Source organism: Aulonocara stuartgranti, assembly GCF_965226115.1.
Source record: "Aulonocara stuartgranti genome assembly, chromosome: 23".
NCBI classification, from domain to species: Eukaryota; Metazoa; Chordata; class Actinopteri; order Cichliformes; family Cichlidae; genus Aulonocara; species Aulonocara stuartgranti.
Window position 1 is genome coordinate 505,083 of NC_138958.1, and position 140,920 is coordinate 646,002.

The 140,920-nt window shown below is 45.2% G+C and overlaps 9 protein-coding genes and 1 long non-coding RNA gene across 16 annotated transcripts in view; 6 read left to right on the top strand and 4 right to left on the bottom strand.

Annotated features, from left to right (window-relative positions):
• The window catches only part of ccdc50a (coiled-coil domain containing 50a), a 20,476-nt gene extending 10,593 nt beyond the window's left edge, over window positions 1–9,883 (top strand). Inside the window, exons 6-12 of one of the 2 annotated variants that reach the window (XM_082522919.1) lie at window positions 3,396–4,295; window positions 4,979–5,130; window positions 5,557–5,601; window positions 5,801–5,938; window positions 6,041–6,120; window positions 6,197–6,306; window positions 8,357–9,883. In XM_082522919.1, the coding sequence (XP_082379045.1) occupies window positions 3,396–4,295; window positions 4,979–5,130; window positions 5,557–5,601; window positions 5,801–5,938; window positions 6,041–6,120; window positions 6,197–6,306; window positions 8,357–8,376 (1,445 nt within the window). In that variant the 3' untranslated portion in view covers window positions 8,377–9,883. The remainder of the gene's footprint in view (window positions 1–3,395; window positions 4,296–4,978; window positions 5,131–5,556; window positions 5,602–5,800; window positions 5,939–6,040; window positions 6,121–6,196; window positions 6,307–8,356) is intronic. The other variant, XM_082522920.1, reaches the window with a different exon arrangement.
• A 962-nt stretch (window positions 9,884–10,845) lies between these two features.
• Window positions 10,846–12,209, bottom strand: LOC309699844. The gene is made up of 2 exons (XR_014274507.1): window positions 11,890–12,209; window positions 10,846–11,768 (listed from the first exon to the last, which is right to left on the bottom strand). It is a non-coding gene; the product is annotated as an uncharacterized lncRNA (long non-coding RNA).
• A 7,003-nt stretch (window positions 12,210–19,212) lies between these two features.
• On the top strand, window positions 19,213–31,018 carry LOC309701388 (uncharacterized protein). Its single transcript, XM_082525508.1, has 8 exons — window positions 19,213–19,658; window positions 19,847–20,011; window positions 20,149–20,221; window positions 20,319–20,478; window positions 29,826–30,114; window positions 30,324–30,488; window positions 30,606–30,684; window positions 30,771–31,018. The coding sequence occupies exons 1-8, from the start codon at window positions 19,457–19,459 to the stop codon at window positions 30,931–30,933; spliced, it is 1,296 nt and encodes a 431-aa protein (XP_082381634.1). The 5' UTR covers window positions 19,213–19,456; the 3' UTR covers window positions 30,934–31,018.
• A 5,888-nt stretch (window positions 31,019–36,906) lies between these two features.
• Window positions 36,907–88,185, top strand: p3h2 (prolyl 3-hydroxylase 2). Of its 2 annotated transcripts, XM_082522910.1 has the most exons (15): window positions 36,908–38,148; window positions 69,668–69,820; window positions 70,287–70,476; window positions 72,457–72,588; window positions 73,675–73,802; window positions 75,866–75,955; window positions 76,297–76,337; window positions 76,681–76,772; window positions 76,876–77,003; window positions 77,092–77,187; window positions 77,328–77,478; window positions 85,755–85,872; window positions 85,959–86,034; window positions 86,561–86,701; window positions 87,200–88,185. In XM_082522910.1, the coding sequence occupies exons 1-15, from the start codon at window positions 37,732–37,734 to the stop codon at window positions 87,290–87,292; spliced, it is 2,046 nt and encodes a 681-aa protein (XP_082379036.1). In that variant the 5' UTR covers window positions 36,908–37,731; the 3' UTR covers window positions 87,293–88,185. The 2 variants fall into 2 exon arrangements, with proteins under 2 accessions (XP_082379037.1, XP_082379036.1); XM_082522911.1 differs by lacking the exon at window positions 72,457–72,588 and having other exon boundaries at window positions 36,907–38,148.
• Window positions 88,186–88,725: 540 nt separating this feature from the next.
• ccdc181 (coiled-coil domain containing 181) lies at window positions 88,726–93,357 on the bottom strand. Of its 3 annotated transcripts, none has more exons than XM_082522929.1 (6): window positions 93,201–93,357; window positions 91,725–91,840; window positions 90,346–91,359; window positions 90,115–90,261; window positions 89,786–89,946; window positions 88,726–89,482 (listed from the first exon to the last, which is right to left on the bottom strand). In XM_082522929.1, the coding sequence occupies exons 2-6, from the start codon at window positions 91,827–91,829 to the stop codon at window positions 89,311–89,313; spliced, it is 1,599 nt and encodes a 532-aa protein (XP_082379055.1). In that variant the 5' UTR covers window positions 91,830–91,840; window positions 93,201–93,357; the 3' UTR covers window positions 88,726–89,310. The 3 variants fall into 3 exon arrangements, with proteins under 3 accessions (XP_082379055.1, XP_082379054.1, XP_082379056.1); XM_082522928.1 differs by having other exon boundaries at window positions 90,094–90,261; window positions 93,201–93,356; XM_082522930.1 differs by lacking the exons at window positions 91,725–91,840; window positions 93,201–93,357 and adding an exon at window positions 91,618–91,718 and having other exon boundaries at window positions 90,094–90,261.
• A 7,867-nt stretch (window positions 93,358–101,224) lies between these two features.
• Window positions 101,225–107,799, top strand: cpox (coproporphyrinogen oxidase). The gene is made up of 7 exons (XM_082523490.1): window positions 101,225–101,957; window positions 102,068–102,211; window positions 102,290–102,400; window positions 102,505–102,646; window positions 103,476–103,694; window positions 106,997–107,101; window positions 107,199–107,799. The coding sequence occupies exons 1-7, from the start codon at window positions 101,396–101,398 to the stop codon at window positions 107,281–107,283; spliced, it is 1,368 nt and encodes a 455-aa protein (XP_082379616.1). The 5' UTR covers window positions 101,225–101,395; the 3' UTR covers window positions 107,284–107,799.
• Window positions 107,800–108,142: 343 nt separating this feature from the next.
• On the bottom strand, window positions 108,143–113,610 carry prrg1 (proline rich Gla (G-carboxyglutamic acid) 1). Of its 2 annotated transcripts, none has more exons than XM_082523491.1 (4): window positions 113,362–113,610; window positions 112,725–112,765; window positions 111,851–112,011; window positions 108,143–110,256 (listed from the first exon to the last, which is right to left on the bottom strand). In XM_082523491.1, exons 2-4 carry the CDS (start codon window positions 112,732–112,734, stop codon window positions 109,795–109,797), a joined length of 633 nt encoding a protein of 210 aa, XP_082379617.1. In that variant the 5' UTR covers window positions 112,735–112,765; window positions 113,362–113,610; the 3' UTR covers window positions 108,143–109,794. The 2 variants fall into 2 exon arrangements, with proteins under 2 accessions (XP_082379617.1, XP_082379618.1); XM_082523492.1 differs by lacking the exon at window positions 113,362–113,610 and adding an exon at window positions 112,845–113,352.
• Window positions 113,611–118,705: 5,095 nt separating this feature from the next.
• Window positions 118,706–125,324, top strand: tmem47 (transmembrane protein 47). The gene is made up of 4 exons (XM_082524852.1): window positions 118,706–118,810; window positions 118,882–119,109; window positions 122,999–123,139; window positions 123,234–125,324. The coding sequence occupies exons 2-4, from the start codon at window positions 118,884–118,886 to the stop codon at window positions 123,410–123,412; spliced, it is 546 nt and encodes a 181-aa protein (XP_082380978.1). The 5' UTR covers window positions 118,706–118,810; window positions 118,882–118,883; the 3' UTR covers window positions 123,413–125,324.
• A 53-nt stretch (window positions 125,325–125,377) lies between these two features.
• On the bottom strand, window positions 125,378–132,679 carry tab3 (TGF-beta activated kinase 1 (MAP3K7) binding protein 3). The gene is made up of 7 exons (XM_082524851.1): window positions 132,402–132,679; window positions 131,562–131,733; window positions 130,161–131,406; window positions 129,523–129,683; window positions 128,929–129,022; window positions 127,551–127,634; window positions 125,378–126,226 (listed from the first exon to the last, which is right to left on the bottom strand). Exons 2-7 carry the CDS (start codon window positions 131,661–131,663, stop codon window positions 126,087–126,089), a joined length of 1,827 nt encoding a protein of 608 aa, XP_082380977.1. The 5' UTR covers window positions 131,664–131,733; window positions 132,402–132,679; the 3' UTR covers window positions 125,378–126,086.
• A 3,985-nt stretch (window positions 132,680–136,664) lies between these two features.
• Window positions 136,665–140,920, top strand: part of nexn (nexilin (F actin binding protein)) — a 12,902-nt gene continuing 8,646 nt past the window's right edge. The window contains exon 1 of one of the 2 annotated variants that reach the window (XM_082523951.1): window positions 136,665–136,771. The gene's annotated coding sequence lies outside the window, so the exon portion shown is untranslated. Of the gene's footprint in view, window positions 136,772–140,639; window positions 140,784–140,920 lie in introns of those variants that run through there. The other variant, XM_082523950.1, reaches the window with a different exon arrangement.

Below are 140,920 nucleotides of genomic sequence, written 5' to 3' on the forward strand. Positions count from 1 at the left end.
GAAAACCTCATTTCTGCTGTTCAATACTGAACAAATTTAAACTTTTTAAAATTATTCAAAATGCAAAATGCTTAGCCGTGTCTCTAATAAAACCGCTGTAACGTCAGAGGTAATGTTCATTAATTAATGGTTTTCTTTCGTTTTTGATGTACTGCAGAATATTTTTTATAAAATCCCAGGCCAGGAAAATCACCTACATGTTTTTCTGTGTTTTATCTTCAGCTACTTTGACACAAAGGCATCTGCTGTGATGCTCACAGCTTGGATAAAGTCTTGCGAGTGTCAGCTTCCTTTTTATAGATACAAAAATATGTAAATGTACTGATCTGAATTATATTTCTGACTGTCAAAATTTCCCAGATTTAAATTGAATCGAATCGAATCGAATTAAATCGAATCGTGGATCGAATCGATTCGGGACCTTGTGAATCGGAATTGAATCGATTCTAGAAATCAGTGACGATACCCAGCCCTATACTACAAGGTCATTAAGATAAGATGGGGCCTGATTATTTAAGACCTTGTATGTGAGGAGCAGGATTTTGAATTCAATTCTGGATTTAACAGGAAGCCAAAACAGGAGAAATCTGCTCTCTCTTTCTAGTCCCTGTCAGGACTCTTGCTGCAGCATTTTGGATCAGCTGAAGGCTTTTCAGGGAGTTTTTAGGACTTCCTGATAATAATGAATTACAGTCGTCCAGCCTGGAAGTAATAAATGCATGAACTAGTTTTTCAGTGTCACTCTGAGACAGGATATTTCTAACTTTAGAGATGTTGCACAAATGGAAGAACGCAGTCTTACATATTTGTTTAATATGTGCGTTGAAGGACATGTCCTGGTCAAACATGACTCCAAGGTTCCTCACAGCGTTACTGGAGGCCAAGGTAATGCCATCCAGAGTAAGAATCTGGTTAGATACCATATTTCTAAGCTTTTCAGGGCCGAGTACAATAACCTCAGTTTGATCTGAATTAAGAAGCAGAAAGTTAGCGGCCATCCAGGTCTTTATGTCTTTAAGACATTCCTGCAGTTTAACTCATTGGTGTGTGTTATCTGGCTTCATGGACAGATAGAGCTGGGTGTCATCAGCATAGCAGTGTAAATGTATGCTATGTCTTCTAATGATACTGCCTAAGGGAAGCATGTATAATGTAAACAGAATTGGTCCTAGCACTGAACCCTGTGGAACTCCATAATTAACCTCAGTGTGTGAAGAGGACTCTCCATTTACATGCACAAACTGGAGTCTATTAGATAGATATGATACAAACCACTGCAGTGCAGTACCTGTAATACCTGCAGCATGTTCTAATCGCTCTAATAGGATATTATGGTCGACAGTATCGAACGCTGCACTGAGGTCTAGCAGGACAAGCACAGAGATGAGTCCACTGTCAGAGGCCATAAGAAGATCATTTGTAACCTTCACTAAAGCTGTTTCTGTGCTGTGATGAGCTCTGAAACCTGACTGAAACTCTTCAAATAAGCCTCTGCAGATGATCTGTTAGCTGTTTGACAACTACTCTTTCAAGGATTAAAGAATAATTCTCACAGCTTTTCACAGAAGAATATAAAGTCATGAGTAAGGCCACGGGAGGTGATCGGTCTCTGTTTCTGTGCCGGATTTGGTTTTGTCTCCAGCTTTGAGTGCGGTGGGTGTGTCTCTAACACTCATGGCGATTGTTGCTGACTTGAAGATTGTGGAATGCATTTATAAGCACATAATTAACCCTGAAGGAAGGCTTGCGTGTTCCTGCAGAGAAATAACTCGTCCTTTTACTCCCAGTGCAGAGCGCTGATTGAGCCTTTTGTACCAGAGTTGGCATTTAGTGAATTAGGAGCAATTTTAGATTTACTTCTGATGTATTTAAAAAAACAACAACATGTTTTTAGTGTTTTTTGGGGCTTCTAAAACGTGTTAGCAGCTCAGTGTCACAATTTTATGTTTCATGTTGAAAAATTGAAGCTTTGCTGCAAGTCCTAATCCAAAATGTCATCACGATTGCTTCTGTACCTGAAGCGCTGCGGCCGTTTCTTATTGCGTCTTGTTGAGGCATGAGTGCGGTCGCAGGTCTTGAACCACAGTTGTGAGTGTGAGTGTGGGAGGAAGTAAATTTCCTGTTCCTAATAAAAGCTCAGCTTTTCTCTCTGCAGCTGCTAAATCTAATGTGACATGCTGACTACCAGCTTTGCCATTTCAACCCTTTTGGGTGTTTTGTTTCTGAGATTGACTCAGAACACTAAACCTCTACAGTGGTGTCGCTCCCACACAGGAAGCACAGAGGAAAATCTCTTTTTTCCTTTTAGTCAACAGAAGAAAAATCAGTCTGGTTTTCTAGCAATTTGGTGCTCTGCAAAAATTCAACACACACAGTTTCTACTTAAAGTGCTCGTGAGTGATTTTTATCTTGTGCTTGTTTGTTCATTTAAACTGTCACGGAAGCTGATTTGAATAGTTTCCGTGTTGGTGTTTGTCGGCGCAGACGGGGACGGGCGAGCCTCTCGCTGTCAGTCCACCTGCTTGTTCTCTGTATCGACTGCAGACTGTGAGAACTTATGTAACTGCTCACCTGTAACGTCACCACTGGGCGTTTGCACCTGTGACTGTGATGATGTCACAGTCTCTCTCTCTGACGTACAAAAACATGTTGCTTCTCGTCACTGAACAGCTGTCAGGGTAGAATAAAAGGTTAAAAATAGGAGAATATTTTATTTTTTTAAAGTGAGACGAGGTGAGCAAACAGCGAATGCCCGTGGGCGTCTGAGCAGGTGTCAGGCTCTGCTCGTACCTCCCTGCTGCTGGTTGGATAACTGGAATGCCATTGCACTGACTGGCAGTGCGGCGAGGACTGGCCTGAGCTTTGTTCCTCGCTGTGCGTTTCCTTTCATTTGTATTCATTCAAACATTTCTCAGCCACATGTCGACTCCCAACAAACAGGTTTCCTTAAAGGTGAAGTGCTCAGATCAACAGTTTGCTCTGTTGGTGTGTCTGCAGCGTCTGTATTTACAAAAGCAGTGGCATGTGGAGTGCAATGGAGGAGCAGACCATTTGTAACCATTTAAAAACATCATATACTGGTTGATGTCCCATCATGAGTCCTGAGTGCCTTTATATCCAGTCAGACTGTCTGATAGCGGCTAACACTCGCTGTTGCTGTCTTTGCAACATTTTAATTTTCCAACCGTAACAACTGCCGGGACGTTTTGGGTCATTTAATGTCATCTTCTGCATTTCCTCTTTCTTCTAACCACTGCTCTCCTCACAGGTGCTGTATCTAACCCGGTGCTCACTGTCTTGACTTATATTACACCTGTCTGTTGTTGTTAACTTTCCCTGTTTTCATCAACCACCACCATCATCATCATCGTGCCTTCTCACTCTGCTTTGCTCAGCTGCAAGAAGACCTCTAGACTTGGACAAACCCAGACATCACACACCGACGTCCCCCGGGCGATACGATGCTCCGGTGAGCTCACGTCGAGATTACTCTCCAGATTATAGTTCAACAGAACCTAAAAGGAGCAGACACCCAAAACTGGATGCTGCAGCACCCCGTGGTCGCTCCAGATACCCAGAAGGCTATCTGCTGGGAGAAGGAGGCCGTAGCAGGCACGCAGATCCTTTTCCTGAGCACCTGATGCACAACAGAGGCAAACACGGGGACAGGTATCCAGAGCACGAGCCCTCACAGACTGGCAGAGCCAGGGATTTAGGATACGAGGACACAGAGAGAGTGGTGAGGAGGAAAGAGAGGCCAGCTAGACCACCTCCAGTACAAATTCCTAAAGAGAGGGACAAAACGTGGGTCAGAGAGCAGAACAGGCAGTACGACCGAGACGGAGGCAGAGAACCGGAATATGAGAGGTATACTGCAAGAGACCAGAGGAGGGACAGAGACCAGGACCTCAGGTGGGGAAGAGCAGAGGGGCGGGACGGAGAAAGATCCAGAGACAGAGGACGAAGTTTGGACAGAGAGCTAGAGGGACACGGACATCGAGATAAAGGAAGACAAAGAGCGAGAACCCGGAGCAGGGAGAGAGGACTCGAAGAGGCCTTTGTGGAGCCAGCACACAGCCGGGACCGGCTGAGGGAAGGGAGGGCTTCCTGGGAGGGGGAAGAGGAGGATTTTGAGAGGACCAGGGGACGGCACCGTGTCCAGTCCAGCCCCAATGAGCTGTTTGGAGATCATAGGGGCGATGAAGGCAGAGGAGACAGCAGGGAGTTCTGGGACCTCCAGCAGGGGGAGGGTCGTGGCAGGGAACGCAGTCATAGTCAACCCAGCGGAGAGACAGGTATCACCCCGAGCTCCCTCTGGGCTCTGCGGGGGGGCTGTGTGGTGTGCTAAACCTTTCTGTGGCAGTCTGAGGTGGTGGGTCAGTCTAACAGCGATCGCTAACACACACGTTAGATTCACTGTTTTCAGGATCAGCGATCTTGTGATTTCAGGTTTGAGGCCAATGATTTATTTCGCCTAGTGTGGAGTTTTCTTGTCTCTGTGCTTGGAGTGAGGTGTGTGCTGTGTGCTTTCTTATGGCTTGATGAGCTTTGTAAGCTCAAATGTTTCCTTGATAAAGGGCTTCAGAGCTGGTTGTGTGTTCTTGTCAATTGAACAAGCTAAACTTTACCATTTCATGGTTTTAACTGATCTGAGATCTGCCACAGGTTTAAATGACCCAAACACAGCGAACAACACCAGTGGAGATGCACTGCAGCCCTTTAAAGGTGCATTGGCTTTGATCAAACTGCTGCTGAATGTATTTTTGTGTGAATGTGGCATCAAATTATTGATCATTCAACAGACAAATGATTTTGATCCATAAATCATTTTAATTTATCAAGAAAAATGATACAAACTTTACTTTATTCTGTAATTGTGTAAATTGCACCTTTAAGATGAGATTTCCTTTTGCTGAAGCGAATCCTAATAAATAATCATCGCAGCCCTGCTCTGTTAGTCATGATTTGCCTTTTGCAGGTCGTATTGCGCACCATGGCGGCGGGTCAGTAATGCCAGAGACTGAGTACGGACTGAGTGAGGCCACCAAGGGTTTGACCAAGCTCGATCTGCGCGAGCAAGAGCTGAAGGACCTGGAGGTGGCCAGGAAACTGCAAGAGGAGGAAATTAAGGTCAGGAAGGAAACCAGAAGAGAAGTACGTGTTGTCCATATGTGCACGCACACCGTGACGTACAGGGAACAATCACATTAGCTTATAGTTAGCAAACAGTGTGCGCAAAGAGCAAAGTTAAAGGTCTGTCGGTCTGTGTGTGGTTGAGTTTCTTCTTCTTTGTTTAGAAATCAGTTTTGTAAAGAAATGAAAATGTTTGAATAACTCTGCCCATAAATGTATTTTTGTTGTGCATTATTTGATTTGACATGATGAAACGTGATTGGCTCCAGAGCAGCCAATGACAGTAAAGCATTTGACTCTGTTATCAAAGCTGTAAAGAACTTGAAGCCTTGATGTCAAAAACCAAACTGAAAGTGTTTTTCTTGTGTGTTTCCAACATCACGTAACATCTGTGTGAGAACGTAACCTTTTCTCTGGTTTCAGGCGAGCCAGATGCACGTGCGTGCAGCCCAAGTGGCACAAGACGAGGTGAGTGTGTGGAAACTCCTCCTCCAACATGGATAAATGTTACGTGCAAAGATGCTCTGCAGCACTGGAGGTGTCGCTTTGGCTGCTTCGTGTGAACCAGGTGTTCTCTGATGACATCTGGGACGCTTGTGTAGAGTTATGTCATGTGACATGTAGGACGTATTCTGGGGTAAATGACCTAGTCGCCTCGCTTTGCCAGGAAATCGCCCGACTGCTGATGGAGCAGGAGAAAAAGGAGTACAGGAAGAATCGCGAATGGGAGAAAGAGAAGGAGCGGGAGAGGCTGGCCATGGAAAGGATGGCAGTGGAGAGGAGGCGGCAAGAGGGAGACTACAGGGTAATTTTCCATGACCGTGCATATTTTTAACATGCGTGCTTTTTCCATATAAGACTGTATTTCCTCTGTGGGACGAGAACCATAATTTCTGTTGGTTTCCAGCCAAACTCCGAGGACGTTGTCCGGCCCAGGACACGAGAGGAGTACGAGTACCAAAGGCAGAAGAACTACAAGCCTCCGAGGTACACGGCTCTCACCAGAAGAAATGTCCAGTCTGTAAAGAAGCAGAAATGTATTAATGTTTTGCACGTGTTTCAGGCCTCCACAGCCGCGCACACATGACTATGAGAATGTCAGTCCTGGCTACGTCTACCCAGATCACCCTGCTGCCCCTCGCGCTCCAGCCAGACCTGATCCAACTTACAGAGGTAAATGAAAACCTAAACAAGGCAGCTGCTGCCCTTTTTCAACACTGTGGTGTTTTTGCACTTTAGTCTGCTTGATGCTAATAGCCGTGTCTCTCCCAGCGTTCCTGGCTGCGTGTGTTCTGCAAAGAAAGAGTTAACTTTGAATCTGCAGATAGAAATACATCAGGCTGTCAGACTCAACACTGGCTCAGAAGTTTAATTAACTAAATATACTAGTAATACTACAGTATTTAACTAAGAAGTTTTTGTTTTTTTATTTGTTTTATTTATATAGCACATTTCAAGACCAGGGGTGTGCCAAAGTGCTTCACAGAATCGATTAAGTGCAGTTACAGATACAAATATACTGACAGGTGGGAGACATAACTATGCAATATACAGTAGGCACAAGCCAAAGGCTGAAGGTTAAACACGATAAGCTTTAATCAGAGCAAAACGATAAAACACAGTGCCATTACGAACACGCAGATATAGGTTGAGATTATTCCAGAGGTAGGGTGCAAGAGAGGCGAATGCTCGGTCACCTCTGGTGTTGAGCCGAGATGTAGGTCACACCAGGAGCATTTGGCCTGCTGATCTAAGCGCTCCCCCGGGGGTGTAAAAGCTGAGGAGATCAGTAAGATAGCTGGGTGTGGTATTATTTATGATTTTAAACGTGAACAATAAGATTTTAAAATCAATGTGATTTTAATGGGAAGCCAGTGCAGGTCAGAAAGAACCGGAGTAATAGACTCAAACCTACCAGTCCCATTTTGAACGACGGCAGAATGGAGACCAGCATAAAGGGAATTACAGTAAACTAATCTGGATGTAACAAAGGCATGGATACGTTTTTCAAGGTGCTTACGTGGTATGTAGGGCTTGGCCTTGGAGATTAGACGTGATTGATAGAAACTGGATTCAACTACCGAGGACACGTGTTTGTCCAGCTTAGAGGAACTGTCCAAGACAACACCCGGGTATCAGAAAGAGTCAGCAAAGGGCCCAAATACATCATTGAGTTCAGCCTGACTATCGACGATTATGATTTCCATCTTATCATTGAGAATGAGGGAATTGCTCAGCAGCCAGTTTTTAACTTCATTCATACAATTGAAGAAGTGTTGCAACGATGACGTGACATCCTCAGCCAGTTCAAAATGGATTTGAATGTCATCCACATAAAAGTGGAAAGAAATATTGTATTTTTCAAGGATTCGGCCCAAGGATAACAAGTATTAAGAGAACAGCATAGGACCCAGTACAGACCCCAGGGGGACACCAGAGGTGACCGGGGCAATGGAGGAGGAGCAGGTACCCATGGTGATAGAAAAGGACCTTTCTGATAGGATTTAAACCAGCTAAGGGCACTGCCCGTGATGCCCACCTTAAGCCTCATTAAAAGGACATTATGGTCCACCAAATCAAAAGCAGAGGACAAATCGAGCAAAGCTAAGACCACAGGGCGCCCCGAGTCAGCGATTGAGAGAAGATCATTAAAGACTAGCAGTAATGCAGTTTCCGTGCTAAAGCTTAGACCCGACTGTATTTTCCCCGATGTTGTTTGCATCCAAATAAGCTTGAAGTTGGGAATGAACAAACAAAAAGTTTACTTGATTACTTTGGTCATTTATCAGTAGGAAAAAAACCAGTTAAAAGTCTAAAGTTTACATTTTTCATTGCTGTCCAGATGTCCAGTCTTCTGGTCCCCAGGCCTCATCTTTGACATCATCAATGTTAAAATGAACATCTTCATTTCTTTCAAGTGGTTTGTTTTGGCCAAATGTCTAAATAGGAACGTCTCCCTTTATTTTCTTAGCACTGCCTACATGAACACGTGAGAGTGCTGAAGGCGTTTAGTTCGACCAGAGCTGGTTTCTCGTCACTCATATTAATAAACTCCTGAACGCTACCTTGGAAAACTTGAGTTCATAAACACTGCAGCATAAATTGCACTGCAGCAGGGCCACGATTAGTCAACTAGTCACGATTACGTCGACTATCAATCGTTTGTGGCAGCGCTACACTGCAGTATATGGAGCTCATTTTCTGTCTCTTCCATCTTTTTCAGGTGCCCATCACAAGCGGTGACTCAGGCTCTCGCCCGTGCGCACACATGCTGTCAGTCCTCCTGTGTGTGTGTGTGTTTATCTTTTATTTTCACCCATTCACACTCTGTTGGCCAGAATCCTTCGGACAGTCATGAGTTGGCAGTGGGATTTTTTTTTTTTTTTTTTTAATATCCTCCAAAGTTGAGGAAGTGGATGTGTGAGTGCTAGAAATACTCATCTTTTTTTTTAATGATCTGTAAAATGTGATTGCATATTTCTTTGAACTGATGTGACATTAAGCCTAGCCAAAAGAAATCTCCCATGATTCTTTGCTGTGTAAATGAAGGAACTGCCCCCCTGCTGTGGTCATTGTGTGCCATCAAAGGGCTTAAAGCCTCTGCTGGATGTAACAGTTCCTCGAGACTCTTCATGGGACATGCCTGTCTGGTCCACTGTGGCTGTTACAGTGTCTTAGATACCAACGTGGCAGCTTCTTTGTTACAGCGTGCTGCGCCTCTGTTCTCGCCGTGCTGTGCAGCGAGGCCCTGTGAGGGCTGCCCATGTGCCACACAGCCTTTGACTCTGAAGGGGATGCATTATATTTTGTTTTATTTGCTGTAATTATAAAACAAAGCCTTGATTTCGGTGCTGGTAGCTCTGGCTTTCATATGTTTCCCACCTTGTTCCAGCGCAGAAGAGGTGGAGCTTAGCGGCGATCTGTGGACATCGATCAGCTCGATGTGTTTGCGGTTTTTTTGCTTGTGAGGGGAACTTTTTTTTTTTCCACTTAACCCTGTCTTTCTTAAACTGTAGTGGTATGACTGTATATGACTTACTGTTTCTATGTGCATGCTTACTGAGAGTGTACAGATGTGTACATGCATCTCAGCTCTGTATCAATATTAACTGGCTCCCTCTTTATTATCAGAAAGGGCTAAAGCTGCAAACAGCCAATAATAATCTCTCTGTAGAAACTAAATATGTGCTCACATATACTGCTGTACAGTATTTCAGTCTTCTGCCAATATTTCATATGAGCTTGTCATTTCCAGCTGGCCCATAAAAGAACCAGTACCAAATGAAATGCATGTGTTGCCTGTGTCAAACCTGAGTTCATGCTCAGACGCTGTGTGTAAATCTGCGTTCTTGTTTTTTACATTCGACCAAATCATGTGGAAACTGTTCGGTTCTCCCTCCATGAAACTTGTATCCTGCTCGTTGTCTTTATTGAGAAAGGGAGCTTTATATTTATTTTTGTAAATTTCTTTTTTCCTCACATTGTTTCCTCAGTTTTCATTGGCCAAGCTTCCCCGCTGTCACTTCCAGGACTGTCCGGTCTCATACTTCCTGCTTGCAGAAAGGAGAAATTCTAGTGTTTTGTTTTATATTTCTTCAGGTCCTGATATTTTTGGCTATGAGAGGGAAAAAACGGATAATGAAGAGCACATTGCTGAAATGTTTGTGATTGCCACACAATGACTCACTCATTGAGCATTTGGTGCTGCGTAGAGTTTTTGCTTTGTAATAAATGTTGCTGAAATTATAAATCTGCGTGGAGAACAAGCCCCTGTGCTGTACGCAGAAACTCTTCTCTCGTAGTGCGTTGAACAAACATGCAACTGTCATTGAACTACAGTGTGTGCTACTTGCTGTTGACAGAATGAGATGTGCCATATACGTGTTGTTTTTCAGGGACTTTACAAATTGGAGCGATTAAAAGTTGTGGTTGTAGCGGAGCTAGCGCACCCACTGTGGTGGGTCTCCCTAATTTATTCTTTGATGAGAACGCCACCTAGTGGACGTGCTTCCAGTTGGTGAGGGTACAGATCACAGTGATGTGTATTTGTGTATGTTGTGCTTCAGATATGACTTTACTTTCATGTGTTGTCTGTTTTCTTTGATTTAGGGCTTTATGCAATCTACCAATCATGAATCAACATGTTGGACTTTTAAAGTAAAATGAATTTAAGTTGCTTTTACTTGTAGCATCTCAAAATGTAATAAATTGCATCAGCATTTACACCATGAATACAACGTGTTTGTGAAGCTGTAGGCCACTCAGCACATCTCACCTGACATGCCCGCTTCATCCCACAGCTTTAGTACAGGGGGGGGGGGGGGGGGGGTTAGTGTTAAAGGTCACATTAGTTTATTGGTCAAGATATTCAGTGACCTTAGTTTCACTCCTCTGCTCATGACGACCTGCAGTCACCCCCTCTGGGGCCCGCTTGATGTGGGAGAACCCGTAATGCAGAACGTTTGAAGCCTTCAGTGACCTCTGACCTTGGCACATGTAACCACAGAGTTACCTGTAGTACAGGTTTTGAGTTTCCAAAGGCAGAAACTGCTCAAAGCCTCTGGGTTTGAGTCCTCTTGAAAACCTTAGACTTCAAGAAACTACACCTACTACTTAAAGTCAGTTTGAACTGAGACTGTTCGTATCACTCCTCCTCTTCAGTTTTTAGTGTCACTTGGGTGATTTCAGCCATGCTAAATGAAAGGAAGACAGTATAGCAGGAAGTGCTGCTTTATTTGTATTGCTGCATAGGGAAACAAGCAATCATTTTTCCTTTCATTATGCTAAAGTCATGTACTCAGTGTGCGATAACATCCTTATGTGAAGTGTTTAGTGCCAGCAGCAGGTAGCCTTTTATTGTCAGTTTTAATTAAATTCTGCCACTCTAAAGTACAGTCACACCCTTCCTCTGAGAACAGAGCTGGTTCACCAACATACCTGAAATACTGAAGGTTTGTCTGCAAGTGGTAACACCACTGCCATGCCCTCCATGGGATATGTCACAACTGAACTACTGGAAGTACACCTGAACAGCCAGAAAAGCAGCTGCTGCTGTGAACCTGTGATCGGCTTCAGTTTGGGCAGTCTTAAAGGAAACGCTACAATCCTCTGGAGATCAGACTCTGCTGGGACAGCAGATGCATGAGGAGGTCAGGCCCACCAGCATGCAGCTGTTGGGTTGTAGTGCTGCTAAATCAAATGATACAGTGGCGACACTGATGTTGACTCTGCTCGTGTAACAGTCAGTGACGCTGGAATAGTTCAATTATGCAGCCCAGATTTAAAACATGATTTACAGAAATCCCTCCAAACCATGTGGCAGGCAGCCCTGCGCTAAAGGCCGGGATGGGAAGTTACACACACGACCAGAAACAATGACTGAAATTTGAGCACAGAAATTCCCAGGCAAAGTTTCCAGCTGTGCGGATAACACAAGTTCTGCAGGCGGGAATCTCTCTGCGGACAGAGGCAGGCGTTTGGTGCTCTTCCTGTACCTGCCGGAGCTCACAACTGCGGGCCTACCGAGGTGTTGGTACCCGGTTAATGATACTGAGCACTGCGGGTCGCGCTGATAATCGCAGGTCAGCCGGACGCAACAGGTGTTTTTGATTGTCTGGGGTTTTTTTACCTGGAAACTGGGGAGGGGAAAAACACGATTACATACATCCTGATCAGCAAGGCAGTTGGTTAAATGGTTAGCATAACTGCGCAAACAAAACAGCAGCACGGTGTGTGTCTACAGGTAAATGAGCTCACCTGTCCGGCGTGCAGGGTCAGCGGACCACTCGCGTTCAGCTCCTCTCAGAATGGTGAAGAAGCGGGTTTACTGCGAGGACTTGACTGTCTTTTCCGTGTCTCACCTGGCAGGTAGAAAGGTGAATGCAGCTGTCTATCTACTGGAGCACGCCGTGTTCAGACACGAAGACACACCCACTCATGAGAGAGAGCGAGAGTCACCGCCTTCTTACATTTCTGTCAATCCAGATTAGAGACGTTATTAAAGAGTAAATCATCTCGGGAGAGAGAGAACAAACATCGTTTCCTCTCATGACTCGTTGATGTGAGTCTGCAAAGAAAAAAAAAGTGTCCGTCATCTTTAATCTAATTCACTGCATGTTTTAGTTTGTGTGCTCGTCCCCGTGAAGCCTGGGGCGCATCTGCAGGAAAAACCGGTAGAGGTTGTCAGAGAACTATTCTGTTAAGCCTTCCCGAGCCAACCCTCAGAGAGACAAAGAAAACCCCAGCTCTGCTTTTATGAGAGTTCAGGCCAGAAGTTACAAAATGTGAAGTGAAAAAAAGAAAGAAAGGTTGTCATTATTATTATCGTTACTTCTACACCCTTTGGCTTGGTGTATATAAGCATGTTGGAGATTGTAGGCCGGCTGGATAAGGGCTACATTTAATGTGAACACTTTAAACAGTAATAATATTTTTCATGCCAACAATCACTCCTACGGCAGCCTTGCATCAGCTGAGTTGCTTCTAGGGCCCCACCCTCACCTAGAAACGAAGAAAAATCATTAACCATTTACGATCAGGATCATCAAATCTGCCACTTGAAGAACAAAGCTCATCATCTATCGCGACTTTTTCCAGAAACGCAGTTCTTAATCTGTAACGGGAGCGACATGTTTAGCCTAGATTTGGACTGATGGATAATGTTTATCTTTTTCAAACAACCCTGACTCAGAATTATCACAGTCCCACTGGCGGTTATGTCAAAGCTGTAGAAAGTGCTCAGCGCCTAAATGCTGACAAAAGTAAACCTTCTCATCTCATCTAAAATAAAAAAAATTAGCAGGCCGTTTGGCCCGAGGCGCTCTGTGCTGTGCCTGATGCAGGAATGACACCCGACTGGTTTGAAGCAGCAGCTAGGCCCATCTACGGAGGGAGTCTCTGCTGAATGCATGCCAAGGCAGTCCTCCAAGTGTTGTTAAAGCAGGCACTGAAGAACATAAACGTACTGAATTTGTTTTGCCACACTGACCAGCCAGTGCAGTTACAGGACGCTGAATAATTGGATATGCGCAGAAAAACAAAAAGCGTGTCATATTTATGGAAGTCAAGCTAAAAACCGAGTGAACCAATATAGCAACTGCACATGTAAGAAGAAGTCACCTACGAATCTGCAGCCTGAGCGGATATCAGCAACATGGTGTGTGTGTGTGTGTGTGTGTGTGTGTGTGTGTGTGTGTAGGGGGGGGGATTTCTGGCAGGTTGTTCCACGTTGTCCGTGTGTGAAACAGTCACTGCGTAAAAGAGGCCTTCTCTTCGTTTCTAAACATTTCCTACTAGCTGGGGGATCTGCTCTGTTCAAATAAAAGCTATTGTCTGCATGGTATGAGAGGACCCCGAGGAATTAAACTAACAATGGAAATGAATGGCACATTTATAAGGGGGGAAGCCTGGACCATCTTTAAGGGAAACCATGTGTCCCTCTGAATTACATCGGTGCTACAGCTGGTGGACATGAGAAGATTCACTGTCGCCATTCGTTTGTTGAACGGTTTTATGAAGCTTTCTAAAATAACCAATAAGCACTGAGAGCATGTGCGCACATAACGTTAATGTTTCAAGCCAGAGACAAGTTAGGAGCAATGAATTATTTGTGGGCCAAATAAAGTTTTGATCAATTCATTTTTGTCGTTTGGCTTTATTGCGCAAATATTCTTTTGATTGAACAAAGAAAAACTTGGTTCATGGACTGGAGCCAGCGTGTGCCACGCCAAACTTGAGCACTGAATCAGCCAGTGGAATGTGCGCATAATGAACGTGGTTAGCTCCGGTGTGTGGGGGTATACATAAATACGTACGGACATGTCCGGTGATTTTGCCGGGTCCCCCTGTAAACCCGTAAACCTCAGTCTCACTGTGTTCTCGGTGCCTCCTGCACCTCGTCTTGCTCAGTGATGCCACTAGATGGCGTCTCACTCACATACTGTGGCCTGATTTTGAGCGTGGCACTGATCTTCATGTGTCTGACTGTGGCTGTGGAAAAAAGGCTGGTTTAGTCACCCATCTTCTTGGAACAGGTGTTGGCTTCTTTAAGAATTCCCCTGTAGTGCACTGCTACTTCACATTCTTAATGAATCAGGGAACGAGTTCAACTTTCTCCCACAGTTCCTGCTCCTCTCTCCCAGCAGCTCACGTTGAAAACATTTGGCTGTCATGTTGTTGGTGGCTCACTGCTTTTCTCAGAAACGAGTTTACAGCGTAGCTCCTCCCAGATGCCCGCTTCCTCCCTTTGTGTGATAAAGGCCTGCATTATTCAGTATTTGCAAGGAAATCCTTGAATCTTTCCATTAAATCAAAAGTTATAACCTATGTTTACTGATATTTGGCAGGTGCTTTGCGTTTTCACGGGAAGCGAAGCCTGCAGTATTTCTGATCAGCTGCGCTAATTACCGACTGAACTCTTTAATCTGGCAGTTTAGTCCAGTTTAGTCCACTCAGGGTTCAGGGACTTTTCTGTTCACTGCACCAGTTTACTTTGAAGCATGCTCCTGTCAGCTTTTCACGTTTTGGGCTCACACATCTCACCGTGTGCTTGATACAGAATAGAAAACTCAAGAGTGAAAACTGGTTTGGCCAGCTCGGGCACAAACGGCAAATCAGATTATAAAGAATCGCATTAAAGACACAATGGTGCTTAAAAGAAGTATAGATATATATTTAAATTAAAGAAAGATATAGCAGCTTTAAAAACTTACTATCATGTTACACAGAGCACTAATGCCCCAACACTGCTCAACAACAAGGTGCTGGAAATGAGGTCATTAACAGAAAACTGATCTCAGAGGATTTTGTTATCCCAAGAAAAACAGCCTAAAGTGTGCCGGTGAAACACAGCATTTCTGCTTCTGAGACTTTTCCCATCCAAACAAACACTTTTACTTGTTAGAGGAAACAATCACAGCCTGCTGGAATTCGATAACAATCAAAATAAGTGCTGCTTTCTTTGTTTGGGAAGTAATTCCAGGGAATGTCGCTGTGTGATAAAATCGAGCTTTTTTCCCTCAGTGACAGTGAATTTTTATTTGCCTTTTATGTAAGCTCGACCTTTTGTAAAGGTTACTGTTTATCACTGTTCAAGTTGAAAAGCTCGCCTGTAAGAGTGAGAAAAGACCATGTTTAGATTTCATTCCAGAAGCTTAAGTTTGCCCGCTTTATCCAAAAACTGGTGTTATGACCCAAGATCACGTAGGCCATGTGTGTGTGACTCCTCCCACCAGAGGATGGCTGTGGGCTTTTTCTCTCCTCTCTCTCAGGTGTGGACACCTGGATGTGTCTTACTGGAGTCCAGTGCCGGCTGAGTGGAATTATTCCTGCTCTGCGATTGGATAATTGGCTGATCACGCAGTATTTAACAACAGCCATGCTCCAAAGTAGCGTTTGTGTCCCTCTGTCACTGTGTCTATATTGCAGCAGCCTGGTACGGGTCAGTTTTCTCCTGTTTGGGTAAAGTTGTCTTTTGGTTGTTGTTTTCACAGGGAAGCTTCGGGCCCTTCAGGGATCTTTTGTTTGTTATTCTTTTTGTTTGCTCGCTGCCAATGTAAATGGCTGCATAGCACTTTGGAAGGTAGTCTGTTTTTGCTCTTGGGTGGTGTGTGTGAGTAGGAGGTCACTTTTCTTGTTGCGTTCACTCCAAGAACATAACACTAGTTTGGATGTGTGTTTGGGACCATTGTCCTATTGGGACACCCAGTTGTCCCCAAGTTTCTGCCGTCTAGCTGTTGATTAGAGGTGAAGTTGAATTTGGAGTTGGTCCTCCTCCATCATCCACTTTGTGCAACACCAGCGTTACTGGCAGCAAAACAGCCCCAGAGCACGATGCTGCTCTGGGGCTGCACCACTGTTTGTACGGTGTTCTCAGGCTTGAAAGCCTCACTTTTACTCCTCCAAACATACTTTTTAAGCCTGGAGCCAAATAACTCAGTCTTTGTCTCATCTGAGCATAAAACATGTCTCCACATGGCAGCCTCTCAGTTATTAGCATCCCCTCATTGTTTCCTGAGGTCAGTTTCTTGATCATTAATAAGCAGTCAGTCATTTCAGTCGTTATGCAAATGCACTGTTTAAAGGGTTGGGAAACCTGCAGTCAGCTGAGACTGAAGAAGTTAGTTTTGAATTAGTTTCTTTGTAGTTTTGATACGTATTTGTATAGTCCTACTTTCCTGCTTTCTGCAACCCTGCACTGTCCTCACAGAGCCTGTTTTTGAATCAGCTAAACCAGGCTTGTTAACCAGTCGGATGCAGGAGTCAATAAAAAAAAAAAAAATACAATTCTCCAAATAGTTGCAGCCCCATCTGTGTGGGTGTCGGCAGACATTTACATAACCAACAGAGGCTGAAGGCAGCATGTTAGTCTTGAAAGTCTGTGCTGGTACGAAAGCTGAAAAACTGAGTGGAGTAAAGATGAGCGACTGCAGGGTCCAGATGTCTGAATCCAGCCGCTGGATCTGGTGGGCTGATTGAAACAGATGCTTACTCTATTTTCACAAACACAAAAATAAACGATGATCTGCAACGTTCTGCAGAGAAACATTAGTTACTGACAATCACGTGGAAAAAGGTTATGATACCCAAACAAAGTCACAGACCACTGTTCCCATGGCAACAGCGGAGGACAGTGAGTCACATCCCAGCACAAACTTCTCAGGAAGGGTCCAAACAACATTACAGAAGCTCAAAGCTCTTTGGGATTCAAATGTTCCCCTAATTGTCTGTTTTTAGTGCTACTTACTTTTCCAGCCTTTGATGCTCCTGTTTGAACTTTTTCAAGACATTTTGCACCACCTTAGTTAGAATTGGGCAAATATTTAAACTGTACAAATGATGGAGGAGGATCCAGACAAACCAGAGGATGGGGGCATGGCTCTGACATAGCCAGGATTTCTTTGTGTTCGCTGGATCAATAAAACCTAAATCCCAAAAATTGTTTATCTTGTGACTTTATAAGTTCATAAATCTTTTTTTTCATTCAGTACACTCTCAGTGCTGGCCTTTAATTTCCAGTGTGACAGATGCATATTAGACCTCTGAAACACAGAAGCTGCTACATTTGAGCATTGAGATCTGGCCACAAACACTTATTTTCAGACTCAGTGAATCTATGCAAAGTCCTGTGACCATGCAGGGATTTCGCATTGATGTCAAGATGTTTTAAACTTTAACCAGCTGGACTCAAAGGGTCTGCTGCCAACTGCACAGGCACCACAGGACACTCCTGAAGGCCTTCTGACAGTGCGCCAAACAGTCAGAGCTTTTCTGACAAGTAAGCATGGACCTGTACGTTTCTTACTTTTAGGGACACTTGTTGCACACACAGCACACACTGGAACCTGCTACTGTTGCTGAATGGCACATATTTAACTGCACAGTTACAAACCATCAGCTTTAGACTGCATTCCTTATTAAACCCTGCTCGTATGGAGTAAGGCTGACAAACACAGTATTATTATAGTGGGAATAACGTGTGCTTAGATGAAAGATGACATATTATTCTTCAGGCTGGCATATGCTTTCAACTTGCTGTGAGAATAGAAGGAAGCCGGCTTCTCATCAGACAGTTTCACTTCAGGCTTCTGTGTTGTGCTGAAGCCAATTCAGATACTTGACGGGTACAAAAAAGCGGGTTTCCTGATATTGTCACCAACCATCTGCTCCCTGCAGGCTCATAACGTGACCCCCAGTGACCTTTATTTCCTTGTAAATAAACAATGACCTAAGCAGACTTTAAATAAGTTAATTAATAAATAACCCAAGTGCTAAAGGAAGGACAGACGTGATGTAATTAAGGCAAAGTCAGATGAAATCTGGGACTTGAATTGCAGCAAAATGTTTTGATGAAGCCATATTTCAGGAAAGGGCGGAGCCTGAGCCAATCTAGCAGGCGATGCAGGCGACGTGTTTACAAACACGTATCCTGTGAACCAAATATGCTCGAATAATTTAGTAACTGTCAAAGGAAAAATAAAGAGTTTGTTCACGTAAGCACGAGCCTGCTGCTGTGCATCACAAAGGAAGAGTCACAATGAGGATGCTGACCGTCAGCGTTTGCTTCAAAGACCTTTAACGGATGTTTGGGACTCAAGAACAGCGCTGTGCAAAGACCTTGAGACATCCTTCATTCCTGTATATTTGGCTGCCAAAGACGCATTCTTGCAATTTCTTAAAGTGATCTGGAGCAAAGTTTCTCCCGACTTAGCAAACAAGCAATTTTCAATTGTGCCTCTAAGTTAGTATCGTCTCTTTAAAGAAAACAAATCATTTGTCTGTTTTTAGTTAAATCCATAAAAAAATGTCAAAGGAAACAGTTTGACATCCCCAAAGAGCTTTTAGGGGAACACCGGCCAAAATGTCAGCTTGGTGAGGTGTGCCCTTAAAAAACAAGTAGAGGACAAATCACAAGCCTCAACAGAGATCAGCAGCATCTGAAAGTCACATCCTTACAAAACATGGAAAAGTCCAGTGATCCAGTGATTACAGGCTAGCAGGCTTTCAATGCAAATACATGTTACAAACCCAAAAAGAGAAACAACACTATTGTGACTCTCTGAGCGGCTGCAATGAGAATTAGCCAAAGCTTTTCCTGTCAACATGACTAATCGGCCAATTCATCCGTGACAGCTCAGAAACTGCGTCCAGCAACCTGACCTGCAGACTGTTCGGCTCAGGGCTGATCATACGGCGCTAACTGTGTCTGCGTAGATTAAACTGGATCAGAGAGTCAGTGCCCTGATGTCCAGAGTAGTGGCACATGCAGGGTACATATTAGGTGATCGTCATCACAACAAATTAGGGGATCATGTAGGCTAATATTACATTTCTGCAGATTTGTAGGCTCAAAAGTTAAGACAGACATCAGGAGGTGTCTTCCAAAGACCGTTTTTATTGTTTGTTTGAAAAAGAAACAACTGAACTATTAAAAAGGGACTTTCTGAATTATTTGAAAGAAGATAATAAAGAAATCGTGAACTGATTTCCCATTTGGCTTATTTTGATAGGCGCCTAAGCAAAGAACTGCAAAGGCCACGTGATGTTGAAGCGACTCTTCTTTAGAATAGTCGGTGTGATCCAGTCATCACTTAATTAGCCCGATACCACTTCCAGGAAAACGTTCTTCCCATCAAAGGCTGCGGAAGGAAAAAGGGGGCCTCACCCTTACACTTTAAAAACAGGAGGCAGCAGCGCGCTCGCACAAAGGTCTGAGCAACTACGAGGGAGGGACTCCTTTAAATCAGCAACTACTGACTTCAGCGGCTGCTCATCACTGTTCTCCATCTCACAACAAGTCTCAGGACTTATTAATCTGCTGGATAACATGGCCGCGTCCGGACTGCAGCTCCTCGGCTTTTTTCTCTCTCTGGTCGGAGTCGCTGCCACTGTTGCCGCCACTGTTATGGTGGACTGGAAGAAGCTGGTCCAGGGCAAGCACCGCTCCTATGAGGGCTTATGGATGTCCTGCGCTGGTGTTCAAGACAGAATGACCTGTGAAATTTATCAGTCCATCCTGAAAATGCCGAGTAAGTTTGCATCGCACCTACAATCATCTCAAAGCAAGACGCTGCTTTTTGGGTAAAGTAAATGTAGTTACAGTTACTTCTTTGGATTTTAGCCACCGAGCCATCAGAGAACAAACCAAATCTCTTTCTCTCACCGGTGTAATAAAGCTACGATTTCTTACCGATATTTGTGCTTCTGTTCGCCGCAGCTGAGATTCAGGTTACCAGGGCAGTGCTGCCGGTCAGCCTCCTCCTCTCTGCTCTGGCTGTACTCATCTCCACAGTGGGGATGAAGTGCACCCACTTCATGGACGGTGTGCCAAAGAGCAAATCCATGATAGCGATGATCGGAGGAATCACGTTCATACTTTCAGGTGTGTCCAAAGCCTGTGCTCAGACTGAAGACAGAAGTCATAATGAAGTTAGCAGCTGAGAGCGGCTGTTATTGTAGTGAACAGGTGGGTCAGGATCCATGAGTGCTGCAATGATCAAAGATGTTTTCTTTCATTAGGCGTGTTGACCATCATCATCACCTCCTGGTTTGTCAACATGGTTCTTTCTTACAGTGGACACAAGCTGTTTAGGTACTGTCATCAAGACACACACACACACACGTATGCATACACATTGTAAATAAACACGCAGTGTGCTACATTAATGTTGCTCTGCTCTTTTTGGCAGACCTGAGTTTGGTAATGCCGTGTTTGTGAGCTGGGTTGGTGGACTCCTCACTGCGGCCGGTGGTGCTTTCCTGAGCTGTCGGAGATGCTGGAGGACCAACCCTCCAGTGTCCATGAGCTCCAGCCACTTTCTTTCTACCAATCACTCCAAGTCCAACTACGTCTAGTTGAAAAGGCCACAAGAACCTGAAGAAGGAGCCGGTTTCCCTTTGTGGATTATTTAAAGAATACGTCCATTCACTGAGAGGTCTTTGAGATCGGAGTGAGGATCACTCAGAAGAAACTCCTTTGAATCTCCTGGGTTTAAATGCCACCACAGCTCTGGTTTCTCCTGCTGTAAAGATGTCAGGGTTCAAAGTTTAAAGTCTGAAAAAGTCCACAAATCGATAAATATACAAGTGAGCATGTCAGGTGGAGTTTCTTCATAGTAGCACTGAAGACAAACAGTTTTTAATAGTTTGAAGTGTGGCCGCATGTAAAGTGGAGACAGCGTCATTTCTGATACTTTTCCGATATACAGATTTGTTTGTGTGTGTTTTATGTGTTTATTTGTATCTGTGATGCTTCCCCTGATCAGATAACATTTTGTATATTTTGAGAAGAAAAATAAAATAATGTTGTTTTTTATAATCTGTGTTTTCCTGTTTTTAATTAGCCGCACAGGCTAAGTTTCTGCAGAGTACCTGACAGGTTACATGAAATCAACAAATCAGAAGCAAGTGGGCAGAACTGAAAGACAGAAACACGTGCAACAAAACATCTACACATATGAAACATTAATGCAGTTAAATCATCTATAGAAACTCACAAAGACAAAAAGACATCATCGATTTGATAGATAATAACCACCAACCAAGATTCTTCTTCTTATTATTATTAACTGATAAGGCTCAGATCATTGAAATACATTTTTAAACATCATCCTAATGTGAAGCTATGTTACTGTGGCGAGGTGATGTGGCTGGAGAAGCGAGCTCAGACCTGACCAGCAGTCCCGTTCCCACAGCACCAAAGGATCGTTCACTGTGGATATCAGCTGCTGTCAGTCAGATGTGACGCCATAATGTCAGCACAAAACTGCATAAACATTCATAAGACTTGTTTACTGTAACCAGGCAGTACTTATCTTAAGCGCCGCCGTGTACGAGTAATGATGTCATACTTTCCTTCCTTTCACAGATACTGTCATTAAGCCCATTACTCCAGACCATTAGGACCATATAAGAGTTGCCAAGGTCGCTCTCAGAGAAACCTACTTGCTGCATTCAGTCAGCATTTAGTGGGTTTAAGATAAGCACTGCCATTGTTTAGGAAGTAAGTGATAACTGATGAGATTTGACTATAAGCTGCATTTTCAGGAGGCAAATACACAAAAACAGAAGCTGTTTACCGACTTTGGTTCATGTTCATGTCAAATAGGTCAACGGCATTAGCGTTGTTGACTTTTATTGAAGATATTTCATCTGCAACACATAATAATAAATACACAGTGGGAGTATTTGTTGATTTAAAAAAAGCTTTTGATACGATACAACATTCTATTTTGATTTCTAAATTGTATAACTATGGAGTGAGAGGAGTAGCATTGAATTGGTTAATGAGTTATTTAGAGAATAGGTTGCAATATGTTTATTATTTTGGCAATACTTCTGAAAGATTGAAGATTGTATGTGGTGTTCCTCAAGGTTCTATTTTGGGACCTAAACTCTTTAATTTATATATTAATGATATTTGTGACGTATCTAAAAGGTTAAATTCGATTTTATTTGCAGATGACACAAATTTTTATTGCTCTGGAGAGAATTTGAAAGACTTGGTTGAAATTATGACTTCTGAGATGTTAAGAATAAAAAAATGGTTTGATGTAAATAAATTATCTTTGAATCTGACAAAAACGAAATATATGATATTTGGCAATCGTGTAAAGGAGGATAAAGTCATTATGTTTATAGAGGAAGAATTGATTGAAAGAGTTACTGAATTTCGTTTTTTGGGTGTAATAGTGGATGAGAATTTGACATGGAAATCTCATATTGAACATATTAGAAAGAAAATGGTCAAAAGTATTTATATTTTGGGTAGTACAAGAGATTTATTAAATTATAAAACAATGCGTATTTTATATTTTTCTTTGTTTTTTTCATATATCAACTATTGTGTTGAAGTTTGGGGGAATACATATGAGAATACCATAAAACCTTTAAACCTATTACAGAAGAAAGTTATACGAATAATTCATAATGTTAAATATAGAGAACATACAAATAAATTATTTATAGAATCAAAATTATTAAAATTAGGAGATTTAGTGAAATTACGGACATTATTAATTATGTTTAAGGCTAAAAATAATATTTTGCCTTTTAAGTTACAAAGAGTATTTTTGATGTGTTCAAGGGGAGAAGAGAATAGAAGGAAATTTTATTTTAAACATCAGTTAGCCAGGACTACACAAAGATTAATGAGCACAACGGTTAGGGGTATAAGACTGTGGAATTCACTTCATTATAATTTAAAGAATTGTATAAATTTACAATGTTTTAAAAAGTGTTATATGTTTAAAACGATAACTCAGTATGAAGAAGGCGAATGAATGTGATGTTGGTTTGGGATTCGACCGGAGAGAAATGTCAATATTAGTTTGTTCCTGATTTTTGGTGCCCACCGGTGATATAAGTTCGATGGTAGATAGGGGGCAGGGTTTAATAAGAATATTTTCTTCTTCCTGCTCCTTTTCACACATGGTTGTTGTGTTTTGTTGACAGAAGATGTGGTTGTTTTGTTTGATTTGTAGTACCAAGTGTGAAATAAATAAAAATGAAATGAAATGAAATGAAATGAAATGAGACTGGGCTGCGTCCCGAGTGTGAGGGATACGCGAATGCCTCGTTCGATTAAATAATTAGCAAGAGTGAGAAGATTAACACAGGTGAGAGTTCGTTTGCTTCCGAGTTTCTGAGTCACAGTGGGGAGAAATTCGCTCACTCTTCACTCGAAACATAACAAAGAGCGGATGTGGACGTGAGTGGATGCAGGCCGTGTCTGGGAGCGACTGTGTGCCGCTGCGATGCTGATTGTGACAAAGCAAAATGGGATCAAATAAAGCAGTTAATGGATATTTGATGTTACTGTGCTCGTTTGTTCATGTCTAACTCGACTGCTGAGAACAACAATTTGAATCAGATAAATAGTTTTATTCTATAGAGGATCCAGCACTGGACAGCTTGCTGTTACTTGTCGTTGCTCCAATAAATAAATAAATGTCCTCCACCCAAATTTCTCTACAGGAACACCGATAAGTAATCCTTAACTGCCCCTTGTTCAACACTAGCAGAGCTGACGGATCATATGACTAATTCTGTGGCCACTTTGGAGGTGCCACCTTGTTGGATTTGTATTGTGTAGCATTCCTGTTTCACAACTGCACTGTGGCGAGGTGTGGTTTGTGGCTCAGCTGCAGGGGAGGGGTGGAGCAGCGGGTTTGGGTGTGGCCCCCACAGATGACCCTCCATCATTCCTTTCCTATTTGAGTAGCTGCTGGGGCCCAGAGGAGGGTGGAGAGCAGGGCGGAGCTGTGAGCTGGGAACCGTAAATAAACACTCACGAATCCTGCAGAGCTGCGTGTCCCTGTTTGTGATTAACGAGGCTACCAACCTCTTTCAGTGAGTCATCTGTAGATAATTACATCTGATCTAACTGATGAATCATTACGTGAACGCGTTCTCTGCATATACTATTATATATTGTATTATATATTATATATTGTACATATATTTATTAGTTTCAGATGTAGCCATTCTTGTATTTTGCTTGTTTACATTATTGTATTTTGCACAACTCTGTTGCTTGTGAAGCTCGCACACAAGAATTTCACTCACATGTGCTGTACCAATGTACCTGCACATGTGATGTGACAATAAAAGTGATTTGATTTGATTTGATCCAGGAACACTTTAGTAATTATGTATCGAGATTCTTCATTTGTAGGAACCCAGAGATTCTTAAATAAGGAACATATATGCATGTGTGTGTGTAGGTCAGACATATAAGCAGAAGCTGCAGTGGTGAAGGACCTTCATGTACATCTGCTATATACAGTTTCACTTAGCTTCAGAAGTTTTATTGTAATTATTTGTTTTCAAACAAGTATTTAATAGTGGGTAAAGTGGATCTTTGAGCCAGTTGTGTCCCTGCCCAGAGTGGGACCCCCACACTTGTAAACCCATGAAAAAGTGAATTTTCAGTTTCTTAATGAGTCGTTGAAACCCAGCAAACCCTTTCAGATATTCAGAAACCTCAAGCTGCTCCTACAGGTCACTGCCCAAGTGTGCTGTGTCTGTTTCTGTGCAGAGGGGTCATTAGGGTAACATGTGGATGTTAATGGTGTGATAAAAGGTTTCAGGGTGTGCTCTGATGATCACTGATGTTTACATGCTCACACCAACATTTGTTTTTCCAGCTGTGTCATGTACATATCACACATATGCACAACCAGTGTATGGCAGCTTATATGACTGGTGCCCCTCAACACTTACTGGCATGTCTACAGCTGGTTATTTAAATTCATTGGACTGAATGTCAGAAAGACAAACATCTGTCTATATGAAGTGAAAACGAAACTGTGGAACTGAGAACATCATCTGATCAGACAGGAGAGATGGAGCTCCTCAATATTTCCTCCTGAGGATCCGGGAACAAAGAGTTTAACTTTTGTGTGATTTTCTTCCTGTTTACCACCCAAACACACCAGATGTCAGTGGTAAGCCCAGGATGTCGTCTGCTAAGTGCATCGGACTTGGATATAGACCAAAAACAAATTTCCATTACAGAGGACAGAAATGTCCTTGTTCTCAGGAGGATATTCTCTTCAGCTGCAGGTGAGTGAGCTCTGTGGTTTTAGCGCCATCTACTGATGCAATCCAAACATAAATTCATCCACACATAAGGACGAACTTTCCTTCCGGCTGCTTAAAGGCAATTGAAACATTTTCCAATAAGGTATAAATATCAACCAAACAGACACATAGAAAGTGTCCACACACACACACACACACACACACACACAGACACACAGACACACACACACACACACACACACACACACACACACACACACACACACAACAAAGCTCATCTGCACCTGTGAAATACAGAACTGTTCCCTTTAAAAAGTTATTGTTTTCAAAAGCTTTTGGTGCCACATCCTGCCAAAACGTCACTGAGGTCAGCCTCCCAGCAGCTTCCTGCTTCACACTGGGAACGTTTTGTTGAAGCTCTTTTTTTTCTACTTTTGCTTATTTATCAGACTCATTTGTTAATCCTTGTTTTTGCTGTTTTATTCATTCATAAAACTTTCTCATTATTGAAATGTTTTGCTTTTCATTTCCATCATGTTAACGTGTCTCTTTGTTTCCCTTCTTTTTTGAGACCTGCATGACTTTTATTCATAATAAGCAGGCTTATTATAAGCAATCTGAATATCCACACACAGTGAATTCTTTGCCTGAGAGGTGCATCACAGTCAGGGCAGACATGGGCCAGACGTCCCAGCTCTCCGTGGAGGGAGGGACTGAATCGAGCCTGGAATGAAATCTTTGTTTCACTTTGTCATTTTTTTATTTTATAAATGTCATAACCTACTCAACCAAGGTGATGTCATTTTAGTGTTACAGTTTGATCAACACAAATACCGTAGTTTTCGGGTCATAAGCCGCTACTTTCCCCCCACACTGTGAACACTGCAGCTTGTACTTGTACTTGTTACCATGTTTATGTTACCTTACGGATTAAATTAAACGTTAAAAATCCTCACGTGTAATATTTCTGTGTAGATATCTCATATTACAGGTGAAACGCATACGGTGCGGCCTGTACAAGTACAAAATTGATTTTCTTCCTACAATTAGAGCATGCAGCTTTTAATCAGGTGCGCTCTGTAGTCCAGGATTTACGGTAAGTTCATACACTCTGTTACCAGGATTATTAGTGTAGCCTGGTCTCAAATATCTATTTTAGACCCTACAGGTTAAAAGGATATAAACATTGTCATGTAAAGACTTTATTGTAAATATTTCACATGTGTTTAAAAAACAAAAAAAGAATTCAAATGCATTAAAAACGTGTTTAAAATCACAATAAATAGAAGTCAATCATAATTTAAGTGTTCACGGAGTTAAAAGTTACAAGAAAACCAAAGGTTTGTTTTCTAATGTGAAACAAGGAAAACTTTGTATTTGCTGCAAGTTGTTTTACGAGTTCATTTTGGCTTGTCAATCTTGTATTTTCGTCTATCCCATTGGGTGATGTAAACCTATTGTCCAATCAGACGTAAGGAAGGCGGGATCTAAGCGAGGCGAAAGAAAAATAAGCACTAACTAAACTGGTGAGAGTCGGCAGCTGCACGTTACCGGAGGAGGATGGCGAGCTAACGGGAGAATAGTCAAAAACAATAGCCGTGGATGCAGAGTCTACCGGCGATCGTGGCTCAAGAGTTGGGAGTTCGCCTTGTAATCGGACGGTTGCCGGTTCGAGCCTCTGCTCGGACAGTCTCGGTCGTTGTGTCCTTGGGCGAGACACTTCACCCGTTGCTGCCTACTGGTGGCGCCAGTGTCCGGCAGCCTCGCCTCTGTCAGTGCGCCCCAGGGTGGCTGTGGCTGCAATGTAGCTGCCATCACCAGTGTGTGAATGTGTAAAGCGCTCACAGGCTATTTACCTTCCTGCTATGCGCTGTTTACCCTGTGATGAGTGAGTACTGAATGTAGTATTGAGCTTAAACAGAATGTAGAAGAACTTAAAATGTATCATGTTAGCATTTTAGAGCCAGCAATAGCTATGTATGCCGAGTAGTAAGCTACAGATTACTCTATGAAACTAAATAGTAATCTCTAACGCACAGTGGAGGAATCCTCTGGACCCTTCTGCTGTGGATAGGATTTCCGTGGGTTTGTCCCAGTGTACTCAGCAGCGTTGCCGGTCACAAAGCGAGCCTGCCCCTCAGCTCGCCCTCGCATTTAGCCCAACGGATTTGGGAGTAGACCTGAGCACGTGCGTTTTGTTTTTCTGCTTGTTTAACAAGTGAAGCGGCCGTTTGTGTGTTTTCTGGCCCATCGAGCCCGAGCAACGACCAGGCCTGCAACGGTTTCAGTACATGAGCTCGCAAAGGTTACAAATCTGAACTGAACTTAAAAGGATTGTGGGATAAATGTGTTTTCTAAAACATTGACTGTGAGTGTGAAGAGAAAACATCCAATTGAATTGTAAGGAAACGCTTCAGAACTTGGAATATTGTATGTTTTTTAAATCATACTTTATTTTGACTAAATACATTTTGAATTTAAAGTTTTGTGTCATAATTATTATTTACAGAGTTTGTAAGTGGTAACGGTTACTACAAAGTAACAACGGGTTAACATGTTAGATAAATTCATGATTCTTAGTGAAGATTAAACAGAACTCATTATTTTCACTGAGTGGAGGCACCGCCAATATCAAGACTTCTAAGTACAAAGGTTAAAACTGGTTAATTGTTTCTGCTGTTTACCAGTAAAATTAAGTAACGTACCAGGGCCCCGCTCATAGTACTATCATCACCTTAACCGAGAGTTAATCCTGAGCTATAAAATAATATATAAAAAAATAAAATATAAAAATTAAAGTTAAAAATGAAATAACTTCATTCTAATTTGTGTTGTACAGTTATTTCATTTTTAACTTAAATTTTCATATTTTGTTTTATTCCTTCCTAGTTAAATTTACCCTTTTTAATTTTCATATTTATTTCCTATCTTATTCATAGCCTTTTCTTTTTCTTTAGGTCACGAGCAGTTGTCTAAGCATTTCACTGCATATCGTACTGTGTATGACTGTGTACGTGACAAATAAAATTTGAATTTGAGCTACGTGAGTTGGGTGCTACATTAGTGATGATGCAGCGCCCCGATGATGGTTTGACCTCTGAGGCACCAAAAAATAGAAAACAGTATGAGGCTATAAACAGGTTAAAAAGCTAATACCAGTCCTGTGTACTTTATCATAGTGGAGGGTCTGTCTGCGTACAGGATCGTTAGCACGAAGACAGATTTTGAAAGATGGTAAAAACAATGAAATCTCCAGCTTGATGCTCCAAGCAAAACTCGACTGACTACAGTGTGGAGTTAAAGAAAGGTTAAAAAGTGTCAAACTGTGCGGACCGTTGTGTCGACTTCTTGGTGCAATCATTTGTTAAAAATAAGTAATTTAAAAAGTCATGTGGCACAAAAACATCCTTCCTGCTGCTGTCACCAACATCTTCTGCCTGCAGGCAACAACAAAAGAAACTTCCTTGGAAATAAGATTTGACTCAAGCAGACCTTGCAAGTCAAACTTAACAATGCTGGAAAGAAAAAAAGAATAATAAATAAGTTAAGTGGCACATTCAGATGGGATCTGTAACTTTAATTGCTGCAAAATGTTTGTGCTTATTTCAGGAAAGGCTGGACCCTGATCCAATCTAACAGGCAATGCAAATGTTAACAAACAGGCATCTTGTGAACCAAATATGGTCAGATAATTTGGTAACTGCTGAAGTAAATGAAGAGTTTGTTCACGTAAGCGCGAGCTTGCTACGTTAAATGGAGGAAAGGAATGACAATGAGGACGCTGACGTTCAAATGTTTGGTTCAAAGATCATCTTTAATGGATCTCGTGGGACTCAGAATGTACAGTACTGTGCATTGTAAATTGTGCTTGTGCAATAGTTTATCAGTTGAAGCATGCAACACAGAAGTTACAGAATAAATTCAACAAATGTTTGCATGTGTAAGATGTGCTGCCTTAAAGTAACTCTGCTTATTTTCTTCATTCACTGTAAAATTATACTTAAAAATGTAGATCTCAGCACAGTTTGAATCATGCAAAGCTTAAAGTTTAAAGTATGTTTTGTATCGTACATCAACCCAAAGATGCATCCAATAAATACATATTGAAACCCGTTAGATAATCAGGCCATTGTTGTGTGATGGGCTCACAGTTTAGTTTCCTGCACGTAGCCTGTTGCAGTCTCATATAGGTGCAGGTTAAATGCACTAGGCATGCGCCACACCTGAAGCACATGTTTGATGCAAAGTGAAACTGCAGAAAAATCAGATTTGCACCGATCTTGAAATCCATTCTTGTGTCTGTGCACTCTGAGACCCAGTTTGATCATCAGGCCAGATTTGCAGAAACATATTAAATGCTAAATATTAAACTTCTACTCATGGAGGTCATCAGGAGGACTCATCCAAAGAAGAGGAATCTTTTTCGTATTTGTTCAAACATGTTATGGCGGTCTTTCCTTAGGATGTCAGTGTAATCTATGTTATCATCATTAGTTAATTAGCAAGATAAGACTTCCTGGAACATTTTCTTCCCATCAACGGCTGCAGGAGGAAAAAGGGATCTAGAGCGTGACGCATCTTGGACTTTAAAAACAGGAGGCAGCAGCGCTCACGCATAACTGTGAGCAACTACGAGCGACTACTGACTTCAGCGGCACTCATCAGCATTTCAGATCATTTGGACATTCTCAAAGACGTTTCAGGACTCGTCGATTAAGTTAACTCCTCTGCTGGATAAGATGGCCGCATCTGGATTACAGCTGCTTGGATTTTTTCTCTCCCTGGTCGGAGTCGGTGCCACTGCTGCCGCCACTGTTATGGTGGACTGGAAGAAGCTGGTCCAGGGCAAGCACCGCTCCTATGAGGGCTTATGGATGTCCTGTGGTGGAGTCCAAGACAGAGCCACCTGTGAAATTTACCATTCCTTTATCAAACTGCCAGGTAGGTTTGGATTGCACCCCAGCTTACAACAGGGGCTGTAATTAGTCAGAAATGTCTCTTTTTGATAAAGTAAAAATGTTTGTGTGGAATTACTTCCAGCTTTTTGTTGAGCTTTTGCAAGCAAAAATGTTCTAAATCTGATATTTAATGTATAATCTACATTTACAGTTTAGCAAACGTTCCCATATTTGTGCTTCTGTTTCCTTTAGATGAGATTCAAGCAACCAGGATAGCGTTGCCACTCAGCCTCTTCCTCTCTGCTCTGGCAATGCTCGTCTCCACAGTGGGGATGAAGTGCACCCACTTCATGGACGGTGCCTCGCAGAGCAAATCTGTGACAGCGATGATCGGGGGAATCATGTTCATGCTCTCAGGTGCGTTCAGATCTAAACTAACACATGAAACCAAAATTAAATGAGTGGAGAGACGACTAATGTATTCACAACAATGGGCTGCAGTGATGGACAATATCATGTGCTGTCTGTGATTAGGTTTATTGACCATCATCATCACCTCCTGGTTTGTCAAAGTTGTTCTTCAGAACTTTTATCATTCGCCTCCTCTAATCAGGTACAGCTGACACATATCGTCACACATGAACCCTGTGAGCAAACATGCAGCACGCTAAGTTAGTGTTTATTTGCTCTCTCCGGCAGATCTGAGTTTGGTAATGCCGTGTTTGTGAGCTGGGCCGGTGGACTGCTCACTCTGACTGGTGGTGCTTTCCTGAGCTGTCGGAGATGCACGACCATGTCCTCGGTGTCCATAAGCTCCAGCCGTCTGCTTCCCACCAGTGATCCAAAGTCCAACTATGTCTAGTTGAAAGCAAAGAAGAAGAAAAAACTTTCTACATTCACTGAATAATGAGGTCACATCAGGATCGGTCGTCGTGTGTTGTTTCCCACAGTAAAGATGTGAAGGTTCAACATTGAAATTTCTTCTGTAATTACAGATTTATGTTAGTGAAGGACCCTGTCGTCCTCCTGCACTCTTATAAAATCATCACGTTTATAATAAGCTTTAAATAAGATTTGCTTTCATAATTTAAAGTGTGGCCATAAAGTGCAGTACTTTCTGTTGTACTTTGATCTGTTTGTGTCTAAAGTGTGTGATTCATTTTGTAACTTGTCAGTTTTTTTATTGTTTGCATAATTAAATAAAATTGTTTTGTTTTTGTTTTTTTTCTCGTCTGGGTTTTCCTGTGTTCGATCAATGATATTTAAAGCTTGAACATTTTAAAAAGGTGCCTTTGTGAAGACAAACTTTATATGAAGTTATTTAAGTTTGTTATTTATTATTAGATGCTGACAAAAACAAAAACCCACAACCATGAAGCCACTGCACTTTTTAATGGAGGGAGAATTTGGAGGTTGTGCCATACGTGCAACAATACAAAAGCATCATGTATCAGCTGCATACTCTTCAGTAGTCTAGCCAGCGTCATCCTCTACGCTGTTGCATGCTGGGGCAGCAGGTTAAGTGTCGCAGGTGGCAACAAACTCAATAAACTGATTTGCACGGCCAGGAATGCTGAGTGGACGGAGCTAAGGTGGTGTCAGAGAGGCGGATGTTGTCCAAGATAAGGACAACGCTCCATGACGTGCTGGCCAATCACAGGAGCACGCTCAGCGAGAGACTGAGATTACCCAAATGCGCCACTGAGCCACACAGGAAATGATTCCTGACCCTGGCTGTACAGCTCCTCCATCTAATGAACAGTCACACGGCAGTAGTCGTACACATCCTTCATCGTGCACATCCTTCATCGTGCACACCCTTCATCGTGCACATCCTTCATCGTGCACACCCTTCATCGTGCACAAGCTTCATCGTGCACGTCCTCTGCAGAGAAAATAACAAGCTTTACAGTTTGGTAAGAGGGCGCCTCAGTTTCCACCATATAAATTGAACTTGTGTTATCTGCAGGGATATTTATAACTGTTTTGTTACATTTTGTAACTTTGTAATATTTGTCGTTATTGATTCAGTTTTGTCAGTCGCTGTTCTTACTGTCTGGGAGCAACTGTGGTCGCATAATTTAAAATATTATTCAGATTCCAGTTTTCAGTAATACTCTGCTTGCTAACCACCACAGCTGTAAAATGAACACAGTGCCATAAGTTTAACATGTGTTCAGACTTTGCTTTAACACACAAACTGCATTTGGTTGAATATAAAAAGTCCATAAGAGTTTGTTGTTTGCTGTATCCAGGCAGCAGTTATCTTAAACGCCACCGTGTACAAGTAATGAGTGTGTTTTCTCCAGTGTATTCGTTTCCTTCCTTTCATACACTGTCATTAAATCCATTACTGTACACCAGAAGCGTTGACAGGGTTGCTCTCAGACTAGACAAACTATGGAACGACAGTAAGAAACCTACTTTTGTTCAGTCTGCATTTCATAGTCATCAGTGTGTAAAACCAACCATTTAAGATAAGCACCATGTGAACATTTGTGTGGGCAAATATACAAGAGGAAGATCGAAGGATAAATACATGCTTTGATTTGATCATTTGCTCGGAGAGAACAGTGAAATTAATTATTGGCAAATACACATTTGCTCCATTAGTGCGTTTCTAATTTGTGGAAACAAATGATCTCGCTCCTCACTCGAAACATAACAAGACGTGGGTGTGGATTTAAGTGGATGCAGACTCTGGAGGGAGTGGCCGTGTGCCGCACAGATTCCTTCCTGAACTGCCAGCAAAAGACTAACAGAAAGAAAGCAGTCGTCATATCTAATCACGGCCCTAATTCTCTCTGGCTAAAATTTAACGAGGTGCTGAAAACATTTTGGTTCGTAGTAGCACGATGCCATCGCACAGCTGCTGTACAGCCATGATGCAAATGGCTGCATCCTGGAAGATGATCAGGAAGAGGAGTACAGAAGTCTGGTGAGGAACTTCCTCACATGGAGTCACACAAACCACCTGCAACTCAACACCTCAAAGACCAAGGAACTGGTTGTGGGAGGTCCAGAGCAGGTCCACTGCCGGTTCAGATAGAGGAGGTGGAGGTGGAGGTGGTCAACAAGTACAAGTACAAGTACCTCGGGCTGTGGGTGGACAACAAACTGGACTGGTCATGCAACACAGAGCACCTGTATAAAAAAGCCCAAAGCCGACTGTACGTCCTCAGGAGGCTGAGGTCTTTTAACATCTGCAGGAAGCTCCTGAGGATGTTTTTCCGGTCAGTGGTTGCTGGAGTACTTTTCTATGCTGTGGTGTGCTGGGGGAGCAGCACAGCAAAGAAGGACTCATGCAGGCTGGAGAAACTGATCAGGAAGGCTAGCTCTGTGGTCGGCATGAAGCTGGACACTCTGGTGACAGTGGCAGAGAAAAGGACCTTAAAGAAACTGATGGACATTATGAACAATGCCAGGCATCCTCTGCACACGGCCATTAACAACCAGAAGAGTCTGTTCAGTGACAGGTTGCTTCTCCCCAAGACAAGAACTAACAGACTTAAAAACTCCTTTGTCCCACACGCCATCAGACTGTTTAACTCCTCTCTGGAGGGGAGAGGGAGGGGAAACAGGAGGACAAAGGAGGGGGGAACAACTAAGCTGTAGTGCCTCTTCACTGTGCAATGCTTTTTGTTAATAGTCAACAGTGCAATAGACTCAATACTTGAAATGTGCAATTCCCTTGTATTCTTATTCCTATTTATTCTATTTATCCCTTTCATATATTTTATTCATATATGTCTCTGTATTTATATATGTGTGTATATATAAAATATTCTGCTCACGTTCTGTAACTTCTGTCGGTGCTGTGCTTTTGGAAACCGAATTTCCCAGAGGAACCCACCCGAGGGATTAATAAAGGAAACAGGAAACTGCAGGATCTAGGACTGAGCAGCTCCCTCTGCAGCTGGATCCTTAGCTTCCTGTCTGACAGACGCCAAGTGGTCAGACTGGGCAGCATCACCTCATCCCCCGTCACACTGAACACTGGTGCTCCACAGGGGTGTGTACTGAGCCCTCTCCTGTACTCACTCTACACCTACGACTGCACGGCCACTAACAACTCCAACATCATTGTGAAGTTTGCGGACGACACTACAGTGGTGGGTCTTATCACCAACGGTGATGAGACGGCTTACAGGGAGGAGGTCAGCACCCTGACCCACTGGTGTCAAGACAACCATCTCACCCTCAACGTCGCAAAGACAAAGGAGTTGATAGTGGACTTCCGGAGGTGCAGAGAAGTACACACCCCCATCACCATCAACGGCGCTGCTGTGGAGAGAGTGAGCAGCTTCCGGTTCCTTGGCGTACACCTGGCTGAGGATCTTACGTGGTCAGTACACACAAACAAAACAGTGAAGAAGGCGCAGCAGCGCCTCTTCTTTCTCAGGAGACTGAAAAGATTCGGCATGAGCCCCCGCATCCTCAGGACCTTCTATCACTGTGCCATTGAGAGCATCCTCACTGGATGCATCACCACCTGGTATGGCAACAGCACCGCCTACAACTGCAAAGCTCTCCAGCGAGTAGTGCGGTGCTCTGAACGGATAATTGGAGGTGAGCTTCCCTCCCTCCAAGACATCTACAGGAAGCGCTGCCTGAGGAAAGCGGGGAGGATCATCAAGGACTCCAGTCACCCCAGCCATAAACTGTTCAGACTGCTTCCATCAGGAAGGAGGTTCTGCAGCATCCGGTCCCGTACCAGCAGACTGAGAGACAGCTTCTTCCACCAGGCCATCAGACTGCTGAACACGTCATAGACACCTCAGCTTCACTACTGGAACTTCAACATTATGCACTCCATACTGTACAGTAATGCCACTGTTTTGCACATGTCTCACTCTGTATATTTTATTTTATTTATTTTATATATTCTATTCATTGTTTACTCTATTTAATTTGTAAAATATGTGTACACACACACACACACACACATGTAGAAAAATATTTAGTATACACATCCAGAAATGCATATACTATTATATATTGTACATATATTTATTAGTTTCAGATGTAGCCATTCTTGTATTTTGCTTGTTTACATTATTGTATTTTGCACAACTCTGTTGCTTGTGAAGCTCGCACACAAGAATTTCACTCACATGTACTGTACCAATGTACCTGCACATGTGATGTGACAATAAAAGTGATTTGATTTGATTTAAAGTTTAATCTTATCTTATCTTATCTTATCTTATCTTATCTTATCTTATTGTTGGTTTGAGCCCTGCTGATAGGAGAGGCCATTACAGTACAGTGAACTCACAGGCAGCATAGATACATGCTTTATGGTTGTTTACACCAAAAAGTCTCATTAGAACAGGCAACATTTTTACAGTCTTCTCTTGTCCAGTTTATAAAGTCCACGTCAAGTCTAACCTCAGTTTCCTGTTCTTAGCTGACAGGAGTGACACCTGCTGTAGCTCATGTGCTTCAAGGTTCAACTTGTGTGCATTCAGAGATGCATGGCTTCGCTGTTAGAAGTGGTTATTAGAACTACTGTTTCCTTCTTATTGACTCACAGCAGACCAGCCTTTGACCTCAAATGGCATCAACAAGGCATTTCCACCCAGAGAACTGTTCACACTGACAACCCTAGAGATCGTTGTGTTGGAAAATCCCCCATCAGCAGTTTCTGAAATACTCAGAGCAGCATGTTGGGCACCAACAACCACCTTTCTTCCCCATTCTGATGCTCGGTTTGACCTTCAGCAGCCCATCTTAGCTATGCCTGTATGCCTTAATGCATTGAGTGCATTGCTGCCATGTGATCAGTTGATTAGATTTGATTCAATCTGATCTGACGTCCTTTGAACAAGCACTTGGCAACAACGGGAAGAAAAAACTCCTTTTTATCAGGAAGGAAGCTGAACCAGGCTCAGGGAGGGCGGAGCTTTAAATGCTCTGCCACCGCCAGCATAGACTGTCATCTACATTTCTTCCATTGAAATAAGATAAGATAAGACTTTATTGATCCCACAACGGGGAAATTTTTGCGTCACCTCAGCTCAGGTACAGATATATGAAGGAAATACAAAAATACAAATAAGTACAATCAATGAAAAAAGTAAGATTATACACTATATACAATGGTAGCATACACACAAATAATTGACTTACTTTCAAAGATCATCTCAATATTAGAATATTGTATTCACAGCATATAGTAAACATGTATACAGCTCTAGTTTAGCTCATTGGTGTGTCTAAAACGTGTTGCACTGCGGTGTATTACATTCATTGGGCTCTTGTGGTTCTTCATATTATGAGTGATCGGTGTAAATCTCCTTGGTTTGACTGCCACCTAGTGGTGCAATCCACATACAGTGGCTTAATTAAATTAAGTAATCACATATTTCAGTTTGGCTTAATTGGTAATTAGGTCAATAACAGATGAAATAACATTTAAAAAACAGACTCACAAAAAACTGTCCAACTAAAGACAGTTGGACAGTTTTCTTACAGCTCTTTTATTTCGACTCTTCTTTCTGAAATTATATGTTTTATTTATATTCACCTTACTTCTCCATTTATTATTTATTAGACTTTCCCCCCTATTTTATCGATTCATCACATTTTTATTATCACTGAAATATCTGCTTTGTGTGCTTTTTATTTCTGTCACGTTTGGTTTCTTGCTTCTTTATAATTTACTTGTTTGGAGACCAGGAATAAAAGCTATGTAAATAAGTGACTTGACTTATCAAAGAAGTCTATGCAAGTGCTTTGACCTGGACTCTACTTTCATGTCGTTTTGTGGTGTTTTTAAAAAAGTGTTTGTACATCGAAAACCTGAAGAGGGAGACAGTGTCCACTGATGTGGGAAAAGCTGTGGGTCTGCGTCTGGCGGGGACTCGGAGCGAGCGCGTTTTTCTTTTGTTGACAAAGAATTTTCTAGTTGTTTCCTGCGCTCGCAGTATAACTGAATTTATTCTTAAACAGCGTAGCTGAGTTAACATGAGAGTTATTGAAGTTGCCCAAACAGCGTGGAAACGAAGTTTCGTTGATGTGGATGAGCTGAAGAGTTTGTTGTTTAGGACTCCCAGAAAGTTGATTCTGTTCATTTGGAAGGAGTGAGCGACGAAAACGTTTCTCCCTGTGAAGGCGACACATCCAGTGAACAGAACCAGCTTTGGGGGATTTGCTTACCTGTTTGAATGTCTCTCGGTTACTTTTGGAAACTCTTTAGGTCTGAGAAGTCAAATGTCTCCTTTTCAGTGTTTCTTTATGACTGAAAACATCTTCAGGTTTGTCTCAGTGAGCTCAAATTGTCTAAAACTGGAGATTTTGTTTTTTATCTCAATGAACCCAAACAGTTTAAACGGTGCATTCCTCCTTTAAACGCAGCGTTTCGTGTTTTCAACGTTGAATAAACGGGACCCACGGGACTGCCCGTGCTTCCCCGTGGGGGCTGTTTCCCTGTTACGAAAACGAGCTTTGAGTGTACCCTGGCCATTCATCTCGGAGGGGAGGAGTTAAAGGAGCGAGAGGGGGTCGTAACAAGTGCGTCCTCGATAAGTAATTATTCCATTTCCGCCTCGCTCGGCTGATCCCTCTGAGAGGAGCGCTTGGATGAACTGGAAAAGGAGGCTGAGCTGATTTTTGTGTGCTCTCCGCCTGCAGCTCCTCGCAACCTGAAGAGAAGAGGATGGATGGAAACTTGTTTCCGACTCTTATCTTCCTCCCGGTCCTGCTCTCAGCCGTGTTGCCATCTTCCGCCGGTGTGCTGGAGCCGTACGACCTTTTATATGATAACGCGGTGGAAGCGTTTTACAGTGCCGATTATGAGAGCGTGGTGCGCTACATGGAGGGAGCGCTCAGCAGCCACAGACAGGTCCGGGCCACCAGAGTCCGATGCCGGCTGAGGTGCCAGGACCAGCATCCGTTAGATGAAAGCTTCTCGGATCTGCGCTTTTTCGACTCGGTCCTGCGGAGAGCAGCGTGTATGAACAAATGCATCGAGGAGAAAGTTGGCACGCAGTCTCTGCACAAAGTCAGCGAGGATGTGGTGCAGGACTTCAGCAGGAGGATCCCGTACAACTACCTCCAGCAGGCGTATCAGAAGGTAAGGAGGGGGAGAAGGAGTGAACTGCTGGAGCTGAATGAGCACTATTGTTGTGGACTCGGCGGGGGAAGGTTTGTCTGGCTGGTCTGCTCAGCGCTACCTGCTGCATTCCTCATCAAAAAGGAAAAAGTTTCTGCTGCCTGACAACAAGAAGCAGAGAGACGAGAGAACAGCAGAGTTTTGCTTGTGCCAGTGTTGCGCAATGTACCCCACGTACACGGTGCGTGCAGTAGGTGTGTTATTGTTGCAAGACACGTTAATACACATCATAGGGAAATGAAAGTATTTAGAAAAACACTTGCCAGTTTTCTTTTACTGAAAACTTGGCAACCATCACTTTAAGAGTCAAGATACGCTTTATGATCCCCGAGGGGCAATTTGATACCCCACGAAACACACCCACCCAGAAGACTCTACACGGAGCGCTGCTGCTTTGCGACAGTTTCACAAAGTGCTTCAATCCATCGTTGTTCTTCAGGCTGAGAGACCCAGACCAGCAAATATTAGAAGACTTGGTAAAACACAAATACAGCATTTTCATAAATACATTATACAGTAGATACACTGCTGAGCCAAAGTGACACTTTGTAATCAAGTACAAATACTTGGATTTTTCCACCAGCTCAGTTACCTGTAGATCAATCATGCTTGTCACGATAATGCAGCTCTATACATCTGTAGGCTGACAGCGATGCTCTCAGTCTCCATCCACAACAATGTGCTGTAACATAAAACTGTGTTGCTGTGAATGCTGTCGTGCTGATCTGTGCACTTTGTTTTACAGCAGTGCTTTGCTTTGTTTGGCTTTGTGGCTTCTTAGCGTGCACTGTTGGTTTTTCAACACGTTTGTGGGTTTTCGATCTCTCTCTTCCCACATCCACAGTGTTACAAAGCTGCTTGTTTGTATGAAGCGGATACATCAAGGTCCACTTGAAGTGCGCTGAACTAACAAATTCAGCCTGTCCTTTGACTTTTTTTCTTTGGACAGCTTCAGGTCTATAAGAGGCACAAATTAAGATGACGTCTGCATTATCACAGACTTTCTAAATGGAACTTCCCATGAGGCTCATCATTTGGTGAGCGCAAAGCAAAGCGTGGGAACAATCTGAGAGAGAGATAAAGCAGGAGAGTTGGGAACAAAGTGTAATGGCTTATTCAGGCTCCGTGTGCTGCTTTTTGTCCCCCAAGGAGGAGTAGGTTTGTGTCCCTGGCAGTCTGTGAATATTTGTGGGTTGTCTGTGCACGGTTTCACCAAACTGTAAACACTGCTGGTCATTCTCATTAAAGGATGTTTAGAGAAAAGTTGGAAAGCCCCGTGTTGGTTTAGTCAGTCCAGTCACTGTTCTTCTTAGTTTGTGTGGGAGGGGGGAGAAAAGGTGAGGGAAGCGCGGCATGTGATTGTGCCAATCAAGCTAGGGCTGCCACGATTAGTCGACTAGTCACGATTACGTCGACTATCAAAATCGTCGACGACTGATTTAATAGTCGACGCGTCGTTTGAAGCTTTGTAAGATCACAAAAGACGCAGGAATAAGTAGCAGGATTTAAGAGTGTAATAACGGACTGAAACAGAAGATGGCAGCACTGCATGTACAAGGATGCCAGCTGCCGTTAAACACCAAAGAAGAAGAAGCTGTGTCCCAGAATTCATAGCGCAGCCCAGCTCAGTTTCCAACAATGGCGGCAGCTAGTTAGTTTGAATATTACTCTTATTATTCTTTCTGGGTCACAAAATAAACGTTTAACATATTTTCAGGCGAGAATGTAGCTGTGTAAACCTCAAATATCTGCTCAGTTTATCAGGACACCGCATATTTTCAAAAGCGCTCCAACGTTTTCGGAGACGTCTGTTACCCACTAGCTCGATAGCTAGCCGGGGGCTAGGTCACTAGCGCCGTGAGAACACCGGACTCCCGGCCGTCACTTAGATAACTTAAAAATGTTATTGTTTGGCTTTTTTTTAGTATTTTATTTGTTCCTGAGTAAATCGGTTTGGCTGAGATTAAAGTTATAGTTTTTACACAGCTGAATAAACGTCAAGCAGACAGCTGATTATCAGAAGTGTGAGATGCTCCAGAATTTACTCTGGTGTCCTGTTATATTTTAGATAGCAAGGAGTTTATTAAACTTCACCGAAACAATCTGCAAGTTTAATTAAAATTTAATAAACTATCATCTTGTCTTTATTTTTAGTTAGCACATACCTTAAACACTTAAAGCTGTAAGCTAATGATAGTTATATAAGAGCAGATGCTGCTGGTGCAACCTACAGCTTGTAGGTTTTACGTCCAATGGGTGATGATCTGATTAGTCGACTAATCGCAAAAATAATCGGTGACTAGTCGACTATCAGAATAATCGTTTGTGGCAGCCTTAAATCAAGCTATAAAATGTAAGAAAGGAAAAACTGGAATAAGATTGTTTCACTGAAGTCAGATGAGGGCAGTTTGACCCAGCTGGCTGACAGCTGGCACCGTCCTCCCACATGTGGACTGCTGCTGACTGTAGACCAGACCCACATGCCCAGGTGATGACACACAGCTGCTACTGTGGTAGGAAGTTGATCGTGTTAGGGCTGCTGCTTCGCTGTGAGGTGGTTTTTGTTCTTTCTCCTGAATCAGCAGCGAAAGATTCAGAGCTGAGCGCTCTCTCCTGTCTAGACGTGACTATAGACTCGACTTTACAGACAGATGCTCGTCCAGATATGACAACGTTTCTCTACGTCTGCAAAGAATCATGTTTTCTCTGTTTTGAGAACAAAATGGCACATAATGGTTCGTTTTTATTTCCCCACAAAAGGACGCACACGCGCACGCACACACACACAGCCCTGCCTTTGCTGTTTTGACATCTTTGTGAGCCCTTTGGAAACAGCGAGCTCACCACAGGTAAGGAGGGGCAGAGCGGGGCTGCTCTGTTTGGCCACATTGACCATTAAGTGCACGCTGTTATAAAAAGGCGTGTTCCTGTAGTCTCTGACGCTCCGCTGTGCCACACCCTCCTCCTGACGCTGTACGGCATAATGTTGCTGTTGGGTGAAAGTCTCCGGCTCGCCCGTCGTTCAGCGGGGCAAATATTTTATTTTCCTTTTGTGGTTTGTGTACCTTTCTAAAAAAAGATGCACATCACCTTTTTTTGTAAGTATTAAGGGAAACTTGTGTAGCGGTCTTTGTGCGCTCGCTGAACTCTCCCAGCAACAGTTTGTTTTTAATCCACTGTTATTCCAAGAGCTGCTTTGAAAAACTTAAAACTTCTTTTTAACTTCTCAAAAAAGTTTCATGAAAGATTTTTCTTTGTTATGACAGTCGGTGGGGCAGCCATCATTCAGTCCCACACCACACATTTTAAATCTTCAAAGTTCACACCAAATACTGTGTGTGCTCAGGAAGTTTTCTCGTCCACTGTTTACGTCACCATATTCTCCCTGTGCATCTCTGCGGCGAGTCCAGCACTTCTACTACAATCAGCTTTTCTGGCATTTCACACTAGACCTATATCAGGGTTTCCAGCAGTTCACCAAAAACTTGGATGAGTCCTCAGTGTGCTCCAAGCCTGAAGGCAGCACGCTGGGAGTGAGGGCCTCAACCACAGCTCAGAGAAAATGCCCACAAAGGGCGCTGACGTGGCACTTTTGGATTTGTGTCACACCAAAACAATTGTTACACTCTAACTTGGCTTCATTGCTTTTGTCAATGAAATTCAAGCTGAAGGATGGCCTTTTTGATAAAATGGAGAAAATCCAGCACACGTGCAAACTTTAAAACAGGACACCAACTGGAAAGAAGGAGACCACGCTGAAGGGTGCAGAGAAAACCATCGATAATGAAACGACCTCCTATCAGCAAGCGCTGGGTGACAGTGGGATGGAAAAACTCCCTTTCAACAGGAACAAACTTCCCGTGGACCCAGGCTCAGGCAAGGGCGGCCGTCTGCTGTGAGCGGTTCAGGGTGAAGAGAGAAAAACACGACAAAAACACGTTGTGCAGGAGATTATTAATAACTAATGGTTAAGTTCAGAGTGATGCATAAACACACAGTGACGAAGAAAACACTCACCAGGTCACCAGGTCACCTGATCCAGCCCTGCAAGCTTTAAAAGCAGAGATAGTGTCTGTCTCCTGAACCCAAACTGGGAGCTGGTTCCACAGAAGAGGGCCCTGAAAACTGAAGGCTCTGCCTCCCAGTCTACTTTTCTGTAGTCTGAAAGGGAAGTGCTGTGATTAGTTAAGCAGGTAAAAACATGTTGCATTAAAGTCAGCATAGTGGATGTTCTGGTCCAAAGTGAGCTGCGTCTCCCTTTCTCCATCGTGTACAGGTAATGGTCCATTATTACTGCTGTGGAGACATTTTCTCCTGCTTCACATAATTTTCATCTTACTGTAGATTAAGCCGAGACTTTTCAGACCCAGCAGGGCTCGTCTCAGACTGCCCACTGTCATTAGAGTCGTCACGTACAGATTTGGGACAGTGGGATGGTCTAATGACCCTGTTGATGGGCTTTGTTCTAATAATGAACGGGACTGAATGCATCAGCAGTGATGGGAAAAATGCAAAGACTTGGCAGGAATCATGTAAATCTGTTCATTCGAGTTTACTTTTCTCTGAGAGATGAGAACAGAGGGAAAGCAGCTTTCTCACGATTTGTCCGACTGTCCCATTGATCTTTTCTGCTTTGAGGACTTTCCCGTGTCTCCCAGCATGGTGCTAGAACGTGGCAGCAGGTCAGGACACTCAAGTCTGCTGCTGTTCCTTGGGATAGTTTAAAACTCGAACTCATTCATGAGTACGATGATTTGATTACAGCACAGCTGGAAGGTCGTGATTGCGATACTACTCCATACATCCTGTATGCTTATATAAAACCTCGGGTGTGTACGTGAATCAGAGAAAAGCTAAATGAAAAGAAACTGACGAACCTGTGAGACTCAAGCGCCCTGGGAGGCTGGGCCGGGGTCTGCTCCTTGTTTTGAGACGTCCACATTAGTTTGGACTCGAGATCCTGGACAAAGTGATTGTTTGTTAAGAAAGAATGAAAAGATTTTGTATTAAAAGCAGTGAGCCTGAGTCTGAGATGATGGTGTCGTCATCTGCACATAATAAGGGGACACGAGGGTTGAAGCACACAGAGAGTGAGCTCTGCATCTGGCACAGTTACAGCAAACAAAAACAGTCCAGCTGCTGCTGAGTCTGAGTCGTGCGTTTGTGTCGGCAGCACTCGTTCTGTGGTTGACCTGAGAAGTGAAGGAAGGAAGATGAGAAGATCATTGAATTTAAAGGTCTCATCAAACGTCTGGGTGCAGCAGCGCCTTGATTTGTTTGTCACTGACACCCAGACTGTTTTTAATCGTGATGTTTAAGAACTGGTTTGACGTGTTGGAGAATTGAAAAGAGGAAACTATGAATGGCGTGTGTGTGTCTGCTCTTGGTCTCGAGCGTGTTCTGCTTTAGTCTGAGCACAAACTAAAACCAGCAAGTTCTAGTTTTAGGTATACAAGACTTGGCTTGCCACTTGGTAACCATCTGTTAAATGGCGAGCCAAGAAAAGGTTGCCTCTGGGCGGTTATTTGGGGTTAACAAGACCAAGCTGCTGTCCAAATGAATGAGAGCCGCAAATTTAGTTTCAAGGGCTACCAGGACACGTGCACGCATAGGATCACCAGCAGGTTATGCTTCCACTGCACGTGCTCAAAGTTGCAAGACATTAAGCCCTCAAAGATCGCGGCTTATCTCACCAGAGCCAAAAACTTTCATCATCTACGCACGAAGCCAAGAAAAACGACTACATCTTCTTGCATCTTCACCGTCGTGATGCGTTGAGTTTAAACTTTAGTCAGCCTGTGTGTGTGCGTGAGTCCAACAGGCCAACTGGCTTGATGCTTCAGGTCCACCTTAAAAGGTTTTAGCTGTGCTGCTGCTTGTGATGGATTCACTGGTGTTTCTTTAACTGTCACACAATGAAGATTAAATGGAAATGTTCCAAAAAACAAATGCGCTGCTGTGTTGTTCCAGTAACGGGGAAACAGGAGTGGTAAAACTGAACACCTCATTCAGAGTCAGAATGCTCCACACCTGCACCATCATAATGCCCTCCTGGGTGAAGCATGCTGCGATTTGCCCAGATGATCAGACACTTAGCAGTGCCAAAGGTCTTCTGCATGACTGGATTTCAGCAGAGAACCCATGACAGGAATGTGGGGGCGTGGCACCTATATTGTTCTTGCCCTGATTAACAAACTGCTGCCGCAGAGCAGAAGGCTGGTTCAGGATCAGCTGAAAACACTGCGTCGGTTTGCAGTCATGAAAAAGACAGATGAATGGAGCAGAGTTGGCCTCTGTGGAAATGAGTCCAAGTAGAAGAACAGACGTAGTTGGATCTGACAGGAATCAGGACGCCTTCAGTTTGGATTCACTGACGGATTAGTCACACTGACCACATGGTGACTGCACTGTTTTCCTTTTTCATGAAAGTTCACAATATCCTCTTTATCCAATAAGCAGGATTTGGGCAAAAGCGGAAGAACAGTATTTAGACGTGTTCATGTGGATTTTGTCCCCCTTTTCTCACATTGAAGGGTTCGCATGCCTCTGATGGGGGCTGTCGATCTTTGTTTGGTGGCTTTGAAACGTTTCTGTGGTGTCTGAGCACAGAAACCTGAGTTAGCGTGGAAAAAGTCGGTTTGCATTTACACACTTTTCACTGATTTTGGTAAATCGTGAGGTGTGTTTTGGTAGATGGGTGGGAGCCACATTTATTTCAGTCAAGTGTGTCAAAGCACACAGGGAGGAGACGTGTGTTTGCACAAAGTGTGCCTGAGTAACGTGTGTTGACTTTCCCAGAAAAATACTAAAGTCAGCTTTGGATGGTCTGGAGGATGCTGCAGACAGAGCTGCCTGCTGACACCACGAGGAGGGACTCACAGATAATGAATTACAGCCTACATTGATCAGTTGCATACCCACTGGCATGCCCGCTGCTAAACTCCATCTCCCCTGCTGCTGTTTTCTTTTAATCAAAATGTTTGCTTGCGCGTAGCCAGCGGTCACTTCAAGAGCTTTACTCGTTTGCTTATTCAGACTAAACATTTTGAACAATTGAACTGTTGGCACTGGTTTAAGCCACGTTAGCCAACCTCTCAAAGGAGGTAGAATACTCATCGGGTTGTGATGTGTCTCATATCCAGCCCACAGCTTGTTCTGATAAATTGTGCGGTCGCATTAAGTTGGTTTTGTGCTCGACCGCAATAAGTTGTGCGCCGTTAAGAGTGGAAACCGCAAAGAAGGGCGAGTGCACAGGAACCTGAATCTTCCTCACTAAAGTGGGTAAAATGACTCTTGATGGCAGGAGGTTTGTGGTGCTTTGTGTGAGGTCCCAGCTGCACAGAGCTGCAGGCCTCAGAGCAGAGTAAGGTCACATGCCTGTTATCCCCTTTGTCTGTTTGGTTAAGCACACACGACAATGGCAAGATGTGAGTGTATACATTTCCACTGAACTAGCAAAGCAGAAGGTAACTGATACTGTTCTGCTGTTGTGGTTCTGCTTGGGCCGAGCTGTGATCATCTCCACCCTCTCGACCTCGCTGTGTTGACAATAATGGGTTTAGCTCGAGGCTTGTGCAAGTGTAGTTTGGCTGTAGCGCTCCAAAAGGAGTGCAGGGATAAAGCAACACAGCTGTGCTGGGCCCAGTGTGGCTTGTGTCTTAATGCATAGTGAAGCTGTGTGGTAACCTGGCTGATGTTAAGAGCTGAGGATCTAATATGGGTCCAATAGTCCTTACTGACTCTGGAAACTGGAGACCTCGTCACCAGGAGATGGGGTTTGCCCAAAACTGAAGCATGCAAGTTAATTCTGAGGTCTTTATCTTAAATTCCAATGCAACGTGGAAAACACATCCCCTAAATGCTTGGGGAAATGTTTGTCCTCTGTTCTGCCTAAAAAGCTGACGTGACTGTTGTCTTTGGTTCAGTTGTGTGGTCCACACCAAAGCTCTCACACCAGTGTGAGCAGGAAGTAGCTGAAAGTGAAGTGTGTCTAATGTCCTTTCCTTTTGGAGCTTTCACCAGGCTTCTCATTAATATTAAGAGGACAGTTTATTTTCTTTGACCCACAGCTGTTTCCAGGAACATCCAATTTAAAGTGTTGATCATTTATCAGCCCAGTCTGCTGTCATCAGGCTGCACACAGGGTCCCGACATGTGCACACATTTACGTAGCATTCGTTTTACCACAGGAACAGCGGGCAGTGTTGGGAGATTGTCCGGAGTTGTCTGGTTTTTATCACAGTGGGCACACGCTGGGAGGTGGTCTGCTTCAGCGAGGTTTTGGTTTAATCGAGGGTGTTGAGCAGAGCACGTGCTTCTCACATGCTTCCTCTGAGATGACCGATCATGTAGGAAGCTTGAAGACTAGAAATAGGTTTAACGTCCTGCAGAGCTGCAGTGCATTTGCTGAGTTTAGCACAGAAGAGACTGGCATACTGTAGACGGTTATCAGACTGTGCTGTAAATGTCCCACTGCAGATGTTTTTCCTGAGCATACAAACACAGCCATGCAGCTGCATCCACCCTATGCTACACATCACCAAGATGAACAGCTGGCAGGGCCACGCCTTCCTATTTCCAGTTTGCTCAGATCGTTCCTTTTGACTCTTCACTACCAAAGAACCAGCGGGACATCCTGATGCTCAGCATTGCTCAGACCTGCTCCTTTGTCTTTAGAGAACGTTTTTTCTCCCCGTGTTTTCACGATCCCATGTTGACCTGACCCTGGGTGTTACTGACCTCGGGGCCTTCACATCTGCTGTAGATCTCTGAATTGTAACGAATAACAGAGTTCAACAGGCAGCCAACGACAGGCCTGTCTGCTTCATCACAGTGATGTGACAGCAGTGGGAGAAAGGAGGAGAAAGTGTGCAACCAAAGGAACGTTTGTCCTTTTTGGCTGCACATTATGTCATCTGTAGCCAAGCAGAGATCCTTCTCTGAGGTCATGGACCAATGACATCATGGGTAAGCTGCTGGTCTGAATATTTTGGGTAAACTTCATGTCATTTGTAAGAATAAGCCGTCTAAAAGCACTGGCTGTCATATCACAGAGATGCTTTATAACATCACATTTCCCCGTCTTGTTTACACCATTATACATGGTGCTTACACTAAAACAACACTGTTGATTACAAAAATAATGCATTAGTTTCTAAATGAGAAAATAGCACAAGAAAGCTGCGAGCAGTTATTTTAAACCCCAACATATGTGGAGTTATGTCTCGAGCCAAATGAACCTTTGCTATAAATGAAGGATTTCCACCCAAGCAGCCGCATCGCATCATCTGTGAAACCCAAATCAGTTTTTACATCAGCTCCCGCTCGCACCTTTTTATTTTCTTAGACTGATTAACGGCTGAAAGTGTGAGACAAACAAACGCATGCAGGACTTAAAACCTGGACTGGGCAAAAGTAAAAAGTTCAAAACAAATGAATTTATGCGTCTAATGGAAAGAGTCTGTTCAAAACGGCCAAGAGAAGAAGGCTGTGTGTATGAAGACGCCCGCTGGTCTGGAAAGCTGTGAGCTGCCTTTCATCGTGTGGACGTGAGCGAGGGACTAAGGGACATTGCGTGTTAGTCAAAAAACAAACGTTTTATGTCATGAAATGCAACAAATCCATTTCACTGCGATGTGTCAATCAACCCAAACATACTTTCGATGGAGAGGTCGGTCAGACACAAGCAAATCCACTCGTACGCCTCAGAATTCGATCAGTCTGCCGCGCGCTCGAGCCAGTGAGACGCAAAAACCGGTGCACGCACAACGTTGTCCTCAGTGCCACCACGGCGTGTCTGTCCACGTTAAAGGAAGCCCGCTCTGACTGCAGAGGTCTGTCAGGTCTGTTGTAGCAGCAGGACTGTGCACACTGACAGTAGGACGGGCCTCCTGTAGGTCTCCTCTGAACGGGCCTGCTGGGTTGGCACCACAAGCATTTCGCAGCATCATGTTAATTAATAGCATTATATTAATAATGCTTTCTCATTCTTTATTCTCACGGGACGGTGATGCATTCAGTGAAACTCTCCTGAGACCTTAAAGGAAAGCATTTACTGCGGTGACAGTGAGCAGGCGAGCTTTTTCTTTTACACTTTTATAGTTAGACTTCTGTTTGCAACAACAGATATCCTCTCATGGCTAACAAAAGCGAGTTTAGGCACATCCTCATCGGCTTCATCTTTCAGGACTAGACGCTGTCTGTTATTTTTTTATTTTTAATAATACAGTGTACAGGTCTGTGAATTCTAGTTAGCAGAACTGAATGTGTATTTATGTGTTTGTGATGATATAATGGCAAATGAATTAAAACCAGAACCTGCAAAGAGATAATGATAAGTAAGATATATAATGTAATATGAAGTAATAGTTACATTTTTGTAGGTAACATGATGATGATCCAGTTTTAACCTCGCTGAGTCACATCCAGAGATCCAGTCTGGCTGATACACACGATGTAATGTTTGTGTACTGCGGCGTGTTCGGCCTGTTTGAAACACTGCACCACTCTGATGCTGTCTTTTGGTTCGCTTTGGATGTGTTTGCATTCAGTTTGACAGTTTAGCAGTGGATGGTTTGGACGAGCGGCTGATATGAAGCGCTCTCTGCGATGTGACGTCACATGAACGTAAACGTTTTTTCTCCCATTGGGATTTTGAGAGCTGCCACTTGAAGACGATGCATTACATCCTGACACTCAGTGAAAGAGAAGACACGAGTGTCGACATGCAGATGGCATTGTTAGACGGAGCGATACGGGAACAAACGCTTCCTCCATGCTGTCTTTATTTGTCACATGCATAGTTATACAAGTATAACACACAGTGAAATGTAGCCTGACACGCTCCTCGACATGTGCAAAAATTTGGGGGGGTGTAGAGGAGCGATACGGGAACAAACGCTTCCTCCTGCTGTAATCGTAAACATTATGCTGAAAGCAGAGTTGCATTCGTTTAGTCTGACGTCCATCCCGAGCGTCTCCAGTGTAACCATAGCTACGCCTGCTCCGTATAGCGAGGTGGCGTGTTTACAGTCGTTTATTGTCTTGTGCCTGGAGCTGCTTTGTTGTGCCGTCTCTGCTTCCTGTTTGCTTAATCTCTGAGTTGTGTGGTTTTAGTTATGGAGGATATTACTGATCCTTACGAGTCCTGAGAAAGACGCGAGGATCCGAAGGTTCGCGGCTCGATTGCACAGAGGACAAAGGAAAGCCTCTTCTTGTTTCGCTCAGTCATTTTCATAATTAAAACTGAATTTGAGAATTGAAACTGAATCTGCTTTTGATGAATATGTTGCCATTTTCTTCTGTCCATGCAGAGGTCGTAATTATCGACAGGTCTTTGCATTTCCACCCGGTAACTAACGATAATGAGGGTTCAGCCAGTGGAACGATGTCCTTCTTATTTTCTTCTCCTGAACAGCAGCCAACTATTTTTATAGATTAGAAGGCTCCAGTGTCTCTTCTCATGCAGCAAAATGTCTGTTTTGTAGGAATGTAATAGTTGCACGATTATCTTTGTTGCCTGGTGTGGAAACATGGCCCATCCAATGGATTCGACAGGCCTCTTAATTTAGCAGACACAAATACTTGGAGTGCTTTAGGTCTGGCACAGAGTTACTGCTCGGGCGGGAAAGGTCGAGGTCCCGACCAGCCCTTAGTTTGTCTGCAGCGTACGTTTCTATTCACAGCCACGGTCAGACTCAACAAGAAGCAGCCCACAATGCATTGCAGTATTGCACATGAACATGTATGTCGCATTACCTCAAGCCTGATGTTGTTTTGTGCTCATTGTCTTAGAAAAGCTGCCCTACAGCGTCGTGTTACTGCTGTCGTACTTGTTATGGTGTTACAGGACATTTTCCTTCAAGAGATGATAAAGAACATTTTTAAGTTTTAGATTTGAATCTTCAATATTTACTTTGCTTCAAGCTAAGTCCTAGAAGCATGCTGATAATAAACACATCAGCTTAGGCTGAATGTTTCTAAGCAAGGGTGTTACGTTCCCCTAGAAGGGTCCAGGCGGTGAGGGGGAAGTAACAAAAAGTGTCCGGGTCAGAAAAAGGAGTCAAGGAGGCAAAAGGGTTAAATTAAATAGTTTTATTAAAGTAGCTCAACTAAAAGAGACGGACAAGCCGCTATCACCATTTAAGAAAACAAACAAAACTCAGGCGTTGGTCAATAAAGTAAAACGTAAGCCAAAAAGAAAGAGAGCAGCTCACTAGCTGCAAACACAACAAACACTCAGCTCACAAGCTGTAACCACACTAACGGCACTCTGGCCCAGAGCTCACCTTTCCCTGGGCTTAAATACTTTTAATTACTGATGTGAGTCAGCTGTGTAACAGGGAAAGGTGGCACCTCAGGCAGAAGAGGTGGTGGGACACGCCCACACAGGCACCTTCAGGAGGAGGCCCTGCTAGGGCCGTAACAAAGGGTCCGAACTCTGTTTACAGCCACAGCAAACTGCAAGTAAACGGCTGATGTATTGAAGCAGGCCAAGCTCACTGACTCAGAGAAATATATTCTGTGTTTGGGGGTTTGAGTAGTGTCGTGTGGCGCTAACTCGCAACAGTAAGTGTACTGTGCCATTCCAACATAATGGTTACTTAATGATTTTCACTACATATTAGAATATGCTGTGATTTACAGCCTGTGCTGTTGTGTAACTGTGCTATTAAGTGGTGTAAATGTGGAAACTATGCGCTGCAGAGTGGGGCCGTGGGCTGAGAACAATGCATCGTTTGTATACACTTCATGGCTGCATCAGAAACAACATCTGTAGAGCAACCATGCCGCTTATTCTGGATGAGGTCCTGCTGTTTTCACACCCGAGCAGATTAGAAACATAAATCCAAAGAAGCCTTTTAAGCATATACTGAGCAGACGTGCACTTGGTTTACAGCGAGCTTTCTGTACATTTTTCCATGGAGCCACAACGTGCTGACATAGCAGGAGATTTCCTTTCATGTCGCTTTCCTGGATGACTTGTAAAATAAAACAGATTTTTTAAAGGCCATACAGTGTAGTTAGTGTTTTTGTTAATTATAGGTGTCAAGCCCTAAGATTATCTCACTGGTTCATGGTGAATGTTTGTGAGAGTGTAGTGTTCCTTGGCACAGCTGAAATCAATCATAAGCTGTGTCTGTAATTAACTGACTTTCTTACTTTAACCGTGACTCACGTGCAATGGAGCCCATCAACATTTTGGATGTCGGTCAACAGTGTGGAACTACGCACGACCGTCTTTTACTACTTTGCTACTTCTTCTCATTTGGACCAGATCAGTATATTAGCTAAAAGATGGACATAGCCACTCTTCATGTTGAAGCACTTTAGCATCATAACTCTCACAGCTTGTTTTTCTCCAGACAGAAGTGACAAAATGTAAAGAATTACAGTTATCAGCTGCTCGCCAGTGTTGTGGCGATACAATCTCAACGATCTTCACTCGCTGTGTTTATGCGCCACATTGCCTTCAATACTTAATTATTAAACTCTGTCTTCCACAGTGTGTAATTTGTCCCGTGTCCCTCCCGTCACCACAGATTTCTGGATGTACTGTACTGTCAGCTGGTTCTGCCGGAGGTTTCTTCCTGTTAAAAGGGAGTTTTTCCTTCCCACTGTCGCCAAATGCTTGCTTATGGGGGGATCATCTGTATTATCACATAGTGTGTACCTTACAATATAAAGCACCTTGAGGCAACCATTGTTGAGATTTGGTGCTATATACTGTATATATATTTAAAAAACTGAATTAAGATGCATTAAGATGTTTTTTGAGGTGTTTTTTTATAGGATATAATATAATAAAAATACTTGGAATCATTTAGTAATGGTGTAATATCGCATGAAGTAGGGGAAAAAATAAATTCTTCCTAAAATTAGCGTCCGCCTCAAAAAGGCTGGCATACGTCTGGCGATATTAACGAAACCCACACAGAAACTCACCTTGTGGGTTGGTTACTAAGCAGCAGTGGGGATACAAACAGACCCAATGACAGGGCTACTTCTCTTTGGGTCAGTGGTTTATAGCATCTCTTCATCCAAGAGGAATTTTTACATGGTTTGGGCAGAAAGCTGAACCTTTGAAACTGTGTCACTCTGACGAAATGAGTGGTTAGTTCCCCCAGAGAGTCTGTACCATGGACTCGTATTAGGCCCAGCGACTTTCTATACAGTGCAGCCATTGTGCAGAAATGTCTTCATGACATCATGTGGATGTTGGACAGTAAACAACTCTCCTTTTGTTTGCTATAGTCTGTGGGGAAAACGCTGCTCTGGGCTAAAAACGTGAATTTAAGTTTTGCAGCAATGACGACTTCATTTGTTCATCACGATGGAGCTGGCACTAGATTCAGACAGCAGGCCGGCTTTATCCTTAAATAAGAGCACATTAATACCTTCTTAGAAGATGCTCCATGTATAAAGCAGCCTCTTCATCCTGTCTGCCTCCTCACTCAAACTCCAGTGTGGGCCTCCACTCGGTGGCTCTGTCACAGCCAACAATCACAACCCCTCTTGTCCTCTTACTTGCCGTTGGCGGTGTGGTTTTCAGCAGCATGCAGACGTGTCATACATACAGTGCAGTCTGGGTCATTCATGTTTCCATGGCTTTACAGTACAGCCTGGCTGTGGTTGATGGCACAGGCGGTGAGGTTTCGGTGCACCGACAGCGAGTGGGAGGCTTCCACCCGGGCTGCACGTGTGGCGTGAAGGGCAAGCTCTGTAATGGCCTCAGACGCTGCACTGCTGCCAGGTCAGAGTGAGCTCATCTGAATCCGTGGTTCCAAATGTTTGGATGGGATTGTTCCCAGTTCCCACCAAACACATGAAGGAAATTATACAAACTTTTTTTCCGCTTTTGTTCAGTATGTGTCAGCAGGTATGACAACAAAACAAATGAAGCTGTTTATAGCTGGCTATAAAAGCCATGACATCATGAGGAGTACTCCCCATTGGATGTAGGAATGAATGAACTGGATCGTCCAGCAGCCAGTAGACAGTTTTCCTCACACGATAACAACTTCAGGGTCTCGTTAAGGAACTGTGGCTTAGATCTATAAATATTTCACTGAGTGAACACCATAACAACAAATTTACTGAAGTATACGTGATATTGATGACATCAGCCTGCATTCTTGCTCATTAACACACCAGACACACCTCCTGACTGGCTCTGGTGTCTCCTGTAAAGGTGATCTGGTAGTAGATCAGTTCAACTCCTCTGTTATTTGGGTATCACCAGTTCAAGCACACATTTGGCCTCAATGCAGTTTATACTGTATAAAGTTTATAAGGTATAAACCTTACAGTTTATACTGTAAGGTGATGACCCTACAATATTAGAGGGAAAACCTCAACAATCTAATGATCACGATGAACAAGGACTGGGTGACAGTGGGAAGGAAAAGCTTCATTTTAACAGGAGAACCAGGATAAGTGCGGGGCAGCCACCTGCCTGTTGGAGGATGAGGATGGTGTATAAACAAAGAGCCTGTAGGAGAATAACAGGGAAGGTTCTGGATCAGCTGATCCAGACGGTGAGCTTTATCTAAAAAAGCAGAGAGTGTCTGTGTCCTGAATCCAAACTGGGAGCTGGTTTTACAGGACACGGGCCTGGAAGCCTCTGCCTCCCATTCTACTTTTGCAAAGTGCTCTACTGGGATATTGGGAATATGATGGGATGAATTTCTTAAGGTAGGCTGATGGAGCCTGGTTATTCAAGGCCTTTGTATGTGAGGATTTTTAAGTGAAGCTAAATTTGTCCTGTGTTTAAGTGTTAAGTAGACCTTCACTGACTTTTGTCATGTCAGAGCAGGGCAGGAGGATGTTTCTTGTCTTAGGTGTGCTTTATCAGTCCCACCTCTTACAGCTGTCATGGCTTGCTTTCAAACATCTGTGGTTATCCTGCAGGCCTAGGAAACACGTCGGGGGGGTTATTACCTACGGCACCAAAGGGTTTTTCCAGCACTCGGAGCATGTGGGTGGATTCCTCAGTGAAAGTTGAGACACATACTCGTCACCCCCGCTTTGTAATTTAGGCATTGTGCTTTGGGACAAACACACATGTTGTAAGTGTGTTACTATGTTTTCAGCTGCTAACACAAGCATTCCTGTGCAGCGCCTCCTCGGGCTACATCACCCAGTGTGCGTTTCCACTGACGGTGAAGAATGTGAGCCTTTTATGATGGATTACTTTTTTCCTTCTTCTTGCCTGTTTCCATCTATTAGTCTTCCTCACAATACTGCACATGATGAAGATCACAGCGTTGACACTGAAGCCAATGAAACCCAAACAAACGTCTCTGGAATATCGTGTCTGTGGATCGCAGCTAATGAAGTTAATGGAAAGAGCAGTCGTGGCCGGAGGCTGTGTCACATCTCTGTCCTGGGTGGATGCAGACAAGAAAATGGGAGAAAAAAAGGCAACATTGGAGCTGATTTCTTTCTCAGGAGCTCAACAAGAGCCAGCTGTGAATGGAGAGGAAATGAGATCAGCCTCTTCTTAGGAAGTCATATTTCTGGATCTGCCCCCACATACATCAGCAGTAATGATGATGCATTTCTTTCCCGTGTTTGTGTAGAAGGTAGCGTAGGAAAAGCACCTCATGTTGGCGACACTCAAACTTTTCCACACAGCTAGCTTTGAGAGGTCTGGTGGTATGTTTCCTCTCCAGATTGTGGGGGATTTCCTCTCGCCCCCCCGGGGACATCCTGTTATCTGAGCTGTGACTCATTGGAAAGGCCTCATTTCAGTGACTGGACTTTTTCTTCCCCCTAGATTAGTGTAGTTGATTGATTCGAGGGCAGTTTTTCTTATCTTAAACTTCACGTTACGCGGCCTCGCTCTAGGTGTGAATGCCGGTTCATGCAAGGGTAAGACAAGGCAACCGATCCATCATTGCCTCGTATCGCTCGAGCAGCTGTGTGTGGGATGACTTTGGTCTGGCCAAGAGTAAACACATTCTTGTGCAGAAGGGAAATTCAAATAACAGCTCCAAAATTTACTTTTTGGTTGTGGAAAATACGATTTTAAGGAATTTGGACGAAGTCGCTGTTCACCTACTTGGACAACAAAAATAGTTTTCAGTCTCGTTTTGAGGTTATTGACTGATTGGTGTGAACGTCAGCGCAGCTCTGACACTGTCGTCACATCTTTAAGTCCTGCAATACGTCCAGCATTGTGGCTTTAAAATTCCTGAATGGACTGAGATGGGACGAGGATTTGTCCTTCAGATGCTACTTCTTTGTGTCCTTTAGTTTATATTTCAGTCGTCCAAATGGGATTGACGGTTTAATGGGGCCTCGGCAGATCCCGCTCCGCTATAAAAGTCTGACCTCAGAAGTCTTTTTGCCCTCGGCTCCTATAATTAAGCACCATGAAAACAGATTGATGCTTAATGTGTCACATAAGTTTTCTCTTTGTGCTGTTAGAGAAAGTAGAGCAATGTAGGCCAGCGGTGCCCAGCTGTGTCTCTTTTTGTTGCTCCCCCCCTCCCCGTGGACTCTTATTTATGTTACTCTTGTAAAGTCAGACCCCAAATATGCTTTTTTAGCGCTGACACTAACAACAAAAAGATCCTGACGAGTTTTTAAGACTCACTGTTTTTATTTTCTAAGCCATCATCCAAAGGCTGAGACCGATAATATGTTTGAGCCAGACACAAACATGTGGATGCTTCAGCTGTCTGCACACAACATCCACATGTTTGCCTCTTTCTTGTCTGAAAAACCAAATCTCAGGTTCATGATTAATCTGGAGTTCCTGGAAGTCTTGGCTCAGACTCTGAGTCTTGTCCAAGTTTAGCCTCAGACATTTTCCACTCTTCATTTCCTCCTTTGCAAGAACTTGGAGCAGCGATCGCATGTAGTGTGTCTGCGTCTGAAGAATGATCTTCAGGATCAATATACAAAACAGTCTTATGTCATGTTATGTCTTATGTCGCACATGTGCGTGCGCCCCAGGGTGGCTGTGGCTACAATGTAGCTGCCATCACCAGTGTGTGAATGTGTGTGTGAATGGGTGGATGACTGGATGTGTAAAGCGCTATACAAATACAGGCCATTTACCATTTACCATGTTTGACCTTTGACCTTTTATCTGTAGGTACTGCATTCTCAGAGGTCTTCACAGCTACAAATCTTTGGCTACGATCTGAAACAGAGCAATGAAACGTAAGACGTCTCAGCTCCAGCCAGGCCCCAGAAAGCTGGACAGTACATCTTAGTTTTCTCTGAGATGTTAACTTTGACAGTGCTTTTATCAATTATGTAATTTCAGCCTAAAAACTTTCCCCAAACCAAACTCCTCCAACAGGAGGATATTCAGTTTAGTTATTTTGGTGTTCAGCAGCAAAGCCCTCCTGCACTTTGGCTCCTCCAATCCTGCGTGCTGCACACGACCAGTTTATTTAATGTTGTTTTGAAAGTTTCGCTGGCACAAACACCCGCTGGACAATCTGTTTATTGTCCCAAAAGTCTGTCAGCTTTGGTCGCCAAATGTTTTGTCGGGAATTTCCCTTCGTCCTGGATTTCTCTGGCTCGTTTGTGAATGGTATTATGAGTTACGAGTATTTCTGGGCCTTTTGAAAAGTTTTCAGATGTTGAACACATTACTTGATAATTCTGTGAACTGGAGCGACGTGTATGTGAAACAAAGGGAGTCGTGAAGGGTTCTGCTGCCCGCTCTGCCATTGATGACCTAGATTTTTCAGAGAACAGAAGCAGACCTCTTGTAATGAACAGATGTGTAATTCAAGTCCTCCCGTGTGTTTATCTTTGCCAAACCACTTCCTCACAGTTTATTAATAGGGCAGAGTCCCAGACCTGGAGCTGAGACGTCACCTCTGCATTTGCAGCTCACGCCCGACAAACATCTCAAAATATTCTCCGGGGTTTTATTGTAGCTGAGGACCAGAAGCTGCTCTTTGAAATGTTTATGACAGCTGGCAGAGTCGTCGCCCTGAAAATAAGTTTGAAGTCGAGCAGTGTCAGAGCTGCCAGACTAACAGAGTACACACACGAGGCCACCTGTGCCCCTCCCACCCAAGGGTCAGCGCTTATGGTAATTTAACCTCCTCGCTCTGTTACTGAGCAGCCTGTAAGCTCTCAGTCCCTGTCGGGAAGCTGGAGCACTCACGGGTGTAGTGCAGATGCACAGGATCATCCACGAGCAGAGGATGCTCAAATAAACCTCTGCTGAGGTGTAGACATGCAAGGCTGCACACAAACACATGCGGGACATGCTCTGTGGCACTAAATCAACACTTTTATCTCACTCTGCCTACACACATCTCCTGACCCGATACTCTAGATTAACCTCTGCAGATGTTTCGGTTGCATTGCCTGATACTGCAGCACTGCAGCAGGACCAGCGCAGACTCGGGGGTGCTGATGGAAATCTCGATGTGCTTCATGACGGCTGATACTGAGGCTTCAGCTGCCGTCAGTCACTATCACGAGCGACACTTAGAGACACATACAGAAACATTTACCAAAAGGACGGGCCTGTGGTCGATCCTGGATGTATTTAAAGAGCAAAGCAGCAACAGTTCAAAGGCTGCAGCTCTGGGTTCATAATGTTGCTGCAGAGGCTCTGTGGCTGTGGGCTTTATGGGGCCCAGAGGCCACAAACACCAGAGTTTTAGCCACTTTGTCCTTGTTTGATTTGTGTTGTCATCGGAGGGCGGGGCATTCCTGGTGGTTTCCTGGTAACGTCCACGAGCTCCACCCTTCAAACGCGGTTGTCGTGGTGTCATTTATCTTTGCTGTGGTGACAGTCATGAAATATGAACACGAGTCGGATGGATTTGAATGTTTGTGCTTAATAACTCTGTTGGCCTTTTTCTCTTTTGGTTGCTTTTTTCCTTTTCAGTGTTTCGTGCAGTCCTGCAGGTGTTTAATCAGGAAGCAGAGTTTGAGGCGCTGTGAGGCTTTCAGTGTTTGTGGCCACGTAGGATTTGTTACAACCAGTGGCAAACAGTTGAGGACCATCGGCAGACTGCTCCGTGGGGGGTCTCTGACCCACTCGCTGTCCACTGTCACCTACCTCGCTGTGGAGACGTATTATTCTGAGGGTTACAGGGGCTCAGCTTTTTTTCAGTACTCATGGAGACACAGACACACTTCATATTTCTTTAATTTTGCTGTGGAATAAATACCAAACGTGCTCTCACTCAAACTTGGGGGGCAGGTTAATGGAAACGCAGAGCGGAGGCATGCGAGCGCTGCCCTTCTAACAACGAACAGAGGACCTGAAGTCGAAACAGGTTTCTGTAGTGAGGCAGGGAAATCCTGTAATCATATTTAAGGCCTGAAATGCACGCCGCAGGTCTGGATTCATGATTGTAAGATAGGAGCAGTAAAGTTTTCTAGATCATTTCATCTCTGTAACTGTGACATAAATATTCAGCCGCCTCACGGTTAACTTGTCTTTCTTTGTCCTTCACGCTTCCCAAAAACCACAAACAAGATTCCACTGTGCAGTTTAGGAGCACTGACCTTTTAAAAACATCCTTTCTCCACGGCAGCACTATCACATCTCACCCTTTGTAACACTTTTTGAGCCTGTCAACACTTTTGATGACGTTTTACATCAAGATTTGCTTTAGAAATGCAAAAGGAAATAAATAGTCCTTATCTAGGTTTCAACAGGGGAGATCAAAGTTAGCCGACTACCTGTTGATTTGATGACAGAGAGCATCACAAATACTACAGTAAAAGATGCTACGATTGGTCCACAGTAAGATGAGGAATTAGGTGCACAGACTAGAGTCGAGTACTTGACAGTTTGTGCTGCGGTAACTTTACAGCCGGGCCTCAGCTGTAAATTGCATTTGGCCGAGCAGAGAACCTGTAAAGATGTTCTGCTTCCAGCTGATTTTAAACTGAAACTCTGAACATGAGCAGCTTCAGGTTATGTATTCAACATAAGGTGATTCAGCTAAGCAAAGGCTCACTAACCCATTAGTCTTGCCTCATAAAACAACTGGTGGTGAATGAAGACATGTTGTCCTATTGTTTCTGTTACCCATCATCTGTTCCTCCTGACTGTTGGACACGGACTTTGAGTCAATAAAATCCAGAGATTTCATATTAAATTGACTCTTAAGCTAAAGATAATTCAATAAATATGGATTTTTAGGTTATGTTGTATTTATGTTGTAATTATAAATGTCACTAACCAGTGAAGCTGGTTTGGATCTGAATCGACACCTGATATTCTCTTTATTGGACAGTTTCCCCCCACTATGCTCCATGCTTCCTCCATGACTACCTGAGAATGCAAAGCATGCAAAGCATGCAACGTGTCACCTCTGGGTCATCAGCCCGACACCTCCGCGACCCCTGACCTCAGACCTGTCCAGCTCCTCGCAGCCAGGCCCATCAAATAACAGGGCCGGTAGGGGGCGAATGCCTCTGCAGAGGATGTGACCACAAACAGGAAGAGGGAGACAGGCACAGACCTGCTTGGTGAGACTTTTTTCCTTCTTTTTACGGTGACTGCAGCACAAACCTCTGAATTCCACTGCTGTGGAAAGATGCACGGACACAAACAAAGCCTCAGGTCTGACAGGTTCCCATTAAAATGTCTCATAACCATTATCATGTGATTTTACGTGTGTGTGTGTGTGTGTGTGTGTGTGTGTGCATGCACTGGCAGGCTTGAGCTGGATTCCAGTCCCCATGCTGGGTGTCAGGAATGTTACATTTGTGTAATGTGACAGCATCAGCAGTCGTGCTGTGTGTGAGTGCAGAGCAGCATTGCTCTGTATCTGCCTCATAACTGCTTCCACTAAAAAATGTTCATTTCCAGAAATCACAGTAAAATATTTTGGTTTCACCGTGGACGGACTGGATTCCTTCTCTTCATTTTCTTTTCTAGGCAAGGATAAATTTAGAAAACACGTGTGAAGGTATCCGACCAATGAAATCACAGCCCTTTGAACTGACTTGTTAATGCAGCGCAGAGGTCTGCTCAGCTGTACCCTCAGTTTGACATCACATGTTTTCACCCTTTTCATGGGAGCGGGAGTTCCTCTCCACATGTCCCAACACATCCTGAACGTGCGTTTGTGTCCACACTCCGCTGCAGTCCCCAGCAAATGTGTGCAAAGAGCCACGCTCAGCCCACAAAGGCTGGGGGGGGGGCATTCAAACAGCCGCCAAGAGGGAAGTGGCGACATGCGGAGAAAACGTCTCGTCCCAGTGCTTCCACTGAGGATTCATGTGCTTTTCTTTGCATCATCCCATTATGTGCAGAATGTATTTGGGCTGTTAAAAACGTGCTCATGAATCAGAGTTATTGTCGCTGTCGTGTGCAAGCAGGCTGTGCTGAAATCTCGCAGCGGGAGGACATAAAAGCGCGTCTGGTTTGGTTTCAGCTACATCGAGAATTTCTTCTACGTCTAATAATTGTTCCAGTCTGAGTGGATGATGCAGCTAATTTATCCTGAGCTTTTCATTCCTGAACAGCTGCTAATCGAAATTCACTCCTATGTTCATATTAGCTGACACAGATGTGGCTTGATTTATTTATTTGTTCACTTCTGTAGTTCCCCAGAGTGTCTGCGTAGTGTGGCAGTTTGCACACTTGGCTAACACGCCAAAGATTCCTGGTTGGATTCCCCGGAGACGACACACGTCTTCCTGCTGTGACGAGCCCTTTGTAAATAAGGGAGCAGCAAATAGTTTGTAGCTCACAAAACAGAGTCCGCTGCCTTTGTGGCAGATTTATAACAGAGTTATAATAAAAAGCACTTTTAAACTAACCTGGAAAAACATCCTTAATGTGATTGGTTTAAAGGAGAACAAGCGAACGCCACATCAGAAGAAACGCCAAGTGTTTCTCTCTGCGTCCAAAAGTTTGTAGTAAATATTTTATGAACTCGGCGTTTTGCCTCTTACTGCGAGCTGAACTCCCGTCTGCGTTTTCTCCCCATTCCCACCTCCTCGCTGCATCGCTCTCCAGTGATGGTGGTTTCTGCAGGAGATGCGAAACTCAGCGGGACGGTCGTGAAAGGGAAGAATTAGACACAGAGCGGTCATAGCTGGTTTGAGACGTTTTTCTTTTTGGTTTCTTGGAGCACGTCAGCTTAGAGAGACGAGGCTCCGTCTTTGACTCACGCAGGTTTTATTGTTTCTGCTTCTTTGGACATTTCTTCACCTTTCCCATGCAGTAAAAGGGTTTTTCTTTTCCCCCTGACTGAGGCTCAGAGGGTTGTGGTGTGATTTATGGGCTGTAGTCTTTTTATGACACTTTGAACAGAACCACTCCATCACTCTTTGTTTTTCTAATCCCGAGGGAAAAGGTGGGTCCATTACTCCAATCAGAGTGAAGCTGAACCAAGTCTGAACCGGCTCCTGACTCTCGGCAGCTGAGTGCATTTTTGGATGTTCCTTCTGCCGTGGTAGCTGATGCGCTCAGTTTTACAGAGACGTGGGGAAATGAGCTTAATTGCACATTCAATGGAGATTTCTATCAAACTAAAAGGACACAAGTTTGAAGGCTTCAAGTGTTTCCAAATTCCTGAATCTTCTGTTGAAATCTTCTGGTCCAGCTGTGGCTCTTGGATGCATTTCAGCCTCTCAGCAAAGGCCCCACAGAAGAAGTAGGTGGGTGTCACTGAAAGGCAGCTGGTAATCAGCAGGTTTCCATGAACTAACATATTTTCTGTTCCTCTGGGGAGTGCGGGCTGAGGGGGCAGCTGGATGCTGTCTGCAGAGGCAGTCTCTCCCACACTGACAGTTTCGCTCATTTGTTGCGCTTCTCTCGTGTAAACTCAACATTTGTCTTTATTTGAGCTTTGACACACAAACGCCACATCTGGAAATGACCTTTGACCCCTGAGCCTGATTGGCATGCAGTGTGTTTAAATGTGCCGTTTCTCAAAACATCCTCCAAAATGGAGGATTCCTCGCTCTGTGGTTATTCAGAGAGAGATAAGATGAGAGCAAACAGCTTTCAGAGGTTATTGTGACATCTCGTCTCTTTCTCACCAACTCCAAGGACGAGTTTGATCCTCGGCTGCGTCAGCCTGTTTCATTTGCAGCGCTGCATGCTGGGATTAGTCAGCTCATGTTACCCATAACCTCTGTGTGTGTGAATGTAAAGCTTTTTTTAAACTCTTACATACCGAACGTTTCCCCTTTAATCTTGTGGGAGAGTAAAAGCTGAAGTAAGTTCCTTGAATCCCGTGCAACATGGTAGAAGCTGCTGAGAAAGCTGGGCCGGTGGCACTTCGTTCACGGGCTCCTGTTTCTGTCAGGGTCTAAAAAAAGATCTACACAAAGCAACAGACAAGACTGTTTTCACACTTCTTGGACTGGTCAACACTTTTCCAGTTTGGGAAAGAGGCACCTATTTTTATGTGGATGAAAACCGATGGAGTGTGAGATTGCGGGATAATAACCAAATAAAGACGTTGGCTAAGCTGGCCTGTTTCTCCCTGGAAGAAGAGAGCGTGTTATTGTGTTTCAGGCAGGAGGGAATGTGAGGAAGGTGTTGGGAGGAGGGGGAAGGAGAAAGACATCATGGGTGATTTTCCACCCCGTCTGCACTGCTTCAAACATTTGCACCTAATGTTTTCTTTAACGTTTCCACACAAAGTCGGTCCTGTGTTCCCTGACGCTGCCCGGGAAGCACGATCTGACGTGGGAAAGAGTGTGATGGTTGTCCAAGGATACAGTAGCTCATGTGGTGGCGTCAGCGTAGCTTACAGGGAAAGTCAGGTTGTCTTGGCGTTCCTGCAAGTCTTTCCTTGGATGTCGCTGAAGTTGGAGGGAGTGATGCTCCCCCTGCAGCCCGGTGTCGTCAGTCGCAGCCCAGACATGCCTGCAGATTCCAGCCGCCTCAGGTCAGGTTGTCTGATCCACTTGAGCTCATACATGGACTCGTTATGTTTGGATAGCTAATGAGATTCTGGATCATGAGCGCCTGTTGTACATTATGAGTTCAGACCACTGTGGTCGCTTACGCTCACCCTCCCCTCGCTCTCTAAGGACAGCCAGCAGTTTCACAACACGTGTCTGAAGCTCGCTGCTGAACAGTGGCGTTATTATCTACTGCTGTTTTGTCTTCAGTGTACAGTCTGAGGCACTTTCAGGAAGAAACACGGGACTCCTATCTTGATGGGTGGAATGAAAGAGGCTTTTTAGCAGCGGTGAGGGTTTATTTAGGAATTCCTTTGGCGTGACCTTATTAGATCAGCACATGCTGGGCCGAGGACGGGGAGGGTCAAGGACGGGCAGAAAGAGGCCACTGTGCAGATCTGTCAGCAGGAATGGACAAATGAGAGAGGAGGAGGATGGAGCAGATCAAAGCGGACCACTTTAACCATGACATCACTCAGAGGAAAAGTTCCACTGGCCCACTTTTCTTTTTTGTTTTCTCCCACAGCGTGTGCTTCATGCGTTAGCCGTGTTTCATGTGCACCTTGAGCGTCTGGCTGCTTTCCTCGCTAGCATGGAAAAACTGAGCTGGAGTCCAAATAATGTGTTGGGCTTTTTGATTATATCAGTAGAGCAAAAAAAGTCAAGCCTTGGTGTAGCTGAGATGAAGGTGCGGCTCGGTCACTCCTCCTCACACAGTAAAGACATTATGTGGCCGTGTGTCCAGCTAGCTCCTACTGAAGCAATGTTTTGTCCATCAAAGCTCCAGAGATTCAAAGACTTAAGTGTGCGAGATGGAAAGGCTAATGTGTAGGTGTAACAACATTTTCCTTGCCAATTAGAGTCGCGTGAATCAAAAGCAAGCTTTGTAATATGTTTCTGTTAAAGTTTGTGTTTTTTAAAAATGGGCTTCATTCCTGTTAATGTTGGCACGTGGTCTCAAAACAGGCACTGAAAGCGTCAAACACGAGGTCTTTTCCAGACTTCCTTCCACGCTTGAATTATCAATCAAAGCGCTCGCTGGTGACCTCTGAAGCAAAGCAGAAGGAAGCATGCGCTCGCCTCATCGGAGGCGATCATCCATTTGGACACATTTTCCCACGGTGGGTTTCTCTTGCAGGCACCGGTGTCAAGTTTTCACTCAGTATAGCTGCAGCAGCTTTCACTGGCAGTAAAAAGCCTTAAGAGTCAGCAGGTGTGTGCAGGTTTCTTCACCAGGTGAGACCAATCCCAGTCCTGTCCTCGTTTATTATTGATCTGCTAGAGCCAGCCATTGCTGAGCCATTACAACCCTGGTAAGGAGACGTATTTTGAACCATGACTGACTCGTCTCCTGCCAACTATGACGGCGTTTCATATCTGCATCTGGCAGATAAACCGAGGTACTGACATTTTCATATCCTAAAGATCTGTATAGCTCTGTGTAAATAATCATTTTGTACAATACGATAATTTTTAATTCTACAACTGTTTACAACTTGCATAGTTCCCATTTCTGTATAGCTGTATATCTCAGATTCTGTAAAGTTATTTATTTCATATTCTGTATAGTTTTTCATATTTATATCCTGTTCATATCCTGTACATAGCTTGTACTCACTACAGCCTGTACATACTTATAGTTATAGAATATTCACAACATACTTCATACCGTGTACATTATAACATACCATAATAGACCCATTTCTGTAATATACTCACATATCTATACTATTGCTAATATATATTGTAATATATCTATATCACTAAAGCACTTCTGGATGGATGCAAACTGCATTTCGTTGCCCTGTACCTGTGCATGTGCAATGACAATAAAGTTGAATTCTATTCTATTCTAATTCTATCAGGACAGATGCACACAAACTGCAGTTTCACTGAGTGGCTGAAGCATACAGCAGCGACGCCTTTCAGCCTATGGCGTTATTTTTGTGCCACTATTCTGAGCGCACGTGAACAAACTTTGCAGGTGCAAGTGTTGCATTTTGAGGAGAAATTTATTTCGAGCAAAGAAAAGCTGAATTTGAGTGAACAAAATTCATTGCTGCGTACAAAAAATGTATTTCAGTATTTGCTATTATCCACACACACACAACAGCAGCCCCTCTCGCTCAGTTTTTGCATTTGCGCTCGCTCACAATGTGTTGCTCACGCTCTCAACATTTCTGCCCGTTCGCGCTCAACTCTTTCTCTACACCGTTATATTTGTGCCACAAAACCAAACTTTTTTACGTGCGCTCAGAATAGTGGCAGAAAAATAACGCCGTGTTCAGCCTGCATACCCTCAAGTTTCAAAGCTGTAACATTTTGGGAGGAGTTTGTTTGAAACCTTTGCAAGAAGAAGTGGAATAGGAGAGGAGTTGTGCACTATAATCTTGAAATTGTTACTATCCTGCAGCTTTTCCTGCCCCTACTTTTGACGTAAACACTAAAATCTGTGTAACACTCTCAAAGCTCAAACTTCTTGGTATCTAGAAGCTTATAAAGACTGCTCATCTCTCAGCTGTTCAGAACTGTGTGCAGAGGAACTTGTAGCGCTGCCATGTGTGCACTGTGTCACATCATCACTGCGTCTTCAGCGCCAGCCCACACCTATCTGCATACTTTTGACTGGAAGGTGCAGCCCCAGAGGAGAAAAGCATGCAAATGCACATTTAACTTGGCACTAACACGTTCCCACATCAAGAGCACGTCTCTGAGTGGCAGGGCGGTCCAGCAGCTCGTACACATGTCGCTCTTTTCAAGGCTGGACACACTGACTGGTGCTTATTCATCTCTACAGGTGCGGCTTTGAAATTCACGAGGGAGGAGAAAGTCAGCACAGTTTACATCTTGTACATCATAAGATTTGCTTTCTGTGGCAGAAACTGAGTTTTAAATGCACAGGAAAAATATTCCTGCTGTGTTGTTTTGGAGAGAGTGAAAGCTGAACTCTGTTCACTGTGACTGACAGTGCAGTTTTCTAACAATCAAATGAATACGTGTAATATGGCTAACTCATTTAAAATCCGTCAGTTTTCACAGTTGCAATCGTTTGTTTGACAGGAAAAGAAACTACCATCAGAAAGTCTGCCTGTAACATTTGCCTGTAATGTCTCTGGTTTAAGATAAGATAACCTTTATTAGTCCCACGTGTGGGAAATGTGTTGTTTCATGCACGAGTGAGGACAACACTGCAATTCAATTCAGCTTTATTTATACAGCCCCAAATCACAACAGTCACCTCAATGTGCTTTATACTGTAAGGTCGACCCTACAATAATACATACAGGGAAAATCCCAACAATCATATGACCCCCTATAAGCAAGCACTGTGGCGACAGTGGGAAGGAAAAACTGCCTTTTAACAGGAAGAAACCTCCGTCAGAACCAGGCTCCGGGAGGGGCGGGGCCATCTGCTGCAGTCAGGTGCTTGATTTGCACGGTCAGCAAAAAATGAATTGTTTCAGCATTTAGTCTGAGTGTAGTCAGAAGTGATACCAACGATGCAATATTTGCACCACATGCAGAAATATTGCTGCTAATAAAACATCAGTTGGCTTTACCTACACATGACTGTCTTTATGCCGAACGTTCGGCCGAATAGCGTGATGGAAATCCCACAGCCGTGATTGATTCGGGCTCCGTCATGCTGAGGGAGTGTTTGATATATGAACATGTTTTCAATGCAGAAGCTTCCAGCTTGGACTCACTTGGGGGTTTCGCAGTTTGAGTCAGTACACCGACTCTCAGAAATACTTTGTTTTATCTCTCCATAAAATGGTAGCGAGCATCTCAGACTGATGACCTCTGGCACTATTAAACTTTGCTATTTGCTAATGAACAGTATATTTAGTCCTGAGTGTGCAGGGGTCCTCGCACTGTGTGCTGTGTCTGATTGGCTGGAATGATTCCTGCCTTGGTAAAGCAGGCCCTGAGCCATGTCGTCCCTGTGAATGTATGTTAGCAGCTGGGGAGAGAATAGGTGGCTGTACTGTGTACCAAGCTGCTGTGACCTGCTGGTACTGTGCACAAAGCAGATGATCAGAGCTGACAACAGTGTCTTAAAGGAGAATGTTGTATCTCGAACGCAGCAGCGTGTGCTGTGCCATCAGCTCCTCCCTCTGGTCCACTTCAGACCGTGCACTCCAGCGAAGGTTGCATTACTCGTCATCGTGCATGTATGTGCACGTCGTGGTTGTGTAAATTTGATGTTTCCGTTTCTTCCTGTGTGGTTTTCAAAAGCTTTCAAACCTTTTATGTTACGCTGAGTTAAAATGTGGAGTTCCCAGTGTTTGCAGCAGGAGTGGGCTGGTAGCCAAACTCGTGCCACAAAGATCATCCATGCTTTTTTTAAAATAAGAAGCTGATCTTGATCTTCAGAACACACGTTCTCATCTACTTATCAACCATCTGATCTTATTCCTTATCTTAAACCTCTGAACTTCATCAGGAACGTGTCGAAGACACCTCGGTCTTATCGTAGTTGTGTTCGTGTCTTCAGTCCAGGAATGCTGCTTCACTCTCAGGACTAACCCAGCATGTCCAGCTGGCCGTCAGACAGACGGGGAGGGATTCTTCAAAAAGAAATTCATTATTTGTGGCTCTGCTTCTTCCATCAGAGCAGGCCACTGCAGCTTTCATGATGTACACTTCTTGGAAGATTTTATCCCCCACAGAAAACACAAAGACGTCTCTGTTTGTCTATCTTCAGCATGTGAGTTTGTGCATTAAGGTCCCTGCAGGAAAGGATATCCGTGCATACATGTGGACTTTCCCGAACTTTATCTAATAAAGAACAAAGGAGCACAAAGCGAGACCTTTACTGTAACAAATGCCTTTTTACTGGCAAACATGAATCGGTGCCTGGTGGCCAAATGAGGGGTTGGCGTGTGTGGAGTTCTGTTTTTGTCAGTCCGACATACTCGACTGGAGAGAGGTTAGCTTGTGAAATGCTGGGGTCTGCTTTAAATTTGCACCTGTTGGCGACATGATGGATTGAGACAATTAGCGTCAGATGGCTCTGCTGCTGAGCAGCCTTCCAGGGGATACGCAGCCGACATCGTCTCCAACCTTGTCAACTTTCACCTTTCTGTGTTTTGTTCTCTTGTAATCGTTCTGCTCTCTACTCGGCTGCTTCTGCCTACAGTTTGGTCACTGTCGAGCACTTCATTTGAATTTCGAAGCTCTTTATCGCTCAGTTTTGGCTTTGTTGGTAGCGTGTTTATAGCCATCCAACAGAACGGCAGATTAAAACCTGCAGGCACTTATCATGTTTGAGTTCAAACAGAGTGACATCCAGTGAACCAGATCCAATGCAGGCTGGTGTTTAGAGCCCTTTTGTTTGTTGACTGTATACAGAGTTGGCTGCAGAGAGAAATGTGTCCGTGTTGAGGCTTGAACGCGATGACTATCTAATCTGAAAGGCACCAGGCGCGTCCTGATAGCCGACTTTTAAAACCGTGTGGGTCGTTTTAGAGATGAAAAGGGCAAACGTTGGAATTCAAATTGCTCAAGATGCCCTTAATCTTCCCCCTGATCCGTTTGTTTGGTTTGTTGCTGTTCGGTTGAGGCCGGAGCCAGCAGCGGTGTTTTGTAAAGGTTACATCTAAAAAAAGCAGCTTAATATATGCTGAGCCCAGCGTGGCTTCAACCAGCCCCACCGTCGCAGAGGGATGGACTTGGTTTGTAACAGTAACCAAGTGCTGCCTTAGTACTGAGCGGCCCAAAGTGTTCAATCCCCCACATCATTACACCAGCAGGAGTTATTGATACAGGGATCCAGGTTTTCACATCGTTTACATCAAATCCTCAGCCCACCGAGAGCCAGCAGACCGGCAGCGAGTTTCCTCTCTTCTCCAATCTGGTACCGAGTTTCCTGTTGTTGGCTCAGCACTCGGTGGGCTCTGTGGCTGCGTCAGGATTCAGTGTGGTGTGTGTTCACAGATGCTCTTCTATATTCGTTGGTTGATTCCTTCCTATCAGCTTGATTGTTGTTTGGTCAGCAGCTTCTGAAATACTCTTATTAGCCTGTCGGGCAATAAAGTCTCTCTCTTTCCTATTTTGTGCTTGCTTTGAACTTCAGCAGGCGATGGAGAACTAGAGGTAAAAAGCATCAGTGGTCACGCCCAAATGTTCGTCTCGTTGAATGTCTAAACCTCTCGTTGTTTGGCTTTATGGGCAGCAGTTGTTCAGGTGCAGCGTTGCTGCTTCAGCTCCTGCACATGCTGAGCGTGTGCTTGACCCCCCGTGTTGCTGCTTTATGGCAGACGAGCACCTTGGATGCATTTGAGTTTGAGTGAGGAAGAAACACTGTACAAATGATTATTTTATGAGTTCAAAAATCGATGCCAAACATTTTAGGAAAGTAATCTGTTTCTTCGGGCAGGTGCTTCAGAAGAACGGCTGCAGATTCTTTCCAGGTATAGCACGTCAGCTTATGGATAACAGAGAGCTGTCCATCTGTTTAATGCTGCAAACATGAAGATAAATTTATTGTCTGAATTCTACTGTAGTTTGCTCCAAAAATGCCCGTCACAAACTTTAAGTTCTTAATTCTGCTGACACGACTATTTCAATAACCCCTTTTTCTTTCTGTCTATGCTCTTTTTATTTCCAGTTGCAGCGGCCCGACAAGGCTGCAGAGGCGGCTCACACCTACTTCCAGGCCAATCCAGAGCATGTGGAGATGGGCCGGGACCTGGAGCAGTACAAAAACCTGCAGGGCGTCGAGGAAACTCACTTTGTGGACCGAGAAGCCCGGCCTCACCAGGCAAGACACAAAACCTTAATCTGTCAGACATTTCAGTTTATTTGGGTTTCATGTCCTGATGCATCTTCATAAACCACGTGTACTGAATTTAATACAAAAAGCATTTCTGCCCGAGGTTTCACTTTTCCTACTTTGCTTCTTTCCAAAAGTTGGAAACCATGGGAAGCGGCGCTTCCTGTTTGAAGGGGCTTTGTGTTAATGGTGCTTGCAGTTTAATGACTGGAAACATCTCAGTGGCAGCTGTGGTGAAGCTGCCTCTGAGTGTCTCACTGAGTGAAACTTGTGCTTCAGTTCAAAGTTTTAACTGTGGATGAGTCCCAAGTGTTTCTGCTGAAGCATGTGCTGCCCCGCCCTTCCTCAGCGGCAGAACGTGACGTTCACCAGCTGTCATCATTATGGGAATCATATTGCTCTGCGACTATATGGCTGAAATCGTTTTTGTCTTGGTTATCGCCTCCTGTCGCAGCGCTCCTTCACAGCGGCAGTGCAGTTGTACGATAAAGGCGACTACGAAGGAGCGACTGCTCTCTTTGAGGAGGCGTTGGTGGAATACTACAAGGCAGACGTGGACTGTCGGGCGCTGTGCCAAGGCCCGCAGAAGTTTGAGGGCCAAGATCACCTCCGATACCGCTACAGCCTCCATGAAGTCGTATCAGGTAAGAAATCAGGCGCTCTGTCGAGGAGGCGTCTGGGTTCCAGTCTGCCCTTTGACCTTTGCTTTGCTCTCCCGCTTTTCACTGCAGTAAGCAAACAAAAGAAAGCAGTTGAGATCCAGAACCGAGGTCACGTCTTCTCTCACGTGTCCCGCGCAAAAGCTATGGCACGTCTGTCTGCACCAGTCAGAGTCGAGTTTGAGCTGCATGTTTAAGAGTCCCAATAAATCCCAGTTTAGTTGAGTCTGTTCAGAATTATTAGCAGAGCTGTGCGGTTAGCTCTGGGAGGCAGTCGACATGCTTCATAACCATGTTTGGCAGAAACGGCCTGAACCCAGGCCAGCTCTCTCTCCCGTCACCTCATTCCACTGCTGCGATCGTTGTTCTTGGCGTCTTTGCTTAAAGGAGCATTAGTTACTACATGCCTGGGCTCATTAACTAAAATTGTAGTGACATCCATGCAATTATTGGATGTGTTTTGGTTTTTATTCATTCAGAATATGAAGGTTTCTGTAGCTGAGACTCGAGGTGTGACAGATAAAAGGAAACGTGTTGTGAAGCTGACTTTTAGGAGCTTTTATTCTTGTACCTGAACACACCACGAGATAAGCTTTTTTAAACGGTTCAGTGTTTTTCCCGTCGACAGTTTTGGGGGATTTTAACCACAAAAATGAAAGTTAGTGTAATTTACACAACTTTATCTCCCTAATGGCGTCTCTCAGTTCAACTCCAAAGGTCACTGGCAGCCTGGCGTCCATCACACTGACAGCTGGCGAAAGGTTAACCGCATAGCTTCATCACAAAATATTGTTCAAACGTTTTTAATGAGCTGGATAAATAACAGGCATTTATCTCATGCTTCACATACTGCTGTCAGTTTGTGTTGTTTCTGTAGACCTTAATGATCTTGTTGAACCAGATCACAGTTATAATTTTAGTATTATTATATTACACTGTGACTGGGCAGGGTGTTATTATCATTATTATTATTGTAAGAGTTTTTGAGTTTGAGCAGTAGCTGCAGGTTAGTCGTATCCAGGATGCATAAACGCTGAGAGGCTTTGTTTTACTTACAGTTGGAGGCTCATTTTCCACAGCGCTGCCACGGCACAGGCTGCGATCGTCATAATGCGCAACATGACTCGCATATACGGGAGTTTTAAAGGATTACTTTCTCCTTCACTGACCCAGAAAGTCAAATCCCTTTGCATGATTCAGATCCGACCTTTGCTCCTGCGAGAGAGTAAGGAAAGCGCTGCTGCAGCTGCTCAGACATCGCCTCAGTATACTTGCACATAAACGATGAGCACACGTCCTCATAAAGCACGCTCATCGAGCTCTGCTGGCTCTCCTCTCAGGGATCAACATGAGGAAATCATGTGCTGAGCCTTGTTTTTGAATTTCCATTAATGTTTCATTCTACAAAGATCTGCCAAGACTGGAAACTGCGAGAACCTTTTTCATTTATTCATCAACGTTTTTATCCAGTTATTTTCCAAATTTGGACTCGGAAAGTTCTCAGATGTTCTGTGTTTTAGATTAGACTTTACTGGGACTCGTCAGTGTTTTGATGAAGTATCTGCCCTGAGATGAGCTCGGGCTCTTTTCCATTAGACCAGCTGAAAGTCGGCCTTTAATGTGCGTAAATCCCAGATCTGGTCTCATACCATCTGTATGAGTTGCAGTAACTATAACATGAAGTTTGTTATGTGTGTATGTTGGAGTGCATTTATGGCGTGTCTGTGCACTTTGAACACAGGACATCCTGTAACAGGATCCCTCCTGCGGCTTCTTTCAGGCTTATTGTCAAACATCTTTTCAGTTTCTGGAACTATGAACATATAAAGCAACAACATGAGAGTTCGTTCTCTGCACGACCCCGTGGTTACCTGCCTGGAAGAGTCACGTCCTCGTCTCACAGCAGAAGGAATTTATGCTAAACTCAAATCAAAGACCAGCTCTGAGATCTTTCGTTGTTTGCAGATCACTTCACTCAGGTGCTGCACTGCGAGCACGAGTGTGTCAGAGACCTCGCCACTCGACCCGGCCGCCTCTCACCTATGGAGAACTACCTGCCTCTGCACTACGATTACCTTCAGTTTGCCTACTTCAAAGGTAGGTTGTTCTTTAGTGTAAAAAATGGTGACTGCACAATACTTTCAGACACTGTCTGTGTGAAGCTCAGTCTGACTGCACAATTATGAAGATGGATCCACCCATGAGTCCAACGCCCACACAAACACAGACATGTGTGTACACGAAGGCCCCACGACCACAAAGAGCTGCAGACGAGTGGATCGGCACGCCGGTCGAGTCTCACCTTGTATCACGAGCATCAACGGCGTGGCTGAACCTGATGCTGGTGCTCTGTGGTGCGCGCGAGTGTGAAAACATCTAAACGAGGGAGTGAAGAGTTCAGCACAGAAGTGTTGGCACGGCAACAACGCGTAGACGGGAAAAGATGGCGCTGAGGAGTTGTGACATCACTGATTATCGTGATGACCTGTAAACATGTGGCTCCAATAAGGAATCGTGGATCAGTGGGTCTGAGTGTGGGTGTGATAATAATGGGAATGACTCAAAAATCAGACTTAAAAAGTTTGAACTTTTGTCCGACATTGTTTTCTTGATAAAAAGTTCATGCGCGGAGCGCTCGCGCTAACATCCTGTTAAAGGTTGGAAGTTTAAGGCAGGTGCTTGTTGCCTGCGAGGCAGGAACGTCGCTGCCTGTGACCTCCTGCTGTTTCACTCCTCAGCACCAGCAGGACTCATACCGTTGCAGCTTTTTCCTAAACACGTCAGTGGCATTTTCTCAAAGCTCCACACTCTGACGCCTGGGAGGAGATAATAAACTGCAGCAGAGGTAGGAGAGCTTTGGTTAACCTTCAGCCTCTCGTCAGGAGTGCGTTTGTGCTCGCAGACGTCTCAGGAAGCGCTCGGTGACGGGCGCTGGTCTCCTTCTGTTGTAGCAACCTGAGCCTGTGTGTGCGCCGTCTCCACTACGTCAACCTTTGGCTTTGTTTGTAATGAGAGTTTTGGAACGTCAGCTGTGACACATGGGTCTCATATACTCACATACTCCAGTCCTTTCACAAAACACTCGGTACACACTTTGCACATGTGTGACATGCATGATACAGTCTACTCCTGTGGAAACTCCAAGATAAAACTCCTTCATTTGCTTTGTGTGTCTCTCTGCAGCGGGCAGGCTGGAGGAGGCGCTGCAGTGCGCCCTCACCTACCTTTTGTTCCACGAGGGAGAGGAGTTCATGAAGGAAAACGCCGATTACTACAGAGAGGAGCTGGGACATGATGCTGAGCCACGAGAGGTAAGGAGCTGATGTGTTTGGACGTGAAGACACCAGATGAATTTAGTGAATGGGCCTCTAAATTAAACTTCATAAGAAGAGCAACGTGTCGAGTGTGTTTAGTGTCTGTGCCCGGCTACGTTACTGCTCGAATATGCAGGATGTTGCATGAGAGAGCTGCGATCATTTGTTTTGGCCTCTGTTTGTTTGAGTTCGTATGTAAAGATGGAAGTTTTACCGATGAAAGTAAAAATGCAAATAAAACACCAACAAGTCATTTGAGAAGATTTCACTGAAGCGACTGGAAGGCAGGTGGCGTGGACACAAAGTTCGAGTCTCAGTGACCTCTGACCTCAAGGTCAGAGGTGATGTTTCCTGAAAATCTTGTGAATGCGATAACTGGGGAACAAGGTGACGTAGGATTTTGAAATTCATCCCATATGTGCATCACTAGGAGGCTGAGGGGTAGCACTGATCGCCGCCGGTACTTCTTAATTATCTGCAGACGTGATTCTGCTTGTTCTTTTCCCTCTTTTCAAAGACTCAAAGCTGGACGGTGTAATCAGGTTAATCGAGGCGCTCCGGGCTTTATGCGGTTTCTTTTAAGTTATGAGAACAAACTCTTTCAAACACCTTTCTGCGCTGAGAGGAATGAGGCTGAGGTAACTGGCAAGTGCGTCAAAGAAACAGTAAAGATTAAATAAAGGCTAAAGATTCCACTTGAGATGGATGTGCAGTAATGTAACAGGAGTGTTGGCGTGAGACGTCCGGGACTGGAGAGGAAAAGTGTGGATTTAAGGAAACCCGAGGAGACGAGAGGCAGCGGCCCTCCTGCTGTATGTCTTGGATGAAGCAGCTACTTGCCACTTGGCAGCTGCTGCCTCTTCAAGTTTGCTTTTCACTCGTGTACGTTTTCCATCCAGCTGGCAGCACTCGGCACATTTCACTCTATCGACATGCAATGTTTACGGCAACATAGTTTCCCCTGCCATCTTTTTTATTGTTATTCTGAGTAACTAAAGGCTAAATGTCTGCAAGCTAGTGAAAATGAAATCTGCAGAGGCTGACTACTGCTCATCAGCTACTTGTGCGCTGAGCGTTTGTTCTTCCTAAACTCTGATCAGCTGCTTTAAGAGGGAAACGCTGCCTCAGTCCAGCTCCAAGTAAACAGCTTTTCTCCTAAAGCCTGTTATTCATTAGAGACACTGAGAGTGTGTGTGTGTGTGTGTGTGTGTGTGTGTGTGTGTGTGTGTGTGTGTGTGTGTGTGTGTGTGTGTGTGTATTGTCTTTCCATCCCCATCCGTTTACAGAAGAGTCACTGGGCCGCAGACTCTCTTCTTCTGCGTCCTCTCCCTCTTTTGGGGAGAGTTCGTTTACAGAGTCCGGGGTCCCGTGCCACGTCCGACCGCCTCCCCGCTGATGAGTCTGGCTTCTTAGGCACTCGGGAGGAGGAAAAAATCACAGAAGTGTGTGAGACACTGTGGGAGCTTTAGATCTTATACAATCCACCTCAATGCAGAGCAGCTCTCTGTGTTACTGCAATATTATTCTTTTTTTACCCTGAGGAGGGAAAGTTTCCCTCTGAGAAAATGAGCACATCACAACCATTAGCCCTGGCACTGAAGCGCAGAGAGCCAAAGGAAACACGGTCTCATTCTCATTTCCTTCATACGGACAAGAGGAATACCCTGTGACTTTTAGAGCTTGGAGAAATTATGGACAGACCTCTGAGTTATCTAGGACTCGTATTAAAATATGAATAATTTTGTCTGAAGGTGTTTTATGCACGAGAGATCAAAATAAAACCGTTATTTATAACATAGAAATAAATCAAATGTTTAAAGTGAGACATGTTTACTGTTTGCTGCCATCTGATGCCGTTGTTGTGTCTCTGCAGTCGAGGGTTGGAAAAGTAAGTGGAACTAAAACAGAAACAATTTGCAACTAATTAGTTTGGTTGTTATCAGGTGAGTCGACAGCAGGGTTTTAACCTCAGAGAGGTGGAGTTTGTCAGAGAGCAGAAAAACAATGCAGATGACATTTTCCTTTACTCTGTTCACCATAAATCCTTTTTTGTTCAACAGAAAGCTGCATGGTACCTGAGGAGGCACAAACAGGAACTAAAGCTCCTTCTGATTGGCAGCAAAATCATGGGTGCAGAATTCACAGAAGGGGTAAGTTATGCTATTAAACCCTGGAGCAGCCTTTGAGCGCTTAATAACAAACCGACGTTCTTTAATTTTGTTTTCCCCCAAAAATGAAGGAGATTTAGTTTGTAATTTAACGAGCAGTTGTTGGTAAGTGAGTCCGTATGTTTGTGATGCAGAGCAGATCTCCTGCAGAGTGTGTAGCAGCCTTAATGCGCCCCTGCTGCTGCTGGCTCATTCAAAGCAGGGGTAACAGGTGTCTGGCATGGCTGCTGCACGTCTATCTGCTCAGCTAACAGCGCCACCTGCTGGCCATGCCGCCACACGTAACAATACATGCACATTTACAGTTTCTCTTTTTCTTTCAGAACTACTGGAGGAGCACAGGTGGAAGAGATGACTCAAACAGGTGAAACACTGTAAACAACATGATGTGTATTCATCCTTTTGTTTATATTATATTTGTCTGGTAATGAAAAGACTGCCTTCAGTTCACAAATCCAAAGTTTCTAGATTAAAGGCATGTGCTGGTTCACCCTCGCCACGCTCGCTCAGCTTTATAGACGGACGTTTTTAAATCTGTGTGTCAAACCTTCAAAGGGCACGCTGGTTTGTTCCAGCTCCAGGCAGGTGGAGATGTCTACGAAGCTAAACACAGTTCCAGTATTTGTGTTGTGAGCTTTAAATTCAGAAAATGTTCGTACTGCTGTTCCTGAGTGGGTATCTTCACACCAGGTTCTCTCCACATTCAGCGTTCCCTCAGGCACCGATGGCTGGATGGAGTATGTTCCCATCTCGCATAAGAAAAATGTCACCGTCACGTCTCCGCAGAGTCTCAAGGAAGGTAAAGTTTGGTGCTAACACAGCAGAATGAGGAGCTAAAAGGATGAAGACCACCACTGGCTGAGATAACAGTCTGCATTCTTCCCATGCTGTGATCTGGGCAGGGGGCCCCTTGTTGTACGAGGGCGTGCAGCTGGTGCAGAACTCGGCGGCTTTGAACGGGACCCAGCGGGTGCTGCTGGATCATGTTTTATCTGAGGAAGAGTGTGCAGAGCTCAGACAGCTGGCACATGTAAGGACAGTTTTACAGATCGTGCATTTGTTTCTGTCTCAGTGTGTGAAACTGTATTTAAAGTGGTTTTTGTATTCTTGTCCTAAAGACTGTCACGATGGCAGGAGACGGTTACAAAGGCAGGATGTCCCCTCACACTCCCAATGAGAAGTTCGAAGGAGCCAGTGTGCTTAAAACCCTGCAGGTAAACATTGGTCACTAAACAAACAAGTCTCTAATTTCCAGTCTGGTTATGAATGTTAGGACAAGCTTCATAAACTGTAAACAGGACTGTTAGGTTACCTCCACTCTGATGGCGTTTACAATTTCCCTCTCTCCTCCCAGCACGGCTTTGAGGGCAGAGTGCCAATGAGAAGTGCTCGCCTCTTCTACGAAACCAGCGAGCGGGCGAGACGAATCATCGAGTCGTATTTCGTGCTAAACTCCACGTTGCACTTCTCCTACACACACCTGGTGTGCCGGACAGCCATCAAAGGTCTTCAGCTGATGCCAAAACCAGTGTTTAGTAAAGGAAATAAAATGCTGCCTTTCACACCAATGATTTCAAATCCGGTCGTTAAGTGATGACGCGACGAATCCTACTTCCGGGCCTAAAGTAGTCTGCGTTTAATATGGCTTTTGTGTTGTTAACATGTTTAATGTTTTGTATTTTCTTCTATTTAATCTCAAAAAGCTCCTAAAACAGTCAGTGATCACTGTTGACCTCCCTCAGCTTTTTTTACCACTAATCATTTATTTAAGCTCAGTTTTTAAAACCTTAGGATGTAGCTACAGCCCAGCCCATGCAGCAGTATATGAATGACTAACCTCATATTGTGGATGGATTATCTCAGTTGTTCTCCTGGCTGAAGTTTGGTCCTTTTACAGCATCCTGCCATGCGATTACATTTGTTCCTGACCACCGAGAACACTCACGGTAACTGTTGGGTAGATAGCTTGTACTGGAAGGACTGTAAGGTGCTAGTTCAGGTTTGCAGCTACCACTCCCCGGAGTGTCGGCCAGAACACTGCTCAAGGCCCGGATGAATGTTCAGAAGGGAGACAATGAAGACACCGAGGATAGTGCAGACTCTTGTATTGACTTCACACAGTTGAAGGTAACAGAGGTTGTCAGAGGAGCAGGTATTGCATACAGGTTTAGGTGCGTGGGCATGGATGTGTGTGTGTGTGTGTGTGAACGGAACAGAAAGAAAATACTACATTACTAAAGTGTTCACAACAATATCTCCAGAGTACATCAACATAAACACAGGCGGGAAATAAACTAACATCCCCTTTAATACCATAGGCCATATATTACCCACGACTCACACATAGAACCCCTGAGAGAGCTAACCAGGTACACAGCTATACCCAACCACACGGCAGGAAAGTTAGCTTAGCTTAGCTTAGCTTAGCACCCGCTAGCGGCACAGACAGAAACATAGTCATTTCCCCCCTAACCTTGGTTACAGTCCCAAACACATCTTATTATCACATCCTCACACATCACCAACTTACGTTGCTCATTAACGCACACTTCTCACGGAATAACCAATTCTCTGCCGGTAATCTGGAGCAGAAAAGCTCAGGTGCTTTGCCCACGTCTCTCCCTGGACATAGTCTCTCATACAAAGCGGTGGGGTGACCTCTACTGGCCACTCTAAAAACTGCAGGTGAACTAACAACTGAACAGAATAAAACCCATAACTACGGGGCCTTTTGTACAGCCGCCCCCAAATGTATGAAGTACATTTGCTCACAACAAAAGGCAATTTTACAACAAAGTCACGGTGATTGTCCTTTGTCTTCGTCCGGGAGGGCAGGCAGCACCACCAGCCTCGCCACAGGTCGGGTGAAGGTCCGGTCCTTCACCTTGATGTCAGCAGACCTGATGTGCCCGTCGGGACTGGGGTGGACTTTGGAGATGCAGCCCACGAGCCAGGAAGCACGAGGCAGCTGAGGATCTACAATCATCACCACCGAACCTTCTGTGACATCTGCGGGGGATGACCGCCATTTCTGCCGAAGCTGCAGGCTTGGAAGGTACAGCCGGACGAATCGAGACCAGAAGTTCTCAGCCAGCACCTGGGAGTGCTTCCACCTCCGGCGACTCAGGAGCTCTTCTCTGGGGTAAGCCACTTGAGGAAGTGCTCCGTCAGGCCGCCCCATCAGAAAGCAGTTGGGGGTCACTGGATCAGGATCACTGATGTCAGACGGGACATAACCTAGTGGTTTGGAGTTCAAGATGCCCTCCACCTCCACAAGGACCGTGTGGAGGACCTCTTCTTGAAGGGGTTGGGATCCTACTGTAGTGTAGAGTGCCGTCTTGACAGACCTAATCTCCCGCTCCCACACTCCCCCAAAATGAGGAGCCGCTGGTGGATTGAAGTGGAAGACGATCTTATGGGGAGCCAGGAGCTTCTGCAGGTCAGAGGTCATGGCTGCAAAAGCTGCTTGGAGTTCCCTTTCTCCCCCACGGAAGTTGGTCCCTTGGTCTGAGTACAGCTCAGCTGGAGTTCCTCTCCTGGCAATGAAGCGTCGAAGTGCCATTAGGAAGGCATCTGTATCGATGGAGGTTAGGACATCAAGGTGGACCGCTCTGATAGTTAGGCACTTAAAGATGATGCCCCACCTCTTCTCCACACGGCGCCCGATTTTGACCTCAAAGGGTCCAAAACAGTCCACGCCTGTCGAATAAAAGGCAGGTTTGTAAAGGCGGAGGCGCGCAACTGGCAGGTCCGCCATCTTGGGAACAGTCGGTCGGGCTCTCCATCTGCGGCACTCAAGACAGGTCCTTTGAAAACGCCTAACTGCTTCCCGGCCTCTCAGGATCCAATGAGTGCGCCGAATCTCCGCAAAGACCCTCTCTGGCCCTGGATGGCGCAGGCGACTGTCGACGTCCTGGATGAACAGGCGGGTGACTGGATGTGTCGGATCCAAAACTAAAGGATGGGAGCTGGTAAAGGCGAGATCTTCAGAGCGGCGAAGACGTCCACCTACACGGATGACCTCATTCTCGTGGTCGAACTCAGGGGATAGTGCAAGGAGACGACTGCTGCGACTGATGGATTTCCCCTGCTTAAGGAGTCGATACTCCTCAGGGAAGCTCTCCTGTTGAGCTTCTCTCAGGACGTTCATCTCTGCTCGAACATAGTCATAAGCCGATGAAGTTCCACTGCCTTTGGCCGCCCCATGCAACTGCGTAATAGCCGCTTCCAGCAGCTGTGTCCAGGTGTCATATTTGCTGAAGTTCGAAGTGGCGGGGTCAAAGGTGGTAGAAAATCCACAAAAGGTCTCTTTACGGAGCTCAGATGGGCCTGGAGGCTCAGCCAGGGTGCCACTTGGCTCTGGAGGCCACTGTTCTGGACCTAGGAGCAGGAAAGGAGGCCCTTGACTCCATCTATTGGGTCTGGTGAGCTCGAGAAGGGACTTCCCCCGGGTTATATCATCTGCGGGGTTCTGGGCTGAGTCCACATAGCGCCAAGTGTGCGAGTGAGTTAATTCCTGGATCTCAGCCACGCGGGTGCCGACGAAGACCTTGAAGTGGCATGACTGGGACCTCAACCAGGTGAGTACAGTTGTGGAGTCAGACCACAGCACTATTCTCTTTATGTCCAGAGTGAGCTCATTTTTAAGGAGACGGGAAAGATGAGCTCCGGAGAGGGCACCACACAGCTCAAGTCTGGGCATGGAGAGAATGCGTTTAGGGGCAACACGGGAGCGAGCCATCAGGAAGGCTAGATGTGAGCTGCCATCACCTGTCACTGTTCTCATGTAGGCCACTGCGCCATAAGCCTGCTCTGACGCATCACAGAATATGTGAATCTCTCTCTCACTAACTGACTCCGTGATGTGCTTTGGGAGATACGGGCGAGGAAGCAGGACTTGTGCAAGGAACGGCAATTCCTCTTCCCAGGTTTTCCACTGCTGGAGTAGTTCTGGCGGAAGCTGCGGGTCATCCCATCCCCTCTGTTGATCCCAAAGGCGCCTCACCAGCATCTTGGCTCGGGTGGTGTACGGTAGGATAAAGCCCAGTGGGTCGTATTGGCTTGCGAGAACCTTATAAATATTCCACATAGTGGGGGCGCCATAACTGATTTTGCGGTGTCTGTAACCCAAGGTGTCCGTGGGGAAGTGCCAGCTAAGGCCCAGAGTTGGCTCAGAGGTGTCTGATTTGTCTTGAGTGAGCCAAAGTTCTGCACTTGTGGATCTAAGGTCTTCAGGTAGGTGGCCAATGGTGCTGGGTTCATTACTGGCCCACTGGCGAAGGACAAATCCAGCAGAAGACAGGAGGGCTCTTAGCCTGTCCACTAGGTCCCGGGCTTCTTCAGGGGTCGGCACGCTCTGGAGAAGGTTATCAACATAGAAGCACTGTCCCACAGAGTGACGTAGCGGATCATCTCCTTCCGTGTGGTCCCTGGCGTGGCGCTGCAGAGCAAAGGTTGCACAGCATGGGCTGCAAGTTGTACCGAAGGGGAGGACCTGCCATTCATAAACGGCCACCGGTTCCTCGGGGTGTAGATCCCGCCACACAAACCGCAGGAGGGAACGATCTTCGGGAAGAAGGCGAATCTGGTGGAACATACCTTTAATGTCACCACTGATGGCTACGGCATGCTCTCGAAAGCGAAGGAGGACACCAAGGAGCGATGCGCTCAGGGTGGGCCCAGGTAGAAGATGTTCGTTGAGGGCTTGGCCTTGGAACTGGAACGAACAGTTAAACACAAGGCGATCTTTGCCATTGTGGCTAACAAGGTGGTGAGGGATGTACCATGACTCATCTGCATGAGCAACCTCAGAGGGGGGCACCTTAACCACCGAACCGGCCTGGACCAACTTCTCTATCTCTGCCCGGTAGACCTTAGCTCGTTCTGGATCTTTCTGGAGCCTTCTCTCCACACTTCTCAAACTGGGAACGACAGCGTTAGGGCTAGCTTTAAGGTGTGGCATGTTCTCGCGGCGAAGGAGGGGGGTGGCATAGCGTTGGATGCCCTCGACATCTACACGAACTGTCTTCTGCTCTAGCAGGCTAACTGCATAGTTATCTTCTCTTGAACGGGTAACCACCTTGCCTTCTGGCACCGGGACAACATCTACCTGCCATAACTTCTCTACATGTTTGAGTAGCTCACTCACCTGGGGAGGAATGGCGGTCGTGAAGAGGCACTGTTGTGGCAGCGAAGAGGAACCTATAAGGCTGGAGGGACCCTGTAGTGTCCACCCTAACCTGGTGCGCATAGCGGCGGGACCACCCGGTGGACCAAGACGGACAGCTTCAGTTGGAGTGATGAGCTGTGGGTGGTCACTGCCAATCAGAAGGAGAGGTTTGACCTTCTTGAAGGACTGGAGAGGCAGGCCTCGGAGGTGTCTATACTTCCGCTGCAAGGACTCCACCGGGTAGCTGTGCTCGGCTAGGTCGATACGGGTGGCGGTGAAGGCGTTGCGGACTTTGTACTTCAGCTTAGGTTTGCCACCAGGGGAGATCTCGAATGAGACACATGATCCTTGCAGAGTTTGCACATCTTGCCTGATAGTGCGCAATGGAAGTGTCTCTGGGATGCCTTGAAGGTCAAGCTTCTGGGCAGCGGTGGGTAGCAGCATAGTCCTCTCTGACCCATCATCCAAAACTGCGTGAGTGCTCAAAGTCTTGCCATTATGGTGAAGGATGACTGGGACAACCTTTAACAGGACTTGGCCGCTCTCTGTAGGACGATCGAGGTACAGGACGCCCGTAGGATTCTCACCTTCTCGTGGGGGAGCAGACACTGAGCCATGTGGCTTTAAGAACTTCGAATTCACGTCGTGAAGGACCTGCAGATGACGACCCTGACACAGGCTGCAGGGTTTCTTGAGGGTACACTGTGCTGCCTGATGGGAGCGTGCGCAACGCCAGCACCTCTTGTTAGTCTTTATCCAGTCTGTGAGTTGTTCGCGACTCAGTTTGATGACCTCCTGACACTGACTCAGGTGATGGGCACGGTTATCGCAAAAGGCGCAGTAGGGTTGCTGCCTAGCTTTGTTTGGAGTGGTACCTGGTGACCTGGGTGAGCTCTCTGCACTGTGAAGGACCGCAACAGAGCGTCTGCTTGGTCTGACATCAGGCTTCTCTCTGGTGATCGCTGGGGTGGGCAAGCCGTCATAGTCCTGACACCAGGATTCGTACTTTAACCAGGTAGCCAGGTCATCCAGGGTGTAAGCCTGACCAGAATGGTTGTACATGCACCGACGGAAATCAGCTCTTTGCTCTGAAGGAAGCTTACTAAGGAGTCGAGCCACATGGGAGCCACACTGGAGTTCAACCTCCCCATCAGGGCCTAAAGTCTTCAGCATGCCCACGAGCGACTGGATGTGGAGAGAGAATCGCTCAAATGCGGCTGCATCCCCTCGGCGGATGTCAGGTGAGTCCATGACAGCAGCAATTCTTCTCAGGGCAAGCTGGTGGGGCTGCCCAAGCCTGTCGTTAAGAGCGTTCATAGTGTCACTGAAGGGCGTGGCAGAATGGAGGTAAGCGTCCGCTATCAACTTTGCTTCCTCCAGGTGTAGATGATCTAACAAGACTTGGTACCTGAAAAGCTCTGAACTCTCCGGGGGCAATAAGTTCTCTAGCGCCATCTTTAGACGAGCAAATTCCCCAGGATCACGGCGTGAGAGCTTGGGAATGCTTGGACGAGGCCCCCTGTAGGTCAAGAAAGGAGTAGATGAGGACGGGGATGGAGTTGGCAGTGGTTGCAATGGAGGGGGGTGTGCTCTCGGAGGCGGCGCTGGAGGGTAGGTGATCCTTGGCTGAGGAGAAGTGAAACCTGGCCTAGATTCATGTGGGGGGATGATCTGACTCTCCTGTGCAGCCATAGACTCCCTCTTCAGATCCTGGAGCTCTTTCAGCATCGTATCGATGCGGTCCGCAACTGGACCCTGGCTGGAGACAGACTCCTCCTTGAACACAACAGGAGGAGGTGGTGGAGGCCAGTCCTCTTCCTCTTCAGCAGGGGGTGGCTGGAGATGAACAGCAGGGGCTCTGGGCGGTGGACTGAGCTGCAGACTCTCTACACGGTCCAACAACTGCAGCAAACTAGCATGAAGGGCCTGGACATTAGCCAGCCCAGCTTTCATCTGGTCATGCGACTGCTGGAACAGGAACCTTTCACGTTGTATATCTTCTAATTCTGCTCTCAGTGGTGTGACATGACCGTGTGAGCGGTCATCAGAGGGGTCAGACGGAGGATGGTGGGAAGAACGGGTGTCGCCTCCTGTCTCACTTTCCTCCTGGTAACCTGCACCAAGCCCGGGAAAGTCAGTCTCATAAGCTTCATAGCGGAGGGAACGCCGTACATTACGCCGTGGGCGCGCACCAAGAGCTGAGAAGTTCTGAATATCATCCATCTTGTTAGGGTAGAAGCAGCTTACATCCGGCTCGAAGGACCATTAATGTTGGGTAGATAGCTTGTACTGGAAGGACTGTAAGGTGCTAGTTCAGGTTTGCAGCTACCACTCCCCGGAGTGTCGGCCAGAACACTGCTCAAGGCCCGGATGAATGTTCAGAAGGGAGACAATGAAGACACCGAGGATAGTGCAGACTCTTGTATTGACTTCACACAGTTGAAGGTAACAGAGGTTGTCAGAGGAGCAGGTATTGCATACAGGTTTAGGTGCGTGGGCATGGATGTGTGTGTGTGTGTGTGTGAACGGAACAGAAAGAAAATACTACATTACTAAAGTGTTCACAACAATATCTCCAGAGTACATCAACATAAACACAGGCGGGAAATAAACTAACATCCCCTTTAATACCATAGGCCATATATTACCCACGACTCACACATAGAACCCCTGAGAGAGCTAACCAGGTACACAGCTATACCCAACCACACGGCAGGAAAGTTAGCTTAGCTTAGCTTAGCTTAGCACCCGCTAGCGGCACAGACAGAAACATAGTCATTTCCCCCCTAACCTTGGTTACAGTCCCAAACACATCTTATTATCACATCCTCACACATCACCAACTTACGTTGCTCATTAACGCACACTTCTCACGGAATAACCAATTCTCTGCCGGTAATCTGGAGCAGAAAAGCTCAGGTGCTTTGCCCACGTCTCTCCCTGGACATAGTCTCTCATACAAAGCGGTGGGGTGACCTCTACTGGCCACTCTAAAAACTGCAGGTGAACTAACAACTGAACAGAATAAAACCCATAACTACGGGGCCTTTTGTACAGTAACTTTTATCGAGTGGAAAAAAAGTTAGCTTGTTTATATTATGCTAACATAGCTGTGTCGCTAGCGGTCACGTAGCACATCATTATATACCAGCTAGCCAAACTTCAGTAACCCTACAAACGTCACTGCTGTTTAGTTTTCTGTCTTCATTTATGCTGGAAGTGATAGCAGAGCTGTACGTTTTAATTTGTTTCCAAAACCCCACAGTCAGGACATGCTATATTGTATTTAGATAGAAGCTAGCGAGCTAACTCCCTGCTAACTTCTAACTCCGTTAAATGTCATAAATTCCGTTTTCATGGATGCCTGGATGTTAAACTCAATTGTTACACCTGGTAGAGCAGAACGCTGATCATTTTATTAAAGATGAAAGACTTTAGACAGTTTTTCAACTCTCAGTAATGCCACAGTGATCGTTTGATATATGGACCTGCAGCGGAGTTTAGGCCCAGACACGGCTAGTGACGTCAGACTTTATGACCGGATATCCAGGAAGATGGATGGTTGTTGCGTTTACCGTCACATGAAAAGCAGTGTTGTCATTTTTCCCTTAGGTCAGCAAGATCACAGGAATGACCTGAGCCATCCCATCCATGCTGACAACTGCTTGTTGGACCCTGATGCCAATGAGTGCTGGAAGGAACCTCCAGCTTACACAAACAGAGACTACAGGTACGAGGTTTATCCAGACTAAAGTGTTTGTGAGGTTTGTTTTATACTGTGAGACGTTCCTGTTTCAATGTCCTTCTTTGTTTCAGTGCACTGTTATATCTAAATGCCGACTTTGAAGGAGGGGAGTTCATATTTACAGAAATGGATGCCAAAACCGTCACGGTGAGAAGTTTGCCCAGCAAAGATGATTTCATAGCTTTTATTTGTTTTGCTTCCAAACACGTTTACTTGTAAGTTCGTGTTAAATGTTCTTGAGCAGTAGTTCTTCAGGCTGCTTTATCACTAGTTTTCAGAGGAATGTTTTTTTGTTTAAGCCATTTAACACATTAATCATTCAAAGACAACCTGGCAAGGAACTCATTTTAAATTGAAACCAGCCAAAGGACACATTGTTGCCCTTTTTTTTTTCAGCTGAGTCTAAAATGCTAACATAGTCTGACAAGCATGAGTATTTTTGCACCAACAAGGTGTTTCACAGAGTTGATGGCTGGAAAGCTGGAATATCCCAGCATGGTGTGCAGGATCTGGACCGTTGGAAACCCAAAAACTCATGAACATAATATTTACTTTAAAATCCTAATAATGTGTGAAGTTGATGATTTTTAAGTGTCACTGTTTATCTTCAGCTTTGTGCTCACATCACAAGATCATCGTAGCCTCACATCTGTCCTTCTGTCGTCCCCTTCAGGCATCAGTGAAACCAAAGTGTGGCAGAATGGTAGGTTTCTCATCAGGAGGGGAAAATCCACACGGCGTGAAGGCCGTTACGAGTGGACAGAGGTGTGCTGTGGCTCTCTGGTTCACCCTGAACCCACTCTACAGAGAACTGGTAAAACGTAGCTTCTTTGTCTACATCTGCTGGTGGAGTGTCTAGTTACCGTCTTTGCAGAATAAACTGAGAGAAGTAACTGGTTACACTGTAACAGTGTCACATTGTTACTCAGTTGGTAGAATAAAAACTACCTTAGTTTCTAATGGAGGACGCTGTCAGAGGATTCAGTGCTGGACACTTTGTTTCGTGCACTTTGTTGTCGTTCTATCAAGAAAAGGTTCAGGTGTTCTGTCGATATGTCAGGACCTCTTAAGAGGCAGGAGTCATGTGCCAGTGATCACTGTGTACTTAATTACATGCTGCTGTATTAAAGTCTCAACAGTAGAACAACTTATTATGAAAAGTAATCCTGTGTGATACTGGTTATACGGGTAGAAATCACTGGGACCGTTTGGAAAGGAAGAATGTTTTAACCAAAAATGTACAAACACAAAAAAATCTCACCGAATTTGTGCTGTTTAATAAATGTGTTGGACAAACTGTTTCCTGCTACAGGAGCGACTGCAGGCGGACGAGGTGGTCCAGGCCCTGGACACGCAGCATGTGTTCGGTCAAGGTCTCAACATCAACCCCAAAGATGAGTTGTAGAAACGTCAGAATGGCGCCACCTTCTTTAGTCAAACACTTGTATATGTTATTTATTGAATGACCTCTGGATCAGAACATTTCTATTTTTCTACTGTTTTGGAAGTGCAAGGTCAATGTCGTTTTGTGTTATTTTGATTTTTCCTCCTGCTTCTCGTTCAACCTTGAGTTTACATTTTGGTTCTTGGGCGTTCGATCCAATCACAGCCTCCGTGTGTTTGGAGCGACATGATGTCGTCAGCTTGTATCTGTAATCTCACTCAACTGTGAAGTTTCACTGCTTTTGTCAACAGACTTAAACACCAACATTTTCACTGTATGTTCATATATTAACTTGTGTCTTCACAAATGGTACAGGCAAGTATGATATTAAGCACATTATCCCTTTTTATTAGTTTGTATTTCTATGACTGTAATATATTTTTAAATATGCGGTGCACTGTTGTTTTCTCAGTCTAAAATGAGACTCATCTGAATAATTTGTGTCTTGTTGAATATTTAAGTGAAACGGGAAACATCTTTAGTCAGTTTAGTTCATTAGTTGTAATAAATCACTGCACAACACTGCCTGACACGAGGACAGAGTGTGTTTGGTTTTTCATTGTGTTTGTCTTGTAATGACAGCTGCTGGCTACATTTAATATAAGAAACTTTTTTTCATAAAAGATGCCAATTATTCCTGTTTCAAGGAATACGTGTTGAATAACGGTCTTTTATTACTTTGTGTGGTTGGTCCAGAACGGTCGAGTCGTGCACTGGAGATCAGGTGGAGAAGAAAAATAAATAAGAGTAACTTGGCTTTTCTACGTGGGTTCAAAATGTTTTACTGTTTAATTCTGAAATGCTGAAGAACACATGTATGTGTACATGCCTATAAAGTAAAAATATTTCACGTGTTTTGTGTCCCTATTGTTTTGTGTGTAATTACGTATAGCAACTAACAATACTATTTATCAGAAAACGTATTTATGTAACCAAACTCTCAGAGAAAAGACAGACGATAGGAAAAAGGTCATTTTTATTCAGGATTACATCGCAGCACTTTGTCAGGAGCTCCGCCCATACTCACAACTTGTGCAAGCATTTACTCAAACCATGCCACACCTGTATTTCCTGTTATTCAGTTATTTACAGAGGAGAGGTCACTGTGGTACTTTTACAAATGTACTCGAGCTCAAAAATGACGAACAAGAAACTCCACCAGGGCCCTGCTACAGAAACCAGGGTCAGTAAACTCTGAGCTTGTGCTTCCCGCTGATCAGAACTGATCATGATTCACCATAGCAGGGAATCCATCCATCCAGCCACCCACCCATCTACCCATCCATCCATCCAAACAGCCATCCACCCACCCACCAATCCATTCATCCACCCATCCCCCCACCCACCCATCCATCCACCCACTCATCCATCCAGCCACCCACCCATCTACCCATCCATCCATCCATCCATCTTCCCAGCCATCCACCCACCCATCCATCCCTCCACCCACCCATCCATCCATCCATCCACCTACCCATCCAGTGGACTGAGTCATATTTATCGTAAAAAAGAAAAGAGGTGGACAGAAAAGTGTCACTGAGATATTTAGCAGACAGCTGCCTTACTGACCACAGAGTCAGCATGTTACAAACATGTAGCCAACAGATTTTGAGTTGTTAATAAATCTACAGTGTGTGCTGATCACATCCATGATCCAAGGCTGGTTGATTCTGAAAGCACTCGTGTTAAATGCACCACTAAACTAAACCTGGGGTTTCATGTGCATGTTAATGCATTCTGCTACACACTTTGATATTAACCCTATCAATGAGGAAATGAAACAGTGTGTCGGGCGGAGTCAGAGTTTCAGTTAACCCTCTTTCTGGAACAAATAACCTGGATTTCGCTCATCTCGTGTTTAACAAACTTGGGAGTTTATACCTGCTTTCTGTAACGAGCCCGAGTCCTTAGTTTGAGTTTGTGGGGACCCTGATTAGAGGTAACATGTGGCTTTGGTCGGCGTGCCGGGTTGGTTCGGCTCAGAAGCGGTAGGCCAGCTGTTCAGTGACTCTGAACGGTTTGCTTTCACTGGCGGTGCACATCAAGTCCCTCATGCGCCGCGCACGCCGCTCCTCTAACACCAGCCTGCGGGAGTGCTCTCGGGCCGCCTGCTGCTCCGCTCGCTTCTCCGTCCGCTTTCGCTTCAGCCACCTGAGGGAGGAAAAAGGTATCTGTCAGTCAGCTGATACTTCCAGCACGCTTTCAGAATATTTGCCCTTTGTAGCCAGATGAGGGCTGCATCATTAGCCTGCTTTTTATTATTAATATTGTCTAAATGTAACTTTACTCCTGACAGGATATAAATCAACGAACCAAAATTCAACCTGTAAATCTTTAACTTCACCTTAGAGCAGAAACAAGCGGTGACAGACGTGATTGTCTCTACTCTTACGTGTGCCAGGAAGTCATCATATGAAACTTTCTGCAGGTTACGAAGTTTAAAAGCAGACGTACAGTTTGAAAGCCTCGTCGCACTCCTCACGGCTGTGTAACAGGTACCCACTGTCCTCCTCCAGCCTCTTGAACTCCACCAGCTGCCTCTCCTTGTGCTGCTGCTCCTGCTTCCTCTGAAGCCATGACCTGAAGGCCTCCTCCGGGTCCGGGTTGGAGTCTCTCTAACGGGGGACGCAGAAGCAGCGTATTACCATCGTCAGTCGGGTCACTTTTACCGGACACTTTCTTTGTATTGCATCAAAGTTTAAGACACGGAAAGTGTTGGGGGGAAAAGTGGTCCTCGTGTAGCGACTGTGTTATGAGCTTACTGTGCCCCCGTGTGGCCATACTTGACAATTCATTCTCTCGATTTCCTGGGCTCTGTGGATCCTTCTCTCCTCCTGAAGCTGCTCTTTCTTCCTCATCAGCCAGGCTTTGAAGGCCAGCTCGTTCTCCTGCCTCTTCAGCTCTTCTTCCTCACGCCTCCTCTGTTCTGCCTGAGAAACATAATAACTGTGAAGAAATGTAGCAACCATAGCCAGACCTTTTTTTGAAATGACCTAATTCGCTGCATTTCCTACCTCTCTGGCCAGCCTCTGCTTCCTCTCCTGGATCTTCTGCAGCTGCTCTTTCTGCTGTGGGGTCAGGGTGTACGTGGCCTGGCTGGGTGTCTCCGTGGCAGACTGCACCCGCCTCTTGCTGCTTTTCCTCTGACTGCCTCTCTGACTCTGGCTGGCTGAGCTAGGCCTGCTCTTTGGTTGTGCTGGAGGTCTGGGGGCCCGAAGGTGATCTATTGCCTGTGGAAACAAGAAGGAGGCAGCCCGAAGGCGAGGAGAAGAGGAGGAACTGTGGATCTTAACAGAGTTTACATTTTGCTCCTGAACACGAGGCGAGGAGCGTGAACTGTCACTGAAGTTGTTCGCTAAAGGAGGGAAAAGGGCTTGACTCTCCACCTCTTTCAGGCTGACCAGGTCAAACTTCCCGTCCTTCTCCACAAGGACTCTGCCCTCCTTCATCCCCTGGCCTCCCTCGCTGCTCTCCCCAGCCCTGCCAGAACCTCCTTCAGAACTCCTGCTTTCATTGCGAGGTGAAATCTTTAGCTCGGACAGCTTTCCCGACACTTCAGTATCTGCCGGTGCATCCTCAGCTCTTTCCTTGCTCCCATTTTTCCCCTTTACTTCATCGCTGCTGCCATCTCTCTCAAACTGCAGCGGAGGCACCACCAGGTCCACCAATGTCTCTTTAAAATGCAACCGCCTCCGTCGTGTCATATCTGGCACTTCCTGATCCTGCAGCTCCCGGTTAGCCTGCTGGATCTTCTCGAGGATGTACTTCTTCTCCTCGTCTGTTTGGTCATCCATCCCTGGAGGAGGTGGGGCTGTAGGTGATGACTTACTGGGACTGTCCCTGTCTGAGTCATACTCCAATGGTTCCATGGGAGATGGCCACCTCTCTTCATCTTCTTCCAGTTGCTCTGTTTTGTTGTCTCGCTTTGTTTCCTTGTAGTTATTCTCCTTTCCTTTCATTCCCTGTCGTTTCTCACCCTCCTCCAGTTCTTTGTCAATGTCTGCCTCTATGTCCTCATAGTCAGAGCCCTGTGGGGGATAAGACAGACGTACTTTGCATGCATTAATTAAGTCTGCATATAAATGAAGGTGCAACATCAATACTGAGCAACAGATAACAGGTATGTTTTATTTTGCTCATCAATATTACATCCAGCAGTGGAACAGTGAAAGTATGCCGCTGCATTTCAGCAGCATAGGTTTCACATCCAAACTCGGTGTGCCAGGTCTGGTAACTCAACACTGCTCGCTGTCACACTTTCACAGAGCAGGCTCAGGTATACACACCTCATTCAGCCTGCAGCAAGTAGAGCAGCATTCAGATATATACTGCATGCTAAAAAGGAAAGAAAGATTAGAAAGACGAGATGCAGGAGATGTAATGTCAGACCTACCTGGTCCCCGCTCCGGCCTTCCTCACTGATCAGCCAGTCCAGATCTTTCTCAAAGTCGTCCTCGTACTCCTCCTGAGTCTTTGTGCAAACTGTTTCGCTCATCATCTACCACCGAACTGAAAGAGGGGACGGAAGGATGTGACGTAATGCTTATAAAAGTTTTTCTCCCTGCACACACTCACACTGTAGCACCCAAAGAAAGTGAAGTCAAGCCTGAGACAGCACAGTGACGATGCGATCATCGCTGTAGACCGTGGAGATCACCTGTGCAGCCCAACCACACCTCAGGTTTAAAATCACTGATGATTATTTTCTGCTCACTGTTTTCTGTGAGAGGGTGACTTGGCTTCAAGAGAAAAGTAGCTGTTTTATATTATTCACTGAAGTCTAATAAGTACAGATCACAGTGCAGAAAACACCCTGCAGGATACATCTGGGATTACACGGTGAGCATCTTTCCTGTAGAGTAAAACGTGCATTGTTCTCAAACTTGAGGCTTAAATTTCCCTTGATTTAAATCTTAGTATCTGACCTGCTGTTTGTGTTGTTATATTGTTTTTATCTGCTGGTTGTGTTCTCGGGTTTCTCTTGTAGTGTTTAATCACAGAGAGGCTGCCACCAACAGGTTGGATGATTTCTTGACTGGTGCTTAATACATGAGACAAAAAGTGCATAATCATAGTCTTCCTCATTAAATACATTATTTGTGGTGATCACACAGAAACCTGAATAAATCCAGTGTCCCTCTATAATATGTGCTGTTTATTTTATGCCGAAATATAACAGTAAAGGTCCGAAAACAAAGGAGGTACATATCAGCACAGATAACCTTATTTACCCAAGTGTAGGAACATGACATCCAGCCAATGATGGCTGATGTCCAACGACCTGGGCACCACTAACAGCTCGTTAACATTAAGTATAAAGAATAATGCAAAGATCAGCACATAGAGGCAGACCGGCGTTATTCACAGCAGGCCTGTGCTTTAAGAAAACTAACAACAGACAATCCAAAAGAAATATATTTCTGTGTTGCAGCATTTGTGAGCACCTGTATTTGCCATGTTATGGCAAAAACTCCATCACAGCCACTTTTAAGTGGGTTCATTTATATGTTAGGTATAAATCTGTAGCAGGGCTTTGTGCCCATCTCATGTATTAGATCAAAGTTGAATAGCTGTCAAAATCTACAATTCTTTTTGGCTTTAATACCTATATAATATCCCTCACTTGCTAACATCTATAGATTTATACGCGCTTTTGATTCAGTGCATGTGTGTTTGGGTCACAGCCGCTTCCACCAGGCAGCTTAAAACACAGAAACAGAGTCGAGTCGTCTTTAGCTTTTACTTTATTTGTTTCAATCGCTTTATAGCGTATAGAGGGCAGGCTGAGAGCAGACTGGACCCAGTCGGATTACATCGATCGGTTTTAAAGCAGCAGTGTAAAATGTGACAACAGTGATGTTAAACTCACCAGCAGCAGCTCTTCCTGTTTCAGTAAAACAACAAATCGACCGTCTAACTGGCCTGCGTAGTCCCCGCCGGCCTGTGGAGCAACACCTGTGCACATAATCTGCTTCAAGCCTCTCCACGGCCCCTAAAAGGTTTAATAGACACGTCGTCATAGAGACCAGCAACACGCTTTACACATGCGCATGCGCACGCCACCTGCTAAACGCATTCACAAAAAAGAAAATCTCCATGAACACAGCGTAAATGGTAAATGGTAAATGGCCTGTATTTATATAGCGCCTTACTAGTCCCTAAGGACCCCAAAGCGCTTTACATATCCAGTCATCCACCCATTCACACACACATTCACACACTGGTGATGGCAAGCTACATTGTAGCCACAGCCACCCTGGGGCGCACTGACAGAGGCGAGGCTGCCGGACACTGGCGCCACCGGGCCCTCTGACCGTTTATCGTAAACATGAGGGAAAAGCCAGGGGGTGTTAAAAGACCGTAAATATTTAATAAAGTAAAGTTATTAAATGAGTTATCTGTTCCTCCAGGCTGAGGTCGATTAAATTTAAAGCACTATAGATAAACTGGGTCCTTTTGTGCGAGTCTTTCCATTATTGCACATTTTTATGACTAAACAAAACTAAAGCGCACATTTGAGCCCGGATAGGCTGCACTTAGAAGATTGCCTCTTTATCTACGGTGAGAATAAAAAAACAAACCAATTCCAAAAATGTCAGGACGACGTGTAAAATGTAAACAAAACCAGAATACGAAGAGTTTAAACACTGATATGTTTTCTGTGTTATGTTCTGAATAAAACTTGGGTTTGTGAGATTCGCGAGTCTTTGCATTACGTTTTTATTTGCATTTTATACGTCGTGACATTTTTTTTATTTACGTTTGGGTTTTATTAAAGAATAAAAAAGGCAGGCAAGTAAAACAAAATCAGGCAACAGATGAAAGATTAAAAAGTGTCAAGAGGGCAGAGAAAAGAGAAAATTTACAAGGAAGTCATTTATCTCCAACCACCTCTCTGATAAGAAGTATGTGTACAACACATCAGTGTAAATGGTTAGCACAGGTTAAAGTAAGTAACTCTAGACTTTCACCCCAAAGTAGTTTAAAAAACTTGGAAGTTATACTTTTGCATGCTCTCATTTGTTTATAACAAGCCTTGTGATTAAAGGGTGAACCTTTGCAAAGATGTTTCTCAAAAATGAAACAACTGAAAGGAGCCTTCAGCAGGAAGTGTTGTGGCAGCAATGCTGCAGATGCTGGTGAATGATTCAGGACTTTATAAAAACGAACACATTATATGATGTGTTTACTTTTCAAAAGTAAATTTCGTATTTCTTTATGTATGAGTCAATAAAAAAAACACTCGTGGATGATTAGAATCAGCAACAGTGCACACTACGTGGGTACTGTCGTGTTATTCAATTATACGCGGGTCCACTGTACGATTCATAACCACACTTTATTTTCTTGTTCTTGCTCTGCCCCACATAACATAACATTCTATACAGAAACACACCGGTCTTGCCCTCTAGCTGCCATCAGCCTAACTACACTGACCGGCTGCATTAACATCTACTGTACAATGCAATTACACCACATCTCCCCTTTCTAGAATCAATGGGTAGACTACCATTGACTCACCAGACCTTAGAGGGTTATTCTGCCTCTGTGGCTGGAAGGTCTGGTCCTGCGCTTACCTGTAAGGAATACTATATAATGAAAATCTTAACTCTAATTAACCCGTTAAGTAACACAAATTCTTACATGCTAACTTGTCACACCCCCTGCATTTCCCAACTTCTGAACATGCATATTTGAAAATGACAACCTTTTAGCTTTTACACTTTTACCCATATTGTGCAAACAATACTACGAAAGAGGGGTATTCTTGTATAAAACAGTCCTTTCCATCTTATCCGTTATAAGTCCAATCTGGTTGGTCTCACAACCACTCTTCCGGATCTGGTTCTGGGTGTAGATGGAAGCTCTGGAGAAACTGTCTCTGGCATGTCCGTGGAGCACTGCTCCCCGGCTTCTGCAGATTCTGGCTCCCCATTATTGCTCTCAGTTTGGTCTGGAGAGTGTTTCATGGGAACAAGATGCCGACGATTCCGCCTAATTGTCCCACGAGGTCCCTCCACGAGATATGATCGTGGTGTGGAGTGGCTGCCAATAACGGTGCCGCTGGCTCTCTGGTCTGTTATCCACACTTCTTGGCCTGGAGTGAGCCTGTCGAGGCTGCGTGCGCGATGACGAAGGTTATATGACTGCGCCTCTTTAGTCCTCCTCTCCTTTTCCCTCCGGGTGACAACCACACTATCAGGAAGTGCGGGGTCTAGCAGAGATGGCAGTATTGGCACTGTGGTGCGAAGCCGTCTCCCCATCAAGAGTTGGGCTGGACTATAGCCATTCTGCAGTGGGGTGGCTCTGTAAGCGAGCAGAGCCAAGTGTGGATCAACAGCTTTCCGCAATAGATTCTTGACAGTCTTAACTGCTCGTTCGGCTTCGCCATTGCTTTGGGGATATTTCGGGCTGCTTGTAATGTGACAGAAGCCATACACTTTTGCAAATGTCTCAAAAGCTGCCCCTGAAAACTGTGGCCCATTATCTGTTACCAGCTGCTCGGGGATCCCATGTCGTGCAAAAATCCCTTTGAGATGATGGATCGCGTCCTCTGACCTTGAAGGTGTGAGAGGGGCAATCTCAACAAATCTTGAGGCATAATCCACGACAAGAAGGTAGGTTTTCCCTCTCAGCATAAACAGATCGGCTCCTAGCTTTTGCCACGGCCGCCCTGGATACTGTGATGGCATCAGCGGTTCTGTGTGGTTTTCTCTCACTTGGCAACATGTCCGACAGTTAAGGACAAGCTCATTTATCTGCTGGCTTAGCCCTGGCCACCAAACCGACTGTCGTGCTCGCTGTCTGCACTTAACCACTCCCTGGTGACCTTCGTGCAGTCTGGTGAGCACATCAATTCTCATAGTTGCAGGTATAACCAACCTGTCCCCTTTGATTAGCAGACCATCATGTACGGTGAGGAACGCCCGTTCTGCCCAGTACAGTCTTAGCGCTGGTTCGCTGTTGAAATGTGTGGGCCATCCTTCCTCACACAGCTGCATCACGCGAGCACATACGCTGTCCCTCTCCAGCTCTTCTCTCAGCTGCTCCAAGAAATTGTTGCTAGCTGGCAGATTGTCCATCAACATGTCCACGTAAATATTTGTGCTCTCCAACAACTCCTTGTCTTGAAGTGTTTCTTTTGCTTTCACTGGAGATCGTGAGAGCGTGTCAGCTGTCCACAGGTGTTTGCCTGGTACATGCGAAATCGAGTAGGAATATCGCATGAGGCGCATCCTAAAGCGTTGAATTCTGGGAGGGAGCGCATCCAGAGTTTGTGCCCCCAGCAGACTTAGCAGCGGCTTATGGTCTGTCTCCATTTGAAAGTGTTTGCCAATAAGAAAGTTGCGGAACCGCTCACAAGCCCAGGTCAGACCTAAAGCCTCCTTTTCAACCTGAGCGTATCTCTGTTCCGTTGCAGTGAGGGAGCGTGACGCGTAGGCAACGGGTCTCCACTCCTCGTCCCATCTTTGAAGCAGCACACCCCCTAAGCCATACGATGATGCGTCCGCTGACACCTTGCAGTCACGGCTTGGGTCATACATGGCCAACACTGGCGGTGATGTGAGCGCATCTTTCAGGTTCTGAAATGCTCTAGCCTGGTCAATGTCCCATCTCCAGCAGTTTTTCTTAGACAGTAAGTCTCTTAGAGATTTGTCCCTCTCTGCGAGCTGTGGGATAAACTTTCCAAGCTGGTTAACCATTCCCAGAAAGCTCCTTAACTCACTCACACTTTGTGGCTCCTTCATCTCCCTCACAGCCTGGGTCTTGCTTGGGTCAGGGCTGATACCGCTGGCTGAGAGAACATGCCCTAAAAACGTCACCTGCTGTTTCGCGATGTCGCACTTGTTAATGTTCAGGGTGATGCCAGCTTTTTGGATCCTGCCCAGCACAGCGTGTAGGCGAGAGTCATGCTCTTCCTGCGTTCTGCCCCAGACCAGCACGTCGTCCATGTGGCAAACCACCCCTTCCATACCATCTGTGACCTCTGTGACCATCCTGTTCTGGAAATGCTCCGGTGCTGAAGCAATCCCGAAGGGCAGTCTCTTGAAGTAATAACGCCCAAACGGTGTGATGAAAGTGGTGTATTTGGCTGAGTTTTCCGTCAGAGGTATCTGCCAAAACCCCATGTTAGCGTCCAGCTTGCTGAATATGCTGGCACCAGCCAATCTGCCCAATGTTTCCTCCACCGATGGCAGTATGTACTTCTCTCGACACACAGACTCATTGAGGTGTGTAAGGTCGACACATATGCGTACATCTTCTGTCTTCTTCGGTACCACCACCATGCCTGAGCACCAATCAGTTGGCTCCTCAATCCTGCTGATCACCCCTAGTTCTTCCATACGGGCCAGCTCCTGCTTAACTTTGTCCATCAGAGGCAACGGGATTCTCCGTGGCGTCTTCAAGGAAAAAGGTTGAGCTCCAGGTTTCAGTTTGATGTCGTACGGCTGACGTACTTCACCGAGACCACTGCACAGCTTTGGGTAGCACTTTTTAAGCGTCTCTATAGTTATGCTCTCCAGACGAGCCACAAGCTCCAGCTTGCTAATAGCAGGTCTCCCCAGCAAAGCAGTGTGCAGGTGTCTGATGACAAAGACATCCTCAAGTATTTCTTTGTCTCCCTTCCTCAGTGCAAGCTCACTGACACCAACGACATCCAAACGACTCCTCCCGGGACCCAGCAGAGCCTTGGTTGATTTGTGGAGACTGGGGGGGTGGTTGTGTCTGTAGAGCTCCTTAAACACCTTAAGGGGTAGGACTGTCACATCGGCTCCTGTATCAATTTTAAATGACACGTTTTTGTTGTTTATGCTTAAGTCGACAGTCCACGGCTCACCCTCACACTTAACACTGCCCAGGAACAAACCATGTTCATCCTCTTCAACCTCATGCACTGTTTTTGGTGCCCTGCATACACGCCTGTAATGTCCTTTCTTTCCACATGCATGGCATTTCACTTCATTCGCTGGACAATCCTGCTTTGAATGGGATGGAGCGCCACCACATTTCTGACAGGTTGGCCCTTTTCTGCCATCTTCTCGGAATCCACGTGTTTTAGCTTGACGACTATCAGTCTGGAGCAGTTTGGTTCTAACAGGCTTACGACTGATTTTATGCACTCTATCTACTGACTTAGCATCGCTAGCCTCACCTCTAGAGTCACCTCGCAAGGAGGATTGTTGTCGCTTTACCTCTTCACTTTGCCTCGCCATGTTGATAGCCCTCTGCAAAGTCAAATCTGGGTCAAGCTGCATGCGTTCTGACAGCCGTTTGTCCGTGAGACCGACAACGAGCCTATCACGTATCAGCTCATCATGTAGCACTCCATAGTTGCAATGTTCTGCTAGTGCATACAGTGCTGTCACAAAAGCATCCACTGTCTCATTGTCTCCCTGTCGGCGCATATTGAATTTGGCGCGCTCATAGATCACATTTTTCTTCACAATGAAAAAAGCCTGGAAACCATCACGTACCCCCTCGTACGTTGTCCTTTGCTCCGCTGTTAAACTCAGACCGCGAAGCACATCGTCCGCCTCATCTCCCATGCAGTAAATCAACGTGTTGACTTGGTTTTCCTCCGAGCTGACGTTCAAATTACTGGCGAGACGGAATCTCTCGAACCTCCGTATCCATTTGGACCACTCCTGCGGTTTTGAAAAGTCGAAGGATTCCGGTGGCTGGATGCTGAATGTCGCGCTCGGCCCCGCCGGTGCTCTCTGTGCAGTCTCATCCGCCATATTCTCCCCTCGTTATCCCGCGAGCTCCGCCAGACACAGGTTCGTTCAGTCGAGGTTATATGGATCAGTACAGGACTTCTGACACCATGTCGTGTTATTCAATTATACGCGGGTCCACTGTACGATTCATAACCACACTTTATTTTCTTGTTCTTGCTCTGCCCCACATAACATAACATTCTATACAGAAACACACCGGTCTTGCCCTCTAGCTGCCATCAGCCTAACTACACTGACCGGCTGCATTAACATCTACTGTACAATGCAATTACACCACAGGTACAAGTTTCTGCCTCTTTGCAGCAAGAGAGCTCGATTTTATCAAGCTAGCAACTGGATATATATACTTAATAATAATGTCACAGTATTAAGCATTAGTAAGGTATTAGTAAGTGTTTAATTCATCATTTATACATCATTACCCAGTATGTCATTTATAAATACAGATATGTTTATCTCTCTGTTACTGTTACACCCTGAATGACTATATTTTAATCATAATCGTCGTCATCACCGTATTCCCACTTTGAATATGTATTTTATTTTATTTATTACCTTCCTTTATCTTCCCCATGCCTCTGCCTTGTCTCCACCCTTCCCCTAACATTTTTCCATCTACCCCAGCCTTCATCCATCCCATCTCTTTACCTCTTATCTGTCCACCTCCTCATAACCCCTGTTTTTTCTTTATTGCCCCCACCCTCTTTATTACCTTTCTACCTTTCCTGTGTCACTGTCAGACCCTTTCTTTTCCCGTTTACTCCCAACTGCCTCTTCTTTAAGTGCGGAGAAACACTGAAGCTCCACAGAACTGACCACCTCCAACAGTGCAGCTCAGTGTGTCAAAACCCTGAACACAAACTTTACACTAATCCGAAACTCTTTCGTTGTTACAGATAATGATAAAAATGTATAAGAAGGGAAGCCATAGAGCCTGGGGATTTTACATCCAGAAATGTTGTGTAAAACCAGACACGTTATAATTAAAAAATACTGAAGAAGAAGATATGATAGGGAGTCTGTACGCACAATGCCAGGACGATCAAACCAGTTTAGATGGATGAAAAAAATTTAATCATTACTTGTTATACTTTTTTCTTTTTCTTGATAAGAAAAGCGGGGATCCAGAGCAGAGATTTGTAATAGTTTTAAATCAGTTTGATCTTATGTTTGTAGGAGCAGTGAAACTTCTGTCAGTGTGAAAATGTTTAACAACACATTTATTCCTGCATTTATCCTAATATAAGAAAAAGAAGTGCTATTTGAACAATATGTCTTTTTTGCACACGATAAACAAATGATGCTATCAGCATGGCTCTCTGGGCTTAAATTGTAAGAAATTACTCAATTACAGAAAGTTCTGGTAGCTCATTGGCCAGGTGGTGCTGTAATTATTAAACACAAAGTTTTTGCTAATTTTCAGAAGCATCCACTTTTAAAATAAAGAAATAATTATAAATATATATAAATATTTCTATAGTAGATGGTCCAAAAAATGTTTTTTCCCCATCTTTTTCTTAATTACTTTGGTGTAGTTTGAATGGCCATGGTGGTGTTTGTCAGTAGAAAAAGCTGTTAAACTTATGAAAGTACAGTTAGAAGTCCAAACTGCCTCCCATCACATTTTCCAAAGACATCCAGTGGGCCATACTGGAGTTTGTGGTGGGCCTATTCTGGCCCTTGGGCCCTATGTTTGACACCCCAAGCTAGGGAATCAGCTTGTTTTATATTTCGACTCACTGATAAAGAGTAATGCCTGATTTACACTTCTGCTGCAATTCTAAGTCATAACTTATGAAGTAAGCACAAACTCCTTTTAACGCTCCCCGATAAACTTCCATGTAACCGGATGTGCACCTCCCAGGATATGTAACGTGTAGCCCGCAATGACCTGAAAGCTGTAGGAGGTTGCAGCGTTAGGGTTAAATGGGGTTTCCGGTTACGTCGTCGAAGTTAAGACGAAGATTTCCCGCAGAAGTCTAAAAAATCAATCAATGTTATGAACAATCGTATGAGAAACAGAGGTCCTTAAATGCCTCCCCAAACAGAGAAGTCTTTGAAGTCTTTGAATGCAACGTTTGTGTGGCGCACTGAACTCTGGGTCTTGGAGTTTTGTGTAGGCATGCATCATTCTGAGCCCCGCACCGCGATAATGGAGAACGACATTTCCCATGTTGCGTTTATCTCCTTTGACAAACCACGCCCCTTCATCTAAGACATGCCTGATATCACGTAGGTGAAACTTCTGACACAGTTTTAAGTTGGTGGTGAGAACACAGTGACAGGCCGGACACACGGACAGAGAATCGTGTCTTGTCCACAGATGGCCACCATCGTCTTTTACTCGGTGAACAAAACGGCTCACAGCGCCGCGAGACGATGTTTAACTTCTCCGTTAAAGGGGCTCGCTAGTGCCGGAGAGTCCGTTTCGCGGCTAGCCTCCACTCACAGTCGGTCAGTGCCTTTGCTTCCGGGAACGAGATGGTTTTCGAGGGGTACCGGCGTGAGGTTCATGTCCCATGGGACCGCAGGCAGGTCCGGGAATACCAGGAGGGGAGCCCTGGCGCTCAGCGGAGCCGCAGCAGTAACAGCGGCGGCGGCCGTAGCGGGGTTTCTAGCTAACACTGACCACTTCCAGCGCGCAGAGATGGCAACGAGGGTCCCCCGAGCCGCAAAGGAGACGGGGGAAGAAGCGGACATTCCTCAGAGGTGCCGGGGCTTCATGTCTCCGCCGGTGACTGACATTAGTGTGCTGCAGGGGAACAAGGACGAGATGCGTACGAAGATGGAGATGCTGATCATGGAGACTCAGGCCGACTTCTGCAAAGCCCTGGAGAAAGTGGACGGTGGGACGTTCAGGGTTGACCGGTGGAAGAGGAAGGAAGGTGAGGCGCTTCTGCCTGACATAAAATATCCACGTACAGCGTAACAGAGTGTAACATGATTATATTTGCTTAAAGAAGAACCAAAAGTAAACAGACTGTGTCTGTGTCAGGTGGTGGAGGCATCAGCTGTGTGATGCAGGACGGAAAGGTGTTTGAGAAGGCGGGTGTTAATGTGTCGGTGGTGTTTGGGAACCTGACAGAGGAGGCGGCGAAGCAGATGCGGAGCAGAGGAAAGGTCCTCAAAGGGAAAGATGGTGAGTTTTGACTACTGCGATTTGTGTTCTTGAACACAGCGGTTTAAACTTTAATATTGGTATCTTTATTTTTCCCAGGTAAACTGCCATTTGTTGCCATGGGAGTAAGCTCCGTTATTCACCCCAAAAACCCCCATATTCCCACTGTGCACTTCAACTACAGATACTTTGAGATTGAGGAGGAAGATGGTAAGCATTAGGCCTTCATCACATCAGCAGTTGGCTCTCAGTGTCAGTGACACAGCTGAGTGTGGAGTGAATGATAACCCTTGTTTCCTTCTTCCTTGTTCTAGGCACTAAGCAGTGGTGGTTCGGTGGAGGCACAGACCTGACCCCGGTGTATATAGATAAGGAGGATGCCTTTCATTTCCACAAAACCCTGAAGGAGGCCTGTGACAAGCACCACCCACAGCACTACCCCGACTTTAAGAAATGGTACGGTTTGGTTAGCCCCACGCTCGTCCCCTGCACTTGCACATGCGTCATTCAGCACGTACGCTGTGTGTGGATTTGCACTGGGTGTATCCCCACTGTGGAGTTATGATAAGAGGAAGTCTTTGCCTAAAATCTGCAGTTGCAGAAAAACCGTTGAAGCAAGACGTTAGTCAGGGATTGACTTCAGTGGGAAATGATGGGTGTGGTTTATCTGATGTTTGCTGTATGAGGTAAAGTTTTACATTTAAGGAATAATGTGATGTTTTCATAAATATGCCTTTCCTGTTACAGAGACGATTGGCACCCCTCTCATCCACTAAATGTAGCACAGTTTACTGTCTCTACAGACATGCTTTCAGTCGACTTGCTGTTAATTCATTTAGAGCCCATTTGGAGCTTTGATACCTATACTGACGTTTGATGATTTAAAAGTCTGATATATTGGCCGATATTTTTCTTTTTCTCTCAGGAAAAATGGAACATAAACACAATTCATATTTATTTTTAATCCTCACTAAGATATTACTGCTGTTTTGTTGAATCTGCTGAGTTGGTGTGTTTGTGGTGGTCCAAGCAACAGAGAAGTTGCAGAGCTCCCTCTGGTGGACAAACTGGAACATCACTGCTCATAAGGTGGTTGAGAGGACATTTTCTCTTTTTTTTAAACGTTTTATTTTACTTTCTAAATTTTCATTACTCGGTCATTATAAATACTGATATCAACATACAGGCAAATCTGTCTTTCAGACTTCATTTGTCGTATGTCATATATTTGGATATTTATTTGGCCCTGCTTCTGTCTCAGTATATGTTACTGCATGTTGCCCAGGTGTGACAGGTACTTCTACGTCCGCCACAGAGGAGAGACCCGCGGTATAGGAGGAATCTTCTTTGACGATCTGGACTCCCCGAATCAGGAGGAAGTGTTCAGCTTCGTCAAGAGCTGCGCCCGCACGGTGGTGCCCTGCTATCTGCCCATCGTGTACAAACATCTCAATGACTCTTTTTCTGATGAGGAGAAGGACTGGCAGCAGGTTCGACGAGGCCGGTGAGTAGCACCAAACGGTAAATAAGAGAGAACCCATCTGATCAGTTTGATTTTCAGATCTTTGTGGAAGTCTACAAACAAGACTTCTGAGGTCTTCAACAAAGAGCTGTTCGTGCTCGTCTTGGATTTTGCACAAATAATAAAATTCACACATCAACACAGTGACCTTAAACACACAAGTCTTTGTATCATAGAGGAGTCGAAGAAGACTAAAGGGACCGTTTTGAAGTCAGAGTGAGCGTCCTGACACGCAGAAATGTTGCAGAAGAACCTGCAGTGAGCACGTCATGCAAGGAAACGCAGACGTCCCAGAGGTGATGCTGTGCTTTGCAGAGGAAGAAGCTACAGGTCGGATCGACACAAAGCTTTAGTTACAGTTACTGCTGCAGGAGGGATCCACACTAGACACCGAAACAAAGCTTCACTTATTTTTGCACCTTTGCTCATTTTCTACAACAAGTAAAACATCAAAGTTTGATATTATTTTTATTCAGATTTTCCTTTAAGAATATTTGAGCTCAAATAAACACAAAATTATAAAGGGTTCACAGACCAGCTGATCCAAGTCAGTCCGTCCTGTTTTTCAGGCCACACACTTGCAGTGACTGCCAGTCTCAGGTTTAGTCTTCCTTCACTTGTGTGATTGAGCTACTTAATGACTGCAGTGTGGTCTGAAGCTGGAGTGGATCCTGGCAGGGAGTCGCTAACAACACAGAGACTGACTTAAAGGGCGAGTTTGAGAGGGAAGTACATAGCAAGCTGGAAACCAGTAGAGTGATTAGACTGTTCAGATTAGCTCAGTGTGGTATGTGTTGGCACATACAGAAAGCACCTCACAAAACTTGTGACATGACGTAATTCAGCTCATAACTTTCGCACGTCGGGGCAGTATGCGTCACGTGACAGAGCGGCTGTGGCGTGCGAGGCCTGTCGGCAGTCTGGTTCAGCATTTGCTGCCTCGCTACCAACCCGGCATTTCATCTCCGAGGAAGTTATCCCAGAGAAGTAAAGCAAAGGGGTGGATCTAGCAAAGTTTAGCCAGGGGGGCCGATAGGGCATGAACAGGGAAAAGGGGGCACAAAGACATACTTTTCTTTCTTATTCTCATTTAAAATGTCGAGCTTTTAATAAAAAAATTATCTGAATCTTACACCCAAAGTTTTAATCTGATGTATAGAAGTCCATTACTGTATATACACTCAACAAAAATATAAACGCAACACCTTTGTTACTGCTCCCATTCCCCATGGGATGGACGTAGAGACCTAAAATTCATTCCAGATACACAATATAACCATCCCTCCCAAACAGTGGTCACAAATCAGTCCAAATGTGTGGTAGTGGGCACATCTGCTATATTGAGATAATCCATCCCACCTCACAGGTGTGCCACATCAGGATGCTGATCTGACATCATGAGTAGTGCACAGGTGTACCTCAGACTGCCCACAACAAAAGGCCACCCTGGAAGGTGCAGTTTTGTCTCACAGCAAAATGCCACAGATGCCACAAGCAATGAGGACGCATGCAATTAGCATGCTGACAGCAGGAATGTCAACCAGATCTGTCGCCCGTGCATTGAATGTTCATTTCTCAACCATAAGCCGTCTCCACAGGCGTTTCAGAGAATATGGCAGCACATCCAACCGGCCTCACAACCGCAGACCTCGTGTAACCACACCAGCCCAGGACCTCCACATCCAGCAGGTTCACCTCCAAGATCGTCTGAGACCAGCCACCCAGACAGCTGCTGGAACAATTGGTTTGCACAACCAAACAATTTCTGCACAAACTGTCAGAAACCGTCTCAGGGACGCTCAACTGCATGCCCGTCGTCCTCATCGGGGTCTTGACCTGACTCCAGCTCGTCGCCCTAACAGACTTGTGTGGGCAAATGCTCACATCCGATGGCGTCTGGCACGTTGGAGAGGTGTGCGCTTCACGGATGAATCATGGTTCACATTGTTCAGGGCAGATGGCAGCTGAGAATGTCCCAGTTCTTGCATGGCCAGCATACTCACCGGACATGTCACCCATTGAGCATGTTCGGGATGTGCTTGACCGGCGTATACGACAGCGTGTACCAGTTCCCACGAATATCCAACAACCTCGCACAGCCATTGAAGTGGAGTGGACCAACATTCCACAGGCCACAATTGACAATCTGATAGACTCCATGCGACGATGTGTTGCACTGCATGAGGCAAATGGTGGTCACACCAGATACTGACCGGTTCTGGGTCCCCAGACCCCCAATAGAACAAAAAACTGCACATTCCAGGGTGGCCTTTTGTTGTGGGCAGTCTGAGGTACACCTGTGCACTACTCATGAAGTCAGATCAGCATCCTGATGTGGCACACCTGTGAGGTGGGATGGATTATCTCAATATAGCAGATGTGCCCACTACCACACATTTGGACTGATTTGTGACCACTGTTTGGGAGGGATGGTTATATTGTGTATCTGGAATGAATTTTAGGTCTCTACGTCCATCCCATGGGGAATGGGAGCAAAAACAAAGGTGTTGCGTTTATATTTTTGTTGAGTGTAGTAACTGTTAAGTCTAATATACTCTAGTAAGCTATAGTACTTTTTCCTTTGGGAAGGTACCATCTGTGCAGTCTGCAAATCTGTTGAAGGAAGATGTTGAATCTGTTTAATATTTCTTGAAAAATAATTGATTTCTGTGAATTTTCTTTTACACACATGAAATGAAAGTTGATTACGTCGATTAAGCATCACGAAGTGGAGGGTGGGGGTGGTTCCCTAGTTATTTATTTTTTGTGGGGTGTTTTCAACCCTATTAGTCAGGTTGCTTAATATTTCTGCTAAGTACTCTTTAAAATACCAGAATAGGGAGGATGGAGCAGGTTTACGTTTATTAGATTGATCAGTGTTGCTGAACTATGAAATAGTTTTTACACACAGGTTCAACAGAACAGCTTTAGTGTTTGTTTTTTTAAACTTGAGTATGAACTTGTATAAAATGCAGCAAGATATTAATAAAACAGTCGTACTGATTAAAACACTATCGGATTCATGTCGGTATCGGCAGATATCCAAATTTATGATATCGGTATCGGACATTAAAAAGTGGTATCGTGCCATCTCTACCACAAACCTGTCACAGTAACAAAGAAAACAAAATGAATAAATACGCATTACAATATTATTCCTGTGAAAGTAAACCCAGAGCATGGGCTGCCTTGGTTTGTTCTTATGTGTTTTCATACAGCACCTGATCACCTTAAACAATGAACAGGAAGTTTTGAGCCTACAGTGAGGATGTGTTGCTCTGCAGGTATGTGGAGTTTAACCTGGTGTACGACAGGGGAGTGAAGTTTGGCCTGGCCACGCCCGGCTCAAGAATCGAGAGCATCCTCATGTCCCTCCCACTCACCGCAAGGTAAGCTGCTGCCTCTTCAAAGCACTGTTTGCACCTCGCTTGTGTCAACAGCAGGCTGCCCGCGTCGCGTGGTAACAGAATCACTCGTCATCCTCAGGTGGGAGTACATGCACGAGCCTGCCAAAGGCACCCGGGAGGCTGAGATGCTGGATGCGTTACGAAACCCCAAAGACTGGGTGTGACCGGAGCGCCCCCGGGTTTGGACGTCAGTATGGACAAAAACATCTATTTTATAAAGCTGGCTGATCGACCAGCTGGGCAACATTTAACCCTGCTTTTATAATATGGAGCTGCGCTGTAGATGTCTGAAGAGCTTTTTCATTTTGTCAAACGAGCCGTGGTAAAACGGACCCTGAATAATGTCAAACTCAGTTCATGAGCTTGGTGCCATTGCTTACTGCAAGACCAAATAATGTGACTTAATGGGCGACCTCCTTTTCAGGTCAGCTGCACTTCCGTTGTGCTCCTTTAAATGTGTGTGTTTTGTTCTATGACCAGCTAAATGTGGCTCGCTCTGCTCAAAGCTGTTAAAGCCGTCCTCTGCTCGCTTTCAACAAACACCTGAAAAGGACAAACTGAGCCACTGTGTCAGCTCTGCCATCTAATGTTAATAGAAGCTGGTTTCAATGTCCACAATGACTGTTTCTGCCACAAAATGAATAAATGGATATTTGCCACTCTCTGCTGAGGCCCATTCACTTTGTGCTGGTCTTTGATTTGTGGTTAATGAATCACTTTATGGTTTGTTTGAACAGCAGTAAACGATCTCTGACCCACAGAGGACGAATGTGAGTCACAGGCCAGGTGGAGACAACAATCTGTCTTTTTCTAGTTTCTTCTGTTCCTTTAAAATAAAGTGAAGCTCACACTGGATACATCTGTATCCTTGGTAAGAATCTCACTTTGTGAGCGCCTGGAAAACCACCAGGCGATGAATAATTTGTCCCTTTGTGAGTGATGATGGTAACAGTGCGGGGGGGCAACAAGTGCTCACCCAAACAAACTGAACATGTTCTCGAGACGCTGAAAGATTCATGCAGCGAGTTTTAAATATTTTATTACAAATTAATTCAAGCTTTTGCACAAGTGAAAGATTTATAACAAGCTCCTTACTTTTAGTGTTATGTAACGTGTTTTTCCTCGATAAGGCTTTGTAAAAACAGGGTTCGGTTAAGTAACAGTACAACAAGTGGCCGAACCAAAATTGCTACCTCTACCAGCACGAGTCAGCTCAGTGTCGCAGCGAGTGCTGAGGCTCAAAGGTCACGCTGCAAACGTTCAGTGCTCTGCTGCGTGACAGTGATCAGCATTAGTGACGACATATTTGGCTTTAGAGTGTATGCAGCAGCAGCAGCGTTTCATATAGACCGAGCACTCTGAGGATTACAACGTCATTGTTACTGCTGAGTGACACAGCAAACGTGAAACAGACTGTCCTACTTTCCATGAAACAGCTCATTCTGAGCTTCGCCCCTTCATTATTCACAACCGACTGTACTACGGTTACATCAGCACCGGTGCAGTCACTGGCCTTTAAGCTTTAAAAAATGCCTCCCCGTAATGTTTGCACACAGATACACAGTTACATAGATACATTACTCATGCTAAACATAGACTTTATCCACGGTGACTGTAAATACAGAAGCTTCCCCTGACAACCCGTCTCTGCTGCTTTCTGCCCCACATTTATGTGCAAGTCAGTAACTGTAGCACAGCTGCAGCTTCACATCCAGGAGGTCCGTTTGGGAAGGAGGGCGTTCCACAGTTAAAGCAGCTGTCAGAGGCCCCACTAGTGTTCATGGGCCAGTGAGTCCTGACCATTAAATCAAATTAGACAGTACGGAGACACCTCTAACCTCACGAGGACAGCATGAACTACAGGCGTTACCGAAATATAAGCAGGTAATGACGCATAACTGCCCTCCTTCCCTTAACCCTTTGTGTTTACTAAAGATGGACCAATGCTTTGGTTTGGCGTGTCACCTCATGGTTTAAGGCATATTAACTGAGTCTGTTCTGTAACTGGGAGACACCTGCTGCTGCCTATCTTGGCCAGGTTTCCCTTGAAAAAGAGGTTTTTAATCTCAGTGGGATCTTCCTGGTTAAATAAAAAAAAATATATTATGCCTTGACATCTGTTTACTGTTTACAGGTAAAACCCTCATTGGAGCCACATGCAGGCTCCCGGCCCACCACGAGAGACCGGCTGGTGAATAATGTCCTTTCTCAAAAGTCTGCATTATGTTCACTTATGATCGAGTCACACACGGCAAATGTACAACCACAAACTTGTGGATGAAGTATTTTTGACAAGGACGTATTCAAAGATGAAAAACAAATGATGTGACGCCGCCCACTCGGGTCTCAAACTGGCATCAGTCGGTACCGAGCGCCACTAAAGCATTGGTCTCACACCTGTGATACAAACCCTGTTTGTGAATCTGTAGCTGTGACACAGCGTGAGGAGAAGCAGCAGCGTGGTATTGCACCGTCACTCGTTCCTTCAACGGTTAGTGCAACTTCTGTTCCAGCACTGATGATTGCATTAGTCCACTGACCAAACAGTTATTAGTGTTTCTGTCGTGTGTGTTGGATTGCAGGGGGGGGCTGGTGAAACCACAGCAGTAGCACTGCTAAACAATAAGTCTTAGTGTGTGTTAGGGCTTTTGTTAGGCTGCTGGTTAAAAACACGTTCACTTCCCTTGGCCCCCACTGACACTAACAGAACTGCTGTTGACTATGTCCTCATACTGTGGGGGCGGCTCAGTCTCTATTTGGACGTCCGTGTGGCCCACAGCCTCTTCGTAAGATGGCGGCGGGTCGCCGGCGCTTCCGCGCCCTGACGTAAACTCTGAGCCTGGATACGCTGGGCTGCTGTGGATGCTGAGTTCTGATTGGTCACCGTGGTATTCCCTCCCCCAGTGGTCCATAGAGACCACTGACAAGACGTTGTTGTGATGCGAGAGTCCCATGCTGGGGCTGCGCTGTGAGCGTTTGCGGGAGTGGCAGCGCCACACAGTGATTGCGACGCCGGCGATGATGACCACGACCAGCAGCAGCGGCACAATCAGGTAGAGCGAGTGGATCCCGCCCACCGCCGCCTCCTGGCCTCCAGGCGGACTGCTTTCACGCACATATTCTTCCCAGAACTGCCTCTGCACACAGAACATCCACACTGTCAATAAAACAGCCCAAACGTGCACCCCCCCCCACTGCAAGCGCTTTTTATCCACATTACTGCAACGCAAGGAAACCGACAACAGCACCCAAACAAACAAAAAGAGACCACGTGAGCGCACACATGACCTAGCTCCAGCCTCCACACAATGCTGCACTGGGCTGTTCTTCCTGCTGATCGCAATCACTTTCTGACAAACACCCTCGTTCCGCTCTCGGCACAGGATTTCACTGCTGGACACATGAACGCCACAAAATATCACTTGTAGTTAGAGCGGCTGGCGTGGGTTACTCTCCACCGGTGATGCTGACCTGTGGGATTTAGCTGCAGTGGAAGCCATGTTTTCATGTTTCAAGTTTCCCAAGTGCTTTTAAAAAGGGCGAGCAGTTTCAATTATCCAAACATCCTAGTTTTTTGGATGATCATGTTATTTTACTACCAGGGTCAAAATGATTAGCTCCCCAATGCTAACACGTGTCTTCTTCAGTGAATCTCCCAAGATCCTCCAGACTTGATCACCTTGGCCTAGATCTTCAGGCCCCCCCACAGACTGGCACTGGTGTCAGGGCTCCGTGCAGACCAGCTGTTCTTCACCAGGCATGTTTTGGGTTGTTGTCGTGTTGGAAGACATTAGGACCCAGATTTGCTGCTGGTTGTCTGAGGTTTTCTTTCTAAAGCTTCCTTTCAAGTTCAAGGGATAGCTCAGTAGGTAAAGTGGTCGCCCCATGATCGGAAGGTCGGCGGTTCGAATCCACTTAACGGCTACCCTGAGGTACCCCTGAGCAAGGTACCGTCCCTACACACTGCTCCCCGGGCACCTGCTTAGTGGGCTGCCCACTGCTTCACTGAGTGAATGGGTCAAATGCAGAGAAAAAACAAGTAATTTCCCCATGGGGATCAATAAAGTATCCATTATTATTATTTCCTTCTTTCTTCGCGATTCCTTCCATCCTGAGACTCTCTGTTTAAAGTGGGCTGAAGCATTCCCACGGCATAATACTCCCACCCCCGTGTTTCACTGTGGAGCCAGCGCTCTTTGGTTGTACACCTCTCACTTCTCTCTCCAAACATAAGCATCGTCTCTGCTTTCTACTCTGGAAACTCTGTATGCTTTCTCAACTGATAGCTCAGACCCTCGCTGAAGTTTTTATACTGAGTGAAAATAGGAAAATAACCTTCAGTTTTATCCTGATTCTAGAAGCTCTGAGCATTACCAAGTTAAATCACATCATTTCCCAGCAGTGCTTTGTGCGGTGGCACGATAAAAAGGTCTATTTTTCCAGAAGGGCGAATAATACTGACCCCGGTCAAACTAATCTGAAACAGTTCTGTTATTGTGCACAAACATGCTCTGTTGAAGAAGCACCCGGGAAAGACTTTAAATTTCATAGGTGGGCTAATAATTTTGTCCTCATCTATAAGAATCAGGAAAACTTTAAGCTGTTTATTTCCAGCACTCCACAAATGTGCCCCAATGGGAAATGATTTCCTGTTAAAGAAAAACGACGCGTGGTTCATGTTGGAGTTCTGATGTGCACTGTGTGATGCGACACGCCTCCTCATCCTCTCACCGTCTTCTCTTCGTTCTCAAAAGCTTCCCGGGCCTCCTCATAGGTGCAGGTCTCCTCCCGACACTCCCTCTGGATGTTACCCTGCTTTATTTCCTCCAGAAAAAAGTTGGCCCTGCGCAGCCTCCGCAGGACCGAGTGGGCCGCTTCTGCTGGCAGGAACACTGAAACGAGTGGAGGAGGGAGGAAGCAAAGACAGGAGCGAGTAGGGGAAAGAAAAAAATGCATTAATCAACAAGCAGAGACAGGAAAGGAATGAAGATGACAGGAAAGTGAGGGCGAGTCAGCAAGCAGAACAGCATGGGGGAGGAATTTAGACGGCATTGAAAGGGCGGCAAAAAGGAAAGAGATGCTGGGAAAAGAATAATGAGGAAAATGGGGAGAGGAGCGAGGTGGGGACTGAAACAAAGGCAGCCGAGCCGAGCGCTGGTCAGTGCCCACATTTCTACATAAAGACAAAAGCTCCTTTGATTTAGGCATCCGTCCCTCTGCCAAATAAAAGAAACTGGAAGAACGGACTTGAAGAGACAAGGTGGCTCTCTGTTTCTCACACCCGGAATATAAACATAAACTCCCCCAAGGAAACAGTCAGATGCCACAACATGCCCAAATTAACAAGTAACGGCTGTCTGACTCATAACTTCAGGAATGGGATCAGCAAAAGGCTTAAAAGCAGAAAAAAGGACAAAGAGCAAAATCCAAACAGGAATTTCCCCCCGGACAGAATGGGAATTGTTACTGTGTCAACAAGGGGGGGCACTGCAGTGGTTTAGTAGCATGGACAATGAGGAAAATCAACACAATGGAACAGGAAAAACAAGCGAGAGTAGGAAAAAGAGGAATCCGTGTTTCCGTCTCTGCTTGTGGGTAAACTTACCACTCCCCATGATTCCCGCGGGTCTGTTTGGGGGGGTTTATCTGCAGAAAAGCAAACAGGCATTAAGCTTCAGTTTGAACCTGCTGATGGAGTAAGATGACAGTTAACAAGAACTTCCACCTCAGCAGCTACACCCTTCCTTTGGTCCTACTTAAAGACGTTTCCAAGCTCCTTCTCAGACACCACATCTCTGCTGTTCTCACACAGACCGACGTTTTCTAACAGGGACACGGTAAAGGGCGTCGTTACGCCATGACCACGAGACATCCGTGGCTGAAGTGACAGCGACCAATGGCGGCTGCCGTCCAGCGCTCCGCACGGATCCAAAAATAGATGACCATCAGCACAATCATCCATCACAAAGCGCCTCCGCCCCAAACAGCCACCGGGGACACGGCGCTGTGCTAACGGTCTCTATCGGGTTAGGTTAGCTTCGGTGGTGTGTGGCTGAGCGGGTTAGTGTCCTGGCAGGTCGATTAGTGGGCTCACGGAGCCTTCACCTTTAAATTCAATCTGGCCATCAACACAGGATCCAAACAAAGACTTCCCGGGAGAGAGTCCCGCCAAACGCTACGGGCTTCACTGCTTCTCGAAACCGCGTGTTGCTGCAAACACAACGCCTATCGCTGCGACTTACCTTTTTTCGTCCCCAAATATGCGCATTAGCGACCGTTCGTCTCCTCCGCTGCCCGAAAGATTTGTTGTACAAACTGCGCAGGCGCACAAGGTCTGTTTGGTATCGCGGCTTCACGAACTGCCCCGAGTTAAAGAGACACACCGCCGTTAGCACGAAGAATAGCAGGTACATGTGGAAAAAATAACTAAAGATACATAAATGTAACCAATAATCTAATTATGCAAGTTAGTTCACAAATAGGCCACCCAATAAAAATCAAAGGTCATCGATGAAAGGCGGCAGTTCTTGCTTTCTCCATCCTCCGCAAGGTTAATTAAACGAAGCTAAAATCGTATGTGACAAAAAACATAAAGAATAATGAAAAATAATGAAACTATTTTGTGAACTTGGAAAACTAGCTCAAATAAAATAAAAGAAAATAAAGAGGAAATATTCGTAGTTTTAGGTAAAACATTTAAATCTTATATCTAACATTTTTCACGTTTCTGATAAGGCTTTGATTGACATGTTTATTGAGAGTTTGGACGTCTAAGACTGAGTCAGCTGCTTAGATCTTTCCGCACGACAATAAAAAGACTGAAACTAACGAAAACCAAACCTACATGCCTTCAAATCACAGACGCTAAAATGAAACTAAGCAGAACAAAAAGTGAAAGAAAATATTTAAATAGAATAAATCGAACCCTTGCTATTGTAACCGTGTGTTCTTGCGTGCCTGACAAAGAAAGGTAAAGGAAAGAAAGACGTCCAAGTCATTAACTTACTCGCTCCAGCTCCTGCAGCCAAATACAAACAGGGGGGGTTAGCTCAGCCCATCACAACTTCCAAGCTAGCCAGAATTATATATTCAGCGTTAACGGCGCCTACAACACATTTGTGGCACACACATACTACACATTTATCTAACAAAAACAGGCACAATGATGACAATAAATGAACTAAAATAACAATCAGAAACATCAGGGTGGCTAAATATACGTTATATGTGTGTTGTACAGTGTTAGGAAAGCAATGACGCCAACCGCTCCCACAGGAGAATTGTAGAGGCCAAAGGGGTACACTGTATTTCAAACCCAGTGGGAGTTTCCCCCCAAAGAGGGACAAAGGACCCCCTGATGGTCCTCTTTGGGGGGAAACTAACACTGGGTTTAAATCTGGGACTCTCCACCAGTTAGAACTGAAGAAGCTTCTCGGATGAGAGGTGAAACGTCTTCAAGCAACTTAAAGAAGTCCAGACGCTTTTCTTTCCAAGCTCCTTAGACTACGATGACCTGGATCACTGAGAACCTTCACAGAGACCTTCTGTTTGGTTTGAGATTTTGGGACGTTAATATTTGCCAAGCTGAGACAAATTTCACTTCAAATCTCAGATAGTGAGGATGATTCTAAAATGCAGATCCAGAAAACCATCCTCTTTCACACACCTAGTCAGTTTTGAAGATTAACAATGGCTAACACTGAGCAGTGCTGATTTTCTAACTCTGGAAAATAACTCAAAATGTTAGAAATATTCCAGAGTTAGAAAATCAGCACTGCTCAGTGTTAGCCATTGTTAATCTTCAAAACTGACTAGGTTACTTTTAAACATATAACAGTGTGGACCCATATAGACACTCTCCAGTGGAGATTTTGCTGTGCAGCGACGTTAGTATTAAAGAATATATTTATCTCTAGCGTTTGCCTGACATTTCATTTTTTGCTCACGTCACCACATTTTCCAATTCCTCGTGGCAGAGGAAGATACAGTTGTTCATTTCACTTTGTTTCCACATGGTTTCCCTCGTGCTCAGTGTTCTGTGTCAGTCATCAGTTCAATCTAAGCATTGATATTTTGTGCCTTAGACGTGCAATCAAATATGCAACTCCGAGCAGTATATTAACACTGATGAGTTATGATGTCGTGTGGTGTGTGTGTGTGTGTGTCTTACCAAAGTGTAGGTCAAATGTTCCTGCCGGCAAAGTCTTTCAACATCATTACTGATGAAAACAGATTGTAATCAGGAGAGGCTGGATGGGTAAATACACACACACACACACGCACGCACGCACGCACGCACACACGCACACAGTACAGTACAGTACAGACCTGCATATAATATCAATGTACTGGTTCATGAAACTTCAAACGTTGTGTTTTATTTTCAGTTTCCTTTCATGCTAACTGCGGTCTATAACCTAAAACTAACAAGGACTCCAACACAGATGCTGATGGTGCATTTCTAATTAAATGTAGCTATGAAGTTAATTTACTCGTCTACGTCTCTCTCAGGGTGCATTTGTGATCAATATGAATTAATTCCAAGATTCGTCCCTGGGGACAAAAATCACTGAGTTCAATTAGAAAGAACACGAGCAGCCTTCTAACCGTAGCTCTGAGTCTGTGTGAGACAGAATAAAGGTTTGTCTCACAGAGTGTTTAAAGTGATACAGTCGGTGTCTGCGCTGTGATCCACAACCTCGCACTGCTCAAAGCACTCTTGATGATGTCATTGTGTGGAGACGTCCTTAAAGTAGTTTTATCAGCACAGCAGCTCCACCTACCAGCTTCTCTGTTTGGGAAGGGCAGCCAATCAGAACAAAGCTGGCCTAAAGGGAGGATGATCTTAAAGCCAAAGTGAATGAACAAAAGCCGAGCCCTCATCTTCCACTTCTGGTGACTGCAGAAGATTTGCTGTGGGGTTCACCGTAGCAGATCATCTGCCTCCATCTCACCCTGTCTCTAGTATCCTATACCGTCACACCAACCTTCTGCATGTCCTCCTTCACTACATCCACAAACCTTCTCTGAGGTCTTCCTCTTTTCCTCTTTCCTGGTAGCTTCATCTTCAACATATTTTGTCCAATATATCCACGACCCTTTCTCTACACATGTCCAAACCCTCTCTGCCTTACCTAAGTACACCTCTTCAGCTGCTTGTTAATGCAAATATCCAATGAATTAATCCCATGGGAGCAACATACAGGCATGTAGACATAGAAACGAAAACCTCCTAAAGTTCAAACTGAGCATAAGAATGAGGAAGAACAGAGGATTTAAGTGACTTTGAGCATGACATGGTTGTTGGTGCCAGACGGTCTGCTGGGATTTTTCCCACATAGCAATATCTGGCATTTACAGAGAATGGTCTGTACACGTCACGCGGCTGCAACTGTGTGATGCTATCATGTATGAACCAAAAGCTGCGGGGAATATTTCCAGCATCTTGTTGAATCTATGCCACAAACAATTAAGACTGATTTGAAGGCAAAAAGGGGTCAAACCCAGTACCACCAAGGTGTACCTAATAAAGTGTCCAGTGAGTTTATATTGAATGGTTATATAATGCAATTTGAACAATGATTTCATATAACATAGAGATCACAGACAGCATCTCAGGAATATTCAGCTATGCTTGTTGGACTTCCTGTATCCTACAATAAAACACACCTACCGTCACACTCACACTATGACATGTATTTAGGCATCCAGTGAAAACTGATGATAAATTGTACACAATACTTTAAATTTGTAAAATAACACACAGTTAAAGAATAAAAATTAGTTAATTATTAGCTCAGATTCTTGCACTAACATGCTGCCTTATGGATGCATTGGGCATCCATTGTTGCAAGAATGTAAACTTTCAGAAATGACTTCTTGGCCTATAATCCGTCAAACATATGTCAAACATGCCTCTCGGGAATAACATCAATGCCTTTTGAGCCAGAAAGAACATTCCTATCACCAGGTAGAAGCTGCAGTCAGTTTTTGGAAAAGTGACTTAAGGGAGTGAAAAACTTAACAAAACAACATCGGAAGGCTGCGTCATTAAAAGGTTTTAAGTTGGGGCTTTTATTTGTAAGGTAAAGACCCTACAATGATAAAGAGAAAAGAGAGAAAACTGCACCCAATCAGATGAGCCCCTATGAGCACGCGCTTTGGTGACAGTGCGAAGGAAAAACTCCCTTTTAACCGGAAGAAACGTCCAGCACAAGCAGGCTCAGGGCTGTGACGGGTCCCTGGTGAGGGGAGGGAGACAGGACAAAAGACAAGGTGTCGAACAAAGCCAGGGATTAATAACAAAATACAGAGGGGTGTATAAACACACAGGGCGGGGAGAAAAAACACTCATAGCATCATGGGAAGCCTCCAGCAGCCTAGGCCTTCTGCAGAATAACTGAGGGAGAATTCAGGGTCACCTGATGCAGCCCTAAATATATGCTTCATGAAAAATGTTTTTTTTAAGCCTAAGAGGGTGTCTGGTGCCCAAATCCAAACTGAGCTAAAGCTTAAGTCTCCCATTCTACTTTTAAATATCCTGGAACCACAAGTAAGCCAACAGTCTGAGAACAAAGCGCTCTACTGGGGTGATAAAGCGCTATAAGGAGGTGTGTGTGGTGGACCCAGGTGCGAACACAGGTGAGGAGACGGGAGTGAACTTAAACTGAAAGCGAGCCTTTATTTGGGCTGATATAGAGGGGAGTAGACAAAACATAACAGGGACAGAGAGGCAACTAACCAGAAACCTAAACTGGAAAAACACTAACACGACTGAAAGGGAAAACTATGATCACTGTGAACAGAATGCTGTGCAGATGCATGGAAACTGTGAACCAAATGGCGTGACGAAACAGACATGAACATGACCTGCACGGAACCTCATCGTGCGGCTGCATGAAAAACAACATAAACCAAATGGCAAACACGAACTGCACAGAATCCTGAAAAACACTTAACTTGACCAGAGGGAAGGTACACAGACTAAATACCCACAGGGGTGATCAGGGGAACACATGAGGAAGAACAGCTGCCACACATGAACCTAATGACAGGACAGGGGCACTAAATGCAATGAGCAAGAACACCAGAGCCTTTCAAAATAAAACAGGAAATATGGAGACAGACATGACACGAACTTGACAACAAGGACCACACAGACATGAAACATGACAGGTAGACAGTACAGGGGGAGATGCCAGAAACAACTAAGACACAAAGGACTAAACTGCAACTTAGAAATTAACTAGATGAGCTAAACTAGAAACCAAATTAATACAAAAGATACATAAAAACTCAAACACTGGGTCACACGACCCAGTACCGTGACATTAAGGTCTGTAACATAAGTACACACAGATTTAACTGATCTCAAATCAAGAGCAGGACCACAACAGCTGGGAGCCCCCAAATATCTGAATATGGAAACATAAATCTGTCTGGTTATCAGTGAGAGCATTAGAACACACACACACACACACACACACACACACACACACCCTGGCACTAGGACCCAGCAGGTGCAGCCCCGTTATTTTAGAGCTCCGTGGCACGGTTCCGTCGGCAGAGCGCCGGATCCACAGCACACACCGCGGCAGCGTCCTCTGGGCTCAGGACGCAGAGTGAGCGGAGGCTCGCCACCACACTGTGCGCGTTCAAGAGGGAACAACCGCAAGTTATTACTGGTTCAAGGTTGGCGATTTCCCGCATTTGTTTCATTGTTTTTTGCTACTATTTGTTATTTAATGAGTAAGATACTTTAGACATGGCTTCATCCGTGAGCGGCACAGAGGAGGTGCGGGTGACGGCGTTGACGCCCCTGAAGTTGGTGGGACTTGTGTGCGTCTTTCTCGCTCTCTGCCTGGATGTCGGTGCCATGTTGAGCCCGGCGTGGGTCACCGCGGATGATCAGTACTCCCTGTCCTTGTGGGCGTCTTGCTGGAAGCCCGTCAGCTCCGAGGATTGGTCCTGCAACAGCACGCTGGCCACGGGTGAGAAAGACGCTCATGTGCCCGCACAGACACGCTTAACACTGGCGGCTGCTGGCGTGACGTGCCACCATGTTGGCTGAAAGTTTTAAACCAGTTGGGTGTTGTAGTTTTAAGGGATGCTTCACCTTCGAAATCGCAGGGTTGTGGGCGCAGACAGACACCTACATTCATATTCAAATGAAGTGCGATGCACAGCTCTCAGGGATAACAAAGGGTCCCCGCGGAGAGTGCGCTGCTGAACCAATCTGTTCTGTGGGTGAGAATTATAAAACATCACCCCAGAGAGTGCTAGATGTTAATTACTTTATAATTAGCTATTGCCTGTTTAATTTAAAGTGCCGACATTTTCTGCATGAAATAGGATCTAGAACGGTGTGTTGCGCACTGCTGTCCAATTGGGAAATAATCGAGTACAGGAAAAAGTGAAGTCTCACAAGTCTGATGAATAAGACGCGTTGGTTTCTTTCTAGGCCGTTTGACTCTTTTTTGCTTAAAGCGTTTGCTCAGTGCGCCACAGAATGATGTGGGAATGTTGCCTCGCCAGGAGCGGTCCAGCTGGGGTTTCATTTGGCCTTTTGTTGCGATCAAAATGAGCCTTTGTGTGGGTTTCTTCACCGGCCAAGGAGCAGGGGCAGCTCAGAGCAGAGAACTCCCCCGAGATCCAGATGCCTGCAGATTAGTAACCAGGGAAACAAGCTGAAACACTCCAGAAATTTTCTCTATTAGGGAAAAACAATTTTTTATGGAGTCCCCTCACTTAGCTTTTTTTTCTAGAAGCATTTCATATTTCCATCATAGCTACTAATCCACCGAGAGAAAGGAAGAGAGAAGCTGGCTGAACTCTCAGAAAATTGATCCTATCGCTAGTTGAGTGTTTGTAGCGCTGTGCAAAATATCTACTGCATATGTAAAGCAGTGCAACAGCCCTTTATGACATTTCTAACGCACTGGCAGGCTTTCAAGCCACAGTTTGTAGATGACGATCCATCTTGCAACACAATAAAAGCAAAAAAATGTCGAAACTGATCTCACAGAGAAGGTTTGTCATTTTAATTTTCTTGTAAATGTGCCTAAAGCTTACACGGGTTTATCCTGCTGTATCCCTGAGCAGACTGTCTAACATTTCCTGTCTGTGTTTCTGCTGTCTCTGAGCGGCTCCTGCGTGCTGACTGGTGAATTGCATTTTTGTTAGTCTGACAAAATGTTTTCTTTCTGTCTGAGATGAGTAACTGCGGGCCACTCTGGCCCCATTCCTCCTCTGTCAGCGCAGACAAAGTGCACTTTGGTGCCATATAAAGACACGTAGTCTCCGTGTCAGCTCCCAGCAGCAGCAGCATACCACAGTAAATGCACACAGTGAACTTCCCATTTCCTCAGGCTCGTGCTTGGCTAGGGCTTATTGATTTGAATCCCAGTAATCAGTTTCTAACCACCCCCTCCCCTCATCAACCCGCGATATTTCCTTGGTGTCATGCTTCGGGCATTAAATAGATCCTGTTAGTCTGAAACAGCAGCTCAGATGTTTTGAACTTGTTCTGCACAAAGTTCTCTTTAAACCGTAATAATGTGCTGTAAGGTAGACATCAAGTATGGCCTCATTACGTGCTCTAGTGTTTGTGCAGATGCATATAGGTTATCCTGTCTGCGTGTTTCTCTCTCAGACAGACACGCACACACATGTAGTCAGGAGCTGCCGGTGGTCAAGTATAAATGCTACAGACTCCACATAGAGCCAGGAATGCAGCAGCAGCAGTGTGTTCATGCCAGGGTGGTGCGAGATCAGGATATCAATGTGGAGCCAGAGTGTGAGCACGTCCAGCTCAGTGAGATGCAGTGATGGCAAAGCGTATTAATAATGTAATATGTTAGCTATCCCATTCTGGGGGCCTGCTTCCTCTTTACGGGAGGTCACAGAACTGTGCAGGCCACATACCGGCTCTGTGGGACAGAGCCTCAGCTCAGCGACACAGAGGACACGAACCTGGAGCCTCCGATTGAAGATGGTGCTTCTTCAAACAGGCCTTCATCCTGCTGCCTTGAGAGAGTGAGGCTGAGATTGTGTGACAGTGCGAGAGAGAGAGACACTCGAGGCACTTCTGTGACACAGATCTTCCACAGTTGTCTGAGACAAAGCAACTGAATCGGGGGCCTTGAAGGATTTATTTGCTTAACACTTCAGCAGTTCCTGACATCCGTACAGAGGACCATAATTAATGCTCAGATTGGATCTTGTGTACTGTATCTCCTTTTCCATCTGTTATCGTGCAGGGCTCAGATTAATAGTTTGGCACTTCCTGCTCGTCAAAGCCTTTAAGCACCCTAACTCTGGCTGTGTCTCTCGCACAGCGAACAGGATCCGTTCCAATTCTGAGATGAGATGACTTTCTGCATCCTGCTGTTTTCATGATAAAGTTGCGCGCCGGCTGGGCTGCGGGCACCAAAATGACCCAGGAAAGATACAGTATCTCAACAGTGATGGGTCTGTGACAGCTGCGGGTCAAGTCAGTGTAACCCTCCCTCTTTGCTGAGAGGCAGCAGCAGCGAGGGGGTCGCTGTGGTTGTGAAAGCAGGGAGGCTAAAGGAAAAGTGGTGCTCTGCTTTTTGTGGGCTCGCTCCAGCATCCTGTGGTGACAGGACCCATTTTTTAAACTCTAAATCCTGAGCCATATTTGGTCAGAAGTGGTTGATGTTTGTTTATATTTGAGCGGCTTGGCCCCTCCAATAAAATTTCCCTCCAACAAGAGTGGGAACTGTATTTTAAGCAGCTTATGTTCCGTCACTTTCTTCTGCTGTTTTAATGATTTTCTGCCTCAGCAGAGAGGAAGTATTCTCAGCCATGCTTAATCTTTTTTTATTTCCCAGACTCCGTAATAAACAATACCTCGTACACGTACTAAAAACAGACTAAATAAACTTTAGTCAGTCACTGTAAACTTTTCCACACTCTGTAATACTGAGCCGCGTATACAGAGCCCAATCCCCTTTATGCTTTGATGTTTACCTTTTTCCACCCACCGTACTTTAAATGATTTCCTCCTGTGTAATCAAATGCTTCATCATAATATCCTCCTCCTGTTTACATGCAGACCTCCTGTTTCCGCAAGTAAACAGTAAAGCAATGAAAGAGACCCCTAATCTCTAAACAATAACGTATATTGTCTCTCAACAGTCAGTTGGTGTCCCGTGGCTAATTTAGACTAAGAAAAACTGTTTTCTCAAGAAAAAGGCAAGGCATCTAAAAAAGAAGAAGAAGCCTACGATCGTATTTTTCTGCCTTTCACAGCTGCGTCTGTTTGGGGCAGACAGCTATTTCCACTCAAGTGTGGATGGGATGCTGAGGATGCTGCTGAGCAGTCATCAGCCGACAGGGATATACTCATTGTCAGAGTCACCTTTCTGCTCCATTGGGATCCATTACTGGACTGTTGGAAATGTGCACGTGTAACCAGGCGCGTGTTCGTGCCAGAAAAAGGGCTGTGCTCAGTTTGAGGGTTTGCATTCCTCATCTGCACCCCGCCAACGGGTCCCCGGTGGCTCAGAAACGTTCCGAGCCATCGCCGCCATCGCTCAGCCTCCGAACCACAAATAGTTTGTGTTTACACTGTGGCGATTCACCACCAGTGTTATTTACTTTTGAGGGACTGAGTATTGCACTGTTACTGTGGCTAACCACTGCAGCCTGTGACCTATTCTGCTGCCTCTGTCTTCTTCCCTTTATCCGTCCTCATCTTGTCTCTCCGCTTCCCCCCTCCTGTCAGCAGCGCCGACACGGCTCTCCAGAGTAACCTTTTTTTAGCTACCTGTGTCACTCTCTGTTTCAGTGTGATTTCACGGTTTTCCTCCCTCCCCCTCTCCCTCCTCTCTGCCCCTGTGTTTGTGCTCGTCTCAGACTGGCAGATCGCCACCCTGGCTCTGCTGTTGGGGGGAGCAGCCCTCACGCTGCTCGCCTTCCTCGTGGCGCTGTTCTCCCTGTGCTTTGGCTCCAGGAGTCGCTGCTACAAGCCTGTGGCCGTCATGCTTTTCTCTGCAGGTATGTAAAGAAAATACATTTTCATCGAATGTGCACAGGAAGACCCCAACTTTAATGATGCATCTTGCGTCTGAACTGTCTGTTTTTCTTGCAGTTGTGCTCCAAGTGTGCAGCTTGGTTCTCTTCCCCATCAAGTTCATAGAGACGGTCAGTCTGAGGATCTACCATGAATTTAACTGGGGCTACGGCCTGGCATGGGGATCCACCATCTTCTCTTTCGGAGGCGCCCTCCTCTACTGCCTCAACCCCAAAAACTATGAAGACTACTACTGAAAAGACAAGAGGAGAAACCTGGGACCTCACCCAGCTAGTGTCCACATTAGTAATAGCACCTCTGTTACACATCGCACAACCAGACCAGAAATAGGAAAAAAAATGCTCATTAAAAATTTCAGGACTGGAAAGGAGCTCTTGTATTTGATACTGTGAACTTGTCTGAAATGCTGTCCTTGCTCATTGGACTGAAGCCCTGAGGTCTCTTAGGAGGGTTGGCAGCGAATCCAGTCATATAAAGAAGCGAGGCACTTTCATTTGGGAGCGAATGCCACCGGTCAGATAATCCTGCGTCCCCTTTAAGTGTAACTCCAGTAGGTCTTAGTTCTGGACACAAGGTGTGTTGTGAACAGATGGATTCGCTGGCCCCATACCCGGAGGAATTGATGGACTAATTAGCCAATCAGAGAAGAGAAGGAGATGTAGAGAGGAAGACATTCTTTTGAAGTGATATCCTGAGGATGACAAACTGAGGAGGCACACCTAAAGAATGCAACATGCCACATTTCCCCAGAGACGCAACAATAACTGGAGGCTGGCCAAGCTTTCTTCTGCTGCCAGCAGACTTTAATATATCGGAGAAAGCATGTCACGGAGCTCCCTGGACTCACTGCATTTGTCCTGTCCTGCTTGTGTCTATTATAACTGGGTCAATAAACAAACAGAGGCTACCTAAGACAGCTAACACCTTCCAAACGGGTGGAAGTAACACAATCCTAGTTAATGACTCACGAGTGTCTTCTACACAAAACCTGATTTACAAGATGCGATCAAGAAGTTCTGAGAACAAAACTATAAAAAAAAATCCAAAGCATTGCCTGAATTTAATTTGGTCATCTAACGTTCAAAGTTACCTTTTACCCGCGACACGCCCACAAAGCTTCCAGCACAGCTGTTATTTTTAGATCGCTCCCTGGAATTCCAAGTATCCATGACCACAGACTGCAAACATTAGCTTCTGTTTTCTTCCTGTTAAAAGGGAGTTTTTCCTTCCCACTGTTGCCAAAGTGCTGCTCATAGGGGGTCATATGATTGTTGGGTTTTTCTCTGTATCTATGAAGCGCCTTGAGGCGACTTATGTTGTGATTTGGCGCTATATAAATAAAATTGAATTGAATTGTTTGAACCTGAGCCCTCCGTAGGGAGGACAGTCGCTGGTTTAAGATGTCCAGCTACAGGAGTCGAGCTGAAGAGGTTCCTCAGCATTTCCCAGGATAAACTGGAGGAGGTGGCTGGGCTGTGGAGGTCTGGGCATCCTTGCTTAGGCTGCTGCCCGGCCCCGGATCATAGCTTTTACACTATAGAAGATCCAGCATCAGTGTCAGAGGGCGATCTAAAAGTAGCGGCCGATCGTGAGATCACCTGAAGTCTTGGCTTTAGTAAACCTGCTGTGAGAACCTTTCAAATACCCCCAGTCATACCTTCTTTTTCAGGAAACTGCATCATAAATAAAATAATAAAGCTTGTTAGTTACAAGCACAGCAGTAGGAAGGTAGAGGGCAAATGACCACGTCTGCTGAGCCAGTGTGCATGATCATACCACCCAGCATGTGCTCACAGACCTACCCGTGTGATGCCTCCTTATCTTCCCTCTCAGTAGGAAATGAAACGCTCTCAACAGGCACCATTAAAAATACATCTGCTTCCCTAGACTGTAGCTGAAAAAGGCAACAGACTCGGTTTTAGCGTCTGAGCGAAGGTGCACGCCAGAGTGAGACGTGCTGTGTAGAGTGAAACGAGGACCGCGAGGTAGACGACCTACGGCGGCGTGCTGTGGTAACGGGCGTCTTCTTAAAGCTCCTTTATAGCGTTCATGAACTCCCTCCTGCAACATCAAAGTAAATGAATGTGTGCATGCATTTACAATTCCCACTGGTCTGATAAACACAATAAACATGTAGTAGAAAATAAATCAATCGTGCGTGTTTCATTTGGGAAGGAGAGAAACTCTGCACCTGCGCAGGATCAAGTCACATAGAATCAGCTCTTTTATTAAGTACAGCAAGTTGAGGCATTTGCACAGGAAATCAACATCTGTTGAACACATAATACAGGGTGGTAATAATATGCATAAAAGTACCAGGAACATACTCGTATGCAAGTGTCTTTAGTGTTCTTTCAGTGAGCTCTCATACAGAGCCAGATACAGTGTAAAGTCTACATTTCGCATTAGTCACAACTTATATACTCATTGCTTTCATTGTTCCACTGTCAGAATGGGGGAGCTGGAGGTCCTGGATAAAACAAGTGTCTCCATTTGTACTTCGGGAATGGGCACAGTGTAAACAGGGCAGTCATTAGTTCTGCATGGAATGGTCGCCAGGTAAACCACAGCTCCTCCTCCTCAATCCTTAAAGCGCTCTGACATCTCTGAAGCCTGCTGCGCCCGCCGTCTGAGCCGCAGTATGCTCTTACATGTCTGCCGCCGGAAGCTCCAGCCCTCCGTGGTCATTATCCATCAAAGAAAACAAAGGTCAAAGTGCACAGGAGTAGGGGACCAGAGCAGGACGAGAGGGATAAGTGGCTCTTCCTCAGCAGGTAGGAGGGGACGTATACTGATTGATGGGATGAGACCTCTACACAGATTCTGCAGACTGTAGAGGGGCGGGGCTTATAGTATCCAGGGATTTGCAAGGGATGAGGCAGGAGTGGAGATACAGCACAGTGCGTAAGCTCAGGTGTAGCGTGGCATCTCGCACTGTTCACAGCGGTTTAGTGCAGGGTGGTTGAGGAAGGTGCAGCTTTCACAGTTCCACTGGGCGCCTTCAAAGTCCTCGTCCGTCTGGGGCACCCGCTTCGAGGCCTGTGTCCCTTCTGACAAAAAGAAAGAAGCTCATTCACGTGGTAAAACATGCGCATCAGTAATGAAAGGCTGCAACTCAGAGCTGCATTAAAACGAATGCAGGTAATCATTCAAATGGTAAATGGTAAATGGCCTGTATTTATATAGCGCTTTTCTAGTCCCTAAGGACCCAAAGCGCTTTACATATCCAGTCATCCACCCATTCACACACACACACACACACACACTGGTGATGGCAGCTACATTGTAGCCACAGCCACCCTGGGGCGCACTGACAGAGGCGAGGCTGCCGGACACTGGCGCCACCGGGCCCTCTGACCACCACCAGTAGGCAACGGGTGAAGTGTCTCGCCCAAGGACACAACGACCGAGACTGTCCAAGCCGGGGCTCGAACCGGCAGCTGTCCGATTACAAGGCGAACTCCCAACTCTTGAGCCACGATCGCCCAAGGGTGAAACCTGACAGAAACATGCATTTACTAAACCGCAGAGCGAATCTTACATCTCTGTCCGAGGTCCTGCTACACTCAGCAGCTGAGCAACAGGTGCATCGTCTGGCCCTGAAGGTTTTTCTCTACATCAGATATTATGATGCTAGATGAACTGCTTCTCATACAGCACCTTCCTACTCTACTCCTTTTGTCTACGCTAAACTATCATTTTATCGAATGTGAGTGAAGCAGCTCTGGGATCAGTATCTGCTATCAAACTGGAGAAGCTAAGAAACCACCAACTTTCCAATTAGTGGATGTCCTGCACTACAGCCAGTTCTACTTTTGGGTGGGTAGTGTGGGAAGTGCCGCATGTTTGTTTTGGCCAACTTTAACTCCAGATGCTCGAAAGGGTTTCAGTGAGGCGATCGTGTAAGCTGTGGGGCCACCACAGCACCTTAGAAAAGCTACACAGCATTTTAATTTCACAACAGTGAAATCAGATTTTTATCCACTAAAGTTCAGTTGAGTCTGATATAATGTCGACACGTTGCCTAGCAACTAAGTAACCTAAACTGACCTGATTTTAACGTTTATCTTCCTAAAATCCTTTTTTATAAAAGACTTTTGTTTTAATCTTAAGGCAACAAAAACTCGTTTATAGTTGAATTACACACCTATCGCATCACGATGCTGCCGAGCAACCACATGTTTAAACGGACACATTTTTATGCATCTGCAGCACTTTATAAAAAGCTCTGTGTCATTTAATTTCACAGCTGTCAGCATGAACAGACCAAACAGTAAGAATTAAGACCAAAGTGAGACAAAGATCTGAATGAAGCCTCAAATCTGCACCTTGGTAAAATATTAAAATGTCTCTGACTTCTGCAGAAGTGCTTACCTTTCTTTCCAGATGTGGGTGGCACCACAGGACCAGGCTGAATATTGTCATAAAAGTTGTTCATTGCTTTGGGGTCAAACTTCCCTGCAGAGATCAGACAGAAAGCTTTAGTTTGTTTTAAAGAGAGCCTGTTTCAGCCAGAACTGTCCCAACAGGCAACGACAGACAGAGGCAGCTGTCACAAAGACTCAGTTTACTCAACAACTTGTCGGCCAATCAAACACCTGGAAGAAGACGAGCATCGTGCAGGCCTACTTGAAACGTCTTATCCTACTTTGGGAGCATCAAGTAATTGTTGCTTTAACTGTTTGATGACAAATAATTAAGTGTTTTATCATCTATAGGAAAATATTTTTTCTCAAAGATTTTTATATTAAATTGAAGCAAAGAAAAACAGACACACACAGAATCGTTAAACAACAAACAAGCAGGCTTCACAACGATTGTTTGAACTGAAATGATAGATTACAGATTAATGACACATTCACACATGTTGTGATTGCTTTTATCAGGCTGGTGAGACGTTTACTTAAATAACTGTTGGATTTTCTCTGTAAGCAAAGTCCTCGAGTTTGTAGAAGAAAGTTGTAAACAAGTTTTATGTAAAATGTTTGCGTGTTGTCAAATTAATTTTACCTTTAACAGCTACCATTTCAGGACAACAAGAATCTCACGATGTGACATGAATAACATGAGGCCACATCTCACAGGCACACGAGCTTATCTTGAATTAACGGCACTGATAATCTTGTCTTTGTTAGAAAATTAGGTATCAGACTCCTAACGGTGCTGGCACAGGTGAACACGAGCACTGTGATTTGCTGCCATCCTGTTGAACGAAACGTCTGATCGCACAGGCCAACATTTATGTCACATCCACAGACACACAATGTGCCATGGAGTGTGTTGTGGCAGCATCGAGTTGTGGGGCTGCTCTCTGCAGCACATCTTGCAAAGCAGAGGGTCAGACGAACACAGCCAAATGAATCCTGAAGGAAACGGTCCCTGAGAGTGTGCTGCTTCCATCATCATCATCACTCCTGCTAAACAGATAAAGGATTGGAACTAATGTCCACACGCTGTGTTGTAGGCCAAGTGTTTCAACTGCAGAATCAACAAGAATCATGTGCCAGCGAAATACTACGCAGGGCCCAGAGTGGAGGTCGAGCACAGATCAGCCCGAGGCCTGCAACGCACCGGCCAGTCATTTCACAAGCCTGCATCTGCATGCGCTGCAGCGGATACTCGTCCATCATTCTGGACCCGACACCGTCTGCTTCAGGCCTCGGCTCTTTCAAGATCAGTGCTTTCAAATAAATCAGAGACACTTCAAAGCTTTGTGTGGGAATGCATTTGTGTGCGAGTGATGCGTACATACCTCTAGACTGCAGTAGATCTGTTTCCTTCAGTGTACAGTCAATATCAATTTGAAGCTGTCGGTTCTGACTGCGTAGTCGGGTCATCTCCTCAGGCTGCAGACAGTAAGCACACGAGCCGGTCTGACTAGCCCACTCCCACACTCGCACTCCACTTTCATATGTATTAGCAGTGAAATCAAACCAGTCTTAACACCAGCTTGACCGTCTCAGTGATTTTCTAATACTCCTTAAATATGGTGTTTTTACAGGCAACATATCACCACAAAGTGGTGGCAATATACCTTAACACCACAAAAAGCCATTCACTGCAGGTGTTGGACCGGTGAGGCGTGTGCAGCGGGTGAGATTAGATAATACTGCACAAACATGCACAGACAAGTCCTTCAGCACATCAACGAAAATGAAGTCAAGTGAAAACTCTGCAAGGTAAGCAGCAGCCACGAAGGTCTTGGGAGAATAATCAAGCAGTTCCCAGTGAATAAAATAATAATCAATAAAATCAGTGATCATTTCACAGCTTGCCTTTATAGCTTTGGTCAGTGAAGCAGCACACAAAGACTGACATGTAAGACAAGCACACGTTCAGGCCTTACTCGGGGGATAAGACTGGTGGAGTTGACTCGTCGGAAGCGTCTTTGAAGGGCATCGTATTCCATGTTGTTGACGTCACCCTTCAGCTGCTCGAGTTTCTGCTGCTCCAGCCGCAGCTCCTTCATCAGACGCTCCATCCTCGCCCGCTGGTGGAGCAGGAGAGCTGAAGGGAAACGCACCAAACACAAAAAGGCTTTTTTTAAAAAGAAAAGAAAAGCTGCAATGCTCTGCTGCGACTCCAATCTGCTATAAGCCTGAAAGTGGTGCAGGTAGAGGGCGTGGGGAAGACTACAATCACATGAAAGCAGTGTCATGTGTACTTAACACGTGCAAAAGACCAACATGCAGCCTTAAATTAAAAAAAGAAAAAGGCTGACAATCACCTTTTCTCATCACAACACGCAGACAACCAAACATACTTAAAGAGGACAATCAAGCACAAAGCAGTAAAAAAATATCACAAGGCTGAAGGTGCAGCTGCAACCACACTGTCCAAACAATGAGCAGCAGAAGTTGTCACGCTGCTTAATAAACCCATGACAGGCGAGATCTTAAGTATTGCAAAGCATAACATATATAAAATGATATGAATATTGAAATATAAGATTTTGATGGACAAACCAAAACAAGAAGCCCTTACCTTGCGTGTAGGCATAGTCATCAGAGCCCGAGCTGGAACGTCTGGGCATTGGCTGAAACTGACTGGTGATAGTCCCCGGTAGAGCGGAGATGGGCAGGATGGGTGCAGGGGCGGCGTTGTGCGCCCCTTGGTCTACTATGTTGAGAATAGGCTCGGCTTCAGTGACGGGTGGTGAGCTCGGGGGCCTCTGAGCCTGGCCTCCTGGGGACACTTTGATTTTGAACGTATAGGCTGACTGCCCCGGTTGAGGGGACGAGGCAGGCCGAGGTCTTCCCTGCATGTACACCCCAGGGTGGTACGACTGCGGACCTGCACTCATTGCAATGCCCCTCGAAGGGGAGCTGGGCGAAGAACTGGTAGACATGTAAAGTTGTCCCTGGGGGTGAGGAGTGTGCACAGGTGAATTGCTGCGAGGCCGCGGACCCTCCAGAGTAATCTCTATCTGGTTCTTAAGGAGGTTCTTTGTTTGGTACGGCCTGTAAACAGGAGGCTGTTGCTGGGGCGGCTGCTGGTGATGGTAGGGCATGCTGGGAAGAGTTGGGGAGCTAATAGGGAGGAAGACATACTGCTGGTGCTGGGGCTGCAGCTGGGGTTGCGGTTGGGGCTGCGCCTGGACCTGATGCTGTGGGGAGCTGTAAGGTGAGCCGTATGTGGGAGTGCTGTAAGGGGACTGCTGATGTTGATAGACAGGTGCACCTGAGGAGGACCAGGGTGCTGGCTGCGGGCTTTGAGATGGCGAGGGTCGAATGTACAGGCTTGGGTTGGTGTTGTTTGCGTAGTGTCCAGGAGGGATCTGCAGAGCTTGTGGGACGTTGGGTATGCTTTGCGAAAGAGTGACTGTTATAGGGTTCATGGTGTAATGTGAAACAGAAGAGTATGTGGGAGACATGCCTGGCATTGTGGGTGGAGGGGTGGGAGTACTGGCCGAGCGGCTCTGATCATTCATGAAAAAAGGATTGTATCCAGGGGAAGGAGCCATGGCGGCAGGGGCTGACAGCGGTTCGGGGTAGTTGGGTCGCTGCGGATCGATGTGACTGTCACTGGTGCTGTGCACTAGGGAGCGCCCTACTCCTCCTGCTCCTCCATTTGATTTGCTTGCATCTGAACCTGGGTAGCCCAAGCTAATGTGTAGCATGTGATTTCGGTTCAGCCGCCCCTCCTCTGGACTGGGATGGAAATCACCATACAGGTATCTGTTACTCTCCTGAGCCAGCAGATGGCAGCAGAGATCCAGGTTATTGTTGTTCTGAGGCAGAAAGGAGTGTGATTAATAGGTATCATGTTCTGATCATAAATATCTTCTGCAATGTTTTTACGATGCAAGAATTAGTGCAAACACATGATGCACTAATACATATATTATAACAAGTCTCAATCCAAATAGCAGCTTTCAATATGTACCTGCAGAAGGCACTGTGACACTACCCCCTCTGGGATCTCTGGGAAACGCTGCTTGAGGTCCTGCAGGATGTGGTAGTCGAGCTGAGAGCCTCCCTGCGCCATCCTGAGCCAAAACAGAGAGTCAACGAGCCCAGAGCTGCAAATGTCGAAATAACCGATCTCGTCTCATCCCCTGATGACAAACAAAGCAAACAAATAATTGAACGTGGAAATTCCTGCAATGATCCCATCAGGACTGTCGGCCTGCCAAATGACAGTCACACACCCTATGTGTCAGCAGTAATCTTAACGCACGTATCAATTAAACAGTCACTGTGCGGCATGTCATGTTGCTTATTTAACCGAATACAGTTAATCCGTGAATGGAAGACACAGACTAAACGAAAACATGGATTATTGTGCCATTTATTCCCATTAGCACACGCGTGCTAAGTAAGGAGGTGGCTGTCAGTCTGTTGTTTGTTTGCCATACTGTTGCACCAAGCAACGACGACATACCAATGCTAGCTAGCAGGCTAGTTATCAGCATCAATTAGCCTCCGTACATCACTCACATAAACAACCGCACCTGTGCACCCTAAAAGACAATCCTGCCACTCCTGGAAGACGCTCCGATGTCACCTGTCACTAACGCAGCGTCATAAACCCCTAAACCAACAATGCGTTTAAACCAGGCTAACTTAATTCAACAGCCTGTCAGCTAAATATGCTAATGCTAACCCTAGCTCGGTCCGGCTGGCTGGTCAGCTGCTGTCACAAGCCCGGGTGTTGATGGATTAGCTAGCTAACTATGCTAAAGCCAGCCAACGTTAGCCACTAAAACGGCTCCATGGCTCTTACCACACGTTAAGAGTCCCCTTCATGTCTCGGGCTGTAGCGGAGTCCCGAGGGATAGCTGTGATACTTCTGAAAAGGTGCGCCGACGTTTCCCGGTTCTTTGTTTGGGCTAAATAACTTATGCTTTTGCATTCCAGCGTCAGGCCCGTGCCGCTGAAGTGCAGAAGTACTAACAGATCAGCCCGTCTATCGCGATAATGTCAGATTTTCCCGGACCAGGAAGTTGTTTATTCGACGTGATGGGCGCTGTCAATAGTGCGCATGTGTGGAGCGTGCGCGCTAAACTGCTTTCAGTATTTTGTCTCGGCACAGGGGCACAAATGCTTGTGAATAACAATGTATTTCCTGTAAATACTGAGCCAGTCCCCCCCGACACACACACACACACACACACACACACACACACACACACAGATATATAAATAGATTCTATCTTTTTATTTTTATTTTTTGCATATTCGTCACACTCAGGCAAATAACAATAGACAGTTTAAATTATTACGGGAAAAAAAGCCATCCAAACCTACCTGGCCCTGTGTCAAAAAGCTTTCCACACAGGGCTAAAACAATGTCTAAGAACTGCAGGCCTCACCTGTTAAGTTATTGTTAGTGTTGATGATTCAACAATAAGGAAGACAGAGTGGGCAAAAACGGAAAGAGCCACTATTAACCAAAAAGAAGACAAAGGCTCGTCTCACATTTTCCAAAAAAAACATCTTGATGATCCCCAAGACTCTTGGAAAAATAATCTGCGGACTGACGAGACAAAAACTGAGCTTTTTGGAAGGTTTTTCATAAACAGACCATCGTAGCTAGTCTGTTAGTATGATGGTCTGAGCTGCTTTGCTGCTTCAGGACCTGGACGACTGCACACTGTAATTGATGGAATCGTGACTTCTGCTCTCTATTAGAATATCCAGCCATCAGCTCATGCCCAGAAGGTTTAGTGAGACCTTCTATGATGTATAGTTCAGAGATGGCAGCACTGACAACAAGACAGAAGAAGGAGCTGGAGGTGGCAGAGTTAAAGATTTTTGGCCTGAGGGACCAAAACGGACAAGATTAGAAATGAGTACATCAGAGTGGAAGCTCAGGATGACCAGCTTGGAGACAAAATGAGAAAGGAAAAGCTGAGATGGTCTGGACATGTGGAGGGACAGAGGAGGGACAATGGATACGTTGGAGAAAGGATCTTGAATATGGAGCTGCCAGGCAGCAGGAAAAGAGAAAGACCACAGAGAAGATTCATGGATGTACTGAAGCAGAGCAGGCAGAGGGTTGATGTGTTGGAACCCAAAAGAAGAAGATACTTTAACTCTGGAAGCTGAAAACATGTCAGATGTCACATTTTAGTGAAATAAAGGTAGGTGGGGTATAAGAAAATTGTACTTTTTTCTACAAAAATCACACACACGCACACGCACACACACACACACAAACATATATTTGTCATCATTTTATGACAACAAACATCACATTCATTTAACTTATTTTCAATCGATATTTCCACTAGTCCACACCCACACGTCCACTGGCTCTGTGCCCAGCAGCGCCCAGCCCACAGTCTGAAATCCACTGTTTATGATTAATGTTTGACTTTCTTACAGCACTACCAATAAGCTCGGAATGTTGCCTTCAGAGATGGAGACGAGGCAAGCCTGAGGACAGCTAGGGCCAACCTTTCCCGTGGCATCAGAGAGGCTAAGAGACAGTACTCCAAGAAAATATCCCATCACTTCAAAGACAGCAGAGACTCACGGAGCCTGTGGCGGGGCATTCAGACCATCACAGATTACAAGCCCCCACCACAGACTTGTGACAGTACTATCCCCCTGCTGAACGAGCTGAACACTTTCTTTGCTCGCTTTGAAGTCCAAAACAGCACCACTGCACAGAAGACCCCACCCCCTCCTGGTGACCAGGTGATGACTCTGTCACCGGACAGCGTGAGGAGATCCCTCAGCAGGATCAATGCACGTAAAGCTCCGGGTCCTGACAACATTCCTGGTCGTGCACTGAGAGACTGTGCAGTGGAACTCACTGATGTCTTCACAGACATCTTCAACATATCACTCATCCAGGCTGTCGTCCCCACATGTTTTAAAGCCACCACAATCATTCCGGTTCCAAAAAAGTCATCTCCCTCCTGCTTTAATGACTACCGTCCTGTTGCACTTACTCCCATCCTGATGAAGTGCTTCGAACGACTAGTCATGCAACACATCAAGACTGTCCTGCCCCCCTCCCTGGACCCCTTCCAGTTTGCGTATCGGCCCAATCGCTCAACCGATGATGCCATCTCCACTGCACTCCACTCAGCACTCACACACCTGGACAAAAAAGACTCATATGTTCGAATGCTGTTCATAGATTTCAGTTCAGCATTCAACACTATAATCCCCCAACAGCTCACTCAAAAACTGGTCCAGCTGGGGCTCAACACCTCACTGTGCAACTGGCTGTTGGATTTCCTCACCGGAAGACCTCAAGCAGTACGGGTCGGCAGTAATACATCCAGCACCATCATTTTAAACACGGGGGCCCCGCAGGGATGTGTGCTGAGCCCCCTCCTCTTCACTCTGCTGACCCATGACTGCACTCCATCACACAGCTCCAACCTCTTCATCAAGTTTGCGGACGACACAACGGTGGTGGGTCTCATTAGCAACAGGGATGAGACCGACTACAGAAGTGAGGTGAGACGCCTGGCCACGTGGTGTGCTGACAACAATCTCTCTCTGAATGTGGAGAAGACGAAGGAGATTGTTGTGGACTTCAGGAGAATGCACACCCAACATGCTCCTCTGACCATTGACGGAGCGTCTGTGGAGAGAGTGAGCAGCACCAAGTTCTTGGGTGTGCACATCACAGAGGATCTCTCCTGGACGTACAACACCACAGCACTGGCCAAGAAATCACAGCAGCGTCTCTTCTTTCTCCGCAAACTAAGAAGAGCAGGAGCACCAGCCCCCATCATGCACACTTTCTACAGAGGCACCATCGAGAGCATCCTGTTGAGCTGCATCACTGTGTGGTTTGGAGCCTGCAATGCGTCCTGCCATAGAACCCTCCAACGCATAGTGAGAGCTGCAGAGAGGATCATTGGTGTCTCTCTCCCCTCCCTCCAGGACATTTACAGCACCCGTCTCACTAAAAAAGCCCTTTGCATAGCGGCTGATCCCACGCACCCAATGCAAAGCTTCTTCAAGCTGCTGCCGTCAGGGAGGAGACTGCGGAGTCTCCAGGCCAGGACCAGCAGACTGAAGGACAGCTTCATCCATCAGGCTGTCAGGAAGCTTAACTCCCTCCCGATTCTGCCCCCCTCTCCTCCACCACGGTCTCACTGAACTCTGTCACACACACACACACACACACTCTCTGACGCACTCACTGGCCTGCTCCAGTCACTTTGTGGAGCATTGGACTGCTTAAGCATTGGACCTCATAAGCCTTTGTTGTTACACTATCTCTTACCGTACACTACTAAATCCCCATTTGCACTATTTGCCTATTTTGCACCACTATGCCTTCTTACTTGAATATTGTATATGTATATTGCATAGCTTTTTTTGTTATACGTAAAATTGTATTGTATTTATTTAAATTTATTTAAATTTTTACTTTTTAATTATTTTATTTGCATTTTTCTAATCACTAGGGTTTGAGAGTAACGCAATTTCTATTCTGTGTATGTCCTGTACATGTGGCAGAATTGACAAATAAAGTTGACTTGACTTGACTTGATAAAGCATAAACACACCTGTAGACACATGTTTCACAACATTATGGAAATAAAAGAAACAAGGGTGTTAGTATTCAAAGCTCAAATAAAGTAACAAAAAAACCCAAAATTCAGCAACAGTCAAAGAAAATCTTAATGTTCTCTCCATAAAATCACTTAATTTCACATTTCAGTGAGACTGAAAGGCTCTGATTCTAAAGTGAAGTAACGTGTTTTGTTACTTAATAACTGGTTCAGCCACAGTGACACAAACCGACGACATCAATGCAAACACATACACACAGGCTTTTAATGAAGGGGCTTCAGGTCAACACATCATAATGAGTTTCTTTGTTTGCTCAGGTCGTTGAACAACCTTTAAACTGAAGCATAAAGACATCAAGTGCAGAATAATGAATATTTATAATTAGTCACCAGCTCACATGATATATTTCTTGCCTTTCATTTTACGGTCAGGACTGTTACAGGTATTTTCCCTTTGTTTCCACTAGGGGGCAGTGAGAGACGCTCATATTCTGCATCCACGCTGACAGGAAGGCGCCTCGATGAAGGTCCGGAAAAGAAAAATGTACACAAGGTTTAATTTGTTTAACAGCACAGGAGGATAAACCAGCTTTCCTCATGATTTCAGGTAATAAATGTACACAAGCCCCGGGCCATGAGACCAGCTGCTGACTGATGCACGATTACATATAAATCTGCCCTTGTTAATATTGTGTCCAGTCATGGGTAGTACCATAATAACCGTCCCTCGGAGGGCTGTCACCAAGCCAGTGGTGCAGAGTGGAAGCCAGTGCCTGTTATCAGATAACTGGAATATTTTAACTTTGGGCTGTTTTGAATCATTATTACGGAAATGTTCTAACAAGCATTCATTCTGATTATTTTGATTTAGACACACGGGGGCACGAGCTGAACAACAGTCTGCTTGTTCTTCTGAAAACAGCACAAACATCTGTTCATGTCTCAGCTGATGAAGGGTTGTTCTGTTCTTTCCGGATCACCTAATTTGATCTCATTTAACTATGTAGGCTGGAGAAAAGGCAGAGGCATCACAGAGTTCATGTACTACAGTGCATTGCCAAGTCTGGCCAGAACACAGCAATTTCTTCTAAAAATGCAATCATCCAGCTCAACCTGCAGATTAGTACTGCTCTGGGCCCGAGCAGGCTGTTGCTCATGATCACACTTTGTTACTTTCCATTTGCCTTTTAACTGTTTCCAAAGCACAACTTTGTATCATGATTGCATGCCACTGGACTGGCCTGTCTGCTCAGGAGGAAGGATTGCTTCACAGTCCGACATGGCTGAGCTTCATCATGACCAAGTGTCAGGAATATATTTTATATGAGGCGTGGATGGAAGAATCAGAGGGTCGCTGAAATGTGTTTTAACTGGTCCAAGTCCTGCTTGTGTGAATCAGCCTGTTTATAAGTGACTTAAATGAAAAGAGACATAAAAGATTTGATGAGTTTTTTTCCTTTTGCTGAGCTCATGAGCGTGTCACGTAGCGCCGGCCTTTTCTATTGACTGCTTGGTTATGTGGTTTGAAATTTGCTCATAAGTTATGTGTACCTTTGCTAGAGGTGTGGACAGGTGTGTCCATTCAGCAGCACATGGTGCAGTTTTGACCCAGTGAGCCACTTTACAGGGGTTTCAGCGTGGGGGCGCGGGCTGTACCACCATGAAATATCCACAGGGGAGTCTGAGTTGTTGTGCTGCAGCAGCTGATGCTAAGGCCCAGTCTGACTCAGGTTAGCTGTCCTTGCAGTGCTGATTAGTTTCCACAGCTGTGGTGCTATTTAAAGCAGTCCCCTTGTTGTCCCTAATACCCCACCGGACTCGGAAACAGAGGAGGACCACGACCCCAGTGCCCCGAGAGCTCACTGAACAGTACCCCTGACCAGCTAATGCTTTAATCTGGGCAGGAAGTTCATGTGATCATTCAAATGCAAACATCAGTCAAAGTCGAGACGCAGATACAACAATCCAAAGTTCGATGCCTGCTTGAAGACGTGTAGTGACCTTGGCAAACTCTCTGTGTTTATTATCTACACTGTGCACTTTTGATGAATTGTGTGCACCGAACGAGTTAACACAACAGCTTAGTCTTAATGTTGTTTCCTCAAAGGACTCCTCGAGCTTTCTTTCTTTTCCAGAGGCACTGTGACTCTCATGTTTCACTTAGAAGTGCAACACTAGCCCGAGTTTTAGCTCTTCAGTTTGGGAGGGGGGGTCCAAAATATCAACACCTCTCACATAGTCACAGTGTAATTGCTAGAATCATGAAGCTTTCCTACATTTTTGGCATGTCCAAAAAGTAGATATGACCAAAGCTTTGACAAATGAGCAGCATGATCAGCAGAGCCTTTTGTGCGCAGCCTCTCAAAAACTGTCTGCAACATTCCTGGGCCCGTATCCCTAAAGAATCTTTGTGCAAAAAGTGGCTCCTAGCGGCCAAATTCTAAGAAAATTCTCAGAGTCATGACGTTTTCTTAGAATTTCCCCTAAAAGTGACACGACAATCCCAGTTAATATAAAAGCTATTCCTCAAGATTCCTAACGCTTAAAAGGGCTCCTAAGGCGAGATCTGCTAAGAGCAGGGAAGAGGACTTTTAGTGGCTTAGGAGTTCCCCTAAGCAGCTGCACAAAATGGCCAACAGAAGAGGCAGGAGAGATGTCCTGCAAACACTGGATGACAGGGAATTATTGAGACGCTACAGATTGGATCGTGCAGGAATCATGTTTGTGGTGGATCTCCTTAGAGATGCAATTACTTCACCAACTCGACGCTACAACGCTATTACACCGGAGACGAAAGTAATCACAACCCCGAGGTATTTGGCAACCGGGAAAATGCAACAATGCAGCAGTGATGACTTGGGTCTGCAATCACAGACATTGCTAAAAGCTGAGCCGTGTTACCCTCGTTAAGACCACACTGGACTTGTAACGTTGTGATTTCTACTTCATTAAGGACAGCCTCTTGAGATAGGCCATCTTGTTTTCAACAGGGTCCATATGGGAGTGAAAGTACAAAATATGTCAGCTAGGATATTAATATGAGCAAATAAGACACGAATCATTATTTGAACAGGGTGTAATGAGTTTAAGTTTTCACATATTTTAGATTCTAATGTTAGGCTATAACCCCTACAGCTTACTATTCATTTTCCAGATATTTTCTTGAATGTGAAATATTATTTACAATTACAGTCAGCATAAGATTAGAGTGTATAATTATGTTTATTGATTTGAGGGTACATCCTTTGCTCATTATCACCAAAAGCTCATTTCCATCAAACTTGTAGGATCAACCAATCACGGCTTTTGAAATGATGACTCATACCTAGCAACGGGGTCAACCACACCTCCTCACTAAGATAGGATTTTCCATCCATTCCTTGCTCAGAGTTCACTGAAAATGTTCTGGAATCACTTCTAAGCTAAAACTCCTGGCAAGGAATTTTTAGGTTAAGTTAGGAGCTCTCTGAGAGGATTCTCAGAATCCTTAGGGATACAGGCCCTGGAGTGCTTGAATGGGGACTTAACTTTGTGCACTTTCTGCCGGATGCCTGTGTGGTCAGTGAGTCAGCAGCTGTGCATGGGGGCATTAGAGCGGGCTGTCTGCAGCCAGGTTTCTATTTACATCCATCTACAGTGAGAGAAACACTTTGTCACCTCAGTTTAAAGAAGAAGGCTTATCAGCACTACCGTGGAGCTGTTATTCAGTTATTTGACTTAAGATAAGTTAAACAGATGCCTGGTTCCTGAGCGCATGTGACACACTGAACAACTGGATTTGTGTTGGCACAACAATGTCAGCACCAACTGTCACTGCATAGCATACTGACAGCAACATCTAGGTCATTTTAGAAAAAAGGAAAGGGCAAGCTGCTGTCCCTCTGAACTGATAAGTCCTGAATCTGCGCTGAACTGGATAACGAGCAGATAATTATAATCTGTCTGCATTTAGACTCCAGTTCTACCAAACAGTCCAAACGAGCTGCTCTTATCTCAGCAGTGCGTCCTTGGTTAACAACAACAACAACAACAATAATAATGATGATGATGATGATGATGATGATGATGCTCATTTTGTTCATTCTAAAAACAAAACAAAAACGTTAATCAGACAAATTAATAAAAACCAAAAATGATAACCTATCCATCTGTTGTCATTGGTATAAAATCAGCAATAATTAGCTCGCTAATTACACTTTTGTAACGATCTTTTCATAAATACATAAATAATAATCTGACAAAAGTAACGCTGAGTCTGCAGCCAGAAATCCTCCAAAACAATTACTGTATTTATTTTATTAAAAACAAAGGCTTCGAGCTGTGAATAAATGACCGGGATAGGGCCGTGCGCCGGTGCGCGTGCATGTGTGTGGGAGCGCGTGCGGGGCTGAACAGCTGAACCTGCAGCAGGCGCGCGCGGAATGCAGTGTCCGGTAGAAAGTAACGGTACTTTTAAGGAAACTGCTCACCAACAGGCAACCAGCAACCAGAAGCCAGTCGAGTGGGTGGAAGCGGTCGCTCCTCGCATTGTTCCGCTTGGTCTCACTTTAGGTTTTGTGGCTTCCCAGAGGAATAAGAAAGAAAATCAATCAAAGCAGGAGGACGAAAGCACTGAAGAGGTAAAGTCTGGTTTCATAATTCTGTAGCACGAGGGGGATTGGAAAAGACCAAAGTGTGTGGTTTTAGATTATTTACCTACACCCTGAATTAGGATTAACCAGCTCTTTGGTTACTGCGGGTTTAGCCATGCTCATTG

Bases quoted from the DNA above. Each gene is read 5' to 3' on its own strand.
- LOC309701388 (XM_082525508.1), top strand. From the start codon at position 19,457: ATGGCCGCGTCCGGACTGCAGCTCCTCGGCTTTTTTCTCTCTCTGGTC. The intron at 20,222-20,318 runs GTACTGTCATCA...TCTTTTTGGCAG, and splicing joins AGTGGACACAAGCTGTTTAG to ACCTGAGTTTGGTAATGCCG. The intron at 20,479-29,825 runs GTCTAGTTGAAA...TACTGACTTCAG, and splicing joins ATCACTCCAAGTCCAACTAC to CGGCACTCATCAGCATTTCA.
- p3h2 (XM_082522910.1), top strand. From the start codon at position 37,732: ATGGATGGAAACTTGTTTCCGACTCTTATCTTCCTCCCGGTCCTGCTC. The intron at 73,803-75,865 runs GTAAGGAGCTGA...TTTGTTCAACAG, and splicing joins ATGATGCTGAGCCACGAGAG to AAAGCTGCATGGTACCTGAG. The intron at 76,773-76,875 runs GTAAAGTTTGGT...TGATCTGGGCAG, and splicing joins TCCGCAGAGTCTCAAGGAAG to GGGGCCCCTTGTTGTACGAG.
- ccdc181 (XM_082522928.1), bottom strand. From the start codon at position 91,829: ATGATGAGCGAAACAGTTTGCACAAAGACTCAGGAGGAGTACGAGGAC. The intron at 90,262-90,345 runs GTAGGAAATGCA...TATGTTTCTCAG, and splicing joins AGCAGAGGCTGGCCAGAGAG to GCAGAACAGAGGAGGCGTGA. The intron at 89,483-89,785 runs GTACGTCTGCTT...TTCCTCCCTCAG, and splicing joins TGCGACGAGGCTTTCAAACT to GTGGCTGAAGCGAAAGCGGA.
- cpox (XM_082523490.1), top strand. From the start codon at position 101,396: ATGGCCACCATCGTCTTTTACTCGGTGAACAAAACGGCTCACAGCGCC. The intron at 101,958-102,067 runs GTGAGGCGCTTC...TGTCTGTGTCAG, and splicing joins CCGGTGGAAGAGGAAGGAAG to GTGGTGGAGGCATCAGCTGT. The intron at 107,102-107,198 runs GTAAGCTGCTGC...CGTCATCCTCAG, and splicing joins TCCCTCCCACTCACCGCAAG to GTGGGAGTACATGCACGAGC.
- prrg1 (XM_082523491.1), bottom strand. The intron at 110,257-111,850 runs GTGAGAGGATGA...TTCTGTGTGCAG, and splicing joins TTGAGAACGAAGAGAAGACG to AGGCAGTTCTGGGAAGAATA.
- tmem47 (XM_082524852.1), top strand. From the start codon at position 118,884: ATGGCTTCATCCGTGAGCGGCACAGAGGAGGTGCGGGTGACGGCGTTG. The intron at 119,110-122,998 runs GTGAGAAAGACG...TGCTCGTCTCAG, and splicing joins CAACAGCACGCTGGCCACGG to ACTGGCAGATCGCCACCCTG. The intron at 123,140-123,233 runs GTATGTAAAGAA...TTTTTCTTGCAG, and splicing joins CGTCATGCTTTTCTCTGCAG to TTGTGCTCCAAGTGTGCAGC.
- tab3 (XM_082524851.1), bottom strand. From the start codon at position 131,663: ATGGCGCAGGGAGGCTCTCAGCTCGACTACCACATCCTGCAGGACCTC. The intron at 131,407-131,561 runs GTACATATTGAA...TTTCTGCCTCAG, and splicing joins TGTCACAGTGCCTTCTGCAG to AACAACAATAACCTGGATCT. The intron at 129,023-129,522 runs GTAAGGCCTGAA...TACTGTCTGCAG, and splicing joins CCACCAGTCTTATCCCCCGA to CCTGAGGAGATGACCCGACT.